The sequence below is a fragment of the Delphinapterus leucas genome, chromosome 18, assembly GCF_059928025.1.
Source record: "Delphinapterus leucas isolate spDelLeu-1000000601 "Yukka" chromosome 18, BTC_Dleu_Yukka2, whole genome shotgun sequence".
Classification (NCBI taxonomy): domain Eukaryota; kingdom Metazoa; phylum Chordata; class Mammalia; order Artiodactyla; family Monodontidae; genus Delphinapterus; species Delphinapterus leucas.
The window spans coordinates 59023187-59167365 of record NC_143146.1 but is presented as its reverse complement, the minus strand read 5'-3'; the positions used below and the strand labels follow the sequence as shown (position 1 = coordinate 59167365).

At 39.7% G+C, this 144179-nt stretch overlaps 1 protein-coding gene across 1 annotated transcript; it reads left to right on the top strand.

Annotated features, from left to right (window-relative positions):
• The first annotated feature begins 60216 nt into the window (after positions 1-60216).
• On the top strand, positions 60217-121104 carry HTR2A (5-hydroxytryptamine receptor 2A). Its single transcript, XM_022574839.3, has 3 exons — positions 60217-61939; positions 65062-65262; positions 116334-121104. The coding sequence occupies exons 1-3, from the start codon at positions 61528-61530 to the stop codon at positions 117131-117133; spliced, it is 1413 nt and encodes a 470-aa protein (XP_022430547.2). The 5' UTR covers positions 60217-61527; the 3' UTR covers positions 117134-121104.
• Positions 121105-144179: the final 23075 nt, after the last annotated feature.

Genomic DNA, 144179 nt, shown 5'->3' with positions numbered 1-144179 from the left:
CACAGAGAAGAAAGCAGAGCTCCCCCAAAAGAAAGGACAGAAGACAAAACAACAAATACCCACGACAAATACTTCAACAGTATCATTCTATGCCTCATTTTTCTCTCCTCCAGGCCACTATTTAAGGCCCCATTACAAAGCCCAGTCTGCAAATCTACTATCCAGTAAGACAATTCTGCTTCTACACAACCAGCTTGTTCACTGTGCTTGATCTCTTCTGCTTCCATTTCAGCAATGACAGAAATAGATGACCAAGGGCTGGTGGTGGACACCATGATCAATCACCCTGTGGTGATTCATAATGGTTTAGTTTCATTGCTGCAGCTTCTTAACGCAGAGGGAAAGTAATTTGAAAGGCAAGTTAAAGTTTTAGACACAAGAGAAGATTGGTTTTAAATTTAAAAAGCTCCTTTATAGAGAACCAATAATGATCATGACCAAGGGGTTTTTATTCAAGGAGAGGAATATACACTGATATGGTACTTCATTTAGTGATTCCAATTTATTAATCTCATATCTGATTAAAAAAACTTGCAAAATTGTTTTATTGAGCACCTGGACACCAGTTACAAATGTGATTAATTCCCTTAAACCGTAATTATAGATTTAGTATGGTTGATTCCTTTGAATGTGTTAAGCATCTAAAACAGCAAATAATAAAATTACAATGATTAAAAAATTTATAATACCTTTACATTAAAGCTAGTTATCAAAATGCTAAAAATAAATGTTTAACTTCGTTTCTTATTAGCCTTGATTTGACACATTGCAAGTGCTATCTTTAGATGCTCTTAAGAGTTTTGTTCATCTTACCAGACACAATCAAGAAAAAGATCATAGTCACACAAATCAAGCTTGCAGATTCTAATTGTTGGCTAGGAAACTCTGGCTTGGGACCTTGGGTGTGACTGTAATGGCCACAGTGATTCACACAAGTGACACTGAGCATTGTAAGCTGAGTCCTTTTATATAATAAATGTTTTAAGTTTCATTTTTTAAAGTTGGTGTCTTTTTGGAAAATGATGTATTCTTAAGCTTTCGGATTTATTGGTCCCTAATTTTTGGCCTGTCACTATGATATATGAACCTAGTCTACTGGCATTATTAAAAGTATATATTTTTACTAGATTTCTAAAAATTTTAATTACTAGAGCTATCTAGGGTTTAATCTCTATGAATACCTCACCTCTTGCGCTGTTAGACTCAAGAGATGAGGCTGTTAGAGATTAGGCTACTTTATTGGAAACAAATTTTTGAAATCTCCATCTTCCTGACCAACAGGTCTGATTAACTTTTATACCTAATTTGCTGGTTATTTCATATGACCACAAATGCTAATCACTACTTCCTGCTCTTCATAGAGCTCCTACTTTACACAGGATTTCTTTCCTGCTTACACAGATAGAAATAAGTGTGTGTGTGTACACGTGCGCACACACACACACACATTTAATAGCAAAACCAAAATACCACATAGTAGTAATACTCCTTACTGTAAAACAATAAAATTTAAAAAAATACCCAAGTGTATCTGTGCTCCTTTTATATGACAACTACTTTTTGCACACTTAATGTTAAACTTTTTTACTTGGTGTGTTATAAATTCATGGTTTTTACAGATGCTAATTTCTAAGTATTATTATTGTTATTTTTTGAGTCCTCTTAAGCAGATCTACTCACTCTTTTTACTGCCCCTTACATCTCTCAAAGCATTCTTGCTTTCTGACAACAGGATATTCCATATATATCCTGATTTTTCTGCTGCCTTGAAGCAGCAAATCAAGTACCTCCAGTGAGACATGACCCTTTTTATGTAGAGAACAAAATTGGACATAAAACAAAATCTTGACACTAAGGATACACTATAGAAATGATCATGGGCAAAAGACAAAATGCTGTTGGACTTTTTTTTGAAGTGTCTAAACCAGGAACATGTATTTATTTTAAAAGTATGACTTCAAGCTAATTTTTCCAATTTACTGTATTATGTTTTTGTTCCCTTCTTTCCTTACAATATGCTATTTCATCAACCACTAGAATTTGCTTCTACAATGACCTAAGATCTCAATAGTTCAACAAAAAAACCCTCAAAAGAGTGAAAGTTTAAGATTCTGCATTGCTTATACATCCAAAGAATATTTACATATAACAAACTAGAAGTTGAGCTCTAAGAGTTTTTTAAGCAAAATACAACTCAGAAGTGAAGAGAATTAGGAAATAGAGTATGGTTCCTGCTTTTGGAAAGTAGGATTACTATAATAGTGGGAAATCCATGTGTGTGGTCCTAGATAATTACCACTCTTATTCTTCCTTCTTTGAAAAAAATGTAGGGCAGTAGAGGTCGGAGGACTAACTGAAGAGAAAAACATGAAACATGGTCACAAAACAACTCAGCCAATTTCCTAAGAGTTCATGGATAATGGCGGTAGATAACTCATTACTACTCAAAGGAAATTTCTATGTACTTATATCACAAAAATATTTCAAAATCATCTATTTGTTTACAGTAATTCCATGACTGTACTACTTCATTTTGTATTCTTGAACATAATAAAATTCGATTCAGGGAAGATGGTATCAGTGGCAGCTTAGCTTTTCAATCTTCTTAAATTTCACCATACAAAGCAGACAGGCAGCCAGGGAAGCAAAGGGATGATCAACATCTCCAACAAACTGAGATGACAAAGTATCTTCATATGCCTCACAGTATGGGCAGGTGTGAATGAACTTTGAATAGCTACAAGATACACACAGCGTCTGTATCAGAGGAAGCGTAAGGAAGAATTAGGTATCCTCTTTAGTCCTAAGACTCCTAAAATAGCCAACAGGAACTCACTGGAAATTTCAGAGGGCCAATGTGAGAACAGCAGCTGGAACTCGGTGAATTTTACGTAATCTAGTAGTGCATGAGAGTGAGGGCCCTTGCAGTACGTTCTGAAGAGACTGGAGTAGTCTGTGCCCCATGGATTCAAAGCCAGCTGCCAAAGCTCCCTCACAGGACAAAGCCCCACACTGAGTGTAAAGTGCTAGGAATAAAATCCAGGTGAGAAACACAAGAACAATGGAGAGAGAGGAAAGAGGAGGCTCACATAAAAGCTGGACATGAGAACAGGGCCACGGAGATCAAGAAGGTAAACCACCATATTTCTGTAACACTACACAAAGGAGTAGAAGAGTTAGCTGTAGACTGTAAAGTTAGAAACTTTATCTTGAACAATAACTCCTAAAAGTTTAACAAAACTAATTTCATATAAAAATAAGCAATGGAAAAGGAGTGAGGTTAATCTCATAACAAGTTAATATAAGAAAAAGAAGAAATAAACAACATAATCTGTGGAACTGAGGTCAACATGATTATACACCAGGAAGCGTTTTCTGAGGAATTCCCAAGTGACCTGAAGGGTATGTTCATTATATGGAAGACAATGAGTTTGTAGACTTTTAAAAAATTGTATATTTAAAAATAATAAAATAGAGGATTTGCACTTCCTCATAATTTTAAAGTTCTATCCAGTATTTGGTGTTAGAATATTCTCCTCATTTTATAACTGGGAAAACTGAGGCTCACAGAGAATGGACTTTTTCAGGATCATGTTGCTGAATTACCAGAAGAAAAGCATGACATAAAGCCATCCTCAAAAAATATCTGAAAATCATGTTTTTCAAGATGAGCCAAATACTTTTAAAAATGATAAGGCATAATAGATCAACATAAGTCCGAAGTAGAGAAACTCAAATGACGTGATAGGGGAGAATTTAGAAGAGAACACTAAACTAGAAGGAATAAAAGAAAAAGAAGTGGACGCTAAACACATAGAAGGTAAAAGGGAGAAAAATATTTTTAAATCAAAAAGGAATTAAAGTAACAATGAGATACCACTACACACTATTAGAATGACGAAAATCCCAAACATGACAACACCAAGGGCTAGCAAGGATGTGGAGCAACAGGAACTCTTATTCTTTGTTGGTAGGAATACAAAATGGTACAGCCACTTTGGAAGAGTTTCTTACCAAACTAAACATTTCCTACCATATGATTCCAGCAGTTGAACCCCTTAGTATTTACTGACACGAGTTAAAACCTTAAGTTCATACAAAAACCTGCATATGGATGTTTACAGCAGCTTCATTCATCATTGCCAAAACTTGGAAGCAACCTAGACATAAGGCAAGTGGATACATCAACTGTGATATATCCAGACAATGAAATATTATTCATCACTGAAAAGAATTGGGCTATAAAGCCATGAAAAGACATGGAAGAATCTTATATGCATACTGCTAAGTGCAATAAGGCAATCTGAAAAGGCTACGTACTGTGTAACAATCTGGCAAAGGCAAAAACATTGAGACAATACAAAGATCAGTGGTTTCTGGGGGTTAGTGGGGAGAAAGGGATAAATAGAACACAGAGGATTTTTAGGGCGGTATCCAGTGCCCTACAAGTGTATTCTACATGATACTACAAAAGTAGATACATGGCATTATACATTTGTCAAAACCCATAGAATGTACAACAATGGAGTGAACTCTAATGTAAATGACGGACTTTCGGCGATGATGGTGTGTAAACGTAGGTTTACCGATCATAATAAATGCATCACTCTGGTGTGGGGTGTTGATGATGGGGAGAATGTGTGTGGGAGGGGCCGGGTGCTATATGGAACTCTGTCCTTTCTGCTCAGTTTTGCTCTGAACCTAAAACTATTCTAAAAAAATAAAGTCTATTAAACAGAGGTTTGAAGAAATAGGTAAAAAGGATTTGAGAGAGTGACAAATATTGAAAGTAAGCAGAGAATATTCAATATACATAAATACGAGTGCTCAAAGAGAAAATCAGATTGAGGGAACAGAATATAAAAATTTACTTGATAAAATAAATTTGATTAAAAACATTTTTTCTTTAATTAAAAACATTAAAACCACAAATTGAAACCAAATATTGAAACAAAAGGTGTATCTGAGAAAAATAGAAATTAACAACACCCAGAAAAATCCTAGCAAAGTAATGGAATTTAAGGGAAAAAAACCCTATGTCCAAGCAAAAAGACTATCTTATTTATAAAGGAAAGAAAGCAGTTTTTATCAGACTCTTCCAACAGCAATGCTTTATGCCGAAGGAAAATGGGGTGGCATTTAAGATATTAAGGAAAGCAAAAGCAAGTCAAGGATTTTATATCCAGTCTAACTTGCAAATATAATGACCACATCAAACGAGTATCAACACACAAGAATTCAGTATTTTTCCCATGATTTTCCTGGGAAATCTACTAGAGAACAAGTTTCAGATAACTAAATATAACCAGTGAAACACTATCACAAAGAGGAGTTATGAACATTAAATATACACTTAACTGTAGAACTAGGGCTGGATGATGGTTAAAAGAGTGATAATACAGTATCTGTGGCTATATTCTGACAAAAATATCATGCAACTATTTTTTTTAATGGGGAAGAATAAGGAGAATGCATACATAAAGAAAGGTTACCTGTTTTTATCTTGGTGATGGTAATATCAGTGTGTAATTCTGAGTCTGTTGTGTAACTAACGTGAAATAAAGTAAATAAGCAATTAAGTGATATTGTAATTCAATCATCTCTTGTCCGTAAGAGTCAGAATTCTTGGAAGAAAGAAAAGTCAGATGTAAGATAGAAACTATTACATAGAAACACCGTACTCATAAATTTGACTTCGAAGTATCATTTCTCAGCATAAAATATTTTTATTGTTGTATCTTTTTTTCTTAACTCCACTGAAAAGGCTTAGAAACAGTGACCAACCCAGGAGCAGTGAGTACCCCCTCACACTAAGGTTATGGGCTTGAAAAACTATTTTCCACTAAGGCACAAGGGACTCTCGGGGAATGACTGATTAGAGGTTTGGAACAGGAAATGTACAAGATGGGTCAGAACGTACCACCTACCAGAGAGCAAAGAAGCTGTCCAGGACTACTAGGGGCATGTGCAAAGGACTCGGGAGTAAACCTAAGGAGGCCTCCACAGCCAAAGAGGGCCAATTTGAGATTTAATAAGGATTATAACCGGTAACTACTGGGAAAGAAGTACAGCTATGCTGTCTTTCTAAGTCTAGTTATACTTAAGAATAATCAAATAGTAGATGAGGGTAAGTTTCTTCTTAGAGACGGTTACAACAAATGAAGAATGATAGATGGCATCACCCTGCAATCTCAGTGAAGGGCTGCATCTGAGCAGTATGCAGCACCGGCTGCTACCAACAACGGTAAAAGTCACACACCACCGTGAAATAGTCTTGCGAAAAATTAGTATCTGATTAAGCTTCTATATCCAGATATCAACATACGGGAAACAGAAAGCGCAGAGGAACATGCTAAGCCACATGTTGGGGATGCAATTAGCATAATTCAGAGTGAGAAAAACTCTACAGATCAAAGATCTGAGTTTCTTCAACACATTGCAAGGGAAAGTGGTGGTAGGGAAAGAAGGAAAACCTGCACATTTAGGAGACCGTAAAGGGACTACACTATCCTATATTACGTAGGCACCATATATAAAAGAAAGAAGAGAGGGAGGGAGAGATGATGGGAGGAAGTTCCAGGTTGCACACTTCGGGTGATAAAACAATAAAAGCAAAAAGTGATTGCATTAAAAGTCAGGACACTGGTTACTTTCAGAAGAAATAGAAGGGGCTATGAATGGAATGAGGAATTGCAAATATAAAGGTGCATGAAGCTTCTAAGGTAACCAACAAAGCTCTATTTCTTCAAATGGGTAACTTACAAAGGTAGTTGCTTTGATTCATTGTTATACCTGTGTTTATGCAATTCTTTGTTGTATAATAAAGATGGTTTTTAAAAATTGAAAAAATACTTTAAATACTTTATATTTCAAGCCTGTCTTTGTTTATTAGTCTGAATTAATGAGCATGCTTTTTAAATAAGAACTCCCCTTTCTGGAGTTACCGTTTTATTGGAAAACTACACTTACAGCTGTATCCACTCTTAGAACAGAAGAGGGCATAGAGCAGGGACTCAGGGCGTGGTTACAAAGCACAGTAAAATGTGCCTCCATTAGAATAAGAGATCCAGAAGTTGAAGAGCAAACAGGATACCCATGGAAAGTAGATATCAAACCAATTTTGATTTTATACAGAACTGAAGTGTTTCTGGTGTTTCTCTCCACAGAATTGGAAATGTTCATATGACAGAGATCAGAATCAGAGCAGCCACCCTAACAATGCAGATACAATCATCCCAAGAATGAACAGTATCTCCCGAAGCAGCTGCACAGTGTGTAATTTTTATTTTTGAAATGAAGCGTAGCTTTACACTTGGCACAGAGTTCCATCAGACTAGCTTGGATTACAAGGAAGCTAACCTCTATTGATAAGAGACTTCCTTCCAAGGAGACAGGTACCTACAAGAGTTGACCATGAGCAGGTGTACAGTTATTTCAAGAGATCTGTGAGTCTACACGTTAGCAAGCAATGCTTATAGGCTGAAAGAATATGTCATCCACATAAAACACTCTGTTCAAAGATAAGCAGTTGATTTTATGTTTAATAAAATTCAAATTATTTCAAAAACATTAATGAACTCAGCTTTCTCTCACATTTAGGAGATTTTCATGTATGTCTGACTCAATAAGCAGATTTTCCCCAGCTTTTAGTCTTGAACAGTTTCAAAGCTACAGAGCAGTTGGAAGAACAGCACACGAACAACCATCTGCCCTTCATCTAGATTCACCAATTTTTAACATTACTGGCAATATACTCCCATTCTCTCTCACTCTCTTGTGTGCTCACCTGTGATGTTGTTTCTACTATTTTCCTGGTCTATTTGAAGTAAATTGCAGACTTCACTTCTTCACCCCTAAGTACTCTAGCATCATTTCCTAAGATTAAAATTAAGGACATTCTCCTACAAAACCACAATATGACTCCCATACCTACTGAAGGGGGGGGGCGAGGATAAAAGAGACACTATATTTAAATTTCACCGATACCCCCAAATATTTTTTTAACATTTTATTGGAGTATAATTGCTTTACAATGGTGTGTTAGTTTCTGCTTTATAACAAAGTGAATCAGTTATCCATATACATATGTTCCCATATCTCTTCCCTCTTGTGTCTCCCTCCCTCCCACCCTCCCTATCCCACCCCTCTAGGTGGGCACAAAGCACCGAGCTGATCTCCCTGAGCTAATGCGGCTGCTTCCCACTAACTACCTATTTTACATTTAGTAGTGTATATATGTCCATATCTCTCACTTTGGGTCCCAGCTTACCCTTCCCCCTCCCTGTGTCCTCAAGTCCATTCTCTAGTAGGTCTGTGTCTTTATTCCTGTCCTGCCCCTAGGTTCTTCATAACCATTTTTTAAATATATTCCATATACATGTGTTAGCATACGGTATTTGTTTTTCTCTTTCTGACTTACTTCACTCCGTATGACAGACTCTAGGTCAATCCACCTCACTACAAATAACTCAATTTCATTTCTTTTTATGGCTGAGTAATATTCCATTGTATATATGTGCCACATCTTCTTTATCCATTCATCTGTCGATGGACACAGAGGTTGCTTCCATCTCCTGGCTATTGTAAATAGAGCTGCAATGAACAATGTAATATCCTAAAATATTTTTAAAAGTTTAGGGTTTTTCTGACCCAGGATCTAAACAAGATTCAGAGAATGAATTTGGTTGTTTTTCCTTGAGTCTCTTTTAATACAGAACTGTACCCTCTCTTTTTCTTATGGCATTGAGTTTTTGCCAGAGGCCAGGCCAGTGGTCTTGTAAAATATGTCATGTAATTAATTTGTCTGACTGATGAATCTATCAACTAAAAGATTCAGCTAATATATTTTTTGTAAAAAATGCTACAGGGGGGCTTCCCTGGTGGCGCAGTGGTTGAGAGTCCGCCTGCCGATGCAAGGGACACGGGTTCGTGCCCCGGTCTGGGAGGATCCCACATGCCGCGGAGCGGCTGGGCCCATGAGCCATGGCTGCTGAGCTTGCGCGTCCGGAGCCTGTGCTCCGCAACGGGAGAGGCCGCAGCAGTGATGAGGCCCGCATACCGCAAAAAAAAAAAAAAAAAAAAAAATGCTACAGGGGTGATATTGCATTATTCTTATTTCATTGAATCAGGACACATAATACTCATTTGTCTCACCATAAGGAACACTAAATCTGATCACTTGGTTAAGTGAATCACAGGCATATGTCTCCATTGCAATAGCACATTAAAAGAATCATTCATCATGATCAAGTAGCATTTATCTCAGGATAGTTCAACATACACAAATCAATCGATATGATATACCACATTAATAGAATCAAAGATAAAAAGCATATAATCACCTCAACTGATACAGAAAAAACATTTGGCAACATAGAACATCCTTTCATGATAAAAACACACAATAAACTGGGTACAGAAGGAACATTCCTCAGCATAATAAAGGCCATACACAACAACTCCACAGCTAACATTGTGCTCAATGGTGAAAAGTTAAAATCCTTTCCTCTAAGGTCAGGAATAGGACAAAGAATCCCACTTTTGCCATTTCTATTCAATATAGTACTGAAAATCCTACTCAGAACAGTTAGGCAAGAGAAAGAAATAAAACCCATTCACATCAGAAAGGAAAAGGTAAACTTACCTGTTTGTATCTGACATGATATTATACAGAAAACCCTAAAGACTTCACTAAAAATGATACTGCTAGAATAAAGGAATTCGGTAAAGTCTCTGGATACCAAATCAACATACAGAAATCAGTTGTGTTTCTATACACTAACAATGAACTATCTGAATGAGAAATTAAGGAAGCAATCCCATTTATAATAGCATCAAAATCAATAAAACACTTAGAAATAAGTTTAACCCAGGAGGTGAAAGATCTGGACAACAAAAACTATAAGCCACTGATGAAAAGAAGATTGAAGAAGACACAAATAAATGGAAATATATCCCATGTTTTTGGATTGGAATGACTGATATTGCAAAAATGTCCATACTACCCAAAGTTAACTACAGATTCAACACAATCCTTATCAACATCCCAATGGCATTATCCACAGAAATAGAAAGACTTTTCTAAAATTTATTTGGAACCACAAAAGACGCTGAAGAGTCAAAGTAATTCTGAGAAAGAACAAAGCTGAACACATCACATTACCAGATTCTAAGCCTTATTACAAAGTGATTAAACAGTACAGTACTAGTATAAAAACAGGCACATAAGGCAGTGAAATACAGAGCCCAGACATAAACAATACATATATATGGTCAACTAATTTTTGACAAGGGTGCCAGGATCACACCGTGGGGGAAAGGACAGCATCTTCAATAAATGGTGTTGAGAAAACTGGATATCCACACAAAAAAGAATAAAACTGGACCCCTATCTTATACCATTCACAAAAATTAATTCAAAACAGATCATAAACAACAAGGCCCTACTGTATAGCACAGGGAACTATAGTCAATATCCTGTGATAAACGATAATGGAAAAGAATATGAAAAAGAATATATATATAGGTATAACTGAGTTACTTTGCTGTACAGCAGAAATTAACACATTGTAAATCAACTATACTTCCATAAAATTTTAAAAATTAAAAAAAATAGATCAGAAACTTAAATGTAAGACCTGAAACTGCAAAACTGCTAGAAAACATAAGAGAAAATATTCTTGACATTTGCCTTAGCAAAGATTTCTTGGAAAAGATACCAAAAGAACAAGCAACAAAAACTAAAATAAGTGGGACTAGATTAAACTAAAGAGCTTCTGTACAGCAAAGGAAACAATGAATTGAAAAGGCAACCTACAGACTGGGAGAAGACATTCACAAATCATACATGTGAGAAGGGGTTAATATTCAGAACTATAGAAATAACTCATAACTCAGTAACAAAAAAGCAAATAATCCAATTAAAAAATAGGGAAAGAACCTGAACACATTTTTCCAAAGACGATATACAAATGTCCAATAGGTATATGAAAAGATGCTAAACATCACTAATCATCAGGAAAACACATATAAAAACCACAATGAGGGCTTCCCTCGTGGCGCAGTGGTTGAGAGTCCGCCTGCCGATGCAGGGGACACAGGTTCGCGCCCCGGTCTGGGAAGATCCCACATGCCGCGGAGCGGCTGGGCCCGTGAGCCATGGCCGCTGAGCCTGTGCATCCAGAGCCTGTGCCGCAACAGGAGAGAAATCATATCAGTGTCTATAAGATATGGCTTTCTTATAGCAATCCTACACCCAATAAAAGCTGCATTTAAAAAAAAAACAATGAGATATCACCTCATATCTGTTAAGATAGCTGTTATCAAAAAGACAAGGGGTAAAAACTGCTAGTGAGGTTGTGGGGAAAAGAGAGCCCTTGTACACTGTTGATGAGAATATAAATTGGTTCAGCCACAGTGGAAACAGTATGGGAGGGTTCCTCAAAAAATTAAAAATTCAACTGTCATATGATCTGGTAATCCCACTCCTGGGTATACATTCAAAAGAATTGAAATCAGTATCTCAAAGAGATATCTGCATTCCCATATTAATTGCAGCATTACTCACAACAGCCAAGATACAAAAACTAAGTGTCCATCAAGAGATGAATGGATAAAGATGTAGTGTGTTTTTAGATATATAATTGAATATGAGTCAGCCATGAGAAAGAAGGAAATCCTGACAGTGTGACCATGTGGATGGTCCTTGAGGGCGTGATGCCAAGTGATGTAAGTCAGACAAGAAAGACAAATACTGTATTATTTCACTTATGTAAGGAACCTATTTTTAAAAAGCTGAACTCATAAAATCTGTAAAATGGTGGTTACCAGGGGTTGGAGTTTCGGGGAAATACAGGGGATCATTAGGGTACAAACTTGGAACCAGTAAATAAGTTCTGAAGATCTAACACACAGCATCCTCCAAGTAGCAAGAGACTACATCTTGTTCTCACCACAAAAGAAGAAATGATTATGTGACATGACAGAGATGTTAGCATATGCTATGACGGAAATACAAATATATTAAATCAACACATTATACATGTTAAACCTACACGATGCTATATGTCGATTATATCTCAATTTCTAAAAAATTCAAAATGGAAAATAATAGTCGGTGATCTAAGGGACTATACTTCAAGACCATGTAAATTTCCTGTTCCCAACAACCTTAGCTCATTAGTTTAAAAATCTATTGATATTATTCTGCTGCAAGTGCCAAGAGTGATTTTCTAACTTTATTTTTCTTTATGCATTTATTTACCGACATATCATAATATTTTCTCAATCAATAGCTAGGATAACTACTGTAATGTGAGAGTACAAGTCCTCAGTAAGGTTAGAAGCCACCTTATCTAGGCAGACACTAGACATTAGGCTAGAAATTGTGTAAATGTTCCACTTCCCCCATACACCTCACTGCACCACTGCAATTATTTTTCCTCTCAGAAGCTCTGCTGACAGCACTGCTGTCTGAATTATTTGCAAAGATCTCATTATTAGATTTAATAGGGATAAACATAATTTTCTTTAAAAAACTAGAACCTCATTATTCCTGACAATTAGTATTAGGATTCTAGATATCTGTACGAAATACCTGAAAAAGAGGGCTTTGTCCAGACAGTGAAAACTCTAAGCAAATGATTGTACAAACCCCAACTCCATACATGCTGAGAACAACGAAATTTTAATATTTGCTGCTTAATTTGTCTTTATTTTCTTTAATTTCTGATTTGTTTAATGCAAAGACTACATGAGGTCATGTCGTTAAACTTTTGTACAAGGCCTGTTACTGTATAATTTGCGATTCCCTGGGCTTTCCTTGAAAATCAGCCACAAGTTGCTACAGGTGCAGAATTCAACAGCTTGGCCACTGCATTTAAGGAGAAGAGAGACCAATTTCATTGCGAACGTAGTATGTAGATCGTTCAACAGGCTAAGATACAAGGGCCTGACCTACTCATATTCGATGTCAAATCAAGAATTTGGCCCAGCAGTTCAGTCTTCACCCTGTGATGTTCACAAAATCATCAGTTCAGACAGAGGTTTCATTCTTTAGAAATGTCTCCACAAAGGTATATTACAAGGTTTCTGCTGTTGTTAAGATTTCAAGATTTACTACACTATCAAATCTGCCTGCATAAACAATGAGCCTCTCTTTTACAATCTGGGATCACCTTCTCCAAGGGAGATAGATGGCAGGTATTTAAAATACAGCAGAAGAAGGGGCCTTCAAGACGGCAGAGGAGTAAGACGTGGAGATCACCTTCCTCCACACAAACACATCAGAAATACATCTACATGTGGAACAACTCCTACAGAACACCTACTGAACGCTGGCAGAAGACCTCAGACCTCCCGAAAGGCAAGAAAATCCCCACATACCTGGGTAAGGCAAAAGCAAAAAGAAAAAACAGAGACAAAAGAATAAGGATGGGACCTGCATCTCTGGGAGGGAGCTGTGAAGGAGGAAAACTTTCCACACACTAGGAAGCCCCTTCATTGGTGGAGATGGGGGTGGGGTGGGCGGGGGGGAAGCTTCGGAGCCATGGAGGAGAGCGCCGCAACAGGGGTGCGGAGGGCAAAGCGGAGAGATTCCCGCACAGAGGATTGGTGCCGACCGGCACTCACCAGCCCAAGAGGCTTGTCTGCTCACCTGCCGGGGCAGACAGGGGCTGGGAGCTGAGGTTCGGGCTTCAGAGGTCAGATTCCAGGGAGAGGACTGGGGTTGGCTGCATGAACACAGCCTGGAGAGGGCTAGGGCGCCACAGCTAGCTGGGAGGAGTCCAGGGAAAAGTCTGGAACTGCCAAAGAGGCAAGAGACCATTGTTTTGGGGTGCACGAGGAGAGGGGATTCAGAGCACCGCCTAAATGAGCTCCAGAGACAGGCGTGAGCTGCGGCTAACAGCGCCAACACCACAGACGGGCATGAAACACTAAGGCTGCTGCTGCAGCCACCAAGAAGCCTGTGTGCAAGCACAGGTCACTCTCCACACCTCCCCTCCCGGGAGCCTGTGCACCCGCCACTGCCAGGGTCCCGGGATCCGGGGACAACTTCCCCTGGAGAACGCACGGCGCGCCTCAGGCTGGTGCAACATCATGCCGGCCTCTGCCACCGCAGGCTCGCCCCGCATTCTGTACCCCTCCCTCCCCCCGGCCTGAGTGAGCCAGAGCCCCTGAAGCAGCTGCTCCTTTAACTCCCTCCTCTCTGGGCAGGGAACAGACACCCTCAGGCGACCTACACGCAGAGGCGGGGCCAAATCAAAAGCTGAACCCCAGGAGCTCTGTGAACAAAGAAGAGAAAGAGACATCTCTCCCAGCACCCTCAGGAGCAGCGGATTAAATCTCCACAATCAACTTGATGTACCCTGCATCTGTGGAATACATGACTAGACAACAAATCATCCCAAAATTGAGACTGTGGACTTTGGGTGCAACTATAGACTCGTGATTTCCTTCCTGCATCTAATTTGTTTCTGGTTTTATGTTTATCTTAGTTTAGTATTCAGAGCTTATTATCATTGGTAGATTTGTTTATTGATTTGGTTGCTCTCTTCTTTATTTTACTTTTTTCATTTTTCTCCTTTTGTGAGTGTGTATGTGTGTGCTTCTGTGTGTGATTTTGTCTGTATACCTTTGCTTTTACCATTTGTCCTAGTGTTCTGTCTTTTTGTTTTTTAGTATAATTTTTAGTGCTTGATATCATTGGTGGATTTGTTTTTTGGCTTGGCTGCGCTCCTTTCACTATTTTTTCATTTTTATATTTTTTTATTTTTAATAATATTTATTTTAAAAAATTTTATCTTTTTTCTTTCTTTTTTTTCCTCCCTTTTCTTCTGAGCCATGTGGCTGACAAGATCTCGGTGCTCTGGCCAAGTATCAGGCCTGAGCTTCTGAGGTGGGAGAGCTGAGTTCAGGACATGGGTCCACCAGAGACCTCCCAGCCCCACGTAATATCAAATGGCAACAGCTCTCCCAGAGATCTCCATCTCAACGCTAAGACCCAGCTCCACTCAACAACCAGCAAGCTACAGTGCAGGACACCCTATGCCAAACAACTAGCAAGACAGGAACACAACTCCACCCATTAACAGAGAGGCTGCCGAAAATCATAATAAGTTCACAGACACCCCAAAATACACCACCAGATGCCCACAAGACAACATCCAGCCTCATCCAACAGAACACAGGCACCAGTCCCCCTCCACCAGGAAGCCTACACAACCCACTGAACAAAACTTACGCAGTGGCGGCAGACACCAAAAACAACGGGAACTATAAACATGCAGCCTACAAAAAAGAGACCCCCAAGACAGTAAGTTAGACAGAGAAACACAGAATAGATGAAGGAGCAAGGCAAAAACCCACGAGACTAAACACATGAAGAGGAAATAGGCAGTCCACCCGAAAAAGAATTCAGTGTAATTATAGTAAAGATGATCCAAAATCGTGGAAATAGAATGGAGAAACTACAAGAAAGTTTAACTAGGACCTAGAAGAACTAAAGAGCAAACAAACAATGATGAGCAACACAATAAATGAAATTAAAAATTCTCTAGAAGGAATCAATAGCAGAATAACTGAGGCAGAAGAACGGATGAGTGACCTGGAAGATAAAACAGTGGAAGTAACTACCACAGAGTAGAATGAAGAAAAAAGAATGAAAAGAATTGAGGACAGTCTCAGAGACCTCTGGGATGACATTAAATGCACCAACAGTTGAATTGAAGACAAAAAGAAAGGGACTGAGAAAATATTTGAAGAGATTACAGTTGAAAACTTGCCTAACATGGGAAAGGAAAGAGTCAAGTCCAGGAAGTGCGGAGAGTCCCATACAGGATAAATCCAAGGAGAAACGTGCCAAGACACATATTAATCAAACTATCAAAAATTAAATACAAAGAAAAAATACTAAAAGCAGCAAGGGGAAAGCAACAAATAACATACAAGGGAATCCCCATAAGGTTAAGAGCTGATCTTCCAGCAGAAACTCTGCAAGCCAGAAGGGAGTGGCAGGACATATTTAAAGTGATGAAAGAGAAAAACCTACAACCAAGATTACTCTACCCAGCAAGGATGTCACTGCGATTCAACGGAGAGACTAACACCGTTAAAGGCAAGCAAAAGTTAAGAGAATTGAGCACCACCAAACCAGCGCTCCAACAAATACTAAAGGAAGTTCTCTAGGAAGGAGATGCAAAAGAAGGAAAAGACTTACAAAAACAAACCCAGAACAATTCAGAAAATGGTAATAGGAACACACATATCAATAATTACCTTAAATGTAAATGAATTAAATGCTCCAACCAAAAGACAAAGACTGGCTGAATGGATACAAAAACAAGACCTCTATATATTCTGTCCATAAGAGACCCACTTCAGACCTACGGACACATACAGACTGAAAGTGAGGGGATGGAAAAAGATATTCAATGCAAATGGAAATCAAAAGAAAGCTGGAGTAGCAATTCTCATATCAGACAAAATAGACTTTAAAATAAAGACTATTACAAGAGACAAAAAAGGAAACTACATAATGATCAAGGGGTCAATCCAAGAAGAAGAAGATATAACAATTGTAAATATTTATACACCCAAACAGGAGCACCTCAATACATAAGGCAAATGCTAACAGCCATAAAAGGAGAAATTAACAGTAACACAATCACAGTAGGGGAATTTAACACCCCACTTACACCAATGGACAGATCATCCAAATAATAAGGAAACAAAAATCCAAATAAGGAAACACAAGCTTTAAATGATACATTAAACAAGATGGACTTAATTGATATTTATAGGATATTCCATCCAAAAACAACAGAATACACTTTCTTCTCAAGTGCTCATGGAACATTCGCCAGGATAGATCACATCTTGGGTCACAAATCAAGCCTTGGTAAATTTAAGAAAACTGAAATCATATCAAGTATCTTTTCCAACCACAGTGCTATGAGACTAGATATCACTACAGGAAAGAAATCTGTAAAAAGTACAAACACATGGAGGCTAAACAATATGCTACTAAATAACCAAGAGATCACTGAAGAAATCAGAGAGGAAATCAAATGAATGATGAAACAAATGATGATGAAAACACGATGACCCAAAACCTGTGGGATGCAGCAAAAGCAGTTCTAAGAGGGAATTTTAGAGCAATACAATCCTACCTCAAGAGACAAGAAACATCTCAAATAAACAACCTAAACTTACACCTAAAGCAATTAGAGAAAGAAGAACAAAAACCCCCAAAATTAGCAGAAGGAAAGAAATCATAAAGATCAGATCAGATATAAATGAAAAAAAATGAAGGCAACAAGTGCAAAGATCAATAAAATTAAAAGCTGGTTCTTTGAGAAGATAAACAAAATTGATAAACCATTAGCCAGACTCATCAAGAAAAAAAGGGAGAAGGTTAAAATCAGTAGAATTAGAAAAGAAAAAGAAGTAACATCTGCACTGCAGAAATACAAAGGATCATGAGAGAATACTTCAAGCAACTATATGCCAATAAAATGGACAACCTGGAAGAAATGGACAAATTCTTAGAATAGTGCAACCTTCCAAGACTAAACCAGGAAGAAATGGAAAATATAAACAGACCAATCACAAGCACTGGAATTGAGATTCCGATTAAAAATTTTCCTAGCAACAAAAGCCCAGGACCAGATGGCTTCACAGGCGAATTCTATCAAACATTTAGTGAAGAGCTAACACCTATTCTTCTCAAACTCTTCCAAAAGAGAGCAGAGGGAGGAATACTCCCAAACTCATTCTACAAGGCCACCATCACCCTGATACCAAACCCAGACAAAAATATCACGAAAAAAGAAAACTACAGGCCAATATCACCAATGAACATAGACGCAAAAATCCTCAACAAAATACTAGCAAACAGAATCCAACAACACATTAAAAGGATCATACACCATGATCAAGTGGGATTTATCTCAGGGATGCAAGGATTCTTCTATATATGCAAACCAATCAGTGCCATACACCATATTAACAAATTGAAGAATAAAAACCATATGATCATCTCAATAGATGCAGAAAAAGCTTTTGACAAAATTCAACACCCATTTATGATAAAAACTCTCCAGAAAGTGGACTTAGAGGGAACCTACCTCAACATAATAAAGGCCATATACGACAAACCCACAGCAAACATCATTCTCAATGGTGAAAAACTGAAAGCATTTCCTCTAAGATCTGGAACAAGACAAGGATGTCCACTCTCACCACTATTATTCAACATAGTTTTGGAAGTCCTAGCCATGGCAATCAGAGAAGAAAAAGAAATAAAAGGAATACAAATTGGAAAAGAAGAAGTAAAACTAGTAAAACTGTCACTGTTTGCAGATAACATAATACTATACATAGAGAACCCTAAACATGCCACCAGAAAACTACTAGAGCTCATCAATGAAATTGGTAAAGTTGCAGGATATAAAATTATTGCACATAAATCTCTTGCATTCCTATATACTAATAATGAAAAATCTGAAAGAGAAATTAAGGAAACACTCTCATTTACCATCGAAACAAAAAGAATAAAATACCTACAAGTAAACCTACCTAGGGAGACAAAACACCTGTATGCAGAAAACTATAAGACACTGATGAAAGAAATTAAAGATACCATCAGATGGAGAGATATACCATGTTATTGGATTGGAAGAATCAATATTGTGAAAATGACTATATTACCCAACGCAATCCCTATCAAATTACCAATGGCATTTTTCACAGAACTAGAACAAAAAATCTTAAAATTTGTATGGAGAACACAAAAGACCCCAAAGAGCCAAAGCAATCTTGAGGGAAGAAAACAGAGCTGGAGGAATCAGACTCCCTGATTTCAGACTATACTACAAAGCTACAGTAATCAAAACAATATGGTACTGGCACAAAAATAGAAATGTTGATCAATGGAACAGGATAGAAAGCCCAGAGATAAACCCACACACATATGGTCACCTTATTTTTGATAAAGGAGGCTAGAATATACAATGGAGAAAAGACAGCCTCTTTAATAAGTGGTGCTGGGAAAACTGGACAGCTACATGTAAAAGAATGCAATTAGAACACTCCCTAACACCATACACAAAAATAAACTCAAAATGGATTAAAGACCTAAATGTAAGGCCAGACACTATCAAACTCTTAGAGAAAAACATAGGTGGAACACTCTATGACATAAATCACAGCAAGACCCACCTCCTAGAGAAATGGAAATAAAAACAAAAATAAACAAATGGGACCTAATGAAACTTCAAAGCTTTTGCACAGCAAAGGAAACCATAAACAAGACCAAAAGACAACCCTCAGAATGGGAGAAAATATTTACAAATGAAACAACTGACAAAGGATTAATCTCCAAAATTTACAAGCAGCTCATGCAGCTCAATATCAATAAAACAAACAACCCAGTCCTAAAATGGGCAGAAGACCTAAATAGACATTTCTCCAAAGAAGATGTACAGATTGCCAACACACACATGAAAGAATGCTCAACATCATTAATCATTAGAGAAATGCAAATCAAAACTACAATGAGATATCATCTCACACCAGTCAGAATGGCCATCATCAAAAAATCTACAAACAATAAATGCTGGAGAGGGTGTGGAGAAAAGGGAACCCTCTTGCACTGTTGGTGGGAATGTGAATTGATACAGCCACTATGGAGAACAGTATGGAGGTTCCTTAAAAAACTACAAATAGAACTACCATATGACCCAGCAATCCCACTACTGGGCATATACCCTGAGAAAACCATAATTCAAAAAGAGCCATGTACCAAAATGTTTATTGCAGCTCTCTTTACAATAGCCAGGACATGGAAGCAACCTAAGTGTCCATCAACAGACGAATGCGTAAAGAAGATGTGGCACATATATACAATGGAATATTACTCAGCCATAAAAAGAAACTAAACTGAGTTATCTGTAGTGAGGTGGATGGACCTAGAGTCTGTCATATAGAGTGAAGTAAGTCAGAAAGAGTAAAACAAATACTGTATGCTAACATATATATGGAATCTTAAGAGAACAAAAAAATAGGTTCTGAAGAACCTAGGGGCAGAACAGGAATAAAGACTCAGATGTAGACAATGGACTTGAGGACACGGGGAGGGGGAAGGGTAAGCTGGGACGAAGTGAGAGAGTGGCATGGACATATATACACTACCAAATATAAAACAGATAGCTAGTGGGAAGCAGCCGCATAGCACAGGGAGATCAGCTCAGTGCTTTGTGTCCACCTAGAGGGGTGGGATAGGGAGGGTGGGAGGGAGATGCAAGAGGGAGGAGATATAGGGATATATTTATATATATATATAGATGATTCACTTTGTTATAAAGCAGAAACTAACACACCATTGTAAAGCAATTATACTCCGATAAAGTTGTAAATAAATAGATAAAATACAGCAGAAATCCAAGATTATAGTCAATAGGCCATAACAACCTTCTGGATTACACTGTGATTATTTTTATTGTTGTTCTAATCAAATTTGAAGAATAATAATGGAGTAAATGTTTACTTGTAGGAAACATTAATTTATAGGAATTATGAAAAGAAAGCTAATAAAAGACAATAATCCTTGCAGGAAATTTAGGAATGATTGGAATCTGGGAATGGATCCTGAAGAAAAGCCGACTCCTAAAACAGGCAATGATTTGCGCTTTTTTCAGAAAATCAAAACAAACACTATCCTAATAGTAGGCTCTATATTTTTAAATAGATTTCTGAGTATGTTTCAAACAGAATTCTTCTACATAAAAATCCAACTGTTGGGCTTCCCTGGTGGCACAGTGGTTGAGAGTCTGCCTGCCGATGCAGGGGACACGGATTCGTGCCCCGGTCCGGGAAGATCCCACATGCCGCAGAGCAACTGGGCCCGTGAGCCATGGCCGCTGAGCCTGCGCGTCCAGAGCCTGTGCTCTGCAACGGGAGAGGCCACAACAATGAGAGGCCCGTGTACCACAAAAAAAAAAAAAAAAAATCCAACTGTTAACTACTAAGTCCACAAAATATGTAGATGTTTGCTTGCTAAAAGCAAAAAGCATTTGTTCTCGAAGTCTATTGCTTGAGTGACTGTCAATAAGTGTCATTCATTCAAGACTCTCTACCTAGCATTCAGCTTGGATTAGCAGGGTTCTTACATGGGGCTGTGTATCAGAATTATCTGGGGGAGTTCCCGGGACTTCCCTGGTGGCACAGTGGTTAAGAATCTGCCTGCCAACGCAGGGGACACGGGTTCGAGCCCTGGTCCAGGAAGATCCCACATGCCGTGGAGCCACTAAGCCCATGCACCACAACTAGTGAGCCTGCGCTCTAGAGCCTGTGAGCCACAACTACTGAGTCTGCGTGCCACAACTACTGAAGCCCGCGTGCCTAGAGCCTGTGCTCTGCGACTAGAGAAGCCACCACAATGAGAAGCCAGCTCACCACAAGGAAGAGCATCCCCCACTTGCCGCAACTAGAGAAAGTGCATGCGCAGCAATGAAGACCCAGTGCAGCCGAAAGTAAATTTATTTTTAAAAATTACTTAAAAAAAAAGAAAAGAATTATCGGGGAAGATACTTTAAAGCACATGTGCTGGAACATACCCTCAGACACTCAGATTTACTGGAAATTTACTAGAGCCAAATATGTTCATATTTTAAAAGCTCCCCCAAATGATTCTGGCATGCACTGCCATTTGGAACTAGTCAGTGGAAAGAGTAAACATACATGGGTTCAAACAAGTATTGCCTAACTAGTTATACAATGTTGAGAAAGATACTTAAAATCCTGAACATCCCTTCACTTGTATGTAACTGGGCCACACAGGCCTGAAATGTAATCAAATATCGTATTTCACTGTTTTACTATTTTTGTAGTTGTTTTAATTCTAAAAATCTGTACACATATTTAATGTTTCGTTTTACTCCAAAACACTATTACTAAAGTCACAGTGAGTCTTAACAGTGAGTAACATCCTAAGGGGAGGAAGTAAAGTTTAGACCCAAAGGCAATGCCCCAAAGTTGATGTTCTATCAATGTTCTATCAGCTGAATAACTGTCTCTGCTACACCTCAGTACCAGGTAAGAAGGACCTTAGAACCTTAAGAAAATTTTAGCTTTAAAAGTTAGGCCATTTGATCCCTGAAAATATGAATCTCTGTAGGAGTGACAGCTAAATTAGGGTAATCAAATCAATTTATTTTGTACCATCCCAGAATGTAAATATGACCTTTCAAATAAAAGTACCCAGAATTTGTCCTAACCAAAATTCCAAGTCTCAAATTTAAGTTCTTATACATGTTCTGCCTCTCTTCATACCATCTTCAAAAGACATGTATGTTCTTGCTTCCTTTTCTTAATTGTCTCTTCTAAGATACCTTTTGGGTAGGTAACTAACCTTCATGTGTTTGGGACCATCACACATCAGTACTCTTCATCTCATTTTACTGAGGAGGAAAACCTTTCTAACAGTAAAACTGAACACCTGCAGTAGGGGCTTCACTCCCACAATGAACCACTAGGGATTGTTGAATTATGACCTATCTCAATATATTAGGCATCTCTAACAAAAACTTTACCTCTTTTCTATCTCCTTTGCATGAGATATTAATAAAGGATGTTAAGTTTGTTTTTTTTTTCTTTTTGGCCATGCCGGGTGGCATGTGGGATCTTAGTTTCCGACCAGAGATCGAACCCACGCCCCCTGCAGTGGAAGCGTGGAGTCTTAACTACTGGACGGCCAGGGAAGTCCCAAGGATGTTAAGTTTTCACAAAGGACAGAATATCACAAAGTACAGGGTAGGTAGATGATTCCACAGCAGAAATGTCGTTTCTTCTAGAATTTAATCTCCCTCTTATATATCCATGAAAGCTTCTATAATAATATAATAAATTAAAAAAATAAACCAGGGGGAAGGGCAAGATGCCAGCATAGGAAGACCCTGAGCTCACCTCCTCCCATTGACAGACTGAATCCGTACCTACATATAGAGCAACTCCTCCTGAAGACCTGAGGACTGACTAGACAGCTACTGCACATAGAGGGACCACATAGCAACAGGTAGAAAAGACAGACATGGTATCGATGGGAAACCTACTCCAACCTGCAGTGGGAAGGGATATAACTGAGGGGCTTGAGCACCTGGGATATAGCAAAAAAAACCCCAGCTGTTTAAAAGGCACCTAGACTATATGGGAAGAAAATCCATTTACTAAGCCTAGAGCTTCTGCCAGAAGATCAGGGAACTGCTTCAGCCCTCTGGAGGGTCAAGAGCACTGAGGAACATCACTGAGTCCCACCAGGACTCCTCCAAGCCCACACATTCTACTGAGTGGTTGTGGAGATTAAATGATATACTTTCTTTTTTTTTTTTTTTTTTTTTTGCGGTACGCGGGCCTCTCACTGTTGTGGCCTCTCCCGTTGCGGAGCACAGGCTATGGACGCGCAGGCTCAGCGGCCATGGCTCATGGGCCCAGCTGCTCGGCGGCATGTGGGATCCTCCCGGAGCGGGGCACGAACCCATGTACCCTGCATCGGCAGGTGGACTCTCAACCACTGCGCCACCAGGGAAGCCCTAAATGATATACTTTTGTATGAAAGTATTAAGCTATTCTTTTTACAAGAAATTTTGGTTTGATAATTTCCTCTCACTCTTCTTTCCTTCCTTTCTATCCTTTTTGTTCTCCTCATTATCAGCTCCTCAAAGAGGAGAGGATGGCAAAGCCCACTGCTCCTCAAATGAGAGTTGCTGAAAGTAGGGTTAAAGGAGAGGTCCATTGGACACATCCATGAGAACCCCTGAATACAGTCTCCTATCAGCCTCCACTAGGATGTGAAATCTTAGGCAGGTGGACGTCTCAGAACCTTTAGGGATGCCCGCTTTGCACAAGATTGACCAGACTTTAGTCTAGAATATAAAATTGAAAATTACCGTTATCCTGACAGATCTCCTCTTGAAATCAAGACAGTACAGCTCTGCCAATTCTCCTTGGTTCTTGGGATCTTACAAAACTGTTTCTTTGTGTTCCCATGGTGAAAAATGGAGTTACTGGGATAATGCTTAGGCCTGAGAGGCAACCCAAGTAGACCCTCATACACATTTGCTTCCACACTTGAACAGTGGCTGAGTTTCTTTGGTCAAAATATACGTCTAACTGACTTGTGTGGCCTGGAGAAAAATGTGAAAGAATGCTTCTGATTAACCAGGACTAATATCAACAGTCTTTACTATGATAAATAGTAAATACTGTGCTGATATGTCTACATGAGTTAGTTAGAAATGTCAGTCTTGCACTATGAAAGTATTATCCTTGCTTGTCATTCTCTTGGATGACACCTGCAGAGATGGCACCACTCAAGAATGCTTATGCATCCAGCTCAGATAATGAGCCCATTAACTGTCCCACCCTAACCCCATCAAAAATCAACACTGAGCAAAGACATAATTAAATCTCAGCCAAGAACACCAAATAGCTCAAAAGAACAAAGCCAAGTAATGAGGTCATGAAGAGTGTAAGACTGCAACCTAGCCTACAATTCAAGAAGTAAGCCCTTAGCACTTAAATGCCTAGTAAATGGGAGCAGAGTTTTTAAATCAATCAAAATAAAATAGCTGGTACTCTTGAGAGTTCTCAGCACCCATGCTAGATTTTGATAGTGAAATGATAAAACTTTTTACACTTCCTACTACTGTTCCACATCCCTACTAAACATCCTTCACTCGGTAAGCATTGCATTCATTATCTAAAACAGAGATTGGCAAACTATGGTCTGCAGGCCAGACACCCATTTTAAAATAAAGTCTTATTGTAACACAGTCATACCGTTCATTTGTGTATTGTTCATGGTTGCTTTTGTGCTGTAACAGCAGAGTTGAGTACTGGCAACAGAAATTGTACGACCTACCAGCCTAAAAGATTTCCTATCTGGCCCTTTAGGAAAAAAATTCTCAATCTTTAAATTCTCAGCAAAAGTTTCTGGTTCTGGGTAAGATGAAGTAAACACACTTCTCACTGTCTCTTCCACTGAATTCAGTTTTAAAGCCTGGACAGAACGCACGAGCAAACTGTTGGGAAACTCTGTAAAGTAATGACAGGTAGATTGGGGTATATACTACTATTCAAAGTAGTACCAGACCAGTGGTGAGTTTGCCATTTCCTCCCCTCTGTTTGGAATCCCCACCATTTGTCCCCATATGTGAATGCAGCTATGGACATCCATGGTAGACCAGGATAACTAAAGCCCCATATTTCTGGCAAAAAGACTGAAAAAGGAGATTCCCCAGGAAGCTGGAAAGTACTGAAGAGATTGTAGTGGTGAAGAAGCTTATGAAAGTGACCTCACAAAGTTGTTTATCGATTCCTGGGATACCCCCTGACCTGTGTACATATGGATAAGATCTTAATCAGAAAATAAAAGATTTTGAGAACTGAACTAAATGACCACCACCCAGATCCCAGGCTGGCCACTGGCTGATGCACACATGTAATACATGTACACATTCAGATAACGCTGCAAAGGTTTTGAAAACTGAGTTAACATCGGAACTACAGTGCACTGAAGGTCGTTTTAAACTTTCAACCTGAACCTAATCAGGCTGCTAAAACAAAAATATCAACATTCACCATAGGATTTAACAAGACCCAGAATCTCACAACCTGATATTCAAAATGTGTCAGATTTAACCCAAAATTATTGGGCATACGAAGAACCAGAAAATCCTCCAACCCCATGTCACATGGGAAAGACAACCCACAGACATCAACACTGAGATGAGATGGATGTTAGAACTACCTGACAAAGACTTTAAAGCAGCTATTATAAAAATGCTCCAGCAAGCAATTGTAAACATTCTTGAAACAAGTGAAAATATACTCTCAGCAAATAAATAAATGGATAAAAATCTGAAATTTTAGAACTTAAAAATATAATAAAAGAAATTTAATGCAAAGGACTAACAGTTGGGGGAAAAAAAAGGACTAATAGTTGAAACTGTCCTACCAGAGTCACTAGTATATATATATACACATGTGTGTGTGTGTGTGTGTGTGTATATATATATATATATATACAGTGTGTATATATATATTTTTTACAACCCATACAGACATCCCTTCACCAAAATAGTATAATTAAAAGGTCTGGGTCTCAAATTCTACAAAATTTTTTTTAAAATCCATTGTTGCCCTTTTGATCTACCTCTAAGATAAGCTTACCAACCACAAAAACTTTTTGTTATTTTTACTTTATGCTTACATATGGGTTTGCTGTTTCCTTACTTACTTTAAACAAAACTGATGTCACCAAGCTCAGTTTTTCATCATATGCAACAAAGTTTTCTGGCAAACACCTGTCAAGGGTTTGCGACATTTATTGGGACATTTTGTGCCAGTTAGACTATATCAAAGACAACTGGGCTAACTAGCCCAGAGCTAATTAGAAAGAGTTTCTACCAAAAAGAATGAGTACAACTTGTTGGAAAACAATGAATATTTTAAAATCCGTGAATTAGTAATGCTAATGTTAAATGAGATACAGGGAAAGACCCAGAACTCATTGAATACCTTTGGAAGAACTGGGTCAACAATTCCTTATTCTGAAAGCTGGCGATTAGAAATTAAGAGGAAAGAATTAAACAGTCATTCTGCCCTAACCTACATGAACTGTATTTCAGGATAACTAAATAGTCTTAATGATGGAAAGCTGTTAAAAATCACTATATTGCAGTCCCTAAGTGAAATAATTGAGTCAAGCCAAACATCAATGGAAAGAAAGCATTAAACCATGGGTTCATGGGGCTCTTCACAAAGGAAGGATCAGGATTTCAGGATTAAAACAACCAGGCATCACTGTCTTCTGATGTGATGCAATAGGGAGCATACAGCATCCATCTAGTGAAGTGTCTTGCCAAAAACATTGAGCCAGAACCAAATCAAGTGTCTAAAGCTAATGTTAATTAAAAAAAAAAAAAAAAGGAGATAGAAAAACATTACATGACAGAAAAACATTACATGACACCACGATTAAGCAAATAAAACTATTCTAAAATTAGAATCTTCTAGAGGTTTCTGCTGACAAGTCACTGACCAGGTGTTGCAACCAATCAAAATGTCATGAAAATGAAAAATAGGAATGGAGTCAATATAGATGAAAAAAAGTCTTAGGAAACGTAATATCCAATGCATAGGTCTTGTTTGGATTCTGACTTGAAGGAAAATTAAAAAGAGACACCTTTGAAACAATGGTATTCTATGATACTAAGGAATTAATATTTTATTAAGATAATGGCACTGTAGTTATATTAAAGATATCCCTTTTAGAGATGTACACTGAAGCATGAAGGTGTAAAATGACATGATATCTGATATTTTCCTCCTAACACTTCAGAAAGGGGGAAAAAAAGGAAAAAGCTATAGATAAAGCAATATGGAAAAATCCTGATAACATAACTTGATGTTGAGTATATGGAAACTCGTACTAGTCTCTCTACTTTCCTGTATGTTTAAAATTTATTTATTAAAAATATTTTCAAGGGCTTCCCTGGTGGCGCAGTGGTTGACAATCTGCCTGCCAATGCAGGGGCATGGGTTCGAGCCCTGGTCTGGGAAGATCCCACATGCCGCGGATCGGCTGCGCCCGTGAGCCATGGCCGCTGAGCCTGCGCTTCCAGAGCCTGTGCTCTGCAATGGGAGAGGCCACAACAGTGAGAGGCCCGTGTACCGCAGAAAAAAAAAAAAAGAGTAGCCCCCGCTTGCCGCAACTAGAGAAAGCCCTCGCACAGAAACTAAGACCCAACACAGCCAAAAATAAATAAATTAATTAATTAAAAAACATATTCTCAAGAAAAGTTGCTACTGATGATATCATAAAGATATTCCAAAGTCTGTCAGCTAAATTCAAAAAACATCTTCGAAAAAGAACAAAAGATTTGGGTGCATTTGCACTGTCATTCAAATATGTGGTTGTCCTCCCAAGGTGAATATTTAGAAGGAGCAAAACTCTTTGAGTTATAAGTTCTAATGTGTTTTCTTTAAAATGCAGTCACTTTTATCTGTAGTCTTAATAAGTCTTACTGTTTACTCCAAGGTAAAATCATCTTAACTCTTACAAAATATCAAACCCCAGATGCTCCATTGATAATGGAGAAGAATGTGAGGTGGAAGAGAGAAGCCTGACGCCTGGACCTCATAACCATCCCGTTCACCCAGAGATTTACCTTCTGATTACTTATAGCTGCTTCAAGGAGGACTGCCACTCCTGTTTAATATTCTGGCCTAGGTCACAACATAGGACCCTTTTCTTATATCCTCAAGCAAACCTGAGTTAATACTGAAACATTTACACAAGATTTTAGTTAAAATTTGGGAATAATTAAAAGGAAACGAGCCCTAGGAGTAACGTAAAACTACATCAGGGCTACTCAAACAGTGGAGCTGCGTCAGCATCACTTGGGTGTCTGTTACAAATGCAAATTCATGGGCTCCCCGCCCCAGATTTACTGAGTCAGAATATCTGGGGCTAGAGCCCAGGAATCCTTGTTTCAAGAAACTTTGATGTGATTCTTTTGTGAGTACAAGTTCAAGCATCACTGAACTTGATAATCTCTCGAGATTCTGATTCAGTTGGTTTATGATAATCATTCACAAACTTGGTCACACAACAGAATCACCTGGGGAGCTTTTACAATTCCTAACACCCAGACCTTACAACAAACCAATTAACTCAGAAACTCTGGGGCCTATGCCAGACATCGGTAGCTTTTAAAACTCCCCAGAGAATTCCAGTGTGCAGCCAAGCTTGAGAACCATTGGTCTAGAATATGGCATGACCCAGACATCAGTATTTTTGTTTTGTTTTGCCACTTGGCTTGCGGGACCTTAGTTCCCCAACCAGGAATTGAACCTGGTTCAACTGAACCAGCAGTGAAAGTACCAAGTCCTAACCACTGGACTGCCAGGGAATTCCCTGGACATCAGTTTTTTTTTTAAGAGCTCCCCAGATGATGCTAAGTGCAGCCTGAGTTGAGAACCAATGAACGATATGGTTTAAATACAAGATATATCATGTTCATTTCCAGAAAGGGGTCTTCTAAGTCATCTCACTGTCTGCCTTCACATGCCATGGGCCATGTTTTTCCCTGTATGCCAGGAATACCCACAAGCATACCTCGATGCTGAAAAATCCAAGGGAATAAGAATGAAGACAGTGATAAATTCCCTCTTCTACCTTTTCATGTGTGCCTTCCAAGTTCTAGTGATTTGCCTTCCACAGATGGGTGATGTCCGGAGTATCACCCTCATTTTGAGAGACCCCACTTCTTACTCATAGGGAAGAGAACTTATCCCAAAGATATCAACAGAAATTATATCAGAATCTGCCTCAACGCAGTAACTTCAACATTTCAAAATGAGACACTTAGAATATTAGAAAAAACATTTCATGTTCTCTATATACATCAAACATAATGCAAATAAATATTTGAGCATCCAGGAGTAGAGAGGTAATTAAAGATATGCATCTACTACACATATGTGAAAACTACTCTATAGTTTATACTTTAACTGATTATAGACCCTATGGGAATCAAATACTTTTTTTCTTAGCCTTTTTTTTTTTTTAACATCTTTATTGGAGTATATTGCTTTACAACGTTGTGTTAGTTTCTGCTGTATAACAAAGTGAATCAGCTATATGTATACATATATTCCCATATCCCCTCCCTCTTGCGTCTCCCTCCCCCTCTCCATATCCCACCCCTCTAGGTGGTCACAGAGCACCGAGCTGATCTCCCTGTGCTATGCAGCTGCTTCCCACTTGCTATCTATTTCACATTTGGTAGTGTATATGTGTCAATTCTACTCTCTCACTTCATCCCATCTTACAATTCCCCCTCCCCACGTCCTCAAGTCCATTCTCTACATCTGCGTCTTTATTCCTGTCCTGCCCCTATGTTCATCAGAACTTTTTTTTTGGATTCCATATATATGTGTTAGCATACGATACTTGCTTCTCTCTTTCTGACTTACTTCACTCTGTATGACAGACTCTAGGTCCATCCACCTCACTACAACTCAATGTAGTTTCTATTGAATTAAATACTTTAAATATCAGTTCCCAAGTTTTCTGAGCTTTAGTTTCTAAAGAACAAATCTACCTCTGATGACATTCTGAACTACCAACAGGGAGATACTACCATTTAATTGGCTTGTGTTTGAGATTTACACAGATCTTCATTTGAACCCAAATCTACCACTTACTAGCTATGTGATCTTGAACAAGTCATCTATTTGAACTTTGATCTCATCTATAAAATGGGAATAATAATAATACCTGTTCTGAAGGACCTTTGTGAGAGTTTATGTATGTGATACACTGACAAATTGCTTAGCATATGATTTGTGGTCAACAATGGGTAGCTATTATTGTTTCCAGAATACCTGTGTCATTTCATGCCTCCATGACTTTGCCACACCATTTCCTCTGCCTGGAAAGTCTTTCCTTTTTGTCAACCTGGTTCATTCATTCATCTAGTATTTTTTGGATACTATGTGCTGGACCTTATTAGGCACTGAGGATAAATTAAGCAAACAGTCCATCCTTCAGGTAAAGATAACCCAAATTGACAAATGCTATGAACGAAAAAGTATAGAATAAAATTTAAGTGTATAAAGGGGACTTCTAGTCTGGGGGGGTCATCACCAAAGAGTGTAGGGGTTAAAAGCATAGACTGTGAGCTCTGCAATTCACTAGTTGTGCGACCTTGGGCAGGTTATTTCAGCCTTTGTGTTTCTGTTTCCATAGTACTTAACACATAATGTTGTTGGGACAATTAAATGCTGTGCAATCAATGTAATACCTGCCACATAGCAAGTACTTAAGTCTTAATCTGGTGAAAAGCGTCTTAAGTGTTACCTTTCCTATGAAACTTTTCCTACTATTAGTGTATGGCACATAGTATAACCACAATAAATATTTGTTGAAAGAATAAACTCCACATGTACTGCAAATAAGTCAGATGCTTGCATCAAGTTATATAAATAGTACTTCAGTTTAGCAAGGAAACATTCGTTTTGACATCTAGCTCAAGGTCTTCATTTTAACCTTCATATAATAACTGCTGATATGTTCCACTGGCATCCTCTCTAAGGGTTTCAAAGGGAAGCTAAGTTTCAACAGAAAATTCTTTGTTTGAGGATAGCCTTTCTAAGAAAATCTACTTGCAAATTAATTTTGTGCCTGTCCATAATATTATCTTTCAATGTATAAAATTATATTCATCAATGCTTACTTAATTTGATCTTCTATGATGGGTATTATTATAATTCCCATTTTATAAAGGAATCAATTACAGCTCAGAGGCTAAGTAACATGTCCATATGTGTGGCTACTAAATGGCACAAACTCCCTCAAACATGTTTCTAAGTTTCATGATCTTTCACCTTCTTCCATTGCAGCTATAGAGCAAAAGACCCTTGTCATATTTAAACCCATCAACTTTTAGTAAATGATTACCAGCATCTCCTAAGAACTCCAAAGCCTACTCTGAGTCTATCTTTATTGTACAGATGTCAATGCTCCACTACAACCAAGCCCCCATATCATTAGATTATGTCTAGCAAATCAGCCTTGATATAACAATAAATAATTCTTAACATGTAAATTTATTATGTGCAAGGCACCATGCCAAACACTTTACAGGTATTATCTCCTTTAATTCTCTATGAGGTAGCCAGTACCATTACCCTATTTCACAGATGAGTAATTTGGAGCTTACAAAGGTAAACCTAAGTGACAGAATTCAATTTCCACCTTACATTTATATAGTTTCAAACCTCTAATTTTTAGCCATTTTTTCCAGTCTTCTCAGCCTATCTGTGTTCTTGGTTATGGATATAATAGCATCTTAGCTTTTCTCATTCCCAGTCTTCTGTTGCTTGGAATTGTAGTTCCCTGCTTCAAGGTCATTATTCTGTTTGTCATAAATTGCCTGTGAAATTTTTCCTCTAAGAGGGTCCCGGACTGGCTTTGAGAATCTCTGTATTAAATCTGTCAGTTCCCATTCCTAAAAAGTGTGTCTATCAGGGATCTGGCCACAGGTGACTGAGATATAATTCCTAAGCTATGCCTCATACTCAGACCTCCACGAACCAAAAATACATCCTCACCATGACTGTCAAGCAGATAAACTCAAAATACCCAGAAATCAACTTGAATCAAGTCATGACGCCCCCCGGGCATCACCTACAAGCTTGATGGAAATCGTACAGCTATTTTATCACCGGCATCACAACTGTTGGGGAAATGTGCTATTAGGTATTGAGTGTTTCAGATGGAGAGTCAGATACATGCATTACTATGCAAGTTACCATACTGACAAAGTCTCAGAAGAATTTGCAGGCAGGAAACTATGTGTAACCTAACCTCAACAGAACACAGGTTCCTAAGAAATGGAGACTTTAAGGAAGGAGAGAGGAGGAACATAGCAGATATGTCTTGGCTGATCCAACATCCCCACCCTTTTTCACCTACTGAGACAGGATTGCTTAAAGACAGAACTATTGCTGGGGCCAGTCAGCAAGCAGACAAAGGAGCCATGCCATGGCAAAGCTACATGTCATCAAAAACCTTCTCAGGAAGAACACAGCCAGGAATAAATAAGATCTGCGTTGTGTGTGTGTGTCACTGAATTGTTACTGGAGTATTTAGTCTTAAAGGTAGCACAAATTCTTGGAAATCAGGTAAATTTTTGCAGAGTAGGACATTAGAAACTACATGTGCTCTCAAATCCACAAAAGCCTCCATTTTTCTGGCAAGACACCAAATGACGTTTGAAGGATTATGTGGTAACAATGTCAAGAGTCTCCTTTAAAACAGCATGAGAGAGGTACCATGCAGAAAAACAAAACTGGATCCCTATCTTACATCACTCATAAAAATTAACTGAAATGGATTAAAGACTTAAACACAATACTTGAAACTGTAAAACTCCCGCAAGAAAACATAGGGGAAAATCTCCCTGACATTGGCCTTGGCAATTATTTTTTGGATATAACACTAAAAAACAGAAAAAGGCAAAGATGAGCAAGTGTGACTACATCAAACTAAAAAGCTTCTGCACAGCAAAAGAGACCATCAACAAAATGAAAATGCAACCTATGGAAAGGCAGGAAATATTTGCAAACCATATATATGGATAAGGGGGTAATATTCAAAATACAGAACTCATACAACTCAAAATATGAAATTAAAGTGGGCAAAGGAACTGAATGAAAAACAACATACAAATAGCCACCAGACATATGAAAAGATGCTCAACATCACTAACCATCAGGGAAATGCAAATCAAAACTGCAATGAGATATCACCTCACACCTATTAGAAGGGTTATCATCATAAAGACGAGAGATAATGTGACTACTGGCAAGGACATGGGGAAAAGGGAACACTTGTGCACCGTCGGCAAGAATGTAGGCTGGTTTAGCCACTATGGAAAACAGTATGGAGGTTCCTCAAACAATTAAACTAGAACTACCATATGATCTAGCAATCCCACTTTTGGGTATATACCCAAAGGAAATGAAAACAGGATATCAAAAAGATATCTGCACTTCCGTGTTTATTGCAACATTATTTGCAGTAGCCAAGATATGAAAACACCCTAAGTGCCTGTCAATGGATGAATGGACAAAGGTGTGGTACATTATACACAATGGAATATTATTTAATTCATGAGGAAAAAGGACATCCTGCCATTTGCGAAAACATGCAGGGCATTATGCTAAGTAAAAAAAGACAGACAGACAGAAAGACAAATAAATACTGTATGATATCATTTATACGTGGAAGCTAAGAAAGCTGAACTTATAAAAACAGTATAATGGTAGTTACCAGAGGTTGGTGAGGGAGAATTGGGGAGAAGTTGGTCAAAGGGTACAAACATATACTTATAAGATGAATAATTCTGTATATCTAATACCCAGTATTGATTATAGCCAAGACTATTATATACTTTAAAGTTGCTAAAAGCCTAGATTAACTGTTCTCGCCCCAGAAACGAAATGGCAATTATGTGATGTGATGGAGGTGTTAGCTAACAGTGTGGTGATTATATTGCAATATACAAATGTATCAAACAACACATTATACACCTTAAATTTACACCATGTTATATGCCACGTATATCTCAATAATAAAAGAGAGGTACTCCATATAGGGGCTTAATATCCAGAGAACTTTGCAGGAGACCACAGGAGGACACCTGGTAGAATCGAGCACAGCTGAAGCACTCAGAGAAGATGCTATTCCTAGGAAAGCTTATGTGGAACAACTTGGATTTCAGCGACTGAATTTTTACTATTAGTGGAGCAAATGAGGGAAAAGATGAGCGCAAAATTGGTTGCCCTCAGGGAATACAACAAGCAGTATAAGGTCAGCCTTGAAGAACTAGTGATGAGACCAAAATGGCTTAGCTCCTTATAAGTCAAATCCTTGGCAAGTGAGGCCCTTGGAACCTGCTTGGGGTCAGGGAGGATGCCAAGCCCCATAGTCTACTTCCACCGTGACAGTGTTGGTAGCAAGCTTCAAAACTATGACAAAGTAGGTACTAATGCCCAGCTCCTTTCAGACACAACTCATGCGGGGCAGATTCTAGATCCATCCTGGGGCTGTCCAGGGCATTGGAAGGTGGTAATGCCCACCTACCTGTTTCAAATGTGATGAGAAGGAATACACTGGAACAGACAGGAACAAGGTAGTTTTCTTCTTGTGAAAGACATACAAAAGGCAGCCCACCTGCTAATGTGACTGAGTTCGACTTAATACTCACTAATTTCAAAAAAATAAATAAAACTCAATCTCCAGTCCTTCAAGCTCCCCAAGGTACTGGCTTACCCACAGGGCCACACACCTGCCCGGGTTGTTGCAGGAGAGCTGCACCCAAAGGCGAAGAGCACAAACCTTCCTAGCATCTTAACATTCTAGACTGAAGAAGGGCGCCTCATGGAGCTCCTTAGATCAGCCCTGCTCAGCCCTGAAGGAGCTGCAGAGATAAGTGGCAGGGCTTAAGACATGGAGCTGAATTCGGAATTTTCGTCAGAAGGGAAATCATGAAAAACCCATCTATTTTTTTAACATCTTTGTTGGAGTATAATTGCTTTACAGGAGTGTGTCAGCTTCTGCTGTATAACAAAGTGAATCAGCTATATGTATACATATATCCCCATATCCCCTCCCTCTTGCGTCTCCCTCCCCCCTCCCTACCCCACCCCTCTAGGTGGTCACAAAGCACCGAGCTGATCTCCCTGTGCATAGGCCCCTCTTCAAACATATATCTCCCTTATTCCCTAACTCTGCACCAAGGGACATGCTGAGGAGCAAGATGTATTCTGCTTGGAGCTCACAGGGGTAAGCAGTCTACGGTGAACAGCTGCATTCCTCCGGATAACGGGGTAATTTTATACAGATGGAAGGACACATGCATGGCTGAGCACAAACCAAAGGAACAGATTTGTTTGCTGGGGAATTCTGATTCATTTCTGTTACATGGTGTATGAGGTAGTTCTCTCCTCCAATTCCCCCATCCCCCAAAAATACTTCCGGAAAAACTACCGGGTATGGGGTCTGGGGGCTGTTTGTGGAGGAGGGAGCAGGGAAGGTTGAGCACAGGAGGCAGCCACACCACAGCTGCGCGAGGTCCTTCTGTGGACCAGTGAGAAAATACCAGACAGGTCGCAGGCAGAGGGCGAGCTCACGTTGGTGCTGCCCTTAAGTTCAGGCATGTGCACAGACCCCGGGGGTGGGGGGCTCTCTACTTGCCTGAAAACCAAGGGGTCTCAGGAGAAAACACTCTAAGAAAAGTCAGAAGCTATTGTGCTTTTCTAGCTACTGCTGCCTAACAAACTATGCCCCAAACTCAGGGGTTTAAACCAACTGTATCCATCTCCTAATTTCGTGGGTCAGGAATTTGGAGAAGGCCTGTCTGGGCAGCTCTTCTGCACTGGGATGGTACCACTTTGGATCACTCAGTGGTAACTGGCTGGTGGCTGTCCTGGATAAAAGGTCCAAAATGTCTGTGCTCACATGCCTAGCAGGTGAGGGTTCCTCACCTTCTCCGCGTACTCTCAGAGTCTCCCGATGGGCCTTCCAGCAGAGCAGTTTGACGGTGTACACGTGGCCCAGGGCCCCATAGGTGAGCATTTTAAGAGACAATAAATGGAACCTTCGTGGCCAAGCCTGGAACTGGCTAAGTGTCACTTCCCCCACGCTCTACTGGTCAAGCCATCACAGGGCAGCCCACATTCAAGGAAAGAAGATCCACCTCCTAATGGGGCCATCTTTAATCTGCTACCAAAGAAAACAAGTTTAGTCTAAGGACAATTAGGTGTTTTCCAAGGAGAAGGATACTCTGAATACATATAATGTGTGCTACTCCGACTGCCCTACCAGCCAGCTCTACACACTGATTTTTACGCAGGGGATCTGCAGAGCAGAATGGGCATGAAAGAACGCCTTCAGGGGGGTTATAGAAAACTGAGGGGACCAACAGCTCCACTTCAAGATAAAACATAACCCAGGTTGAAGGAGCGTGTCTTGTCAATGTCAGACGTGGGAGATGCTGGGAGCCACCTGTACCCTGAGCCTCCCTTCTGCATCACAGCCTAAGGCGGGCAGGGGACAGTCACCCCACATGGCTACCACATTCCCTCACACAGGTAAGGTGTCTTGCAACCCCAGGGCCTCAGAGAAAAGGGGATGAATTTGTGGGTGGAGAATGGGTCAGAGAATGCACTTCTAAGCACGGGACCATTGCTTAGAACCCCGTGACCTTGATCATCTCCTACCGAGCACACAGAAGCCAAGTTAGCACTCATGTGGGCTTGTACACATTGTATGGACAGAAATAAGCCATTCCTAGAGAATAATGGTTTTCTTCCATATTTTGGCATTATTGCCAGTCTGTCTATTCAAACATCACAGTAAAATGTTGTTAGGCATATAGAGTTTCTTGTTCCAGTCAGGAGATTTTCTTTTATTTTCATGAGAATGTACCCTAGTGGGTTCCCAATATGAATGTGGGTACCCTCACTAAGCAGACACAGCCTGCTTCCATAGTTCCAGACTCAATTACTTTACATACATCTCAGCATCGTGACCGAAATCTGGGCACACGGCAGCCAGCATGACAGTATTGTTTCTTTTAGAGGTGGGTGGAAATAACCATCTGAGGGGAGAAACTAAAGGAAAAAAAAAATGTAACCAACATTTTTTTCCACTAATTTCCTTTCTTAGTATATCCACCCCTATTCCACACAGAAATGGAAATCCTATATGACAACCAGAACATTTTTCTTGATTACCATTCTGATCATCTGATGACCTTGGCACTTTTAAAAACATGTCATTTGTTCACTGCATGATACAATATACTGTTAGGACTCCTGCAGATGCAGCTGACAGAAACGGAAATCAAACTACCTTAAGGAAAAAGAGGAAATTATTGGCTAAATTTTAAGGGAGGATACTCTCAAGCACAGATAGATCTGGAGGCTTGAGTGATGTTCACACTTTCTCCACCTCTGGGCTTTGTTTGTCTCCACTTCTGTTCGCATATTTATCCCATTCTTTCCTATATGAGGCTTACAGGTTATTCCCGAAAAGCAAGAGACATTCTCTCTCCTATGATCTAGATTTAAAACCTCACAAGAGGGCTTCCCTGGTGGCGCAGTGGTTAAGAATCTCCCTGTCAACGCAGGGGACACGGGTTCGAGCCCTGGTCCGGGAAGATCCCACATGCCGCGGAGCGGCTGGGCCCGTGAGCCACAGCTACTGAGCCTGCGCTCTAGAACCCACGAGCCACAACTACTGAGCCCACGCACCTACAGCCCATGCTCTGCAACAGGAGAAGCCACAAGGAGAATCTCACGCACCGCAACCAAAAGTAGCCCCCGCTCGCCACAGCTAGAGAAAACCCGTGCACAGCAACGAAGACCCAACGTAGCCAAAACTAATTAAATAAAATTTTTTAAAAATAAAAGCAATAAGGCTTCCCTGGCAGCGCAGTGGTTGAGAGTCAGCCTGCCGGTGCAGGGGACATGGGTTCGTGCCCCGGTCCGGGAAGATCCCACATGCCGCGGAGCGGCTGGGCCCGTCAGCCATGGCCGCTGAACCTGTGCACCCGGAGCCTGTGCTCCGCGACGGGAGAGGCCACAACAGTGAGAGGCCCGCGTACCGCAAAAAAAAAAATAAAAATAATAAAACCTCACAAGATTCTAATTCAGTGTTCTTGGATCCATGTCACCTTCTAGAGCAAGCACAGAAGTGAGAGAGATAGAGTCCCACAACCAGCCTGGCTGGGTCCTGAGCTCACCCCAGAGGTCAGCAGGCAGTAAAACAGGTCCATCAGAACCCTAGGGTTAAGAGAGAGCAGTTCCCCCACTGAAAGATGGGTAATGGGCACACAAAAAGCACATGTCCATGTCACATGATCAGTCCTGTGTTTGGTTAAACTGGAAAGCATGTGTTAAAAGAGATAGTGAAAGAAAACACTTTTAAAAAACTAACAGTTTACAATGCATATAAAATATTTTATTCTTTTCTATGCCATTCTAATCTAATTTTATTTTGCTGTATTTTATTTTTATCCTCTTCTAATCCCCATCTTATTCTACTGTATGTAGAGTATGTTTAATGCAGCTGCAACTATCTCTTCTCTCTTAGCACTTCCAGTGCCCTTGTTGTGGAATCATTACTATCCTCATACAAACACACTGCAACATTTTCCATCAGAAACAGGTCCCCCTCACCCCTCCTTATGCTCCAGCTACTGCATAGTTTCTCTGCTCCTTTTTATACTTCCCAAGCTTCTTACCACGGCCCACAGAGCCCTACGAAATCTGATCATTGCCTATTTCTCCAACCTCATGTTTCTTTTTCCCTCACCTCTCATTCTGTTCTCTATCTATACCAAACATACTTTCATCCCACTGACATCCCTGACACCCCTCTTTGTCAACAAGGTCATAAAACAATATCTATTTTGTAATTCTCAACATTGGCTGCCCTCTGGTCATCTTGGAAGACTTTCTTCTATTGGACTTCACAATACTTTTCTGTCCTGAGTTTCCTCCTATCTCAGTGGCCACTCCTCCTCAGTTTCCTTCGCCAGCTAGCCGTCCCCTTCTCTTACTGACTTCTCTCCTCTGGAGCACCCCAGAGCTCAGTCATATCTCCTCTTCATCTCGATTTATTCCTTAGGCATTTTTTTCCAATCCCATGACTTCAAAGATCACATAAATGCTGAGGACCCTCACATTTATACAACAGTCCTAATCTCAATTCCAGGCTCACATATTCAATTGCTTACTTACTATCTACGTTTGAGTGTCTAAGAAGCACCTCGACTGAACAAATTTAACATTTGCCCTCCACCCCAAAATATGCTTCTCCCATAATCTTTCACTTATCAGTAAAAGGCAACTCCATCCTAGTTATTTGGGTCAAAAACGTCAGAGTTGCCCCTGGCTCCTATCTTTCTCTCACACCTCACATTCATGCCATCAGCAAGTCCCACTGGCTCTACCTACCTTCATAATATGTCCCAACTCCAATGACACCTGACCATGTCCACCAATACCAGCCAGTTCACGCCTAGATTATTGCAACAGCCTCCATCTGGACTTTCTTCTACTACTTTTGCTTCCTTCAGTCAGTTTCTACACAGTTCAAAGCGTTCTTGTGTTCTTAAGCTTCAAGCTTCTTACCAGGACCTGCGCATCTCCACATGATCTTCCAGTTGCCTATTTCTCCAACCTCATGTCCCACGACTCTTCCCCTCACCCCTCCACACTCTAGCTACACTGGACTTTTCGTTGTTCCCCAAATGTCCCAAGTCAATCACACATCAAGGGTCTTCACATTTGCTTTTCCCTCTGCCTGCAAAGCTCTCCTGCCCCAGTTCTCATCAGAGCTGGATTCTCCTTGTTATTCAGCTCTTAACTCTAATATAACCTCCTCAGAAAGATCTTTCCTAAGAATACCATCTAAAATACTCCCCACTCTTCACTCTCTATCCTCTAGCACTGTACCATTGTTCTTTTGGGCACTTATCACCTGGCCCAACATCACATACTAGCATGTATATGGTGCTCTACCTTCCCAAATAGAATGGAAGCTCTGTAAGGGAGAAACATAATTCCACCCTATCCACATAAGTATACCCAACATCTAGAGCACTACCTGGGAAATGGAAGGCCCTTAAGCAATAGTTAATGGATGAGGAAAATGTCAGAAGCTGTTTAAGAAAAACAGGGGCGGGAAGGTAGGAATGAGGAACTGTCAGGGTAACTGGAACTGGAAAGAGGTTACAGAAAACATCCCTCTGTTCAATTAGAGAGTTTTTTTTTTTTTTTTTTTTTTAGCAGAGACAGAACATCTCTAACCTAATTACATTTGCAGGAATTGAACTGATTTTTAAATACTGTTAAAAATGCACAGCAAACACTGTAGAGAATGTCAAACTCCTGACACGAAAATGACAGCTGAAATTTGTCAGGAATATGTAATGAACATCTTCTGACAGAGTAGGCTATGATTAATAGACTGTATTTTAGAACTAATATGTTGAAGTAATGCATAAGGAACTTGCATTTGCATCAAGTTTCAAAGATTTACTAAGATTGTTATGTGGTAATTCTTCCTCATTTACTATTAAAGATTATTAATATCAACGATTTATTGATAGTTTAAACTTTAGCTCTCACAATCTAAAAGAAATATTCAGTCTATCACCTCGTGTCACTTCATATTTAATTTGTTCATTTATACACAGTTTTCGGACAGCCCAAGTATTGCTAAACTTAGCAACCGGCATCTCTTCTCAAAAATGGAACACATGAGTAAGGTAACAGCTCTTAAAAACCTTAAGAGTCTATAGAGTAACCATCTCCCAGAATACCAGCCTATTCAAATTCCCTTTTCAGAGCCTCTGCTTCCACCATCCCAACTGAGTAGGTAATAAGCCAGGGGGCTGCCAACCGCCCTACAGATAAAGAGAACAGAAGTGGACAATTGACCCCAAAATGGGCCATTCAAATGGTCTTTGCCTGTAATTCTGAGATGGTCTTCAAAAATTCCAGCAAGAGGACTTTCATTTCCAGGAATAAAGAATAGATGTATTTCTCCCTATTCCTTCCACTAAGCATAAATAAAAGCCCTAGATGTTACACATAAAATTAACGTAAGACTCTGAAAGGTAGAAAGTGGGTAGCAGAATGACTAGGGTCCTTGAGACCCAATAGTGGAACACCATGGTTATGAGTACCCTGGGTTTTATTTTGGTCTCATATAACCCAAATTGGGTGCTGGAGAATCAGCAACCTGGAAATACCAACAGGGATAACCAAGAAATGCCTCAACCAGAGCCTCACTCTAGCCAAAGGATCAGAAAAGCAACAGCCTAGGAAAATAGAAAATTTAGATAATAACCACTCTACTTCGCACACCACAAAATAAACTGTGCTCCCACCCAGAAAAGGCTGAGTGAAGAGACTATACTTCCACCTTAGCTGGGCTGTAGTGAGGCACTCTAAGGTGGTGCTAGAGAAGAATGAGTAGGTCTCTAGGACGTTTATCCTTACCTTAGTGTCAGTGGAAACCACACAGGAACCTGGACTTCTACCACACCTGCAGAAACAAGTTGTCCTCTCTCTCCCCTGATGAGGTGGTATCCTGGGAGGCCTAGCTGGAGAGGCAGGATGCTCACCACTACCTACTAAAAAAGGCCATCTCTCCCCACAGTAGAGCATATCCTAGCCCATAAAACAAACCTCAAGAGATTGTAAAGAATTAAAGCCATACCAAATCTGTTCTCTGACTACAGTGGATTCAAACTAGAAATAACAGAAAGATAACAAGGAAATCTGAACACTTGGAAACTAAACTGCATGCTTCTAAATAATCCATGGGTCAAAGAGGTTTATTGGATATAAAAGGTAATTGAACTTAGTTAAAATGAAAATACTGTATATTAAAAATTGAAGGAGGCAGTGAAAACAGCTCTGGGAGAGAAATTTACAGCATTAAAGGCATACGTTAGAAAAGTCTCAAGTCAATAAATGAAGCAAAGAAGTGTGAAATAAACCCAATGCAAAGAATAAAATACGAAATCAAGGGAAATGAAAAGAGATAAATCAATGAAACAAAGAGCTGATTCTTTGAAAAGAAAAAAACTGACAAACTAGCAAGAAAAAAAGAGAAAGAAGACAAATTACCAACATCAAGGATAAAACCCAGGATATAACTCAAACATTGTAGGTATCAGAAGAATAAATAACTACCATGAATAATTCTAAACACATACATTTGACAATTTAGATGAAATGGATCAATTCCTTGAAAAACACAAATTATCACAACTCACCCAATAGCAAATAGTTAATTTTATAGCCCTATAACTATTAAGTAAATCGAATTCTTTATTTTAAAACTCCTCAAAAAAGAAATCTTAGGGGCTTCCCTGGTGGTGCAGTGGCTGAGAGTCCACCTGCCAATGCAGGGGACACGGGTTTTTGCCCTGGTCCGGGAAGATTCCACATGCTGCAGAGCGGCTGGGCCTGTGAGCCGTGGCCGCTGAGCCTGTGCTCCGCAACGGGAGAGGCCACAACAGTGAGAGGCCCGTGTACCGCAAAAAAAAAAAAAAAAAAAAAAAAAAAAAAGAAATCTTAGCCCCAGATGTATTCACTGCAGAACTCTTCCAAACATTTAAATAATTATCAATATTATACAATCTACTCCAGAAATAGAAGAGGAAAACATTTTCCATATTTTATAAAACTAGTATTACCCCAATACCAACACCATACAAAAACAGTACAAAAATGAAAAACTATAGATCAATATCCCTCATGAATATGACACCAGTATTCTTAACCAAATATTAGCAAATACAGTCAGCAATATAAAAAGAATTAAACACCATTGCCAAGTGGGGATTATTCCATGGCTGAAAGACTGATTTAAAATTAGAAAAAAATCAGTGTAATTTCCTTTAACAGGCTAAAGAAGGAAAATCACAAGATCAGACCAGTGGATGCAAAAAAGGCATTTAACAAATTTCATGATTAAGAACTCTCAAAAAGTTGGAATGGAGGGAAATTTCCTCAACTTTATAAAGCACACCTGCAAAACACCTACAGCTAACATACTTCATGGTGAAAAACACGATTAAGGCAAAGATGTCCACTTCTACCATTCTAACTCAACACAGTGTTATAGGATCTACCCAGTGCAATAAGGCAAGAAACAGAAATAAAAGACATACAGATTGGATAGGAAGAAACAAAACTGTTCCAATTTGCAAATGACATGATCATCTATGCAGAAACTCCCAGTGCATCTGCAAAAACCAATCATAGATAAAGAAATGAGTTTAGCAAGGTCACAGGATATAAAGATGCAAAAATAAATTGTATTTTATATACTACCAATGAATAAAGGACACCAAATTCTAAAATGCAGTATAATTTATAACTCATAAAATATAAAATAATCAGATATAAATCTAACAAAACGTGCACAGGACTTGTATGCTGAAATACAAAACACTGATGAAAGAAATCAAAGATCAAAATAAATGGAGAGATCTGACACATAGATAATGGAATAAAGAATTCAAAAGTAGTCCCACACCAACATGCTCAACTTTTTTTTTTTTTTTTTACAAAGGTGAAAATATTTCCACGAAGAAATGGCCTTTTCAACAAATAGTAACTAGAGCAAATAGGCATCTATAGAGAAAAAAAAAAAAAAAGAACCTCTACCTAATCTCACAGCTTTACAAAAATTACTCAAAATTAATTACAGACAAATGTAAAATGTCAGACTATAAAAATTTTAGAAACAAAATAGAAAATCTTTGGGGTTTAGGGTTCAGTCAAGAGTTTTTAAACTAGACACTACAATCACAATCTATGAAAGGAAATCTTTATAAATTTGATCTCATTAAAATCAAAAGTTTTGCTCTGTTAAAGATCTATTAAACATGAAAAGACAGGCTATGGAGTGAGAAAGTATTTGCAAGCCACATATATGACAAAGGGACAGTATCTTTAATATACAAAGAACTGTCAAAACTCAACAATAAGAATTCTACTTGAAAATGGGCAGGGGCTTCCCTGGTGGCACAGTGGTTGGGAGTCCGCCTGCCGATGCAGGGGACACGGGTTTGTGCCCTGGTCCGGGAAGATCTCACATGCCACGGAGAGGCTGGGCCCGTGAGCCATGGCCGCTGAGCCTGCGCGTCCGGAGCCTGTGCTCCGCAACGGGAGAGGCCATGGCAGTGAGGCCACCGTACCGCAAAAAAAAAAAAAAAAAGGAAATGGGCAAAAGATGTGAACAGACATTTCACTTAAGAGGGTATACAGTTGACAAGGAAGCACATGAGAAGATCTTCAATATCGTTAGGCATTAGGGAATTAGAAATATAAAAACACAATGAGATATCGCTACATACCTATCATAATGGCTACAATTAAAAAGAGACAGCACCAAGTGCTGACAAGGATATGGAAAACCCAAACTACTCGTGCATAGCTAGTGTGAATGTAGAATACTGCAGATACTTCAGGCCATATTTTGGCAGATCTGTGAGACACATACTCCTGTGCCCTTCCAGTTCAAGTTCCTTTGGGCTTAAGCTAGTACAAGCGGGTTCTATTTCCTACTGCCGAACAATTTCTAAAGAAGACAGCCATGTTCACAATTACGTCAACACTCAGAACCAAGTGGAATATTTTAAAATGTGTGGGATACACCACAGGTACATACCTTACTGTTTTAGTTCCACCAGTGTACTAATTTTAAAGCTAATATAGTGTGACGTAGTAAATTTGCATAAATGTTTACATTACGAGTATTGATTACAGTTGTAAACATGCACCTGCCCAGATTAATTAACCTATATAGTAACCTGTGATGTAACTATATAACAGCATTGAGATGTTCCATTTCAGTGGGAAAATCGTTTTTCCAGTAGTTGAACCAAGCTGTTTTGATTCTACCTCACTTTTCATCATTAAATTAGTTCATCTGCAATAATTAGAAAAACGAGGAGAATATTTAAGAGAAACATGATTGTTTGGAGGATATCTGTTTTTCAAGCTGGATAGCATAAGTGGTAATCAATTTATTTATATTTATATTACTGGGCTGTGTGGACCATGAGTGACTTAATTTTTATGCTTGTATGCTTATGGTCATTCTTACGCTCTCAATGTGCCCACAAATAATGGCAAAAGGTGATTCTGATCCTGTCTTACAAAGAAATGATTCAATTTAAGACGTAATCCTCTCAGAAGCGTTTTTCTCAGGTTTACTTAAAATAGCAATTATCCCTCCCTCTCATAAAATCCAGATTTACGAAAATTAGCCATAACTGTTTCAGAACCTATTTGTTATACATAGCGAGGAGCACTCACCCACCCAGGTATGCATTTATTTAACACGGTCGTGGTCCTCACCCTGTTACACATTGAGCTAGATCTATCAAATACAGCTAGTCCTTAAGACCCTCACAGACAATAAGGGTACCACATCTGCAGTGGGTCTGTGAACTGCACCTCAGGATTGTATCAGTACATGAGTAAGTATTCTGGGATGTGCAAAGGTAAGCAGCAAAAATTACTCCATTCAAAGTGAAACTAGTGTGGTTGTACTGATGAGTTTGTGTGTGAATCTAATCGCATTGACCTATCTCACAGATTGTTGTATGACAGCTGAAGGTAAGCTGGAGCCTTTAGGAAAGTGTCATGAATTAGTTCTATCGAGATTAAAAACCTCAAACCAAAAAGCAATACAATACTTTAGAAATTAGAGACCTTGTACCATGGCACTAGAAGTGCTTTTAAATAGGGAGATATGAACCAAAAATGTGTTATACTCACACGAGCTCTGAATACCAGGATGGAACTTTGTTATACAGCTGCTCGTAAGAGAAGTCTAAACCCCAGAAATTCTCCCTTCAGTCAGCTTGACATTTTAACTCAGCAAATTACAAAACCATTATCCCTGACATTTTCTGTGAGTGGGACAAGCTTCCAACTTGCTTCTGCTCATGTGCAAATAAGGATTCAAATGGAACAGACATTTTAATAAGATGAACAATGCTATCTGAGAGTATCATACAAAGCACCTTCCTTTCTTACCTCATCAAAGTGCTGTGTTATGAAAGCGGATTAACAACGCTCATAATTATAATCCTAATTGTTCTGTTGATTGAGTGCCCATCACATGCCAGGTCCCCTACTTGGTACTCTCCAGGTGTCATCACATTTAATCCTCACAACAGTCCTATGAGGTAGAAGAGGAAATGGAGGCTCAGAATGATTAAACTAGCCTAAGGTCACAAAACAACACCAGGCTGCCACCAAGAAAAGTCAAATATCTCACGAATGCTTAGAAAAAGGGAGGAGAGAGATAGTGGCTGCCCCTGGGAAGTGAGCGTGAGAGGTGGTGGGTGAGCAAGTAGAACTTTTCTTCTTATTTTCTATATCTACTGGTTTTTTTTTTTTAATGAGAATGGATTATTTTTATAATAAAAAAAACTATTGAATTCCTCGATCTGATAAGACACCTGTTGTATGAAAACATCAGATCCCTTGAGTGCTGAAAACACGGTCGGCACTAAGTAATTACTAGACAAAACTGAATTGGGTTAAAATATTTTATTCTTCAAGAAAATGACAGGTAGGTGGGAAGCAGCTGCATCGCATGGGGAAATCAGCTCAGTACTTTGTGACCACCTAGAGGGGTGGGAGGGAGACGCAAGAGGGAGGGGATATGGGGATATATGTACACGTATAGCTGATTCACTTTGTTATACAGCAGAAACCAACACACCATTGTAAAGCAATTATACTCCGATAAAGATGTTAAAAAAAAGAAAATGACAGCTAAAACCAGAAAATTAGCAAAGTATAAATAATGTGCTTGTCTAATATTTATAAAGTATCGTTAGGTTATACAAAAAAGTACATACTGTATAATTCTACTAACAAAATTTAATAAATGATAAAACTCATTTTTGCTGTTAGAAGTCAGGATACAGTTACACTTGGAGTGGATAGAGAGCGACTGAAAGGGAAAGTAAAGTGGATTTCTTATATGCTGGAATTTTCTCTTTCTCAACCTCAGTTCTGGCCGCATGGGTATGTTCATTTTAGGAAAAATTAATGAAGCTGCACACTTACAATATGTGAACTTTGCTGTGTAATCTATTATATAGCAATATAATGAGGGTAAAATAAAATTAAAGTGTCCATAGCAAAATTAATAGCAGTTACTGCACAGTTTAAAATTTAAAAGCCAAGACATAATAAAATTTAAAATATATAGTCAAAGAAAATATGATGTAATAAAGAAAGAAAGAAAAATGGAGACATGGGTTAAGGTTCCAACTCCAGCAGTGGCCTGTGAGATTAAACTTGGGCACATCTCTTGACTTCTGAGGGGCATCTGTGTCACAGACTCTTAACTTCACCTCTCTCGCAGTTGTTGCATCATATAACAGGTATGTAAAGCATAATACTTGGCACATGGTTCCATAAGCATTCATTTCTCTTCCTTGGTTTTAGAACAAGATATGACTGTAAGTTTCATACAGAAATATTCTTAAATGTAGCAAGAGTTCATAACCAGTAGTATAACTCAACACCAACGTGGACAAGCATATTACAAAGCAATGTTCATGCCAGCTTAGAATGAGACAATTCCAGAGGATTTTTAAATATTTCCAATTTTACATGCTTTTCTGGGGTGGGAAAGCAAATGGTAGGTGGTGACTAACCTACCAGGCAGACAGATATGGGTGTATAACGTGCTGTCTGAAAGAATACTGGCTGTGACACACTGTTTTTAACATCCAGGAGCTGGGACCCTGACTCAGTGGGGTGTCACTAAAATAAGTGTCATTGAAGGAAGAAGTGATGATGAAACTCCAGGACCCAAATTCAAATGCAGCAGGAAAAAAAAAAAAAAAAAAGACCTGAGTATTGAAAGATTTTGCAATGCATGGCAATCAGTGCTAGCATGTTTCCATTTAAAAGGCAGATCACCATCAGATCCGGTGGCAGCTGGCATATCGTTTGGCATGGTGCACTGACTGAACAGCTACTGTGTATGGAGCCTCTGGCCTCACCAGCCAGTTCTCCTCTGGGCTCCAGAACGGGTGGAATTTGGAGAAGATTGAGAGGAGCAAAGGTTGAAAACAGAGACAAATGAGCAAAACTTAAAATCACCCAGCATCATTCACGCAAAGAAGAGAAAAGTAGTGGACAATTCAACAACCATCTTTGTCTTTGAGTTAAAAAAATCAAGGATTTAGGGGGAAAATAACAAGTACATTGTCAACAAAATCAAACATGCTGTATGTTTTTAGTGCCCTGCCTCTTGGTTCCATTACAGTTCTCCCAGGCAAAAATGATGCCTCCCCTACTGGCTTTATTTTGTTTTCAGAAAAGCACGTACAGTGTATAATCACTGTAACTTCTGGTTACAAAAATGAAAAATGTGCCTGGAAATGGAAGCCAAAACGTAGAATGGAAAAGAAAGGGATGGTTGGGTGAATAAATTTGTTTTATGTTCTCCAATCTTCCATTACATTCCTTGGCCAATAGAGTCAATTGTAAATGGCTCTAAAAGTCATGGATCATGACCAGCCCCCGCAAACAGATACTAACAAAATTTGGGGGCAGTTATACAGTCATGAAAGATTGATATATTACATGACAGTCTTCTGAATATCAAAAAGGATGACCAATAGTAAAACAATCTAACTTTGCTCTTTACCTTTAAACCTTTAAACGTTTAAAGTCTCCCGAAAAGTGAATTGATGGCTTACAAAAGTGTGGTCAAGTCCATGGCTAAGAAATAACATGAAACGTCTGTTTACATGCCAAATTTGCACATGCTCTCTACTGTGGTGACAGAGGTGAGAAATGGAAGTTTCTGGCTTATTCTTAGAGTCGCTACCACAGAAAAATTAAATGAGACAATTGTGAGGTGATAGAGAATTAGTTCTTCTGCAGTAGGAATCAGCAGACTTTTTTTTTTCTTCTGTGAAGGGCCAGATAAATGTTAGAATATGCAGGCCAAATGGTTTTTTTCACAACTACTCAATTCTGCCATGTAGCATAAAAGAAGCCATGGACAATATACAAGTTAATGAGCATCGTTGTCTTCTAATAAAACTTTATTGAGAAAATGGGCAGGCAGCAATAGTATTTAGCCTGAGGGCCACAGTTTGATGACCCCTGCTCTAGACAGCATCACTAAGACTACCTTCCTATTGAGTGGAATACATCAAACAACCTTTTAACTGAATCTGGCCAAGAGACAGAGAGCCAGACACAAGCACAGACACACAGAGATGGAGAGAAACAGAGACAGAGAGAGAGAGAGAGAGAGAGAGACAGGGATTCAAGAAGAATTTAATCCACACATTAAAAGAGCACACTATGTTTCAAGAAAAACTGACACGGAACAAGCAAGAATAATACATTTCCTGATAAACTAGACACCAAAAGCTTAAAAGAAGTGAAAAAAGTCCTTTGAGCATCAAGACAGAAAGGGGAAACAATCTCACTAAACTCATACTTCTACACAGCCATATTCAACCCCAGAGGATGGTAGGACAGTATGTACAATGCCCTCTTACAGTAGCCAAAACACGGAAGCAATGTAAGTAAATGCCCATTGATGGGTGAATAAAGAAAACGTGATATACACATGCAATGGAATATTATTCAACCTTTAAAAGGAAGGAAATCCTGCCATTTGTGCCGTGAATTAAACTGGAGGACATTATGTTAAATGAAAGAAGCCAGATACAGAAGGACAAATACTAGCTCATACCACTTACATGAGGTATCTAAAATAGTCAAACACAGAAAAAGAAAGAATGGTCTTTGCCAGGAGTTGGGGAGGAGGGCAAAATGGGGAGGTATTAGTCAAAGGGTACAAAGTTTCAGTTAGGCAACATGAGGAAGTCCTAGAGATCTGTTATATTGCACAGTACCTACAGTTAACAATTCTGTGTTGCATAGTTAAAAATTTGCTAAGAGGGTAGACCTTAAGTGTCCTTATCACCAAAAAAATGATAAGAAGGCAGGGGGAATCTTTTGAAGGTGATAGATATGTTTATGACATAGATTATGGTGATGGCTTCACAAATGTGTACTTATCTCCAAACTCATCAAGTTGTATACATTAAATATGTACAGTTCTTTTATATGTCAATCATACCTGAAAATGGTTATATATATACACACATAGATACACATATATACATATATATATGCACACAGTGTTCAAGGAAAGAAAATGTGACAAGAATTTTAGACTAAAGTGTAAAGACAGAGAAATGGTTTTGAACTATTAAGCACTCAGGGAATACAGTTCCATGACTCATTTTTAAGAACCCGCTAAAGAACAATCAACCAAGAGATAACTAGACAGCAATGGCAAAACAGATGTTGGTAAACATTCATGCCAGCAAACTGTAGGACTAAGCCTAGAGCAGTTGTGAAGATTATGATCACAAAATGGATTTAACATTATAAGCCCCAGAATTGTTTAGAAATGATATAATTAACAAAACCGGAAGGAAATATCAGAAAGAAAGCAAGAAGTAATGTGAGCATGATGATTTTCTCTTCCTTTATAGATCTTATGTAATGCTGATAAGTAAAGGTACGCATACACTTAAGTCAGAAACGCTGTAAAGACCGTGATCACAGACACAGCTCCGCACAAGTCCTAAGTGTTAAAATTTCACAGTGCATTAGTAGGTGAAGTATTTTCTCCAAACACATTACAGCCTTTGACTTTTTTTAATGGCAAACCATCCAGAGAAAAGCACTTGATCTTTGTAGAGAAATTACCTGGAACCAAGTTACTAAAATGCAGTTAAAATGAACATTGATGGAAATGATAAAAACAGAGAATCTCCAAATGAGGGATGAAGATACTCCAAGTGAAAGTCAAGGTTTTTAAGTGGCTCCTAAGACAGTGGCTTCCAAAAATTGCTACATTTTTTAGGCCTTGAAAGTTTATACATAAGTGAAAAGAAATTTTTCCTTAGTAACAATACTTCATAAACATTTATATTCATAGATATCTTCATTAGAATAATTTTGTTTTCTAGTGAGTCAGATTTTATTAGAGTAACCAAATGGTGGTTCGTAAGATGTGAAAATGTTAGAGCTGCCAATTTAAAGAACCCTGTGTTAGATGTGGGGAAAATATTATTAAATTGTTGGTGGAAATATAAATTAACATTATTTTGAATAGCTATTTGGTGGTATCTTTGAAATTTAGTATTTTCAATCCTAATACATTATTTACCTGTTTATCAAGAAGAGACTGGTCAAATGAATCATGGCGTGTCCTTCAGAAGAATTCTATTGCCTATATTTTTTAAATTTATATATTTAATTAAAAATTTAATATATATTATATATACATATATCACATGTATGCGTATATATTATATATATGTCTATATATCGCATGTATGCACACACTCATGTAAACACACTTGCATATGCAAAGAAAGTATCTGAGAGGATCTAAAATATGGGCAGTATGATTGGAAGGGAGATCCTTTTCTACATGTTTTTTTAATAATATGCATGTATTTTATTAGTTAAAATAAAAACCAATTTTAAGACATAGTAATACCTAAGTATGACTCGGGCACCAGAGCCTATATGACTGAATAAAAACACATGGCAAAAAAAATAGATAAGCCAAGTATGACTTTCCACTAACAGAGTGGATAGTCATCGTTTTACTAGTCTGGGCAGAAATCCTTATTTGGGAAAGGGGTCCATTCCATACAGTCCCAAGGAAGCAGTCAATCACTTTGCCTTGACATCTCCCCCCAGGAATGAGCAGGTGGCAGGTCCCAGACTGGCCAATTCGAGGGCTCCATTCCTCCCAGCCACCATGATTAGTTCAGAAACGGGCAAGTGACCCATGCAGGTCCAGTCAGGGTCTTTCCTGCATGGTGCTAAAGGAATGTCACAAAGTTAAATCCTCTTTCACAAGCTTCAATTATGTAAAATCAGAACTGCCAACAACCATCTTTCCCAGTCCCATGAAGGAAACCATGTGTAGTAGAAGAGAATCAGGTCAACTGAGAGGAAAACAGATTTCAGAGATAGAAATAGAGTCTGCACCTTTTCAACCATTAAATCCAGCCACGCCTGAAGTACCAGTTCCATTCTCGGACTTGTCAATTACCTAAGAATCTCCTTTGACACTTCTTCGTCTTGGATTTCTGCCATTTGCCAATAATTATCCTGAATAATACAACTGCTATGCCTAAAGAGAACAAGCTGTTGGTTTTCTTTTTAACATCTCACCTTGAACCCAGTGTATCCCAGTCATGGTTAGAACAGAAGATTATCCCTGGCTCTCTTCCTATGACCTTTAATTAGTTTAAATATTTTAAAATTATTTTATGTTTATAACCATAACACATACATGCTTCAGAAATTTTATAAAATCCAAAATAAACATAAATAAGAAAAGAAATCACCATAACTCCTTGGCCCAGGTGATTACTGTGAATACTTTCATGCATTTCCTTTCAGTTTAGGACCATGCACATGTGTTTTTTGAAGTTGAGGTCATACCCTTTGGAGTTTTTATCCTGCTTTTATTTAATGTTTGAGGAACTTCCCACATAACGAAATGCTCCTCAACTATATGAATCTTAAAGCTTCACGGTGTTTCACTTGCCTTCTCTCCTCCTTGAAATATTTTCTTCTAAGACCAAGGGAAGAAAATATTTCTCTGTGTTTCCCCCTTCCTCACCACACCTACACACCAGTCTCCTCTGCTGGTTCTTCCTCACTTCTAAATGTTGAGGTATCATTGGATTCAGCTCTCCAACTGCTTCTTTCTCTTCTCAGATGTTGGGAAATCTCATCCTATCTCATGGCTTTCAATACCCCCTATACACTGACAATTTCCTAATTTACATCTGGAGCCTGGACTCTCCACTCTACCCTGGATTCAGCATAGTCATTTGTTTGTCATAGATATCTCAAGTTTGACATGCCCGAAACTGATCTGATATTCACCCTTGCTCCCCAAACTTGCTCCCCACTGAAGCACTTCAGTGAAGGGCAATTCCATCCTTCCAGTTACTCAGATCTAAAGCCTCAGTCGTCCTGTCACCGCTCTCTTTCTCACATGCCACATGCTGTCTATCCATCAGCAAGTCCTGTTGGCTCTATTTTCAAAATATACACAGAATCTGATCACTTCTCACAAACCCATTAGCACTACCTTAGTCCAAGCCACCATTCTCTCACCTTGAAACCAACATTCTGTTTCCATCCTACCCGCTACTCACCCCTCATTTCATTCTGTTCTCAAAGCAGCCAGAGTGATCAGTTTAAATGTATGTCAGACACAGATGTAGAGAACAAATTTATGGATACCAAGGGGGAAAGGTGGGGTGATGAATTGGGAGATTGGGATTGACATATATACATTACTATGTATAAAATAGATAACTAATAAGAACCTACTGTAGAGCACAGGGAATGCTGCTCAATGCTCTGTGGTGACCTCAATGGGAAGGAAATCTAAAACATGGGATATATGTATACATATAACTGATTCACTTTGCTGTACAGCAGAAACTAACACAGTACTGTAAAGCAACTATACCCCAATAACGATTATTTTTAAAAAATTGTATGTCAGAGCATGGCACACTTCCGCCCAAATCAAATGGCTTCCCACGTCACTATGACCAAATGCCAAATCCTTTGCCCATAGTGACCCGTGGAAGGTTATCCACAGGACTCCCAGCCCACTCATGTGGCTCCAGCCACAGTGACCTCATTGCTCTTTCTTACCCACCCCAGTCATGCCCCTCAAGCCCTTTGCTCAGAGAGAAATTTGCCAAACAATCTTCACCCCACTCCCCCTTTATCTGCCTGGATCATTCCCTCTCCTATTTCAAGTCACTGATCAAATACAGCCTTCCCTGACCACCTACTATTACAACCCCTGCTCCAGTGCCTATCCCCTTCCCATGCTTTAGTTTTCTCCACAACACCTATCACTTGGAGACACTATATAATTTGTATCCTTCCACCTCACACTCTCAGAACTCACCCTGCTCACCACCACCACGTTGCTCTTGTACATTTTAACATTTTCGATGAAACTGGTTTTTATCAAGGTCACCAACCAATCCATGTTGCCAAATCCAATGGACTCTTCAATGCCTTCATCTAAATAGGCATCACATTTTATAACTTAAATTACGGTATTTCACTGCCTGAAACCCTAGGTGACTTCCCACTGTACTTGGAATATAATCCAGATTATTCATCCTGGCCCAGAAAGCCTTAATGATGCCTGACCACCTCTCAGGGTTCAGCCCGCACCAATCCCCCCCAATCCCAACCAGTCCTTAGAACCTCGCCTCGCCCCGCCGCACCAAGCCTGGTTCAGCCTCAGGGTCTCCCCACGAGACCCTGCCCCACGAGACTCCTGCCGAGTCTTCCCCCATCTTCTCATCCTCCTGATCTCAACTCTGATCAGAAGACCACAGGAGACCCTCTCCCTGATCCCCTTATAAAAAATGTCCCTCATCCTTTTCTATCACAACACCACTTCCTCACAGAACTTAAATGACACATAAATATATTTACCTTCTTCCCTAACTAAAATACAAACCTCATAAAGGACTCTGATCGTCATCTGACATCAACACATCTACCAGCTGCCTGTACCTGAGCCCACATATTCTGTCTTCTCTCTTGTTATGGTGGAGGAACCCCCCTTCCACTTGTGTCCTTGACCCATCCCTTTTCATCAAATCAAGGACATCATTCCAGCAATTATCTCCTGCCTCTATTGCACTGTCAATTTCCCCTTTTCTACTGGACCATTCCCATCAGCACAAAAACATGTCATAATTTATCCTATCTTGAAAAAAAAAGTCTTTGCCTCTTATCACCCTTCAATTACTACTGCATTATTCTGCTGTGTGTGTGTTTTTTTTTTTTTAATCCTCAAAGTAGTTTTTACATTCATTGTAACTTCTCCCATTTTTTCTTAAACCCACTTAGTTGGACTTTTACTGTAACCACTCCATTGGAACAGTTCCAGTTAGGGCCACCAAAGGCTTCCATTTTGACAAATTTGATGGTCATCTCTTGGTTCTCATGATACTCAGGCTATCACGAGCATTTGACCCAGTTGAGCACTCTATATTCTTGAGTCTTCACCTGACTTCCAGGATATCACTCTCTTTTTGCACCCCTCCTTACTCACTGGTTGCTTCTTCTCCATCTACTTGACTGGTCCCTCTACAACTCCCTGACTAGAGTAATCCAAGGCTCAGTCCTCAGGCCTTTCTTTTCATATTCCCATTCACTTTCTGGATGATCTCGCCCAGTTTCAGACTTTAAATACCATCAACAGGCCATTGACAGCCCAGTTTATACCTCAACCCTATACTCACACTTGCTACTGACAACAATTCCTTAAGTGAATGAATTAAGGCAGAAACACTGTCCATCTTCACGGTATTACTTAGCTCCTAAAACAGTGTCTGACACAGCACTTGGTAATTATCCATTAAATTTATGAATATTGTTAAAACTAGACACCACTGTGGGAAAACTGAAAAGACAGATGACAATCATTAGCTAATTTCAAGTAGTTGTTTCTTTTCACACATGCCAATGACATTAACAGAAAGCAATGCAAGACACTGCTTTCCAAGCATGCAGTGGTCAAGTGGTCAGGCTTGTTCCAAACCTCAGAACTGGAACACCCAGAAGAAATGATGGGTTACATATCATTCAGGAAATCTGGGAAATTCTTTTTCTCATTCTTAGACCATTAGTAAGATTTGATTAATAGAAATCTCAGGGACATATTGTGAAGAATGAACATGAAATAAACAAATTCTATGAGGCCAATTTAGAAGAAAATCAGGTACAATTGAGTGGAGGTTAAGGTGGCCACTGTCTTTAAAAACAAAGCCTAAAAAGAACAGACAGACAGAAGGATCTAGTCTATGCTTATTTGAGTAAAAATAAGTGATTGACACCCCAAATGTCCAGGCCATTTAAGTTTCCCAGACTGCAATCCATTAAAAAAAAAAATTTACTCACAGCAACATGAATGAATCTTACATACATACACTTAAGCAAAATAAGCCAGACACAAAATGAGCATGTACTACATGTTTCCACTTAAGTGAAGGTCCAAAGAGGGCATAAGGGAACTTTCAGAAATTATGGAAATGGTAGATGTCTTGATTGGGTAGTAGTTATATGGGTGTATAATATATTTATCAAAATGCATTGAACCGTTTAAGATATTAATATTTTAATGAATGTAAAATATAACTCAATTTTAACAAATAAATTTTCCTGCAATGAGTGCTCTGGGGGCGCTGGGGACTGGAGGGGGAGTGGGAAAAATAAAAAACAAATGCCTTCACTGCAGGATCTCTCAGAGGCTTGAACATGCTTCTGTGCACTGTAAATCTCTAAGAGAGGCTACAGGATGCTGTATGTTCCAGGTTCAATTGCTCAAGGAACTTTATGTTTTTCTTACATATATTAACATCTCTAAGGCACTAATGTTTCAGAACCCAGTAACTTTAGTCTGGAAAAATTCAAACAGAGGCTATAAATACCACTGCAGTCTCTGAAAAAATAAAATCAACATTTTTTTAGTGAATCCCCCAGAATAAACTAGTTGCAAAACGTACCCTTAAAGAAAGCCCAATTAAGTACTGGAGTAATTCTGTCCAAAATAATAAATTTCATTTTGGAGTCGTTGACCTCAAATTCCTTCTCGCAATTATTAGACAGTAAAGCCAGTCGTCTATCAAACAATTCCAAGTTTGTGTCAAGAAAGCATGCAACGATATAGACAATACTTATCTCTCTGTTCTCTGTAGGACATGCAACTCATCCAGAGGTGGCATCAAGTCATTGAAACACAAATTTAAAAATAGAAGTCTTAGGTTGGGTTCCCTGGGAACCCTTGTGTACCCGTTTACTGTGGAAAGCTCCAGACCAACACCTATCGGGAAACACGACTAGGCAGGGGGAGGAGTGTAACTGTGATACAACCACAACAAAGATGGGGAGCTCTGGAACCAGGGCAGCCCTTAAGTGTTGTCCAGCCTTGAGGCAAGGGGGCCAAACTTTTATATCTTCACAACAGACCAATCACTGTATCCTGGCTGCCCTAGGAAAGGGGCACAACTATGGGCACGGTGGCCTCTTTGAGGGTAATTTCCACAGGGAGGATCAGCTGAGAGCCATCAGCTACCAACACTTCCAGCAGCAGAGAGAGTGAGTGCCTCAGCCTTGAAGGGAGAGAGGTGCCACACACCAGTGTCCACTACAGCAGCCAATACACACCCCTTTCACCAGGCTCAGAGGGGTGTCTGATCTGCAAGAAACCCTCCGGACCAAATCTAATTCTCAGGCTATTAATAGACAAGCTCTGTTTGAGTACCAGGAGTCAAGGACTGAGATTTTGCCCATATTGCTTTGTCCTTGACAAGCATTCACAAAACCGCAATAGAAAGTGCAAATAATCTTAGATGGTTACTAAAAAAATTCTCTCGCAACATAAACTATACACCAAGAAACTCATATGACTAGCTTTGCCATGACTGCAAACCTAGCTGTTCTTCAGGAAGAATAATGGTCTGAGAACATCAGATATCTTTAAGAACTAAAACACAACAATCAGTAAAACAAGATTTAGCATCAAAAAGCTTTAGAATCACCTTCCAACACTGAAGTGTTCTTTTTTCATATTTTCCTTTCCTTTTCTTTTTTTTCACCTTTTTAAATTGAAGTATAGTTGATTTACAATGTTGTGTTGGTTTCTGGTGTACAGCAAAGTGATTCAGTTATATATACATACATTCTTTTTCATATTCTTTTCCATGATGGTTTATTACAGGATATTGAATATAGTTCCTTATGCTATACAGTAGGAACCTGTTGTTTCCTTTGCCTTTTAAAAAATAAAATTTAGTATCCCATTGGACAAAATAATTAAAAAGCATCTAGAGGAGTCTCCCTGAGTCTGCTTTTCAGTATATGCTAACAAATCAGTTCATATATTCCTTCAAAATGCATCTACCAAGGACATCCCATTAAAGGACATCGTGTTTGGTGTTGAGGGTATAGAGATGAATAAGAAGTTCACCATCTAATAAAGATGACAGACATGTAAACAGGTAATTCTAAATCATTCATTCATTCAAATATACCTAGGCACCATACCTTGAACAACAAAAACATAGCCTTTGCCCTCATGGGGCTTACATACAGTGTGAGAAGTGTTCACACAGAAGACTGTAGAAGGTGCTATAGCCTCTGCCTACACAGGGAAGGAGTGCCACAGAAAACTTTCTAACAGTAAGCTCAACAACAATAACAATTAACCTTTCCTGAGGGTGTAAAAGGTGCCAAGCACACACGTAAGTTTATTTAACCCTCACATCAATCCTCTGAGGTAGGTATTATTATTATTCCCTATTTACAGGTGAGGAAATCACAGCACAGAGAGGTTAAGCAGCTTAATCAAGGTCACACAGGTGGTAAGTGGCGGCCTGGGATTCTCAGAGGACGTAACACTGGAACCGAGCCTTGAAAGCTGAGTAGGAATTTGCCAAATGGGCACAAAAAGGGGGGTGGTGAGAGTATTCCAGACACAGGAAACTGCAAGTACCAATGCTTAAAACTCATCAGAAACCACCAAGTTCATCCGCATGTAGGCTGCTGGTGGGAGAGTTACAGGAGTCCAGGCCTGAAAAGGGGGAGCGGTGGGCTTGGGCAAAGACAGAATCCATGAGCCCTACAGAGACTGAAGGAATGCAAGCACAAACTGCAGGGGTTTTTAGTAATATCAATAAGAATATTCATAAGAATTAAAATGGCTAACATTCTTCAAGAGCAGCCAGACATGGGCTACATATTTCTACACGTTATCGCATTTCAACTTCATTACAATCAAAGGGAGCAACTAGATTGTCCAGGGTTCTGCTGCTTATGAGTTACAGAGCTGTGGTTCAAAACTAGGGAACTCTAACCCCAAAGCCTGTGCTCTCTCAGCTACTGGGTCTACAATACGTGGCAATCACTCCTTACCCTCACCCACCCAACCCCTACTCGGGAAGCAGAGGGGCAGCGAGGAGGGAACTCATGCTCCAGCCCAGGAGACAACGATGCAGCCGCCTTTAACCAAAGAAGTGAGAGCTGGGGGCTGGAGAAGAGATTTGAGAAATAAGTACACAGAGGTGGCACTGGAGACTTCTCAAGATTGGGCCGTGAGAAGGAGGGAATAGATGTGGAAAGAGATGGTGAATCCTTTACCAAGTGAACAGGTGGAAATAAGCACTGAGAGGTGGGCAGCGGGATGGGGAAAAAAAAAAAAAAAAGATGCTAAGGTCAAGGTCTACCTAGGCTAGAGATAGAAGGGCCTGCTGGGCAGCTAGATATTTAGGCTGGGAGCTGAGGAAAATAACCCACCGTGAAGGTACAGATTTGGCCAAAAACATGTTGAAGGCATGGGAGGAGGTTAATTTGTCTAGGGAAAATGGAAAGAAGAAGAAGATGGACAGAAACCCAGAAAACAACTATTCAGGAAAGAATCCATTTTCCCACCTGTAAAAAATAAGGATACACACACACACACACACAGCCCCTGACATATCTACCTTCTTTAAAAATCTGAGGAGCTTTCTTAGAAGTAAAGCTGGTTGTCCTTTAGTGTTACCTCTGGAGAAACCAACTTATTCTCTTCCACATGTGAGGTATTGAATTACTTCTAGGGGGTATATTTCTGCCGGAGAAAATAAGCTAGTTGAATGACGTATGTATTTAATAATAAACAGTACTGATAGTTTATCAGCGTTATCACCAAAAATCTGCTCGGCCACTCTAAGCCCAAGTCACCAATGTCAGTAATTCCACTTCAGGCACAAGCTCGGTGGGCTCTGCGTGGAAGCACCGATGCTCGTAGGATATACCGTTCTCTGGCTTTATTTACGTTCTCTCTTCACCCTTCACCCTAAAAAACGTCACACTGGGGCTTACCTGCCTTAGGAATCTGTACAAAGGGCGATTTCTCCCGTTTCTCTCTTTTTATAAAACAATGGAAAACTTCCCACTGTTAATATGCAGCAAAAAGAAGGAAGAAAACTAAATAAATAAATAAAGCCCGTCTGGTCCGCCCTCCCTGGCTGTTGCTACCTTGCAGTTTATGACACACAGATTAGAGGGAGGGCTGCCGGAGTGAACGAGGCGGCCCGGCAGCAAGTCCATTCCCGGGGAAACCACGAGTGCCCGTGTGCAGGCGCCTCTGCCTACTTTGTGCCCTGCGATGTCTTCTGTGCGACTTTGAGAGGGGCTGGGAACGATGTCTCACCGCGCGCCCGGCCCAGGCGAGCCCCGCGGGACGGAGGGAGGGAGGGACCCAGCCAGGCGGGGGCAGAGGGAGCCGCCGCGGACCTTGCTGCGCTGGAACTGGCTCGACTCTCCCAGGCAGTTTTTGAAGTCAGCAAAACAGAAATCGAATTACTATGACGCTGGTGGACGACGCTCAGGGAAAAAGGGGCTTTCTGCCGGCTTAATCGCCATGAGGGATGCAGCGAGTCACGGAACAGCCAAGTGTGTCTACCGTGTGGACCCTGAAGACCGACCTATGTAAGTCAGGCTGCTGTATTTTATTGCTGTATAATTTTCTTTCTGGCTTGAAAGGCTGCTTGGCCGAAATGTAATCGTTTCAGTGAGAATCTCTAGAGTGGAAAGTTGTCTGCTGATCTTTGCTGAAGACTTTTTCTTTCTTTGATTAACTAAGCCACATGATACAAGCTGACATTCCTGCCGGCAGCCGCGGCGATTCAGCCTAAGACTGACGGAGACCTATAACCCAAAGTACATCCAATTACTATGGAATTAACCCTGTCTGTATTTTTAATTGACTGTCAGTGTAGAGTGCCTCCAGCCCCACTGTTTTGGATTGCTTGCTGTTTTAATGCTGCTGTGGTTCAACTAGTATTACCAGCATAACCAACCGAATGAGACAGAGCTAAGAGAGATTCCCGGTAGTTACAAAACTTTTCTTTTTTGGCCAGGATCACATTTTTCTCCCTGACTGCTAAAAACTCAGCAACCTCTATGTTAAAAGTTCATTCTGCTTTTTTGCCCTTGCCTTGGAGAAAAAAATCAAATCAGACAAAGGATTCTACTGAAATTGTGAAGGAAGGAAATATAAGGAAGCCACCGCAGTTCTTTAACTACTATTGTAATAATGGGAGAAAAAAAGCCGACCAAAGAAGCCCAGCACGTACGCCAGCCTGTGACAGAGCATGGGGACGTAAAGCTGAATGGTGAGCAGAGCCTGTAACTCGGTTTTTCGGCACTTGATCTGCTACAAGTTCCAGCTTAGACATGGATATTCTCTGTGAAGAAAACACTTCTCTGAGCTCAACTACAAACTCCTTAATGCAATTAAATGATGACACAAGGCTCTACAACAACGACTTTAACTCCGGAGAAGCTAACACTTCAGATGCGTTTAACTGGACAGTGGACTCAGAAAATCGAACCAACCTTTCCTGTGAGGGCTGCCTGTCACCACCCTGCTTCTCCTTACTTCATCTCCAGGAAAAGAACTGGTCTGCTTTGTTGACAACTGTAGTGATTATTCTAACCATTGCTGGAAACATACTCGTCATCATGGCAGTGTCCCTAGAGAAAAAGCTGCAGAATGCCACCAACTATTTCCTGATGTCACTTGCCATAGCTGATATGCTGCTGGGTTTCCTTGTCATGCCCGTGTCCACATTAACCATCCTTTATGGTGAGTGGCGTTGGTTTCCCAGCTGTATCCACACTGGTAACAAAGCATGTGCATGTTATTAGCAGATGAGTCAGGGCTCACGGGACAAACTAAGAGCAGGGCTTTGTTTATACAGGAGGGTCTACCATGTTATACTGCTTAACTTTTACTTTTAAAATGAGACCTCACATTTTAAGAAATCAGACAACCTGTTATGTGTGATCACTGGAGAGTTTTGTGCTTTGAAACATGTATATTTTATGCAGGGAGATAAGGTGTTGTGCTGAAACACATGTACATTTTATGTAGAATTATAAAGGTCCCAATACAGTCATGAAGCAATGACATCTGTCGTTCTGAATCCACTTGGTTTTCGCTCCTTTATATTCTCAACCAAATATTCCACCCCTCAAGACAGGACAGTTTTATCTTTGTCACACTGTTTTCAGCACTTGTAATGAAGGGGTAAAACTTTCCCAATTACCTTGGAACATTTGCAGAGAGAATATTAGTGGTGCAGTGGGTTTACTGTTAAAATATGGAGTCTCCATTAGAATAAATGAATTATACCAGGTTTTAAATTGTTCCCTGCCCAGAGAAGCTAATTTGGAAGTGTGACTTTGAATTAGAACCTCAACTCTTTAAAAATGCATAGGCATAAACTCCTCCCGTCTGGTTTGGAGGAGGGTGGGAAACACATGGGAAGAGATTAATCTTGCTTTCTTCTCAATAGAGTTTGAAAGAGTCAGACCTCTCAGCAAGTAGGCAGACACTGGGATGGCTTCAGCGGGAAGCAGAACGTGATATTCTTTACAAATTATGAGTAATACAGCTAGATTTCTCTCTTTAAAAGGGGGCAGAGAATCTTCAGACTGCTGATACAGGCACACCAGCAGTCACCCAGGGCTAGAAACAAGTTATGAGCGCTGTCTTTTAGAAGCGATATTCTGGCCAAGTCTTAAGTGTTAAGAAAAAAAAAAAAAATCAACCCAGCCCCAAGGAATATGGAGGAGGAAGGAGGTGAGCAATGGAGCGCAGGGGCGCCGGTTTACACAAGGTCGATAGTGCTCTTTGCAAGGCCAGCCTCCGCTTGACCACTCACAATGTCACACCAGGATGATTTGATTAAATTCGCCTGTCATTTCCCAGACGTCCTGGAGAGGTTCCCGCTTCCTAAAACCCCGCTGCGTTGAAGGCAAACTCCATGAGTGGGAGATGACTCTCAGAGGGCCTGTCCGGGAACCAAAAGCCCGGGGGTGGGGGGTGGGCGGGGGGACCTCCGAGCGGCAGGTGGACCCCTGAGCTGCCCGTGGGGACGAGCAACGGCCAGCCGGGTTAGAAAGCCGACATCTGCCCGTAGCCTCCGGCTCGGGGTGCAACGGCGCCCCCTGGCGGCCATCACTGAGCACAGCTGGTTCCTGCCCGGAGATGCCTGGGCAGGCATCTGAACTGTTCCTGAACTGGTCCTCCGGACACCGCTGGGTGGGTGAGGAAATGCCCCCTCCTTATCCCCACCACGGAAACCCAAACTACGGCCCGCGGCTGCCTCCTTGCAGAGAAAACTCCTCCCAGGGTCAACATCAGTTCCGACCAGGCAAAGCATGGCTTCCCCCCAGCCACTGCTAAGGAAAGTTCTCTCCTTTTAGCTCAAGCTCTCTGCAAATGGCATGAAAGGCACCAAGCCCGACATGTATCCTGCACCCTTTACTTTTCTAAACATCGGTGGTGGCATTTTGATAGGGAGTATGTTTGTGACTAGAGAGTTCGTTCAGCTCTGTGGATCTAGAATGCCGTGAAAGAAAGGTGGTCTTCATAATTTTCCTTCTCACATGTGCACAGATTTAACACCATTGCTTATATTGTCATCAAAACTAATTAAGGTTTATATAACCATTTGATCTCCCTCTAAAACAGAAACAGGAGATTGTGTGTCCATAAGGCATACCCTGCCTTCCTAGTGCAGCAGGTGACTTCCTGCAGTGCGTCTCACAGGGGAATCCTCTGGGTAGTTTTAAATCACTTTAATGTTGGAGGGCGCCCTCCACCCACCCTGCTGGGCATCAGGACCTACAGAAAAGCTGTCCAGCTGATTCTAATGTGCAACCCTGGGTGAGAACCACTGCCCTAGGCAGAAGTTACCCAAGTGTGGTCCCTGGACCGGCAGCGTCAGTACCAGATGGGAAATTGTTAGAAATGCAAATCCCCCTGCGTCACTGCACACTTTCAGAATCAGAACCCCTGGAGATGGGGTCCAGCAATCCCATTGTAAGAAACCACCTCAGAGATTCGGAGGCTTGTTAAAGTTTGAGCACCACTGCCCTGAAACAGTTCTCAGGACAAGAATACCATGCTTTTCTTTACCACTGTCTTCATTTTCACCCCACACCCCCCAAGTTTGAGTTTAACCCCCAAAGTATTATTAGGTAATAATTTTTCATTTTCACAAAGAAATTCCCAATCTGGCTTTTTAATCATTTCTTCATTCACACCAGTAGCACTTCTGAGAGACCACTAGATGCCATCACTGTGCCAGACTGAGCAGTTGTAATAATGGCTGAGAGATGGCCTAACCTCAGGGAACCTACAATCTGTGAAAGATATGTGAATAAATAATGACAGTACACTGCAAGAGGTGCTTCAGTAGAGGAACCCATAGTACCTCATAGCTCCTGACCTAAGTCATCAAAAACAAAAAGGAGGGACTTCCCTGGTGGCGCAGTGGTTAGGAATCCGCCTGCCAATGCAGGGGACACGGGATCGAGCCCTGGTCCGGGAAAATCCCACATGCCATGGAGCAACTAAGCCCATGCGCCACAAAAAAAAAAAAAAAAGGAGGTAGATTTTGTTAGGCAGAGGAGACAGAACGAGAGAAACCCCAGGGAGACACACCCTGAGTTTACAACACACCAGCATGATTCCAGCCACAAGAAGTTTTCAAACCTTGTATTCAGCCAGTGCAATCTTATTGTAGTTAAGTACAGTTGCCATCAGGCTCTTTTGAAATATTGAAAATGTTAATATCTTGTGTTGCCCTTTGCTGTTACCTGTGCCTTTTCCCAGGATGGAAACTGTTCAAGCAGGGTAAATTCCACACACCAGAGAAGGTCAAGGTCGCTAACTGATGCTAACCTTCTGCATCTTAGGGTACCGGTGGCCTCTGCCTAGCAAGCTCTGTGCTGTCTGGATTTACCTGGATGTGCTCTTCTCCACGGCCTCCATCATGCACCTCTGTGCCATCTCCCTGGATCGCTATGTTGCCATCCAGAACCCCATCCATCACAGCCGATTCAACTCCAGAACTAAGGCATTTCTGAAAATAATTGCTGTTTGGACTATATCAGTAGGTAAGTAGGAATGGTATTTTGGAATCTCATTTGCAATGACAGTTCATGCCTTCTAAGTAGACCTGTCCTGTTTTGTTGCACTGAACCCTGACATCCTGAATGTACTGTTTTGCTTGTTGCAAGACATGTTATAGTAATTATTAGATTTGCTTTAGGAAAGAAAAATCTGTTACTGTCACTGGCTGACAACATAAATTTGTATTTTTTTGCACAGGTAAAAACATATACACCAGTAAAGCCAAACGTGAGAATAACTGTGCCATGGCCACCTCCAAACACTTTCCCCATCTCACACTTTCAAATTCACTCAATTCAAGTTTCTAAATTCCTAGATCTTGAGTTTCCCAGAGACCTCAATGTTTATAATCACTGGACTTGTGGTCAGTATAAGAATACAGAGCCCCATACTGGAGAATACAGTTTCTGGGGGATAGAGAAGGTACCAAGTGCCATAACTCAGAGGGAGAAAGAAAGTGAGGACAGGGGATGGTGGCAGAAGTACCCAGCACTTCTGTAACCTTCCCCCTCCTCTTATGATAAAACATGCCAGAGGATTTCAACCCACTTCACTCAGGTTGATTACACACCTTCACCTGTTGCCAGTATTGATCTCCTCTCACACACCTAACAGGAAAGCCCAGGTAGGGGAAGCTAAAGGAACAGCTCCCAGGCAGCTAAGTCAATTGCACCTGTCCCCTAAGCAGGCTTGGTTCATAACCAAAAATTCCCTGGGATTTGTTTGAAAGTTGCCAAGTGGGAACGATGTGCCTGCTTACGGCCACATGGGTGCCAGTATCTACTAACATGAGAAACGGATTTGGTGGCAGGCTTGACATCAAGGACTCCAAACCCTGCTTGCACTACTGAACTTAATAAGTTCCTTCCTGGGAAACAGATGTCGCTCCCAAAATGCGCTTGGAGTTTCTGGGCCTGTGCAATCTTGGACTCATCCTACTAGGATCAAGAGAATGAAGGACTAGTTGTTCTCAATCCCAGCTGCACGTAAAAGCCCTGGGGAGAGTTCTGATTTCATTGGTCCATGGCAGGGCCTGGTGACTGAGGTGCAGCCAGGGCTGAGGAATCAGACAGACAGTTGCTGAGGGAAATGCAATTAGAGGGGCAAGAATAACGTGAATGAAGCGAGCCAGGCTATTGTCAAATTTATGTAGCTTTACCCCTGGACACTGTCCCATTGGTGAGACAGACGCTGGGAGAGTCACCCAATCTTTCACCCTCAGCCGCATGCCACCCCTCTCCCTGCCTTAGTCAAGCTTAATAAGAGCGGTAGTAGTAAGGGCTGTTTCTGAGCAACGACCAGAGACACAGTCACGTTCAAAGCACCTTATGGAAAATAAGCTGCAGAGAAATAAGTTGCACAGGATGACACAGCTCATAACCAGGAATCACCCCGGGTCAATCCTATTTGAAAGCCTTACACCCTTACTACTGCCCAGTAAAGATAGTCTGCTTCCTCTCCTTCCAGCCATCACCCCAGGAGGCAGGCAGGCTGGAATGAATAGTTGTGGGGTGATGGTCAGGGGTCATGATCCATTTGGCCAAACTTTTACTGCAAAACTCCTACGTGCTTGGCACTGAATATACTAAGGTACGCATTCAGAGATCTCTGACCATGTGGTCGGGGAAGGCAGATAAGAAAACATAAGAAACGCTGAAGTTACGTAGGCTCTATACCACAAGTCCGTGAGATGTGTGTCTGAGGAGCTGGTAAAGGTAAGATAATAATGTCTGTTCTAGTGAAGGGGCTTAGCGTAGATAGCCTCCCGAATCGTTTTTCTAGTGTTTCTATTTCCATTGTTGTTTTTATGTTGTTGTACATTTAAACCCTTAGGCTAGCATTTTTGTATATGGTCTAACATGTTTTCTTCTACCAATTATTAGAGCCTTTTCAGTATCTACTGATATCAGTTTTTCCCCTTCAATTTCCTGATGTATCTCATTTTCTTTGTAGATTTTAATATTAAACTGCCCTTTCATGCCTGGAATGTATTCATGAATGAAATTGGATTTCTATGACTTTGTTAGTTGGTTTATTATTCTTATAAGGTTTCTTTCTGTAGCCTTATTAAATTTGGGAGGGTTCTGATTTTCCCCTAAGGTCTTGAAATATTTAGTAGGAATGTACTTTAAAGGTTATATAGAATTTAGTTCAAATCTTTCTCGTCCTGGTGCCTTTTCAAATGGTGTATTTAATTATATCACAAACCTCTTCAAAATTTTTCATTTACATTTTCTACATTGTATGCAGCTAATGACCCAAAACAAAGTTTAAGTTATCTTTTGTGTTGATTCGTTTATCATTATTAAGTGTAATGCTATTTGTTTTAAACTCTGCTTCATCTGATATTAGTATAGCTAAGCCAGGGTTTTTACGTTGTCATTTTCTGGATATATCCTATTCCATCCTATATACTGTCAAACTCCTTTCTGACTTAATATTAAGTACATTGTAAGAAGCATATAAAGTTGTTTTGTTTTTATCTAGTCAATCTGTCTTTTTTTGTTTAAACTTCTTTTTTTGAAGATTGCCTTTTTTTTAATAAATTTATTTCTGGCTCTGTTGGGTCTTCGTTGCTGCGCGCGGGCTTTTTCTAGTTGTGGCGAGCAGGAGCTGCTCTTCATCGTGGTGCGCAGGCTTCTCATTACAGTGGCTTCTCTTGTGCGGAACATGGACTCTAGGCATGAGAGCTTCAGTAGTTGTGGCTCACAGGCTCTAGAGCCCAGGCTCAGTAGTTGTGGCGCATGGGCTTAGTTGCTCCATGGCATGTGGCATCTTCCTGGACCAGGGCTCAAACCCGTGTCCCCTGCATTGGCAGGCAGATTCTTAACCACTGCACCACCAGGGAAGTCCCCAATCTGTCTTTTAATTGGAATATTTAGTTCATTTACATTTAATGTAACCCAGATATATTGGGCTTAAATTCACCCTCTTACAATTTTCTTTTTATTTCCCATTTATTCTATATTCCAGATTCTCTCCATTCTTGCCTTCTTTTAGACTAATCATGTGTTAATTCATTATTCCCCTTTATAAGCTTAAGTTATCCCATTCTTTTAAATCCTTTTAGTGATTACAGCATTCATTTTTGACCTAAAGGAGGCTAATACAAATTACTTGTATCACGTTTGTTTGTTTGTTTGTTTATGGCTGTGTTGGGTCCTCATTGCTACACTCAGTCTTTCCTTAGTTGCAGTGAGGGGGGGGTTACTCTTCACTGAGGTGTGCAGGCTTCTCATTGCAGTGGCTTCTCTTGTTGCGGACCATGGGCTCTAGGTGTACGGGCTTCAGTGGTTGTCGCACGCGGGCTCTAGAGCACAGGCTCAGTAGTTGTGGCACATGGGCTTGTCCCCTGAATTTGCAGGGGGATTCTTAACCACTGTGCCACCAGGGAAGCCCCTTATCTCTTCTTAAATGATGCAAAAACCTTAGAATATTTAACTCAATTTTGTTATTTTTATAACAAAAAACTTTTATAACATTTTTATTTTGCCTTCATTTTAAGCATATTTTTGTTCAGTATAGAATTCAAATTTGGCAGTTATCTTTTTTCAGCAATTTATGGGTAACATTCTAAAGTTCTAGTTTATATTGCTTCTTTGCGAGAACTCTGCTGTCAGACTTACTGTTGTTCCTTAGAACAGGGGGGGTCCCCAACACCCGGGCCATAGACCAGTACCAGTCTGCAGCCTGTGAGGAACCGAGCCACACAGCAGGAGGTGAGCAGCGGGCAGCGAGAGAGTGAAGCTTCAACTGCCTCTCCCTATCGCTCTCATTACTGCCTGAACCATCCCCCTGCCCCTTCCCCCTGTCCGTGGAAAAATTGTCTTCCACGAAACTGGTCGCTGGTGCCAAAAAGTTTGGGGACCGCTGCCTGAGAAACTTTCATCTCTTACCACCCTCTGCTGCTTTGGGATTTTTTCTTTGTATTTTAGTAATTTTACTATGATGTTGCCTAGATGTGGGTTAGTTCTGGTCTTAACCTACATGGTGTTTGTACTGATTCTTAAGTTTGTAGCTCAATGCCTTTTGTCAGCTGGGGAGAACTCTTGACCGTTATCTTTTCAAATACTGCTTCTGCCCCATTCTCCCTTCCCCCACCCACTTCTTAGACTCCAATTTCTTGTATGGTAGAACTTTTACCCATGTTTATGACTCTTAAATGCTTTTCTACATTTTTTCACCTTTTTTCAATTCTTGAGTCTGGATAATTTTACTGATTTTTCTTCTCCTGGGTTATTAATCCTCTCACCAGCTATTTCTAATTTGCTATTTAAACCTATATACTTTATTTTTAATTTGGTACTGCATGTTTAGTTTTAGAATTGCCACTTGATTCTTTTTATAGATTCTGGTTCTCTGGAATAACTCTCCATGTTTTCATCTATTTTCTTAAATACTCATCACAGGTATCTCGGTATCTGAGTAACCTGGGAATTTCTATTTTCTGGGGTCTTTTTCTGCTTGGTTCTGTCAGCTGGTAAGCCTGGTAATTTTATTAAACACTGACAATGGGGGAGAAAAATGTGGATACTCCACTGATGTTCTCATTCTTCAGACAGGGGTCCTTTAACTTTAGCAGGCAGTTAGAATAGGTCCCCTAAATCCAATCAGGGATTAAGCTAGGTTTAGGCTGAGTTTTTGTAACCACTGGTCTGTTTTCAGTTTGCCCTTACACCTGGGATATATTCCTCCATGAGCTCAGATGGAGGACCAAGGTGTTCTCCATTTTGAAGAGCCCTCAACTCCAGTTTCTGTCTCCTCAGCCCTATAAGGCTGCTGCTAACTCTTTTTGAAAATTTTTTAATTGGGAGTACAGTTGATTTACAATGTCATGTTAGTTTCTGCTATACAGCTAAGTGAATCAGGGGCTTCCCTGGTGGCACAGTTAAGAATCCGCCTGCCAATGCAGGGGACACCGGTTCGAGCCCTGGTCCAGGAAGATCCCACATGCCACGGAGCAAATAAGCCCGTGCACCACACCTACTGAGCCTGCGCTCTAGAGCCCGCAAGCCACAACTACTGAGCCCGTGTGCCACAATTACTGAAGCCCACACACCTAGAGCCCGTGCTCCACAACAAGAGAAGCCACCACAATGAGAAGCCCGCGCACCGTAACGAAGAGTAGCCCCCGCTCGCCACAACTAGAGAAAGCCCACACACAGCAAAGACACAACACAGGCAAAAATAAATTAATTAATTAAAAAGTCAATCAGTTATCCATATCCACTCTTTTTTAGATTCTTTACTCATATAGGTCATTACAGAGAATTGAGTAGACTTTCCTTCTCTAGAGTAGTGTGTATATGTCTCTACTCAACCTCTCCATCTGTTCTTCTAACAAGTTGGTAAGCACCTTAAAGGGAAAGGAGGCTCATGCTATTACCTTACTTTTTTCCTCTTCCTTTCACTCCAGAATCCTAACCCCTGAAATCCTGACTGCTTAGACAGCCCTAACACCAGTTTTTGATCTCCCAATCCCCGCTGAGTCACAGTTTGGGGCCTTGAATTTTGCTTTATTTGACACTAATATTCCATATCCTCCTCCTCGTTGGAATCTTTCCAGGCTATCTTTTCTCACCTCTTCATTTTTAATATCTTTGTTCTTTTGTTTAATAAACATATTTTCACAAGTAACTTACAGATGGATTTTTTTAAATAAAATCTGACAGTCTCTGCCTTTTGATATTGAAAGTCAGCCTGTCTCCATTTACTGTGACCATTGACATAATTGGTTTTATTCCTCCCATTTTACATTCATCATGTATCTTTCTTTGTAAGAGTTCATTTTCTTCCCCATTTCATGTTTGCTGACTTACACAATGTTTTCTTCATTTCCCTCGCCCCATCCCATTAGTTTGAATTTCTACTTGGCTTTTCCACTCCTTCGTGATTATAGTCCCATCCCAAATAATCATTACACTGATATTTCTATTATTATATACAAAATAAATAACCCCACTAAATCGTTTTATTTCCTCATTCACCCCGAGTCCCAATTCATAGGTTTTTCTATAATTTTAAAGTAACCTAGTGGTACAATAGATCTTTTTTAAGTCAAAAAATGCAGAAACCATAAAGATCGATATAGACATGGCTGACTACACTAGAAATAGTACATTTTATGTGGCTAAAATCAATATAAACAAAGTCGAAAGAAAAATTTCAATGTCTGTGAATAACAGACCAAGGGTTGCTACCCTTAACATACAAAGAGCACCCACATTTTGATAAAAAATGAAAAGACAAGCAACCCAACAGGGAAATAAGCAAACTATATGAACAGGCAATTCACAGAAAGTTAAAATGGACAAAGTTCATGAGAAACGCTCAGCCTTTTTACAGTCATGGAAATGTAATTTAAGACAACAATGCAGTACTATCACCCATCTGATTGGCAACATTAAAATGAGTGAAAACACCCACTGCAGTTTTGGATATGATGCCCTATGTACTCAGATTCTGTTTGTGTGAATTTGAATTGTTTGTTCTTGGACAATCTAGCAAGAGTTATTCAATATTAAAATTTGACCTACCAACCCCACTTGAGAGAATCTGTTCTACAGAAACACAAAAGTACACTTAAGAATCTATGGGAATTTGGGGAAATAGCAGAAAAAGGGAAAGGCTAGGTCATGGTTGAATGTATTATTTTTGCCTAAATTATGGAATATTTTGCAGCTCTTAAAAATATCGAGTTGGGGTTATTTGATATTCCACCGGAGGAATGTTAAGTGCAAAAAAATAAAATAAGTTTCAGTGTGGTATGCACGGTCTGGGCCCATTCGGGTAAGATAATAGTAATGATATATGGATACATTTACATATTAGCACTGAGAAACTACTGAAAGATTTCACACTTGTCAAGAAGGTAAAGTTAGCCATAAGAACGAAATAATGCCATTTACAGCAACATGGATGGACCTAGAGATTGTCATACTGAGTGAAGTAAGTCAGACAGAGAAAGACAAATACCATATGATATCGCTTACATGTGGAATCTAAAAAAGGGTACCAGTGAACTTATCTACAAAACAGAAACAGTGTTACAAATGTAGAAAATAAACTTATGGTTACAGGGGGTAAGGGATGGGGAGGGATAAATTGGGATTGGCATATACACACTACTACGTATAAAATAGATAACTAATAAGGACCTACCATACACCTGAAACTAACACAACATTGTAAATCAACTACACTCCAATAAAAATTTTAAAAGAAATGTATACGACATAAAAAAGGTAAAATTAAAATGATAGGATTGTTATATTTTCCCTTATATATTTCTGTATAGTTTTGCCACAAGTATGATGATGATAAAAGTGCTTTAGATGATCAAGAATGAAACAGTTACACCTGCATCATGGGAGGGAGGGCTCTATGGAGGAGGTGGCTGACCCCCAAAGTTTGCGAGGATCTAACAGACGGCAACCTTGGTGACCACATCATAGATTACTCAAGTTTTCTTGCACTGAGTATTTCTGAAATTAGCCTCTTCTTTCCCCTCCTTACTGCAACCGGCTTGGTCGTCTTATTTTCGCCAAGGCTTCTATCTAACTCTGAGGAAAATGAACATAATTACGAATCAGTTGAGTTTTCTACTTGTGAGCTTCTGAGTAAAGAAGTGATAAGAGTAAAGATTGAAGCATTAGATTAAGAATGATCCTGAGGTTCTCTGAATTTCATTTTGCCTTCATAAACCCAGTTCCCTTGATCAGGGGAAACCATGACTTCAACTACAACATATAAAATGAGCAAACATTTTCCTCGTGATGATTGCCTTGCTAATGCCATGTGAGAAGAGAAAGTAGATGCTACTTATTCCTTGACCATCCTTAGCAGGTTAAAGTACATATTAGATAGAAAATGTGAAAATGACTATTTTCACATTGTCATATCCTGACAAGCAAGCAAAGACACCAATTTAATTTTTTTCTTGTGCTCATTTCATTGCAGAAATATATTTGCAGCTCATAGAGTAATTGTGAAGTATCGTGAGTGTAAGTTAGATTTTTTTCCTCAACGCTAAGCATGACTTTCTATTTTATGCACTATTACTTTTATAATAGAAGAGACAAGCTGTGTCCATTTATTTTGTCCTTTGCCTTCACAAACTGGGACACCACACATAGAACCCTAAACTAAATGCTTAGAGCACTGGGTCCAACCTCATGCCTTCAGGCAGGTCAAAAAACCTACCTTACTAGACAGTGCGGCTGAATAAGGCAGGTTTGAGGGAGAGTGAAAATGATATATGTCACTATAGTTTTAAATTGTATTTATCTGATCATATAGTATTCTAAGGATCTTTTCATGTTTGTGAGCAAATGTATATTATGTTTTCTATGGTTGGCTGCTTAGTTTTTGCTGTAGAATTTGGTGGTTATAAGCAAGAGCCTGGAGCCAAATATCTGGCTCTGTCCCCATAAGCTGTGTAACCTTGGGCAAGTTACTTAACCTCTCTGCACCTTCAGTTCCTGATGAATAAATGATAATAACAGTACATATATTGGTGAGGTTGCTTTAATGATTAAATAAATACAGCATTTGTCTCATAAATGTTAAGAGCTGACAACATCATTTGAACTCCTTTCTGTCAGGTTCTTGGACTTTTCCTAACATAAAATAGAAGAATTAACTTTTTGTCTGTATTTTCACGATTTGTGTATTCCCAGTGTGTTGTCACTTGCCATTGTTTATAGTGGTTTTCTTTTCCCCCACATGGACTTTTATGTAATTTTATCTATAAATGTTCTTTTCTCCTTTACAGCTTCTGAGTTTTGAATCATGACTAAAATTGCCTTTCCCACTGCAAAGTTATAAGAGGAATTCTTCCATATTTTCTTCCATTATTTTTACGGTTTTGTTTTATACATTTAAGTCTTTGACCCATTCAGGATTTAACCTGTGGTTCAATCTTATTATTTCTACACAGCTACTCATTACATCACTTATTTCCCCCACTGATTTGATATGTCACCTTTAGTACACTCAGTTCTCATGTATGGATTTGGGTTTATTTCTAGACTTTATATTCTATTGATCAGTCTGCTAATTCACTTGCAGTATATTTTTAATTGAGGATATGTAATATGGCTTTTATTATCTCTTAAATCTAGTATTCCTTCATTGCTTTCTTTCAGACTTTTCCTGACCATTTTCATTTGCTTCTTTGAGTCTTTTAGGAATGAGCTTCTATCTAGTCCCAGGAAAGAAAATTTTATTAGAGCTGTGTGTAACTTTTTAAGTCAACTTTCTAGACCTTTTTCCTGGCATACCTGTGTACTATTTTTGGACTTATTTTTTGTGGTTTGTAAGCAGCCTCAAATTCTATATGGAATAAAGTGAAAGTATATAAACAAATAAAACCTAAAATTTTAGCACTTAGGTTTAAAAATTTTTGAATGCATGTTTAGGTCCAAAAGGAATAATAGTGAAATATGTATGTTGAGTATTCCTATCATACCATATCTTCTGGGGGAAAAATGGCTTGGAAAAACACAAATTAGCTGAATAAAATGGGCTCAAAACCAGATGGTGTTCTGTTGCCCTTTAGAGTGGGGGACATCCCTAACTCCACCGTCAGAAATAAATATATCTGAGGAGCCCACTTTGGAGTCTCTCCTCTAGGACATTACAGGTTTAGGCCCGAGTCCCTTACTGCCAAGAGTCAGCCTAGGAACTGGGTTTCAGATACTCATCATGCAACCAAGACAGGAAAGGACTTGGGTTACCTGTTCTCTCTCCCCCTGCTTAGAGATCACATTGTAGGTGAGCATCTACCGAGATACAAAAGGAAACTTGTGAAGAATTAGTCTAAGTCGCCTTTCCCTCAGTTTCTCTATCTTCTAATTTCTCTCCTGGGTGAAGTAAAATCGCCTCCCCTTTTTCCCCATCTTTTTTGTCCCTGCCACGATGCATTAGCGCATCAGAGGTCCGGGAAGGAGCTCTGGGCACTGCCGCAGCCTGCAGGTGAGCAGGTTGGTGTCCAGGAGCAGGGATGCTCACAGCCGTGGCGAGAGGGGGCTGCTGGCCTTCCCTAGGGTGCTTCAGCACCAGAGAGCTGCCAAGGAGCCAGCTGTCACTGTCACTGCGCTGAAACAAAGCCTCTGCAGGGCCGCCACTCAGCCCATCTCCTTCTCTTGACCCCTGAGTGCAGCGGTCCTGTCCCTTTCTGTACACGGGTGCAGGGAATTTAGGGACATCTCCCCCACCAGACCACCTCTTCTCATACTTCAGCACATAACATCACGAAAAAGACTGTGCTCTTGGAGGATGTGTCCTTGGTTGTCCTTCAGGACACCGTCCCATGGGTAAGAGGAGACTTACTGGCCTGGGCAGCTCAGAGGCTTCCAGAGTGACAGCTGGCTTCTCTCTGCATGGCAGACTCTAGCCATAGCCACGGGACTACGTGCTGAATTAAACAGCATTTAGTAGCGTACACTCTCCACGGCCACGGGAAACTGGTGGGCAAAATTAAGAAATGACCCAATGAAAAAGAATCGCTTCATCCTTTGTTAACTTGACCTTCGTCATAGACTGAGTTTCTTGGCTTTTGGCTCATCATTCTTCCAAGGAGAAGAAGTTAGAGGAGGAAGCAAAGGACTGGGACTCCTGTCGCTTCTGGCCACTTAAAGCGGAGGACTACCATCCACATATCGCCCCCTCCTGCCCTTGGACTGTGTCAGAAACTCACAGGCTATGGAGGCATATACTTGCTCCAAATCTATCCATCCCTTTTGGGCCCGCAGGTAGGAATCTTCACTAAGTCAGGAGCGATAGCAGATCACCTGATCCATTTGTTATCACCCGCACTCTTTGTGCCCTGGTACCTGTTCTTTCAGTGGCCTAACGAAACGCCAGCCCTGCACAACCGGACTTCACTGTTGCTGTGTTCTGTAACCAAGCGCTCCTGGAGAAAAAGTCACATGCTGTGAATAGGACACCACCTATCTGTGGTTTCCAACCTTGCCTCGACTCTCATTGCTATCAATCCTTTTGCTTTATCCTTAGTGGATTTTTTTCAAGTCTTTTTCCTATTCAAGTCTTCTTAGCAACCCGAGGTGCCATTCTCTAAGCAGACAATCTTACTCCCTTTTATCCTAAGGGGCCGTCAGGCACAATTCGTTTTCTGTTTCTACTCCCACATGCCAACTCCACTTTTCAGTTCTCAATTTCCAAATGGGTATCCCAAGAAGACGCAGGTTCTTCCGTACTTTGTCTCTACCTCCTATCCCTCCCAGAAGAATCTTTCCTGACTTCTCTCCATCTCCCTCCCCGATTTATTTTAATTCCCTCTGAAGATTCTACTCATTTGCTCCAGTTTGTCACCTCTCGTTTGTACCTCCAAGCACCATCCAGCTTTGACCTCCCTCCTTTTTACTGTTCTTCAAGGTCACCAAAACCTTCCTGATTCCCAATTAAATCCAAAAGGTTGTTTCTATTTTAATAATGTACTCAGGTAATACATGAATACATCCTCAAAGGGAGAAAGTCAAACGGCTCCCACTACAGGGAATAGAAGTGAACTTGCCCCTCATCGCTCCCTGTGTCTCCAGACCAGCACCCACAGGTACTGTGCAGACCTTGAACTTCTCTGGGACCGTTCAATGTGGAGCATAGCAGGAGAGGAGGGAGTGTTGCCAAGCAAAGCCCCCTCAGTCCCCTTCTACTGGTATATCCTTCGACTCCGGGCTTGCATATCAAACTATGCCCTCCAGACCCTGCTGAGCTCTGCTGCAGTTTTTTCTTTCGTTTTGGCCCTTTCTTCAACTTCTACTTCTCTCTAAACCAGGTCCCACTGCTGTCTTCCAGAGATTCCTCCATCATTTGTGAAATACTAACGAGATGACATTTTCATGGGTTATAACTTATTCTGATCAATGTGCTTTATCTTTTCTAATCATTAAATGGAATTTTAGGAGGGAGTAGAGACACATGGACACTGCTTGGATACTATCTTGATCCAAATTTTATTTATACATATCATACCTTATCTACTATTCTTTTATGCATTTATTTGTGTGTATTGACGTCTCCTCTTCGAAACTGTCTCCTTCCTCATCACCTTCTCCTCCCTCTCTGATCAGTTGCTTTGGTAAGCTCCTTTTTGTCTTATTCCTTATATGGTAGTTCCCTAGAGATCCATTCTCTACCTTCTCATTTTTTCTCCCCCTTGCTTTTGCTGGGTCCTTTCCATTTCCATGGATTCAGCTATTAGCAGAACACTGACGAACTAACAAATCTGTATTCCAGCCCTCAGTGCTCCCCAGGGCTTCCAACTCCTGCATCCAACTATGTGCTTCTAGCCAGAAGGCCCACGGGAACCCCAGTCTTACCAGATCAAAAGCTGTGCTCATCGTCTGCCATTCCTCCTCCTGAAATTCCCATCTTAGAACACGGCATTAATATCTGCTCAGTCACTCGATGCCCAAAATTCCTCCCCTTGCTTACCTCCACATCTAAGCAATTGACTAGTCCTTTGGCTTTTTGGGTGTCACTTGCTAGTTGTTGCATACATCAGCCTTCTCTCCTTTCATTCAGCCCCATCTGTCCTGTGACACTGCACACATTTCCCTGTCCACAGGGTTTGGGGTTTTCCCGTTTTTTGTTTTGTTTTTGCCATCAGTCTCCACCTTGTCACCAAAGTCACCATATGAAATAAAGGTTTAACTAAATCACTCTCTTGTTGGAAACCCTTGAATGCCTTTGCTGCCAACGGATTATAGATTCTTCAGTGAGAGACACAAGGCCCTGTAAGTATGTTCCCTGTCCACTCTTCCATTTCATCTCCCACCATACTTTGCCTCACATTTTCTTCTCCAGTTACAATACACTGCCCCTAATTCCCACATCATTTCACCTTAATTTTTGCATCTTCTGCTTCAAATGCCTTCTCATCTCCTTGCTTGGCTAATTTCTACTATTCTTTCAGCACCACCTCCTCCAGGAAGCCTTCTTGGTTTTTTTTTTTTAATTTGGAAACAACCAACATTTTATTATCTTTCCAGCTCTGTGGGTTGACTTGGCCTCCACTGGGTGCTTTTCTGCTCCATGTGCTATTGGCTGGGCCTCTAGTGGACAATCTGAACTGGACATCTGCCATGGAGAACTCACATGGCTGGTGGTTGACGCCAGCTGTCGGCTGGGAGCTGAGCTGGGGCCAGACACTGAGTGTCTCAGTTCTCCTTCTCCTCCAAGGAGCCTTGGGCCCCTCACAGCATGGTGACTGTGTTCCAAGGAGTGGAAGCTGCCAGGCTCAGGAAGCCTTCTTGATTTCTCCCGTTTCTCCAAGGATTAGGTACTTGCCCTGCTTGGAGTCTTCCACAACCTCTACATGCATTATCTTTTCACATGTTATAACCATCTGTTTGTTCCCTCACCAGATGAGTTCCCAGAGAAAAAAAAAACACATACTTCCTCTTAAGCCCAAGTTATATAATAGATAATGCCTATCCAAAAATTAATTTCTAGAGTCAGAGGCTGAAAGCATCTTTAAGAAACTTATTTCCTTGTGCGCTTGGTTTCAAAAACCTATTTTTAGATTGCTTTCCCCATAATCTAACTACTTTTATTTTTCTACTTAATACCAATCATGTTGTGGTTATTCTAAATGCCTAATTAGTAGGGTCTGTAAGAAAGATGTGGAATTTTTTCCCCACCAGATGGTGAGTTTGAGTTTGAGATTTTAAGACCTATTTGGAAAGTGTAGGACAATCGTCCCACTCCTAAGCCCAGTTCTCTCAAGTCAGAATGTACATAGCATCTCAGGGTAATTTTCCATTGGCTGTTTTTTTTTTTAAACTCATTATGAGAAGGCAGGTAATGTGTCTCTTAGAGGCCTCATGGGTCTCCCAGGCAGAATCTCACTGTTGCAGCTGGACATCAGTGGGGTGTCCACATTCTACAGTCCAGACATCAACTTTGCAAGTTCAGATTTTCCCCCTGCTTTGCCCAGGAATAATCACACTCTGGGAAGTTGACTTACAAGAGTCAAATTCCAATAAGCTGACTTATTTAATACATAGGTAATATATACCCATTTTCCTGGACCCATTCACCGACCTGGGAGTCTCCTTCCTGGCAGGGCAATCCTTTCAGAGAGCCGTACAAAATAGCAACGTGAAGTAAGGGAGGATCCGTAATGGGCCAGAGGCAGTACAAGCACGTGAGGGACACAGTGAGAACTGAATATACAAGCATGTAGCAAAGGGTTTGACGCATACATTTAAGCTTTTTTAAAATGTGAATCAAAGTATAAGTACACAGCAAAGGGCTTTACAGTCTAATGGAGGAAGATCTATAACAGAAACCAGAATTTGCCATTATAATAAAAATGAAAAGAACTCAGCAGAATTGGGGATGAGAAAAGGTTGTATGAAAACAGACATTTGAGTTGAGCTTTGAAAAAGGGGAAAAAGTTGGGAAAATGGAGAATGAGACAGAACTCTCCAGAAAGAGAATAATGCAGGCAAAAGACATGATATAGCTTGATAAACAAAGGATTGAGATATCAAAATATCCTTTAAAGGATGTCTAAATTCATCTAACTCTAATGAGTTGGATGCCCTTTTCCATTCTAGGGATATTTGTCTTTAAATAAGCAAGACCGGTCATCAAGTATCAGAACATCTTTCCCCTGGACAGCACTGAAAGAATGCTGAAGATTTCTTAGCTCTCGGACTCTTTCAATATTTCATCTCAGTCATCAAAATAGTCCATTATATATAAACGTTATGGCTCTAAGACTGCTTGCATTAGTCATGTTACAGGTGCTGGCTAAGAGAGGCACCTTGGAGTCTCAGATAAACAGGAAGTTATGTTTTTATCAGAAACATTTTCAAAACTTTCTTCTACAGAGTTGCTTCTGGGAAGAATTCTACAGATGAAGAGTTTCATCCATTTTATTGTGAACCTTCTTGATTTTAATTCTAGAAGGTGGCACCTTCTGGTCTTGCCCTGTATTCTGCTCTCTTGCTTAGTGGGGGGTAACAGCCTTTAGTTTTGGCCACAGAGTCCGGAAGTATGAAGTATGCTGGTACTTTAAAATGTCTTCCTAAATTTAGTTTCTAATCTAGCCTCATATTTCTTATTTTTTAAGTTAAAGCTTGATTTCAGGAGTTAGGACTGTTGGCTATGGTGGGGTGTAGAGGTGGATAGAAACTTTTGCTTAATTCCTATTAGAATATGCCCATGAGAACCTTTATGATAAGTTATCAATTCTTGCCATTATCTTAGATTTTTAAAACATTTCCAAAATTACTTACATTTCTCTATATTCTATAGGATGGATTCTTTTTCATATTCCTATTCCTTTTTAACTCCCAGATGAACCATTGTAATGGTTTATATCGGTGACCTTGTTTACAGGCTGTACTCCGATGGTTAAAACATGACCAAGCTAATGCCCACTGTGTGTTTTATTCAAAGAAACCACCCAGTTTTTCCATTTGATATAGGAACTTTGGAAACCACCCAGTTGATATAGAAACCAAAAGTCTGTCTACTCAGGGGTTCTCTTTTTTCCTCTAATACAGCAATTAACCCACCTATTGGGTAAGGGCTGTTGCTTATTCAACTTTTTGTTTCATCCCATGAAAGATATTCAAGCCTGTCTGGAAGAAAGCTGATCTCCATTTATTGTTTGTCTTCGGCACACTGGTTATTGTGTCTATTTCTGCTTTAGGCCCTGGCTTCTGAACCCCTGGTAGATGTCCATGATGTACCACAAACCATGTGCCTGTGGTTTCTCTACTTAAAGGGAAAGGAGAGATGCCTTTTATGTTTCTCAGCTACCCCAACTCGCCAACCTCTTCCCATACAACAGTGGGTCAGCGTTCTGTTGTGGCTCCAACCATTCTATTCAGGCATCATCATTCTTGGATGTGCACTGAGCCATCATGCTTTGGACGGTTGGGATGCAGAGACAACAACCCTGCCTTTCTATCAGTGTGTTTAACTGACATGCTCCCCAGATATACTTGAAGACAGCATCCCGGTTGGTTTTGTCTCCTAAAGACATCTATCTGACCCATATAAGATGGAAAAAATGTCTAGATTTAACCACATATAGGCACTCAATTATGCTTGTTGATTGAATAAATAAAAGGAATGAATGAACAAACAAAGGAGAGAAAAAAGAAGAAGAGGATAGGAAAATAAAGGGAGAAGAGAAACAGGGTTTCCTAGAAGCCCTTGTAATTTTTCCCTGATAGCAAGTCATCTTTAGAATGTCCACCTGTGCCCATTTTGCATCTGGGGGCGTCACCTGGCAAAGGGCAGCAAATGAAAATTTACAAGAACATCTCGATTGTAGCTTCTCTAGTATTTTCACAGATTTAGTGTCTGTTTCCATAGAAACAGGTTTGGCAAGGCTTGTCATAGAAGCTAAGAATGCGAGACACATACCATGAAAATTTCACATTCTAACTTCAAGCAAAGCTAACTCATGGTTTTATCTTTTCAGTAACTTAGTGCTTTAAACTCAGCATCAGAGAGCCTTATTAAGAAGTAGTTTCATTACATTAACGAGGGTTTCACTTTTAACTGTTTATGTATATCATAAAAGTGAAAGCCATTACAGGAGCAGTGTTACGAGGGAATGTCCTCGGGGGAGTGGAGAACTTTGGGATACCGGGTATGGCTTTCAGAACGAAGTCTCCACCAGCCACCCTTTCCTCAGTGAATGGCCTTAGCCAGCACTTGCTCACCTGCCTGTGTTGTTTTCTTCACGTTTGGCTAAACCGGTTATAAGTGTTAGGGAAAACTGAGTTTCAGAAAACTGAAAGACTCAAAGATAAACAGTGATCTAGTTCTCTAAGCATCCCTCATAACCACTCTCAGACCAGTTTCTGAAACAATGGGAAAGACACAAAAACAATGACCCATCACTGAAGACCCTTTCACCCTTGGATGAGAAACTATTGCTGTGAAGGATGACTTTTCTCTAAGGAAACAATGGAAGTGTGTTAGAATCACAGGAAAGTGCATATTCTTAGGGCCCACTCCCAGATAATCTGATTCAGGAGAAACCAAAGGGAAGCCCAAGAATTGGTGTGCACCAAGAAGCACTGTCTGAGCTATCAGTTTAGAATTGGGATGGACCTTTTAAGGTCTATTCTCAGGGATCGCCTCACATATGCACTTTCTAAAATTTCAGATAAGTACATTGCACGTACCCTTGTTTGCAACGAACCAACGATAGTGTTGCACAGAGCTGTCAACCCATGCAGTAGAGCATACTGGGTTTTTAACCTCTCAGGTGCCGGGAGGGGTCATGTCTTATTGTCTTTGATTCACTCATCACTAGCACAGCAGGCACTTGATAAATGCTGGCAAAACTGACCATAAATGAGCCAATCCTGATTTCCTCAACCAAGTGCATTGGCCTTGAATTCTTTATAATCTTTTATCTTTGATTTAAAATCTAAATTTAAGAACGGTTTTCATTCCAAACTGGTCAAGGTAACAAGATACCTTCTCACATTTCAAAGAGCACCATGATATTTTAAAGCTATCATTGCACATCATGAACATTACCAGAATTGAAGAGGAAGAAATAAAAGATATGACTGAAGTGATTTCCCTGGAGGTCTTTTGAAATCATAAGACTTATGTGGGATTTGTCTAGAATTAAATCACATTTTGATAATCCTTTCCGGCTCTAATATTTTCTACTGTTAGGTCTCAATACCTAAGATTGTCAGCAAGCCGTTGAACAGGCTTTTGTTCTGGTACAGAGGGATTCTATTGGACCTTCAGAACTACGCTTAGAGCAAGTTGGGTGCCAAGATACAGAGAAAGGCACTGAAACCTCTCACTGGCCTGACCAAGACAGGTGGTGTTATCTCCAACTCCCATCCATTTGCCTACCTGGAGAGTCTGCTAACACTTTGTAATTATTGATATGTTAAATAGAGTTGGTTTGGGTCAATAAATCACAGACCCTATCGAGAGAATAATGCTAAAAAGTCTATTTTCAGAATGATTTGCTTGTTTTTCTTTTTCCATAATGGTTGAATGCAGAGCAGACAATTGATTATTTAGCAACCCAGTCAGTGGCTCAGCAGCCTGAATTAGGCCAGGAGGGGACCGATGGACCAGAAGGGGTTCTCTTTTAATCCAGCTTCAAGTGATAAAAGACAGGGTTTTGCGATTGATTTCCTTTTTTGTTTTTCAGGTCAAAAATGGACCTGTTTAGTTTATGGGCTTTTAACAGATTTTTCACAAGATATGAAATATGAATCAGGTTGCATTTATATTTCTTGAGAAAGCTTTTTCTGCGTTAAGCTTCTAGCATGCAGAAAAGTCTAATTACTGATAAGCTGAAATAATTCTCACAGTGTAAAATATCCTAAAAGTTGAAGGAGGAGAGAAGGGATGACGGGTTTGGTTAATTTAGTATTAACAGCAATACGCTGACAACATTTTGAAGATGAATCTTCCAGCACCAAGCTCCTCTGGCTATAACACATTGTCATGCACGTACAGCACTGGATATGAGCAGAGTATTAAGACCCAGGCAACCTGGGCTACTATCCGACTTTCTTCAGAATACAGGCTGTATATATGTTTCCTCACTTGTAAAATGAGTTTGGACTACCAATTTCCTAACTCTATAGTCCTATAGTTATATAAAAGGAACCCTCAAGTCTCGGCATTAAATGAGAATATTTCATGAGATCCCAAGCAACACTTAATTGGAGTTTAACTTATAACACCTTTAAACCACTGATTTAACTCTGCTGTCGTTAATTGTAGCCCAATTTAGACATGTCTTCAGACTAAACTTGAATATAATTGATACACCTCCAGGATAAAGGGAATCTAGTTCAAAACACCAGCATTACTTTGCACAATAGGCATTTACTAGAGAGAAAGTACTGAGCCCACCAATATGTTTCACTTTTCCTTTTTTGAAAAAATTAAAGCAACAGCATTAGAAATACATTATTCCTAGAACTGTTTTTGTTTTGACTCCCACATAAAATGTATTTTAGCAAAGATATTATATATGCTATTCTATATTCGGATACATCATATGTTGTATTAATGTGTTTTTATTTTTCCATATGGGCTTCATAATTATGATTTTAATGGCTACAAGTTATTCCCTCATGTTGATATAGTCTATTAGCCATTTTCCCAATTCCCAACTAATTTCCCAACTAGTTTTGACTAATAAAGTAGTGTATTCAAAACAGTAGTTTGGCATATAATTTGATCTTATTCTATCCCCACAGTAGTCTATTTGTCCTTTTAGTTTCACTTGCCTATAATTACCTCAGATATATTTACTTTGGTCCCAATAATTTTACTATTTTAGTTTTAAAACTCCCTTGACCAATTTAGAAGCAAAATTATTTAAAAGTCACAAACGAAAGATATGTACATTTAAACAAATTATGGTTAAATAACAAATTTGCCATTTTCAGTATACAATTTAGGAGTATTATATTCATAGTCTTATGCAACCATTACCATTATCTACTTCTAGACTTATCACCCCAAACAGAAACCCTGAACCATTAAGCAATTATTCCCCATTCCCTCCTTCCCCAGCCCCTGGTAACCTCCGATCTACTTTGGATATGAATTTATCCATTCTAGGTATTTCATGTAAGTGAAACTTTGTCCTTTTTTGTCTGGTTTATTTCACTTGTCATGTCTTCAAGGTTCATCTATGTTATAGCACGTTATCACAACTTTATTCCTTTTTATAGCTGAATAGCCCATTGCATGTACATTTTCTGTTGGACAGTTGGGTTGTTCCCATCCTTCAGCTATTGTGAATGATGCTGTAATGAACATTGGCATACAAGGACCTGTGAGTCCCATTTTCAATTTTGAGAATCTACTGAGGAATGTAGCTGCTGGGTCATATGGCAATTTTATGTTTAGTTTTTGAGGAACTGCCGAACTATTTTCCACAGTAACTGTGCATTTTTCCATTCCCACCAGTAATGTACAAGGATTCTAATTTCTCTGCATCATCGCCAAAGCTTGTTATTGTTTGTTATAGGCATCCTAGTAGGTGTAAAGTGTTATCTCACTGTGGCTTATGATTTGCATTTCCCTAATGATTAGTGTTATTTCGTATGCTTATTGACCTCTGCATATCTTCTTTGAAGAAATATCTATTCAAGTCCTTTGTTTTAATTAGAATGTTTGAGTTTTAGGAATTCTTTATATATCCTGGATATTCAACCTTTGTCAGATACAATTTGCAAATATTTTCTCCCATTCTATGGATTGTGATTTTACTTTCTTTGATGCACAAAAGTTTAATTTTGATGAAGTCCAATTTTTTCTTCTGTTGCTTGTGCTTTTGGTGTCAATCGCTGTTCTTTCAATCTAGTTTCCCATTTTACTCCCTTCCAATTCCTTTAAGTGACTTTATCACCTCAAGTATTACTGTTAAATAGTAATCCAACAGTAGTTATCTGAGAATAAAAAAGTACACTTGCAAAAAGTGTTTTTCCTATAATTATTTTAAAGTATTGAAATTTCTATGTGACAATGTTAAAAGCTGAGAATAATTTTTCCATCTTTAGAAATGGCAATCTTCCAGTTGTTAGGGAATGTAGATTACTTTATAAGCCCTTTTGGATATTTCAAGGATGAATAGCCACCCTAGACTTCCTTCCTTGGGGAAGTGCCTGAAGATAAATGATGTAAATTCTGTATAAAGGATAAAATAGAAACTCGGTCAAATATAGGGAATTTAAGGTATAACTCCTGTGAGTAGTCTCTCTCAAAGAACTAGGTATAATAGTTATACATCTTTAAAGGTGCAGTTCCCTAATTTAAGGGGAAAAAAAATCCAATGATGATATTTTAGGGAACTGTTAGTTTGTAATTCCTTGAGTAGAAGGTTGCTTTTGGTCATATGGTCAATTCCTCCAAATACATCATCTTCTGAATAGTTTTGTTCTTAGCCATGCCTTCACCCTCAAAGACCTTGTACAAACGTTAATCTCAATACCAAGCTGTCAGAGCTTTGCCTTCCATTTCATCTTCAAGCTGCATTTCCAGCCACACACACATTCAGTAACTCCATTCAGCTCGACTCTCTGCCCTGGCTCTGGTAGCATCGCACATCCAAGAATGCTAAGCATTCAGATTACTCAAATGTTATGTGCTCCCTGAAGTCTGACCTCTTTAGGGAAAACACATCCCCATACCTTTAGAGAGATGGGGGAAAAAATTTGCTTGAATATGGAAACAGAATTTCCACTGATAACATAAACTTGTGAACTTAACTGACTAGGTTCCCAGTTGCCTAAGGAAACCAGCTACTTAAGAACTGACCCCCTCTTTGCAGCAGTGCTGAGACAGTTGATGAACTATTTCCTACGTTATCTGGGTATTTTGTACTCAATCAGGACAAAGTTCACATTTAGACTTCAGGAAAATCTTCAATAATCTGTTTATAAGGTATATCATCATTTCTTACATTCCTTTAACTATCCCCTTGGTCTAATAAAATTGCCAATTCATTCCAAAAGTGCACATGAAGATTGAAGGGTGCATCTTAGATTTTACTTTACTTGCAAGCTAACAGGTTAGCCTGCCACAGTTTCATGGATGCTGGCAGATGATATGAGACTCTTGGACCAGAGATTCCCGGCAGTAACAGCCAGTGTATCATCCTTTTCTTGTGCTGGTTTCAGCACAAGGGGCTGGTTTCTTGAGCCCCGTTTCACACAGGGCAATGCCAAGGGAGCCGCAGTAGATTGCACAGAGCAAAGGAATCTGAGGGTCATGAACCCAAATCCTTTATGATAAGCAGTAAGCAACCTCCCCCTTTGCTTCAGATGGATACACTGTATCATCCAAGGTTGTTCACTATTCAGACATCTTTGAAAAGATACTCTGGAGAAATAGCAACTCAAAGTTCCAGGAAGAATTGTCTCCACAATTTTATAATACATTGTATTCACATTAGTACCAGGCTCTGTCATAATGTTAATATAAATTCATAAATGGTAGACTGTAGAATAACACATTCAAATTGAAAACGGCCCCTTCCCCGAGACTGGGAATTTGTTAAGATTTGGGGGTTAGCCTTCACTTTCCAGGATGAAGGTCAGCTGTAACCAGCTTGTAGAATAGATATATTTTAGATATAAGATATATGCCAGATAACTCATGTCTACTACATGATCAGCATACAGTAAGCATTTTTAAGAATATGCTGTTGTCATTGTTATTAGGTCCAGGCAAGGGTCAACAACTAGGTTTTAGTTTCCTATTTTCCTGTTTCTGGACTCAATTTGGAAAGCTGTTCCCAAGATAGGTACATGTTCTATTGCCTCATTTGCTTTAAGCCTTTGCTCAAATGCTTATTTCTTGTGAGGCCTACCCTGATCTCCCCAGAGAAGTTATCACATTCTCTCCCATCTATTCCTCATCCATTGTCCCCCTCTACCTTATTTTATTAGCTTCTATTATATATTTACTTATGTTTTATCTTCAGCTGAAATTAAAGTTCCATGAGGGTAGGGGTTTGTAGTCTACTTCTCTGATGAATCTCCAGCCCCACATACTATACCAAGCCCAATAGTTGGTGCTCCATAAATTTGTTAAATGAGAACTAGCTCAAGGAGACTAAGTAGCTAGTCACGATTTCATAATTAAGAAGGCAGAATTGGTCCAATGCACGTCTTCTGACTTGAAGTCCATGACTCTTTCCACTGTGCACCACTATCTTTCCTCAGCCTCTCTCTACCCTAAGGCCTTTAGGCAGGTCTAGGGTGGCTCTGCCTAAGAGCTGAGAGACCCCAGGAAAAAGAAGGAAGCAGAGAAATGAGAACTGTGAGGCCAGGCTAAGGCTGAAGGACGGGTCAGCTTCACAGATAAGCACATCAGGAAGCAGATCACCTGATCCAACTGTGTCTGTGTGAGCCAGCCTTCTGGGTTAATAACACAGATGCATTTCTCTGGAAATGTGAACTGTCAGAAGTCTAATCTCTCCAAGTCAGGACTGCTCAGAGTAATAAACACTTTATAGAGAATTTTAATCTACAAAGAAATTTATAAAACTCTTACAAATGAATCCTCTTAGGATTCCCAGGATGTAGGCAAGATAAAGACCCCAGAACTTGAAAATAATGAAGACAGCAAAAATGTCTCGTGAGATGGCTGGAGGGACCCCAGAAAAGCTTACCTTGTTCTGAGCATCCACACGTTCCCATTGCTGCTAACAACTTTTAGGAGTGCTTCACCTTCAGTCTGTGTATCCTCCAGTAAGTGATAAATGTTGCTGAGCATTCCATACTTCAGATTTATCCTCCCCCTGCCCCCAATAGCACAGGTGTGTATATACATACACATACCCATATATACATATACTCTAAGTAAATGACCCAAAAATGTTTTTGCCTTGAATCCAATAGTTCTGAACTGTAAGATAGCCACTAGACAGGTCTATTGCTATTTAAAACTCCTATCTCCCTTGATGATGGCATTTCAAAGAGTTAGCTCCCTGGTCCTTGGGAAAGACATTCCTAGTTGTAAGGCTTGAAAGAGGCTTTTTAAAAGATTTAAAGCCCAAAGCCAGAGAAAGAATTTACAACTTTACAAAAGAAAATGCTCTAATAGAAGGGAAGGGATAAGAAGAAAAGAAATAAGGCCTCTTCCCTTATTTGTAATAAGGAGTATTTATCCTCTTGTTTTTAATTTGTATTTGCCCTTAAAGTCTATACAAGTAATATGCTAACTCAAAGTTGTATAACCATTTATAATGTGACTATTTGACTAATTGCTGGGAAAATAAGTCTGAGTTAAAGAACCTAAGTTACAGATTTTAAAAGAAACTTTTACTCTCAAACGTACATGGTAAAACAGGGTTATACCAAAGAGACTGTCAGTATAGAGGTCCTTGATATTTTCTTTGAGGATTAAATTGAAAACTTGTATAATTAGTGATTTAAGTCATTTACACGGAAATGACCAACAAGTGCTTAAAAGCATTCTACTCTTTTAAGTTAATACTTCCACCAATAACTTGTTTTATTTGTAGAACAAATGTCATTTTATAAGTAGTACCAGTATTTTTCTACATAGTCCAAAATAGGGATATTCAAATAAAGTGTTGTAGTGAACCAAGCAAAGAACTTAATATTGCTTGGGTGTATTGCCTTACTATAGTTCTTTGCCTCATGTGAGGTGTTATTGAAAATGTTGCATATAACAATCACATGCTCTCACCAACTTCCATTATAACTTAGGAAAACTAACCCCCTATACTACATTATTAAAAGCTGGATTTCAGTACTTGATAAGATTCACAATCAAGAAAGTCATACCATTATTTACGTCAAGGAAAAGTCAGCTGTGGTCCCTGTATTTTGTATATTTCATTCTCATAAAAGCCTTCATAGTAATCAACTGGTCACAGGTGCCAAAATTGTTTATATACTCATTAATACATACACCTATTAACCCATGTTTATGTACTAATACATACACACCTATTAACCCAGTTAATTTGTAGATGAACACTTGAGTGTTTAAACTACCACAGGTTTGATTCATTATTCAACAGAATTCAGAGGTATGAGCTATGTAAGTAAAGACCTTTTAATAACTTTTCAATGGCTTCCCATCTCCCTTAGGATGACTGTGAAATGCTTTTGTTAGGCTTAAATGCTAAATAAGTCCTTCTGCCCTAAAGCACCTGCCTATTTCTCCACCCTCACTTCACCTCACTTGCACCTTATCTCCCTTAGGACCTGCCTACTCTTCCCCCAGTTACTAGATTCTTTGGCTTCAGGGTTGAAATATCATTTCCGATCCCACCCACCCTTCACTTCACTTCTTACTCTTCCTGTAGGTCTTGCCTCCAAGTTCTGTAAAGTGGAGTATTTTACCAGCAAAGTTCTTACCAATTAGAGGACACCCTTAGAGTTAACTGCCCCAACAGATGTTATAAGTTGTCTTAAAAGACTTCATTTAATAGGAGTCACTAACAGCTGCATCTCCCAATCAAGGGTCAGCCAGTTTTTATTTCCCCATTCCTCTTTCCTATTACAGTGGTTTCTCTTTGGGGGCCTCTATGTCCCTCAGAGCCACCCTGGATCTATCCCAAAGTTCTACAGTACTTTTTTCCCTGCTAATTTTCCTTGTCCTGCTTATATTTTATTAAACTTGATAGTATAGTTTGCCTTCCCTAATACATTAATTTGCATAGGACATATCTTATATAGTGCTTACCTCTATTCTTAGATTGTGGTACCTGCAGAATAGGCCCTTAATGACTGAACACACAGGGGAAAAAAAAAGTTTTTTCAAGGAGCTACTTGTTGTGAGTCACCTCCTCTAAAGTGTGAAATGCTTAAATTGATTGGTTCAAAACCGTATGCATTGCCTATATACTGTGCACCAACTGCTGGGTTGAAGTACACTTACAGAAGGTACAATAATTTGATTCATTGTAATAGTCAAATCTGACAAGGAACTTCTTCACTGTCGTCTGGTTCTCTATCTGGCATGCTCGCACAGAGGTCATTTTGAAGTCCGCAGCTAATTTCTTATGTCAGAAATTAGTAGGATCCTGCCCCACCTCCCAGGAACTAAAGGGCAGGCAACAGCAAGACAGTCTCTTTTTGTCTTCTAAAGGGGCGTTGTCCCCACATGGATCCAGTATTCCTCATTACCTTGGGCTCTTTGGCAATAGCTAAAAGCATAAAACAAACTGACTTCAGTTCGGTAATTAGTGATCCAGGACGTCTGGGCAATAGAGATTAAGCCAGAGAAGGAACCTCCCATTCAGAGTTGTAAGAGAGGCGCAAATGGGCTTTTCCACCTCTGCAAAGCAGCACTTGGAGGAGGGGAAATTTCTCCAAAATAATTCATTCCATCTGCTTCAGCCCCTACAGGGCTTCTATTTGGGATAAGGTTTTAGTTGATAAGAGCTAATGGGTTCCAAGTTATCATGCCTTCTAGAAATGGGTGCATTTTAAGTACAGAGTGCCAGAAAGATCAAGACGTGCGATATAAAAAATGAACCTGTGATGGGAAAATTTGGGGAAGGTGGGAGAGACAATTTGAAAACAGACCTATGTCTCCCAAACTATATCACAAGGCCAAGTTTACTCCTTGGCCCACAGCTGATTGGGGATGGGGGAGGGGTGGTGGAAGGAGCTGTGTTGGTATTTGTTGCTGGGTCATGTGTCTAGAGGCACTGAAAATTTAATAATGGTTTTGGGGATAAGGGGAGGACATTTTTCACAATCTAAAAGTATGTCAGTGAGAAGGAAGCTGCTTAGGAGAAAAAATAAAATCATATCCTCTGGAATCCCAAACTCCAAGTTTCAGAAATATTAACACTCAATAGGATTTCATCTTATTCTCCTTTTCTTGCTGCTAAGCTTTTCTCCTCCATTTAGCTCTGAACCTGGTTGCTTTCTTCATTTTATCATTTTGGTTCAGTTTCCTACCAGCTATTATGAAATGACTAGGACATTTTAAAGGGATAAATTCCTATTTTCCCATTTCTGCCTACAACAAAAACATCTGGTGATTCTAATATTAAGTAATCAACCTTTCAACATGGTGATTAAAAGATATATATCTGAATTTGCATTCATTTGTAGAAATTCTTCCTGGGAGCCATTCATTTTTCATCAAGCTCCCTGTGCTTTTCATTACTTCCTTCCATCTCCCTGTGGTCAACCTGCCTGAGTAAGGAGCTCTATTTCACTCCAATCTCTTGCTTGGCAGATGTAAAACCATTAGCAAATGTTAATAATAGTAACCCATCAGACTTCATTATTTCAGTAATGGAATCTGTCAAGGTCAGCCACTGATAGCTGTTAATGACCACTTTGTTAATAAATAGGGGGTAACTGCAACAATATTCATTTTAAGCAAATAAAATATGTTCTGATTGAGAATTCATTCCGCCTGGTTGGAATCCAATTAAGCCAGCTTCTGGAGAAAGGCTCACTCAGGATCTCTCTGCTTAAGAATATAGCCATAAAGACGACATAGTATTAGTTGGACTTCTTTCGATAAAGCTCTTCCTCTCTGGGTTTTTTGTTTTTTTCTTCGGTACGCGGGCCTCTCACTGTTGTGGCCTCTCCTGTTGCGGAGCACAGGCTCCGGATGCACAGGCTCAGCGGCCACGGCTCCCTGGCCCAGCCACTCCGCAGCATGTGGGATCTTCCCGGACCAGGGCATGAACCCGTGTCCCCTGCATCGGCAGGCGGACTCTCAACCACTGTGCCACCAGGGAAGCCCTAAAACTTGTTTTCTATTTCAGGCTCCACTCTACAAAGCTAAAAACCTTCAGTCTTCATTTTTCTTCCTGTACCCACACCTAATCACTAAGTTCTACCACTTCTCTTAATGTCTTATGAATCCTCCACTTTTCTCTGTCCCCACTGCTGTCTATCACTTTCTCACCTTGTGTACTGCGTCAGCCTCTTTACTGGTCTAGTTCCCTTCTAATCCATTTTCCACACTGCCAGACCTTTCATCCGATCATTTCCATTCTCTGCCTTAAATCATTTAATGGCTGCCCATGGCCCCCAGGATAAAGTTAAAACTGCTCCAAATGGCTCACAAGGCCCTCCAAGACATAGCTCTTGCATACCTCTTCAGGCTCATCTCTCTCTGGAGGATCCTCACCTCATATTGAATTACTTTCAGGTCTTATTATGTGCTGTGCTTTCTTGTCTCTAGGGAATGTATCCAATTTGTCTGGATAAAGCCTTATTTTTGAGGTCTCAGTTTTTGATCCCTTTCTACAGAAAGTTTTCTTGATCTGTCCCCAAATCCAAGTGCCTTTCTGTGCCCCTCATTGTAGCCTGAAACTGCTGCTACCCTAGGATGTATTACCCTGTAATGCCTTCTACTGAACTGTAAACTCTGCTGTCAGGGGCTGTTTCGGCCAAGGTTGTATCCTTGGTGCTCAGCACCATGCCTGACACTTAGGAGACATTCAAAAATTATTTTCCCCATGAATGATAAGTAGTTAATGACATCCCTTTAACCTAAGTTATAAGCCTTTTCGTAAGAAACCCTGATCCCAGGATGAAAGCACTGTGAGAGAGCATATATAAGAACCACCATACTAGATATACCAGTAGTCCCGTTCGCCCTAGTATTTTGTACTAAGAGTTGAACAGGCTCCACTAGAGAAACGCAAGCTGAAGTTACCTTTCACGAACTTTAAGGTATATATAAGACTCGTACTGACTTAACAGATCGATATTCCATAAGGTAGAGGGCTAGCCAAGCCCCATATCCACTTAAAAGACTCATTTCTATGCAAAACCCTGCTGCAATTTTTATCTCTTGAGTTTCATAAGCTCATAGTGAGTGAAGTAACATTCCTACGTCTTTACTTCCTGTCTTTGTTGGGAAAAAAAGAGAGGTTAAGTAATTAGGTTTATTGAGAATTCACTGGAAAGATAAAGCTGTACCTAGTATTTGCATTTATTTCAAGTCTTTTCTAAATTGCCTATTAGGTTGATTAGAAAGCCATGAGGGATTACTGTTTTGCTTTATTTTAATGAGGGATTTTTACAGAGAAAAACCATTCAAATTGGGTACTCTTATAAGGAGAATGAGAATCATATTAGCAGGACACAAATGCCTGAATCTTGTTCTTAACCCACTGTTTAGAACACTGTCAGTTTTCCAAGAGAAACGTATAACCAGAGGATGAAGCAGGACAAAGGATTGCTTTGTTCTACTCCTTTTGTCCTAAATCCAGTCTCTTATCTTGAATGTCAAGAATGTACCAGCAAGGAAGAGTTGTAAGTATCAGATGGTGGTAGCCAGAGGAAAGACCATTTGCCCCAGTACCCAGGGTTGTTTAAGACCTTTGGTAACTCTTATTTCTAGAGGCTCCACCCACATCATCTTAAACATGTATGTTCAATGTGGCATATTAATGTAGCCAGGTCTGCCCTGTTAGATGTTACATTGTATTGACACTTAAATGTTTATTTTGAAAAGTTTACACACACGTGTTTCGGATTTTTTCCAGATCTTAACATTTTCATAGGCCCTTCAGAACACCAAAAGGTCCCCACCTGCCACCCCACCTCAGACCTTTTTAGGGAAAGCAAGCTTTGGAGTTCTGTCTCTGTTACAGTTTGGCTACATGTAATAAAGAGCATCCACAGAAGCATAAGCGAAGGCCAGAGAAAACGGCGGCCAGGATATCTCCCAGCTGGGAGCCCCTTCACACTCCAGACGAGGGAAGAAGTGGAAATGAGAGACAGGCCCCCCATCCCACCCTAATGAGATTTATTTAGGGTCTCACACAAGAAAAATGTTAGGTTGGATCATGTGAAACTGTACTTTCTGAAGGTCAAAGGTGACTATCAACCTTTTCATGTTTCAACCTAATAATTCAATGAGTGTCCTTGAATCTGACCGATCCACCGCATCACTTCTCCGAGGCGGCAGAGTGAAGGAAAGAGGGTGTACTAGTTTCCTAGGGTGACTCAAACAGAAATGTATTGTTTCACAGTTCTGGAAGCTAGAAGGCCAAAATAAAAGCATAGGCAGGGTTGGTTCCTTCTGAAGGCTGTGAGGGAGAGTCTGCTCCATGCCTGTCTCCCAACTTCTGGTGTTTTGCTGACAATCCTTTGCATTCCTCGTCTTGACAGATGCACCACCCAATTTCTACCTTAATCTTCATGTAATGTGATCCCTGTGTGTTTCTCTCTGCACCCTAATTTCCCCTTTTTATAAGGTCACCAGTCATACTGGATTAGGGCTCATTATCATGACCTTATTTTAACTCGATCATCAACAAAAACTAATTTCAAATAAGGTCACATTCACAGATACTGGGAATTAGGACTTCAACATCTTTTCCAGGAATACTCTTCAACTAAAGCCGGGGGTTGCAGATGGGTGGCAGGGAGAGTGGGATGTAATCTGTGATCTTAACCAAACGCTGTGCTGTTTCTCCCTTAATCAAATGTTAATTATATGATCACATCCCTGAACCTAGGGAGTCTCTGCTGACTTCTTTTATTAGTGACGTACACCATAAAATCCCTGGGAAAATTTCAGCCTAGAAAGAGTTGAAGTCAGGTAGGGCCAGACCTGGAATAGTGATATTTTATTCTAATAGAGGCTAAAAAAAAAAAAAAGAAAAACAGACCCCCATTGGAATTCCTGACAATAAAAGTCAATTCTAGCAGCTTCTACCTCAAGCCAGTACAAGCCTGAAATGAGCTAAATTGTATGAGCTCATTATGTGTCCCTCTTATAGGCTAACAGAGGAGTCTAATTAACTGTTAACAGAGTCTAAAAGCAATCGTAACAAGAGTACTAAAGGTATGGCTCACAGCCACAGAGAAATACCTAAGCCTTTGATATTTGTAACACCACCTGCTAGATGATTCTCTTACTCTCAGAGCATTGATCCTCCCGTCACACATCAGTTAATGAATGTTTCTGTCCTATTCACACCACAAGAGTTCAAGTTCGGCTAACATCTGTGAGCATCTCCTAAAAGATGCCACTGGGGGCCTTGCCACTTTCTCTCATTTAATCCTCACAACTCTGAGGGATAAACTTTCTTTGTTAGGAAAGAATCAAATCCCAGACTTGACACTGTGTCCAGAGCCCTCCCCCTACAATTTGATAATGTTCTGGAGGAAAATACACGTGCTGCTGATGACCAGGCCCTTCTGGCTTAGTTCCTCAGGCTGGTTTCCCTTTAGTCTTCCAGGTTTAAAAGAAGGGCCTCCAGATGCTATTACAAAGGCAGATTCACTGGGACTGCACACTACTTCTTCTAAACCTAACAGAAGAGGGGAATTGGGGAATCGTAGAACTAGCATAAAAGCTATGAAAAAGCTCTAGGAAAACAAAAGGTGATCAGGTCTACACGTGGGACACACATAACCCAGAGGGGAAAAGCGCCGAGAGCCACAGACAGTGGAGTAGGCTCCCCTTTAGAGCCACTGCCCTTGGCAGGGACTGCTTGCCTGGTGACCAAACAGAGAAACGGCAACCTTGGCTGGTACCTCCTCCAGCCGGTGGGCTAAGTTCAGGCCAGGGCGGCAGCTCTTGGCCTTCACAGCACATAAGAATCACCTGTGGAGTTTTAAAAACCTTGTGTCCTAGGCCTCCCCTGGGGCTCAAAATCAGACTATAGGTTCAGTCCAGGTGTCAGTATTTTAAAGCTCCGAGGTGGGTTCAATGTGCTCCAAGGTCGAGAACTGCCGAATCAGAGCCCAGGGAAAGGGGAGCAGCAACCAGCTGGCCCCCGAGCTTTCTTACCTCCTGCCCCTCCCAGCCCAAGGGATAGGGGACTGGGGGCTGGAGCAGCAGCCCACGCAGGTGCCGTGGAGGCATTCAGGCAGGATGTGGGCAAGTGGGGGATCTTCGAGCCCACATTTTAATGCTAGAGGTCCTCTGCCCTAAGGTCCATCCTCCCCCCACCCCGCACACGGAATAGAATCACCAGGAGGCACACAGGCTAGAGCGTGAGCTGTAAAACACCTTCTCCTGCTGTACACAATCAGCTGTGGCAGGTTAAATCCTCAGAACTCAAGAAAAAATACTTAGGCCTACGAGAAGCAAACCTATAAAGGAAATACTAGTAGCCCAACCTTTACCTGACAATTCAGAAGTAACACACCATACAAGGGAACAATAACAACCACACAGATTGACACAGGCAGCAATACTGGATGCAAAACAGATGACATAAGAATTCCCAAGACCTTTATGACAAAAAAGCCTTAAACCATTATAGACAAAATAATAAGACTTAGCCAGTTAAAAAGATATAGCATGTTCATATTGGGATAATTTGACATTGTAAATTGCAGAACTAAGATGTTAGTTTCCCCCAAAATTAAACCCACAGTTTCAATTCAAATATCAAAAGGATTTGAGGAACTTGACAAAGTTATTGTAAATGTTTATGGGAGAACAAGTCCGTCACATCCGTAGCTTGTATGAAGAAAAGGAAGGACCAAAGACAAAAGGCAGGGCTTCTGTCCCCCAGTCTCATGCTCATTTCACCCCAGGTGGCTACAGCTATGAATTGCACTTTAATAACAATAAATAAAGTTGAAAAGCAAGGCTGCTTTTCATATTGTGGAACAGTTTTCTTCCGCACAGGAAGGTTTAAAAGTTCATATATGAGGTTAGATAGCATCAAAACTCATCAAGTTTTGACGAGTTTGCCGGGTGAATCTCACTCCAAATGAACAAAGGCAGTGCCATCAAAACAGTGGGAGCAGAGGGCGCTGTGTACAAGCAAAGGCTGGAAAGGCCTCACTCTCTGGCTGACCCCCTGAATGTGCCTACTTACAGCAACACCCAAGTATCAGAGAAGGAACCGGTCCAGGCAATGTGTGTTCCCTTCCTGTTGCTGCCGTAACAATTATCACAAACTCACGCAACACTTCTGCCAACTTAAAAAAAAAAAAAAATGTGTTACCTTCAAGTCTAGTTAGAAGTCCAAAATAGGTCTTACCGGGCCAAGTCAAGACGTCAGCAGGGCTGCGCTCCTTCCAGGGGCTGCGGGAAAGCATCACCTTGCCCGCTCCAGCTTCCGCAGTCCACCGGTCGCTATCTTCCAAGACTAAATCACTCTGACCTGGCTCTCCCGCCTCCCTCTTCCTCCTTAAGAATGCTTGGGCTTACAGTGAACTCACCTGGATGATCCAGGATCCCCGCCCTGTTTGAAGGTTAACTGATTGGCATCCTTAATTCTCATCTGCAACCTTAAGTACCCTTTGCTGTGAAATACAACGTATTCAGGTTTCCGGAGTTAGATGTGAGCATTTCAGGGGATCATTATTCTGTCCCCCACAAAATGTATCAGTTTAAGAATTTAGTGGGCTGGAGCTGATTAAACAGTACCTTTGCTACTGTCACGAAGTTTAGAAAGCAGTGAGCGTATCATCAAGAAGTTCACAGTTTACTTAACCGGATCCACCACTACCCCACATGCCCAAAATGTTGTTAAAAGGAGGGTCTCTCTCTCTCCCACTTGCTCTAAAACCATCCTACCCTTGTAAACTGGACAACTGAGCAATTTTTCAGAAGTTCCTGTTTCCTTTGTATGAAAGTTGTCTTTTGTCTATGTGAAAGTATTCTTTTGGTCTGACTTATTCTAAGAATTGCTTCAATTTTAACACGTATGTAACTAGCAAATTACCTTCTCCCCAGAATACTAATGTGTTTTGTGGTGTGTGTGTGCACGTGCGTGTGTGTGCATGTGTTTTAACCTGAATACACAATTCATCAAAAAGGTCATCCTTGTATCATTTTCCTGCCTTTCCTTAAAATTAACTGGCTCATTAAATTTTTGACTGTGACTTGTGTCTCTTGATGTGTTTTTAAAGTATAAATTGCTTCCATGTTCTAAGAAACGCACTCTCCAGGAGATATGGAACTATGAAGCTGTGAAGCTGTGATTTTATCAGGAGGCACATACACACACTCTCTCTCTCTCTCTCTCTCTCACACACACACACACACACACACACAAATGTAGCCTTTGTATATCCAGGTTCAATGGTCCAGAATCATTTTTGTGTTACAGAGTTTTGCGGGATTACCTTTCCCCTGAAAATTTTGCATAGTCAGAAGAACATAAACTTTTGCATTCATTTTCAGAGGGTTTCTGCCCCACCCCCATCCATGAAATCATCTAAAGGTTAACTTGGAAGGAAAACATTCAACCTTAGCGCAGGTGCAGGATATCAATCAGCTGAGAACCAGGGAAAGAGAATGAGTGTAAAAAAATAGTGGAGGAAATTGTAATTTTAAAAATGTTAAAATTGTTCATGTTAATGTAAAAATGTCAACTTAAAAAAACCGGGAGATGTGCATTAAAGACTTATAGTAGATAATTCCTCCTTAACTTTAAGCTCCTGAACGACCGGTTCCATATCGTATCTCTTCATTTTTGTTTCTCTCTTATGGAAAGCCATGACTGGCCTTCCCGTGAATAGCATCTAAATGGCTCTCAAGGTGAAACTGATATACAAAGAAAGAAGGAGGCTTGCACTCACCAGCATGTTCCATAGCTAGGGCCCAGCATGAATTTCAGGATCCAGACCTGAGGATGCAGAATCCAGGAGTGATGTGATTTGTTAAGTAGCAGATTTGCTGAAACGAGGTAGTTTGACCCCTCGAGCCTGCATGCCCGACGGCTCAACTGTGCTGAGACCACAGAGCAAAGAAACATACACACTCTGGAGCCAGACTGGCTGCATCTCAAAATCCAAGTTCCGCCACTTACTGTGTGACCTCAGGCAAGTTACTTAACCTCTCAGTGCCTCAAGTTTTTCATCAGCAAATGGAGATAATAATAGTACGTATCTCACAGGGTTGCTGTGAAAATTAAGTGAGCTAATTTGTGTAAAGCACTTAGGACAGTGCTTAGAACATAGAAAACATCATACAACTATTTGCTACTACTATTACATTATTATTATTATTACCATCCCTACCACCACTACATAGTGTCCCTAAAGAAGCGTTAGGCTGTAAAGACGACGGATCTTATTAACTGCAGGGTATTAGAGAGAGGGTACTATCTCTTGGAAGCCTTCATATTTAATAGCTTTACCTTTATCACCTACAAAGACCTAATTTGACTAGAATTTCTAGTGCCCCAAATGACCTATATTTGGGCAACCTCTTGCCCTTATCCCTATAACCAAGGTAATGAGAAAGTCTATTATCTAATCATAATTGCTTTCTGCTCTTCTTTTTATGTCCCAAAGGCCTCTGAATTTGCTTGTTCATTTATTCCACGAATCTTTCTTTATTTTTTAATGCTTAGATACTGTGTGGCAGGCACTATCTTGGGAAAAGTCCCTGATTTTTATGGAGTTTTTTACATTCATGGAAAAAGACAAACAATAAACAAGCAAATAAATGACCAATAAAAAAATTCATATAATGACAAGTGCTATAAAGAAAACAAATCAGGGAAATGTGCTCTAGAGTGACTCAGGCAGGGTGAGCAAGGGCTAATTGAGGTTAAGGTGTCAGGAAAGGGCTCCCTAAGGAGAGGGAATTAAAACTGATGCTGAATGATAAAGAAGGAGCCAGCCATGGGAACATGGAGAACACGTTCCCGGCGGTGGGAACGGCAAGTCCTAAGCCCTATGTGGAAACCAGCTGATGGGGTTGAAGGATCAGAAAGAAGCCAGTGCAGCTCAAGCAATTCATCAAGAAGCGATGAGATGAGTGTTAGGAGACAAGGAAAGAGAGGGAGGCTGGGCTGATAAGAGAAGGCCTTGCAGCCAAGGTAAGGAGGTAGACGTCATTCTAAGTGCAATGGGTGATCTCTGAAGGGTTCAAGCAAAGGGTTACATGGGTAAGGGTGGACGCAGTGAGAGCAGCGGGGAAGCTCTTGCAGTAATCCAGGTGTGAATCTTAATGGCTTGGAGTATAGAGATGGATGGTAGTGCCATTAACTAGGACGGGGAAAGTGGAGAAAGTTGGCGGAGCGGTGAGGGATGCAATCCAGAGCTCTATGGTGGCCGTGTAAAGTTAGGATGCCTATTAGAGACATCCACGTTGCAAGGCCAAGTAGGCAACTACATATTTGTTTATTGCTTATTAAAGAATTATTTGTGACCTTGAATAGGATACTTGTATTGAAGAGCCCTGAGAGTGAAGTCTCGTTATATCAATGGCAATGCACAACCCTTTTGTTTGTTTTCCACTTCTATCTCCTGTTTCTATTCCTACCTCCAGTGTATAAGATCCCACATAATATTCATTTGCGTCTCAAGGCTCTTGACCCATGAACATTCTTAATCCCTAACACTCAAAAAAGTATTAGTTATAAAGTGAAAGCAGTGAAGGAGCTAACCAAACATTCTGATGTAGTCAAAGGACTACTAGCCTAGGGACCATGAGGCCAAGGTCATGACAGAAAGTGAGGTAGAGGGGGTGCCAGGTGGTGGTGGGATGAATTGGGAGATTGGGATTGACATATATACACTAATATGTATAAAATATGTAACTAATAAGAACCTGCTCTATAAAAAAAAAATTAATTAAAAAAAAAACCCATATAACCCCAGACTAACCATGAGAAGGCCATCAGACAAATACCAATTGAGACTCACTCTACAAAATATTTGACCAGTACTCCGCAAACTGTCAAGGTCATCAAATATAAGGAACGTCTGACAAACTGCCACAGCCGCGAGAGGCCAAAGAGGCATGACCCCAAAATGTAGTGTGGGGTGCTGGATGGGATCCTGGAACAGGAAGAGGACAGTGGGTAAAAACTGAAAAGATGGGAATCAGGCATGAACTTACAATAATGTATCCATATTGATTCCCTAACTGTAATAAACATACCACAGTAATGTAGTGTCTGTAACAGGGGAAACTGGGTGTGGGTATATGAGAACTCTCCGTACTATCAGCACATTTTTTCTGTAAATCTAAAGTTCTTCAAAAGTAAAGCTTAAAAAAAAAAAAAAAAAGGTACAGAAGAAACCAAATGATTCCTAGGCTTGACTCCTGGCTCATTCCTTTACTAACTGAAAAACCTAGAGCAAATTATAGAATCTTTTGGAACCTCAGTTTTCTTCCCCTGTAAAATGGGGATAATAATTCCTGGCTCATTTGTGCCTTGTGAGGATGAAATTTGCTAACATCTGTGAACACCTACACAGTGCCTATACTATCTATGGTGGACATCTGTAAATATAGGTTTTTTTCTCACTCTTTTTACTTACTATCTCTCTGCCTTGGTTCATCAAATGTAAAAAGAAGATGCTTCGCTAGATGATCATTAAGCTCTATTTCAGCTCTTTGAAAACCAGTAAACCATCCTCTTGATAACAACTGGATAAACTTCTTGGTTAAAGCTACTTTTTAACCCAATATTAGTACATCTTTCTGCAAGCTTTGGTCACATTTAGATTAGGGAAGATGCAGCGTTCAGAAGCAGGCATTAGACCGGAGAAATGTCTCTCCAAATGTTGCAAAAAAAATTTTTTTAACACCTTTATTGGAGTATAATTGCTTTACAATGCTGTGTTAGTTTCTGCTGTATAACAAAGTGAATCAGCTATACGTATAGCTATATCCCCATATCCCCTCCCTCTTGTGTCTCCCTCCCACCCTCCCTGTCCCACCCCTCTAGGTGGTCACAAAGCACCGAGCTGATGTCCGTGTGCTATGCGGCTGCTTCCCACTAGCTGTCTATTTTACATTTGGTAGTGTATACATGTAAATGCTACTTTCTCACTTCATCCCAGGTTACCCTTCCCCCTCCCCATGTCCTCAAGTCCATTCTCTATGTCTGTGTCTTTATTCCTATCCTGCCCCCAGGTTCATCAGAACCATTTTTTTTTTTTAGATTCCATATATATGTGTTAGCATACGGTATTTGTTTTTCTCTTTCTGACTTACTTCACTCTGTATGACAGACATTAGGTCCATCCACCTCACTACAAATAACTCAACTTCATTTCTTTTTATGGCTGAGTAATATTCCATTGTATATATGTGCCACATCTTCTTTATCCATTCATCTGTCTATGGACACTTAGGTTGCTTCCATGTCCTGGCTATGGTAAATAGTGCTGCAATGAACATTGTGGTAAATGACTCTTTTTGAATTATGGTTTTCTCAGGGTATATGCCCAGTAGTGGGATTGCTGGGTCGTATAGTAGCTCTATTTTTAGTTTTTTTTGGAACCTCCATACTGTTCTCCATAGTGGCTGTATCAATTTACATTCCCACCAACAGTTGTTACAAAAATTTTATCTCCCCCAACATCAGTAAAATTTCAGGGTAGGCATAACCTTGTAGAAGTTAGAGTAAATGAAATCTCACAGAGTGGTACTTTTAGTAGCACTTGCTGAAAACACAGTCTAGGAGAATCAAAACCCAAAGTTCTTCATCTCAGACTCCCTTAAACTGGATGGGAAGTTTGGAGGTCTGGGCCAACCAGATGGATGGGGGATAAGAGTGGGAAGCTGTTAAGAAGCTTCTAGTATCCTACCAGCTCAAAGAGAGAGGGGCTAAGACAGGAGGGACATACAGAAGACCAGCTCAGGTTAAAAACGGGAGTCACTAGTTAGGGACTTTCTGTGTCCCCCTCCTCCCCCTTGTTCCTGTCGGAACAAGAGCCTATCCACCTGTGTGGCAGCAGCACTGATCTGAGTCCAAGGGGAGTGCATCTGCAACCCACGCTGAGAAAGACGCTGCTTGATCAAAGGAACAAAAATTAAAATGTGTTTGAGCCTTATGGTAGAAACAGTGTCGGTTTATCAGGACAGGGACAGTGACCCCAAGAACGAGGCCAAGATGAGAAGCCTATAAGAGATGTGAATATGGAAGAATCCACCCCAAAACACTTTTTAAAGCTCCAAACCTATGCCAAGCTAATTGAAAAATGAAAAATCGGTCTGGCCCAGAGATCTGTTTGGTTTGACTTGCACAATGTGTTTTTTCTTAATTGAACCCAATTGTCCTGTTCAGCTTTCCAAGCACCACTCTCCTGTCATCTTATACCCCAGCCCATAACCCGGCTATATGACTACATTAGTCCCGTATGCATTCAGGTTCACAGCTACTGGTATGTAATTTCCAGACTGACTTACTTTTAAGTATTAGATACTTGAACATATGCCGACTGCAGGGATGATGGAGAAAGAGAACAATCATAGGGAAAAGAGGAAAAGAGGAAAAGGCTAGAAATTCCAGCCTTGCCATCTTTGGACGAGGCATCTCCCCACACCCAGCCCAATTAAAACAGCTGCAAATCGGCCATACCTAGGTCCAGTGAAATGGGTACCAGCCATAGTCATAGCTGCCTGTCTCTTTCAACTAGCCTTTCTATCTTTGGAGAAATTCCCGAGAGGCAGAACTCAAATTCCCAGCCTTCCTGGTAGCTAGGACATTGGCTCATGGTCTAGGTTCCCCCAAAGACCATGGAAAAACTGTGGTTCCTGGCAAAACTGTGATGTGGAAAAGGGCAAAGTGAACAAATATGATGTCTTTGCCAGCATGGCGGTAGCTGGGCCATCAGGTTCCCAGTGGCTGCATAATTGATTCCCTAGTAAAGAAGTGACGTTGACGAGGCAGGAGGCTCTGATGCTCAGTGGACAAAGAAAACAGCAGAAGTTTCCTCATCAGACCAGGTCGGCAATGCAATTTTACTCCTGGAATTTTAGCCTGGAGCCAAGCCCTCTCAAGAATTCTTTGAACTACTCAGTATCATTTTATTAAACTCATTTTCTGCTAAATCAGCCCAATCAGCTTCTATTGCTTGAAACCAAAATCCATGACTGATAAAGCAAGCAGTGGTAGATCCATCTTTGAGCACCTTTCACTGGGGCTGCCTTGGGAGAAAGCCATTCGTGCTGATTTCCACGAATCCCAGCACCTGTGAAAGAAGCCCCAGATGTCATCAGGCCGCCCTTGTTCCTGCAGAGGAAGTGCACAGGAGAAAACTCTTTTATATCCTTGCTCTGTGAATCCTAACATGTACTTTCTGAAGTCATATCACATTGCACACCCATTACTCAGTACTCGTGGCAGTTGACTTAATTGTCACCATCTGCAGAAGAGGTCGTTAAATTTTCACCACTTGCTACTTAGTCAGTTGTGGAAAATGTCAGAGCCGAGGAGTCTGTTCTCAGCCAGTCTGGGAGATGGTCTTGCTCTACATGGCCCTGTAGTGACTAGTGAACTGGTTCCCTCTTCTCGGACCTCTGTGCAAAAGAGGCAAGCAAGACAGATTTTAAGCTAAGCTGCAAGGATGACAGCAAGCTGGTCTGCACACTAAGAAAGGCTGTCGAACATTCTTCTCTATTATTTCTGTCTGCTAGACAATTCTGTATTTACTATAAACAGTAGAGCAATTCTCATTTATAGTCCTCATGAGAATCCTTTAATGGGAATACTATTAAATCCTTCTTTTTTTTTTTTTTTTTTTTTGCGGTACGCGGGCCTCTCACTGTTGTGGCCTCTCCCGCTGCGGAGCACAGGCTCCGGACGCGCAGGCTCAGCGGCCATGGCTCACGGGCCCAGCCACTCCGCAGCATGTGGGATCTTCCGGGACCGGGGCACGAACCCGTGTCCCCTGCATCGTCAGGCGGACTCTCGACCACTGCGCCACCAGGGATAGCCCAAATCCCCCATTTTATGGGAGAAAAAGCTCAGACACATTAGGTGGCTTGCTTAAGGTCATAGGGGATCCACACTTGAGTTTTCTGATTCGAAGCTGGTGGCTTTTTCTTCTATACGTCAGTGGCTTGCAATGTGGGTTCCAGGGATCTCTGGGATGTTTTCGGGAAGCCAAGGAGGTCAATACTATTTTAATAATAATAATAATAGTAATAATAATATCCAAAGTAAAGGAGATCACTATCTCAAAGAGCTATCTACACCCCCATGTTCTTCACAGCATTATTCACAATAGCCAAGATATGGAAACACCTGAGTGTCCACTGATGAATGGATAAAGAAAATATGGTGTATATATATTTGTGTCCTGCCTTTTGTGACAACATGGATGGACCTTGAAGGCACTATGCTAAGTGAATAAATCAGACAGAGAAGGACAAATACTGTATGATTTCACTTATATGTGGAATCTATACAAACAGAGTAAAATGATGGTTAGGAGCCCCAGGGTTGGGGGAAATGAGGGTGCAAACTTTTGGTTCTAAGACGAATAAGTCCTGGACTCTAAGGTACAGCGTGGTGACTATAGTTAACAATACTTACTGTATACTTGAATGTTTCTATGAGCGTAGAGTTTAATGTTCTCTCTGTAACAACAACAAAATGGTAATTATGTGAGGTAAAGGATGTGTTAACTAACCTTATTGTGGTAAACATTTCACAAAATATATGTGTATCAAATCGTCACATTGTACACCTTAAACATACACAATGGTATATGTCAAATATATCTCAGTAAAGCTGGGAAAATATAAAGTGTCATTTGCCCTCTTCTGTTTCATCCTTTTATGAGGGTGCAGGGGAATTTTCCAGAGGATACCTGACATGCAATATAACAGACTGAGGCAGAAGCATATGTGAGAATCCAGCTGTCTTCTATTAAGCCAAACATTAAAGAGATTTTCAAAACTGCAAAACAGTGCCACTCTTCTCACTGTTTTGTTCTGGAAAACATAAGTATTTTTCATAAAAAATATTATTTATGTTAATATATGATGGGTTTATTCATTTTATTTTAAAATGGATTGATAACTTATCTTCAGTGTTCACAGCTTTCATTTCTAATACAACAAGTATTTATAGATGTAACCCACAGAAACAAAAACGCTTTGGAGTCCCCAATAATTTTTCAATGTGTAAAAGAGTCTTGAGACCAAAATGTTTGAGAACTGCTATCCTGCATTATAGCTGCCTTAAAAAAAAATATCCAGGGTAGATACAGATTTACCTTGATTGCATTTTAACAATTTGATGCCAGTGCTAAACTAGATTTTCTGTTTACACCTCGTATGTTCTTCCGCCTAGTCTTGACTTGGATTGATGAGTTCGTGAATGACAGCCGAAAATCTTGAACTGTAGTGATTATAGACTCAAGCAGCTTCTTCCTCTCAATTCCTAAAGTACCTAGTTCACTGTATGTTCGATTAATATTTGATCACTGGATGAATGACTAAAACAGATTGCTGTCACAGACAGGGGACCTGCTTGATGCCTCCGATGAGCATGTGCGCTTACTCCTGAGTTCAGTTGCCTGCCAAACCCAGCTCAACTCAGCCCCGGCAAGGCCAAGTGCACTTCGGCCCCCGATGTACAGCGATCATATACCTGTCTCCCTGCCTTTGGACCTGACCCCTGTCCAGAGTCTATTCACCCACAAGACCCAGCTTAGCCATCCTGTCCCCTACACAACTCTTTCCTGGAGACACTAACCCACAATGATCACCACATTCTGACATCGTGTAGGAGTGTTTATCCCCGTCACCTGTTTTGCCTCTTGATCTCATTCTATCCTGCACTGCTGTCTTTCTAAATCACCTGTGTCTATTTCATTTTCCCTACAAGATCTTAGACTTCACGAAGGTTCTCAAAGGTCTTCTGTGGTACCCACAGAATCAAGCATAGTGCCAAGTTAATAATAATCACTTTGAGTTTACAAAATAATTGACACATCACCTCACTGTTTTCTCACCAAAGCCCTGTAGGTAAATTAGGGAAGGCCTCTTTTTATTATCTCCACCTTCCAGAGGGAGGCTTTAAAATTCAGCAGCCTAAGGTCACTCAGCTAGTGATGGTGCAAACCTGTGTCTTGTGATGCCCTAGTCTGTGCTTTCCCCACTGCATCGTGCTCTAGTTTCCTAATACATACCTATTTAATTTACTTGAAAGAGAGCTTTGAGAAAAACAACAGCTCTAGATCTATGCGTTAGGACAGTCAGGAATAAACCCAGGTCTCCTGATTCTCTCTCAGGTGCTGCATTTCACAGCCATCTTTTCCCTTGTGATTTTAGCTGTTAAGGTAGTCAGCACATGTGCTGGTTAATCCTATACATAGTTCTCTCACAAGGTATACACGTTAAGTGTCACATAAATATCAGTTTTCCCTCTTTCTGCCCTATGTGGCTAATTGGTAACCTCATTTACTCATTTGGTTTTTGGGCAAAAATTAAGGAAAATATTCTGAGATAATCCAGAAATGCAAGTTGTGTCTATAAAATTGATTATACTTTACCTTTATAATACCTTATCTTTTCTCTTCTTCTCATTCATTTGCTCACTAATCCCACAAGCATTTACTAAGCTCCAAGTGTGAACAGAGCTGCATGATGCTGGAGGGACCTGCCATAAGTAAAAGAAATGATATCCCTGCCATTAATAAGATTATCATCACATGGTTGAAATGACATTTCTAGAGAAAAATTCTAAGGCATTAGAAGTGTGAGTTAGCTCAGTGTAACTTATTTATGGAGGTGATGAAGGACTAGAGAGTAAGAAAAAAGGAGTTCTTATTACAGAGAGAAATAATTTGGGGAACGCTTCATACAAGGGATGTCTTGAAAGAAGGATGTCATGAGATATGTCTCAAAAGAAACGTAGAATATGGTCTGGGAACATGATCTCCATCTACAGCCTCCAGACCACCCCCAAATAATCAAACAGTCAAATTAAAAACAAATGTAGCCACAAGACAGGTTGCCTGGCTCCCCACACCCAGCCAGCTGCCACCCCTAGGTCCTTGCTACAGAGAAATTCTGGAGCCCCCCCATGGGCTGGTAGAGCATTTCAGGGGAATGGGTGGCATCAGAACTGGTCCAGGGCAAAATGAAAAAGTGAGTCCATACCTCCCAGATACTATGTACAGTGCATCTTCCCTCCCCCATGGTGCTCAAGTCTTTTAGGAACAACTCAACATGCCATGGACACCACATTCCTCTCTGACCTGCATCCCAAGCTATTCTCTGTGTCTCTCTCCTATGATGGGCTTCTTTCCGATGCCCATGCCCTCAGGAGTTTCCCCTGCTGTGCATCTCTGTGCCTCTACAACTCAAGTTTGGATTAATAGTTGACCCACCGAGGTACTATAGGTACGCAAAATGGGACCCTTCACTCTAGCAGCGGGACACTGCAGTATACCAAGCACACCACTGGGGGAAGACACAGTGGGGGCAGAGGGATCTCGGGAGCTACCCAGACCACACTATGTGATTAGCTGGAAAGTCGAGCTACGTGTAATACCCTCCTGAATAGTTCAAGATATAACATAAAGAAGAGAGAGCACACCACATGGCTATGTCAAAATCGAGAAGGTTGAATAATGACATTAAGGCCGGATCACAGAGACCTTGTAGGGTAGGGTGGGCTCTATCGTTGGTAATGGCTCGAGCATTAGGGACACTGTAGTTCTTCATAACGTAATGTGATAAATGTGGTGCTTTGTGAAGCCGTGGATGAGAGAGGATGGGGGAATAACGGACTCCCCATAGGCCTGGATTATGAGGGCACCTGCTACAAGCTCACTTTTCAGACGCTGTAACCATTTCTACACACACCTTCTAGATCAGAGTCTCTGAAATGAGGTGTCACATGTGAGTTTCATTCTCCAAGCTTTCAGAAGGAATCACTCCAAAATCTACCCCCTTTTAAACAAATGGAAGGATGTAGTTCTTTAAAGATGAGGTTCCATCATGTGGGTCAGAGATGAATTTTTTTGGCAAATAAACCTTTGCTCATGAGCACATTGCTAAATATGCAGTCTAGAAAAGAACACTTTTCTGTTGGTGGATAAGATGATATCCACTTATTAGAGATGACAAGTTGAATGGAAGAATTTGTAAAGTAGCTTTATTGTGATTCCAACAACAAAATGAGGCTCTGATAATTTTTTCAAATTCCGTTGTATCATTCAGATTCTGTTTGGGTTTCATGACATATTGTCAGGGGAAGAAGGTGGTGGGTGGACGCCAATCTGCCTGGGATGAGAGATGTGGATGGACTTTCAGGTGTCCCAGTGACAGCTGACAATCCATGTTTGACAAGTCAGAATTCAATTTCTTTACCTTTCAGAGCAAGATCGTCGCATTAAAAGCCCAACTTCCGGGGGGGGGACGGGGAAGAATAAATCAGGAGATTGGGATTAACATATACACACTACTATATATAACATAGGTAATCAACAAGGACCTGCTGTATAGCACAGGGACCTCTACTCAACATTCTGTAATAACCTACATGAGAAAAGCATCTGAAAGGAATGGATATATGTATATGTATAACTAAAGCACTTCAGCTATACACCTGAAACTAACACAACATTGTAAATCAACTATACTCCAATATGAAATAAAAATTAAATTTTAAAAAAGCACAATTTCTGGGCTATGAAACACAATGGGAAAGGAGCGAGGGTCAGAAGAGCAAGAAATCGCCTTTCTGGGAAGCAAGGACCGGGAACCAAGGCCACCAGCTCCTGGGCAGTGAGTGCATGACTGCTTGTACCGCAAGGAGACTTTGAGCATTTCTTCCAAGTATCATGTATGGACTAGGGCAGAACACAAACTTTAAAAGCTTTTTGGAGATTCAGTCATAACAGTCAAAGAATTGAAACAAGGACTTGGGGCTTAACATAATAACCTCACTCAACACCTTTTTTTTCCACCCCCCCCGGACAACTCCTGCCCAGGAAGGGGGAGGGATAAAGGGCAGGTTTCTTTTCCTCTCCATCAATTCCCCATGTTCCTTTGCTGTTTGCTGCGGGAAGTTAGCCTGAGCCCCTTGGAAAATTCATAGATGTGTTTAATGAAGGCAAAGGGCAGAATTGTAAAACTTTACTTGATTTGGTTTTATTTTAAAATCAACACATTTTTACTACACTTTTAATCCTATACCTCTTAGGTTCTCGACACTCGTTGTAGATTAGGATCAGCTGGGTGTTCTTTTGTGTTGATAATAATGTCCCTGTGGGACCTGAACATTAGTATTGTTTAAGGTACTAATGTCAGAGCTTCTGGGAATGGAGCCCAGGCAAAGTAATTTTCAAAAGCTCCCCAGGTAAATCTAATATGCAGGCATAGTTGACAACAACTGCTATATTGAAAAAAGAAAAAAAAACAGGTGTTGGTTATAAGGATTTCAGTTTTAAAATATCTGTCTGGCCTCAAAAATAATGTCTCACTGGAGGAAATTTCGCCTTTGAGATGAAAGAATGAAAAAGAAAGTATCAAGGTGTAGAGAATCATTGTGTGTGTGTGTGTGTGTGTGTGTGTGAGTGTGTGTATGTTCTATAGTTAGGGTGTTGATATAATTCAGTAGTTATTAACAGCCTTGGGAGCAGAAGCTTTTCTGATAATCTGATGAAGGCTCTATCTTCTCCAAAACAGTGTACATAATGCAAATTTTGCAGATTTTAGGGCTATCACTCTCTTCCTAAAACCGATGTTAAGGACCTCTGATATAATCATAGGCTTTTATAACTACCATTAAAGAAACAAATAAGCAGATAAAAATAACCAGCCATAAGAACTGAGAAACCTAAGACTGAGTCTTGATTTTCCCCCTAAGTTGCTGTGTGATTCTAAATAAATTACTTAAGCTTGCTAAACCTCAGTTTTTCTATATAATGAAATGTTTATCTGCCTATAGGGCAATGTGGTTAGCATTTTTACAATTTTGTAAAAAAAAAAAGTCAATTCAGAGTAAATGAATACAAGTAAAAGTACTTTGAAAAGTTACGATTTATTGTCAGAGATATTCAGAATTAATCTAAGAAGAAATATACAATTTCTTGGGTAACTGAGATGTATGTCTCGCTTTCACTGCTATGTACACCTGCCCTGTCAGCAGACCATCAATTATAAGGAATTCAGCAACTCTTGAGCTAACTCAGAACTAACTCTGTATTAGATGGATGGTGAGTCCCAGCCCCAGTTGGCCTATATATTCAATCTCTCTCTCCCTGTGGTATGATGACGAGCCTTTAGTATTCACTTTCTGTCAAACTGCTAGTAAATCCATACTTATAAGTTGAAAAATTTCAGCATGTGTTAAAATGCAAAGGGAAAGTAGTAGTTTCAGGGGAAATTAAACCTATGAACCAAAATTTGGTCTTTTTCACGGGAGTCCTGAGGTATTTGTTTCTTTCCTCTCCACCTCCTACCTGACCTGAGGACCTGGGGATTCCCACTGGTTCCCTATCAGAGGATCTCTCCCTAGTAAATCAACCTTCTTATTTCCCAAGGAAACACTGTCTCAGAAATACCTTCAGTCCCAAAATATTAAAGTGTAAAAATCTAGGATTAAGAATAAAGCTTGCTTTTCACAGCCAGTGCTACAGGGTTAGAGCCATTTATCCTGACTGTGGTAACATGTTAACCAGAAGTGCAAACTTTATACACAAAGACTAGGCAGGGCTACCCTAAAAGAAAGACACCAGCCAGAGCCTTCATGTTCCTGGGTGTCAATGTTTCCTATTATTTCAATGTCTTAGTCTGAATAAAAAAAAATAAAAATGAGCAAGGAGTATCCAATACTCATACTGAATTTTGATTGCTATTTTCCACTCCTCAGAAATATATGTTGAACAAAATGCAGAGTCACGTAGCTCAAGCTACTGTCTGTTTGTTCATAAAGGAAAACGCTTTATACTCAGAAATTTCAAGTGAGAGGAGATCTCAGGTCTCCAAAAGCAGCTATTATCAAACAAAGCAATCAGAAAATTAATGCACTGGAGATGGCTGTGACCACAATCTTGGCTATCAGGGAGTGTCTTCGTCTCTCTTGGTAGGAGCTCATTTTTGAATTGTTTATTGTACCCACAAAGTCTATCTAGATGTTCTCTGCCATAAATTCCTCCCCCTCTTTTATAGAGTATTGCTTTAACTGTCTAGGTGTTCTTTCCCTAAACCCTTGCTTACCATCTACTACGAATAAGACACTGAAAAGAATGGTATTTGAGAGCATTCAAGATATTTTTGTTACATATAAAGAGGAATGGGCCATTGAAAGACCTAATCAGTTTGATTCTGCCCCTCCAAACCAAGGTCTCCCTAGTAGATGACCTATCTGTGTCCTCTTGCCCCAGCTGCTTTAAAATGGCTCTTCATCCCAGGGAGCTAATGGAGGAATCTGTGCTTCAGTGAAATGGCTCCATCATCCCTTTCCCTCCCTGACCACAGAAGTTGGGCCATTCTGGAGGGGTGTGTGTGTGTGTGTGTGTGTGTGTGTGTGTGTGTGTGTGAAAGAGAGAGAGAGAGAAAGTATGTCTTCTCTTCAAACAAGGGCACGGTACATATCTGAATTCCAAATGACTGAAATTTGGTGTTTTAGGTAATCCTATCTTCTGGTAATTGAGAATTGCCACTTATATAAATTACCAGGTCACAAACAAATAGGGCAAAAGGCTCTCAAGGTGGTGACTTCCTTTGTATTAATCAAGAAAATGCACACCCAAGAGTTGAATAACAAAATCATATACTTTTTTCTTGGACAGTTGATATTTTGTTTCTGTATATCATGACTAATCATAATGGCTATAATTCATCACTTCAGAAAAGCAATCTACAGTTCTAGCTGTACAAAACTAAAATGGATCGAGACCCTTTGCCACCCTGGCAGAAGATAATAATTACATCATTATTTATTAACTATAGAGACAATAGCCAAAAAGTCTTTTTAACTTCGTTTGATTTAAGATCTATTATACGTTATAGTCCAGCATACACAAGCCAAGCAAAATAGAACAAAATTAGAGAAAAATCAAGTTAGTGTATTTAATCTGAATAATCCTGCAAAGAAAGCTACTCTCATGTTTACCTACCATTGGTAGAACATCTACTCTGCAGTAAGCACTGTCCTAGGTGTTCTGCATATTTGATTCATTTTATCCTCGCCACATCCAGGGAGGCATGCTGGTTGCATCCGTTCTAATTAGTGAATAACTACACTAACAAAGATCCTGTAGATTAGTACAGGCAACACCTTTCACAGATAATATGTTCAAACATTAGAACAACAAAACACTCTTCTTGGAAACCGTGTCTTAACTTTTACAATCAAGAGTTTTTTGAAGGATAAGCAAAACTGACGTGTATCCAGAATCTCAGAGGATGTCCATCTTGGAGCCACATTTCTTCCGTCTCTCCTTGGCCCACAGAATGTTCCCAGAAACAGGCCAGGGACAGAGAGGAATGAAGGAAATGAAGAGTCATCAACCACACTGAGTGCCCTTAAGAACGGCTCTGACGTCATTTGCCTCCACCTTTCACGAATCCTGGGATGGCCCTGCACAGACAAGTGACAGATATTGACAACTCAGTCTGTGAAGATAGTGGCGAATGTCACTGAGGGAGATTTGTGTTAAGCATTACATTAACTCAAGCTAATGTACCCTCCTTGCAAGGATGGCCAGTGTGAGGTGACGCGAGGTTAGGACAGTCCGATCCATAGTTGGATGGAGATGAGCTCTGTTCTGAGTATGCAGAAGTTAGATTATAGATCCTCAAAGGAAGTTTTTCCACGGATAGCAAGAGTCAAGCAAGCGGTAGCTCCCACCTCTGGAATGAACCTGTGTTCCTGGCTGGATTGTGACCACTTACTAGACTCTAAAGGGTGGTCAGAAGCAGGGACCAGGACACTCCCTATTATACAGTTCTGAAGGAGCTGAAAACATGGGCAAGAGTTAGGAAGACACTTTTTGCTGCCTATCCCAGGGTGCCCCTGTGGTATCTACCCTTCACAAAGGAAGCAACCTTAAACTAAGTCATAAAGAGTATTTGATTCATGTTTCCTCTCCTTTCTCCATCATCCTGATTTTTCCTTTATGACAAACACATGATTGCCTGGCCTGACCAGTCCCAGGCCAGTAGAGGAAGACATTCCCACTCGCCCCGAACTGTACAATGGTGGTTGTGGCCAGCTGGTTCTATCATCATGGGGGAGAAATTAGCATGATTAGAGGCCAACTGTTGCCTTCATTCTCTCTGCTCCCTCCTCTGCCTGAGCCTAAGACCTTTACAGGTTCCCCAAATGGGAGTGACAAAGCAACTGACCACGACTCACGTTCCCATATATTTGTCTCAATACGTACCCAAATTTGTATTTGTCAATAAGAAAAGTCTCTGGCTGCTTATTTGTTTGTAATCCACCCTTTGGAATGCGCTACTTATAAAAATATTATTAAAAATATATAATGAATTTTATGGGACATTGGAAATGTGAACACCAACTCTATATTTAATGATATTAAGGAACTATTAAATTTCTATTTAGGAGTAGGAATGGTATTGTGATAGTATTAGGATTTTTAAGAGTGAATAGCTTATATATATGTATATATATGTGTATATATATATATATATATATATATATATACTGTTTACAGATTGAATGATATGATGTCTGGGATTTGTTTCAAAATAACATGGGAGGGTTGCAGCAAGTAGGGATATGGGTGAAACAAGATTGGCCTTGAGTTGATCATTGTTGAAGCTGGGCAATAGGTTCATTGTGCTGGATTTTGTTTTGGTTTGTTTTGTGTTGTTTGTATATGCTACAATTTTTCCATAATAAAAATTTTTAAAAAAGAATCAAAATTGGTTAAAGTTAATTTAAATTCACTTTAGAAAACACGTTTTTCAAAAATACTTTAAGATATGTGCAATTTTATGATTTAATGTTAAATGGAATAAGAAGATATAAAACTGCACATAAAATATTGCATGCACATATATATATATGCATGGAAATGGAAGAATAAAACTACACGAAAAGTAAATTATGGTTGCCCCTGACTGGCAAGAATACATGTTATTATTCTTTACTTGTTGTTACTTCTTTGCATTTTCCAAATTTTCTAGAAAGAAAATATATTTTGTTTTTGATTTTATGAAGTTATTTGTATAAGCCATGCTCATGATACATAAGGTGAAAAAAAGTGCTATAGAACTATATATGAAATAGAATCTGCATTTGTTTTTAAATGTGCGTGCATGGTGTGTGTGTATGTGTGTGTACCTAAAATAAACATCATCAAATTGTTAATGATGATTATCTCTGGGTGGTGGCATCATTTGGTAATTTTTATGTTTCTTCTTCAGTTAATAAGTATAATGTTATAATCAGAAAAATATAGCATGAAAAAAATTAAACTTAGATTTATTGTATTTCTTTATGAGTAAAGGATTGTCTATATAGGGCAATGTAAATATAAGGAACTATGTAATATATATTTATAAAACAGATAAGTAAGTCCAAGGGAATTTTAATTCTCTTTGAAAGCATATGTTAAGGGTTTTTTTTAGATTTTTTTTTTTTTTTGATGTGGACCATTTTGAAAGTCTTCATTGAATTTGTTACAATACTGCTTCTGTTTTATGTTTTGGTTTTTTGGCCACGAGGCATGTGGGATGTGAGCTCCCCGACCAGGGATCAAACCTGCACCCCTTGCATTGGAAGGCAAAGTCTTAACCACTGGACTGCCAGGGAAGTCCCTGTGTTAAGTTTTGAACAATGCTAATATAAAATCCTGTGAACAGCCATTATGTGGTGATGCTCCTGCCTTTATATACTCAATTCCTTAATAATCATGTTTCATTTTCTGTCCAACTCCAGGTATATCTATGCCAATACCAGTCTTTGGGCTCCAGGATGATTCGAAGGTCTTTAAGGAAGGGAGTTGCTTACTCGCCGATGATAACTTTGTCCTGATTGGCTCTTTCGTGTCCTTTTTCATTCCCTTAACCATCATGGTGATCACCTACTTTCTAACCATCAAGTCGCTCCAGAAAGAAGCTACTCTGTGTGTGAGTGATCTTGGAACACGGGCCAAATTAGCTTCTTTCAGCTTCCTGCCTCAGAGCTCCCTGTCTTCAGAAAAGCTCTTCCAGCGGTCCATCCACAGGGAGCCAGGCTCCTACGGCAGAAGGACTATGCAGTCCATCAGCAACGAACAGAAGGCTTGCAAGGTGCTGGGCATCGTCTTCTTTCTGTTTGTGGTGATGTGGTGCCCCTTCTTCATCACCAACATAATGGCCGTCATCTGCAAAGAGTCCTGCAACGAGGATGTCATCGGAGCCCTGCTCAATGTGTTCGTTTGGATCGGTTACCTCTCCTCAGCGGTCAACCCTCTAGTGTACACACTGTTCAATAAGACCTACAGGTCGGCCTTTTCCAGGTATATTCAGTGTCAGTACAAGGAAAATAAAAAACCATTGCAGTTAATTTTAGTGAACACTATCCCGGCCTTGGCCTACAAGTCTAGTCAACTCCAAATGGGACAAAGAAAGAATTCAAAGGAAGATGACAAGACAACAGATAACGACTGCACTATGGTTGCTCTAGGAAAACAACATTCAGAAGATACTCCTACAGATAATATCAACACAGTGAATGAAAAGGTTAGCTGTGTGTGATGGACTGGTTGCCATGGCAACTGCGGAGGGCACACTGAGCAATTTTCCCCTTATCTGGGAGGAAAAAGGAAAAAGAAAAGAAAATAGGGAGACTGGAAAAGATTAGGCCAGTCTAATGGAACCAACAATAATATCTATATGCCTCATTTTATTATGTCAGTGAAAAGCAGGGTTCAATGCCACAAAACGTGCACTTTAAAAATATTCTGACAGCATTTCAGCTGTGAGCTTTATGATATTATTTTTAACATTGTAAATTATATGTCTTTAAAATAATTAGCTTTTATTGTATAATTACAATGAGGCCATAAATAAATCTAAATTTTCTTCTATTTGCAAGTGAAAAACTTGCTACTATGTTGTTAATTGATGGCATGAGTTGGTTACCTGTCGCTGTAAACAAAAAATAGCTCTAAATAGTGAAACATTGGATGAATATAATGGCCTCTTACATAAAGAAAAAATTCTCTTTAAAACTTACCATAATACACGTTTTGGATGACAATAACAAAAAGACACTAAAGACAGTGTTATGAAATCTGTATTGCTAAGATACTTAAAAGAAATACTTGACAACTTTTTCAATCCTGCTTTTTCATAGATGCCATTTTGCAATATTCACAAAGTTGCTGGTATTTGCTGCACTTCAAATTAATTCTTCTCAGAAGTGAACAAGATTTTAAGTGTTATTTAATAACTATTGCTGCTTTCTCTTCTACTACTTGTGCTTTATTCTGAATTTCCAGTGTGGTCTTGTTTAAGTGTTTGCTCTATTAGGTAAACTATCAAAAGGATAATCAAACATTACCAGATACATTTCTAGAAATTGCTTCTCCTAAGAGCACCACAGAAGCGTTTGGTAACGTGCTCTTTAATGACTGCATCATGCCTGCGCTCCTCTGAGCAGTAAGCGGTATTGATGTAACTGTGTCAGGATTGAGGAATAAAGTCAGGTTTTTGGCTACTGACAGCAGTAGAGTCTTAGGACATCTCTGTAAAACGCAGGTGACCCACCTGTTGGCACCCAACAGATAAATCGATGCTTTCAGATCAATCTATATTATTTACTAAAACTGTTCAGCTTTGGATTCACAATCATTGATTGAGTGTACACCATCTGTGAAATTTCCTAGGTACTAAGGATATAAAAATAATTAAAACAAGATCTTTGCCTTTAAAGAAAAGGACCTAATTTGAATGGCACTTATCAAAACAGTAATTAACAGACATTTGGAGAATCAGTTCAATTTATTTCCTTCTCACCTGGTTCAGAAACAAGTTTATTTCAACTCCAAGGGTAGTTTTCTCAGTAAGTTTCCTGACTGGTTGCCAACGAATACCAACCAAACAAAGGAGGGGGAAAATACCACTTGAGGTCAAAATCTGCAATTAATTTAGGAATATGAGCTTCAACTTGGACCCCAACTATGACTACCATAGTTTTGAGCAAAATATTATTCCACTTTCCTGAAAACAAACTCATTTATCACTCACTGACACTGGACATCCTATCCCCCAAAAAGCAGTAATATAATGTTTCATAGAAAAGTTTGTTAAGGAGACAGAGATTAACAGCAGTTAATTCACCTTGATATTATTACTCTAGGTTAAATTGCATATTCTTATTGGAATGGATGTTAGATATGTGATGACAATACTGAAGCATTTCTATTGAATGAGAAATAGTTTTTGCTGTATGCCATTAGAAAAAACTATATATTTGGAAACTAAAAATGTGGGAGATTCTGTTGTGTAATTTGGAAATGCATTAGGTCTGTCCTAATTATATCCTTTTAGGTACATTGAAGGGGGTTTTTTTCAAAGCTAGAATTTATAATAAGCTGCTAGTATCTAGGTTGCATTTGAACTAAACTATTTTCATGATTATACCATACTAACTGATACAAATGTTAAAAAGTCTCTACTCTAATGTATTTTGCCTTAGTTTATAACTCTGCCCATCTCATTATATATTAGAGAAAAGACTACAGATTCTACACCCATATACTCAATCTTGATGAGAATGAACATAAATACTGCCTGATAAGTCTTTTGACTACATATATATTACAAATGTGTTATGTTTTTTCTCTCCATAATTATCTATTCAAGTGTATATAGACAAACATGTATCTGTATTCTTGTACAGACATGTTCCCATGCACTTTATTCAGTATTTATATATTTATATGGAGGAAAAGCAAGTCATTAATGAAAACACAGTATATACACGTGTGCATGTTTGTATCATGTCAATTTAAATGTGAATTTCATGTTCTAATGTTTCTATGACCTTCCATTGCTGTCAAAGCAGATTGTAACAGAAATGTCAGCTCTTTAAATAAACTGGATGTTGACCTAATTTTGTGGGAAGACTTTTAACACAATTCTATGAGGGTGGTGAAAACAATGCTCCTTTTACATAGTTGATTGATCCTAAATAAAATGGTACCTTTGGGCCCTTTGTTTAGTCTGGGGACGTTCTGATTACTAAGCCTTTTGTTTTTTCTTTCTTTTTTTTTTTTTTTCTTTTCTTCTTCGGCCACGCCATGTAGATTGCAGGATCTTAATTCCCCAGTCAGGGATTGAACCCGGGCCCTGGGCCGTGAAAGCGCGGAGTCCGAATCACAGGACCACCAGGGAAGTCCCACTAAGGCTTTTTAACACACCTCTCACTCCAGTGAAACAGTCCTTGAATTATTCATGGATCTGTGATCAAAGGACTCACTCCTAGTCAATATTGTTAAAGCGACCAACCTTATTCTACTTTAAGTTGAATGGTAGATTCTTTTAAGTTTAAAGAGTAGAATTAAGTGCCATAATTAGGGAAAACTTTCAGTTTAAAGCATACTTAATCTACTTGGGCACAGCACCATCTCATGGTCACTTTTTAAAATGCTACCATAGCCAAATTGAACTAAGTTACTGTACTAATTTTGCACAAGGTGCTTCTTCCATTTGTGCATCAATGAAACATATTATAAAGTGTTAAATTATTCTGTGCCATACGTAACAAATACAGCGAAGATTTTTATGTCATGATTTTAATCAAGGCTATTCTAAAAGATTTCACGAAAGAATGAATAATTCTAAATAAAGTATACTCAAAAATAAATGCAACTTTTTGAGTCTATAGCTGTGTCCACTAAAAGAAAGTTGCCCGAAACCTCCCATCTCATCAGGCTGGGAACTCCAGGTACCATCCAGGTGTTCTGAGAGTACAAAGCCTGTGTTTCTGGGGCTTGGTCATAGAGCTAGGACCCACCTGGTTGAGTTAGATTTATAGTAATGATCCCGTTTCTAGTTATCTGTAGCAGACAAATGTTCCATGTTTGATCGCTATGTCTGGTTCCACCTGTGGGTACACATGTACAGGTGTGTACCTGAAGACATTCACAGATACATTTATACACACACACACACACTTTTGCAGGAGCTAGCTTCAAGAATTCAAGTAAACCAAGGAGACGCTATATCATTGAATAAACAGGAAAGTTGCTCTGATTCATCATCTCACCTCTAAATGTAGGGAAAGGGAAATAGGGACAGTATGTATCTTTTCCAGGTGTTTACAGCTCCATGTATTGAGTACCTATCATGTGCCAGGCGTTAAGCTGGTTGCTTTGCTTACTTTACCTGATGGAATCCTCACAAGTCTACAAGGTAGGTATTATTATTCACTCTTTTTCATAGATGGAGAGACTGAGATTCAGAGCAGTTAGTAACATGCCTGAGGTCACACAGCTGGCAAGAAAAGTGACAAGTGCAAGCCTGACTCTGAAGCATAAACTCTTTCCCCTGCTCAGTTCGGTACAGGAGAAAGAACACTGGGCTCAGAACCAAAAGATGCAAGTTCCCATCTTAGCTTCCCTGTATACTGGTTACATGAACTTGGACAATTCATTGAATAACCCTGTGCCTCAATTTCACTGTCTCTAAAATGGAACTACTAGTACCTGTCCTGGCTAACTAACAATGTTGCTTAAATGAGATCATGGCTATGGCTGTGCTTGATAATCTGTAAAACACTGTATAAATGTTGTAAATGTGTTGTTATTAAAAAGGGAAAAAAGCCTCTATACATTATTAACCATCAGAGCAAATTCTAAACAAAACTGTGGGATAAGCAACATTATTATTCAACAGCTTCTATCCTTTCTCTGAATGCTTCTCATTTTTTACAGCTATTTGTTTCTGCTTTGTTCTCACCATAGAGTTCCCTTCATTGGTTCTCTGCTGCTTACATCAAAACCTATTTACTTTATGTGCCATTCCCTTAGGTTTCTCCTCTTTGCTAGATCACTAATAAGTAATTCAAGCTGGTAATCCATTGTCTCTCACTGAGATCCCTTTAGCTGTCCACCATGAAGATAAACCAAAAGGCAGGAACAAAAGGCAAAAATTTTAGGCACCAGAGACACAAGTGAGAAAGAAATCGGGGGGCAAGAAACATCCTCCTGGTATTGCTCAAATGACCTGCAAAAAAACAGGTGCCTTCAGACACTTCATAATTTATATAAAGTTTTATAACTTAACATTGAATTTTAATCCACAATAATAACGATGATTTTGAAATATTTGTGACTTTAAAGATTTCATTCTAAACTGAGGACAATAATAATATTACTAAGCTTTCTTTCAATGGATATTTGCCCCAGTAAATATGCAGTAAGACACAACTTCTTTGTTAATTTTTGATTATCTTTGCAGGCAGTTTGCAAAAACAAATAGCTTCCTTATTTTCCCTGAATAGTATTCATGTCAATCTTAGCTCTGTTCTTCCTTTTTGATATTTAACACCAGTATGTCCACCTGAGCCAACACATTATGGGAAGTTTTCACATCCAGTTGGAGCCTCAGGATTTGATGGGATCCCACTGGAGCAGAAGATTGAGGCAAGAAACCTAGGTCTGCTGTTACTGTCTGACACTGGACAAGTCAAAACCTGTTTTCCCTCAAGAGTATTATGAAGGACTGAGAGTCAATGATCGTTTCAGGGCCTAAGTCTATGCTTCTTTGAGTGCTAGGGAGTCCAGTCAAGACAGCTTTGATGAACCTTGCACATGAAGACAGCTTCATGTGCAAGGAATATTCTGGAACCCACAATTCTCACATTTTCTTAAATTCTTTAGATGAATTTCAAATAAACGACAGCTTTAATTTTATATGGGAATCTTATGAGAAAAATCAAGTTGTTAGTGATTTAAGGAGTTTCTAAGATACGAGACCAAGAGTCAGATATCAACAAGTAGGATTCCTGCTGTGGTGTTTTTCTCAAAGTCAGCCTCCCTTTTGTAGTTTCTAGCTGCTCCAAGATATCGGGTTACTCTTTTTTTTTTTTACATCTTTATTGGAGTATAATTGCTTTACAATGGTGTGTTAGTTTCTGCTTTATAACAAAGTGAATCAGTTATACATATACATATGTTCCCATATCTCTTCACTCTTGCGTCTCCCTCCCTCCCACCCTCCCTATCCCACCCCTCTAGGCGGTCACAAAGCACCGAGCTGATCTCCGGTTACTCTTTGTGACAGCCTCTAGGCTTGCTGTAGAACAAATGTTCCCACTATCTCAGTCCTTGAGCAGTTAAAATTTAAAAGCCCAAATAGATTTAGAATGCACACTGCAGAGAAAATCTCTCTTTCAAAAGCTAAATTTTTGTTGAAAGTGAGCCAAGGTTATTTAAGTTTTTATTTATAATTAAGATTATGAGTTCTTAAAGGGGGTGTTTATTCTGGCTTCTAGAGAACAGTACAATTTGTACTTCCTATCCTACATTTATTTCAGATGTTGAAAGGTAATAATATATTATTATTCAGATGATCTTGTCTTAGTTGGGGTGACCCCAAGTGCAGAGCTGAGACAAGAATTTGACAGCAGATTGTTTTATGTGGGAAGTGATCCCAGGAAGCAGACAGAAGTAAAGAAGATGTAAAATTCTAATTAAGGGTGTGGTATCAAGGTTACTGCAGACAGGACCCAATTCCACCAGCAGTAGGAGATGACCTGGAACTCTGCACCATGGGTACAACTAAAATCAAAGGTGAGCCAACAGCACCTGGCCAAGATCTTGCATGAATGTTTTATCCAGCTGGTAATTAATCATGGTCTCAAAAATCATTATGCTTCCTTAATAGCAAGTGGTATTACTATGGTTAGTAACAATTTTTAAATAAACATACGTTCGTATCACACAATCACATCTAAACTTACTCACGTTAAACGCAATCACATCTAAACTTATTTCTCTGACCAGCATACATGTTTCATACAGAATCAAACTCAGAAGCATGCTGCAGACAATTCTTTTCAGCTCTGCTAAGATGGTTATGGTCAGCCAATATCATTCCTACCGGAGCTGTAGAAGACCTAAAAAAAGCACTGTATAGTCTGAACAGGCAAATGATCAATTCTTTGTATGAGTTCTGTTTATTTAGCCCCATTTTTTGTATGAGTTCTATACAAAAATGGCCTAGTAGCATCCAAGTCAGCTATGGGATTCAGACCTCCCTCATGGTACCCAATCTCTACTTTTCTCCTCTTATATGAAAAATGGGTCTAAGAAGGGCCCATTGGTTTATGGACCATATGGTTTATTTGGTCATATCACCAAATATATATTTAAATCAGGTTGAGAGATCAGGATTACAAATTCACTTATTCTCTCAACAGGTTTATTAGCAAGGGTCTACTAGGTGCATGTTATACTTAAGACATCATTAAATGTGGGAAGTCTGGGGATGTGGGAAGTCTTTTTTTAAAGAATAGAAATAAGATGTTTCATGAGGAATTATCCTGTCTTCTTTATAAAAGTCATGTTGATTTTGCTGAACTCACTACATTTGTCAAAAATTAGCCTAATTAATATGTTGATAACTTGACACACCTACCCAAGGATGCCTCTTGAGAAACTGCATCTGATAGAAGTCCCCTGAGGCAATGCCACCACCTTTGGCAAAAGTGTTAAGAACATAGCATTTGGAAATTAGTTTTAAAGGGAAAAAAATTAAAAATTAGATAAAATGTTCAATATCACCATCTCCAGGCTCCACTACTAAAGTTCTGCATCCTAAGACCCAGGGTTCACAATGGGGTATATAAAAAAGAATATCCAAAAGATGGGAATTAAGTCAACATAGAAAAGTAAACCAAGAAGAATTTTTTAAATAGAAGAAAAAAGAAATTAAAAAACAATGATAACAAAATCAAAACTAATTTGCTCAGCATGCACACATTTAATAATATGCCTCTCTGACCACTAAAAATGGGATATATCTACAAGTATTTAATTTCTAAATATGATGTGTGTTTTTTTCTGAATAGCAGGAAAATAGGAAGTAGTTATTCATGAGTGATTTTGAGTATGACAAATTTAGGAAAACTAAACATTTTTAAGACTGAAGAGAAAGAAGAGTGATTTGCATGAAAATGTCACGTTATAGTCAGCCTTTAAATATTATCACCAGAGAACTTGACTATGATTAATTCATCCCTGCACTTGTCTGCAGTAGAAAGTGGAAGCTATGACCACATTTGTTCCTCTACCCGTTCACCAGATGGATCGGACCAAGTCCAGTAACCCATTAGGACCACTGAAAAGGAGTAAGTCTTGTCAACCTTAGGATTCTAATCATAACCATGATGCAAATATCAAGTTATCTCAATTTATATTAAGCATAATAAATAAATATTGAAGCTATGGGTGCATTTATCTAATGTTCCTTAAGAAATTTGTTTTAATGACTTTGAAAGACAAATTATTTTCCCCTTGGAGAAGAATATTTTTAATTTAAATTTAGTAACAGCTAATGTTGCTCATGGCTTTGAGCAATCCTACTTGGTTCTAAGAATTCAGATGAAGAACAACTACCCACTTATAGGTAAATGATAATGTGTACATAAAGCATAAATTAGCAATGTTTTGACCTTTTTTTTGGAAACAATTAAATTAAACCCAGAACCATCAGCCTACCTTCCTTACTATAGGAGAGAAATGCAGAAGGAATGTAAAAGGAAGATACGGATGTAAATATTTATATACATTCCAACAACCATATGTAATCACAGTAACATCTATTTATGTCTCATTGTAACCAATGAGGAAACTGAGTCTCAGGGGGAAACTTGCCCAATTTCACCAAACTAAGGGGTAGAATCAGAACTCAAGAGCAGATCTGTATGACTGTTAAGTTTTTACTGTTTCCTGTTTCTACTACGCCAAAGGTCAGGAAACATTTTCATTAAAGAGCCAAACAGTATATATTTCAGGTTTTGTGGGCCATGTGATCTATCACAACCATTCAACTCTGCTATTGTAGGTTGAAAGCAGTCACAGACAATAAGCAAATGAGAGGATGCCACTGTCTTCCAGTAAGACAATATTTATAGAAACAGGCCAGACAAATCCCATGGGCCATAGTTAGCCAATCTCTGGACTACACTAATAATGACAACTAATACAACACTATAACCCATACAACTACTGCCTTCACAACTATGTATTTGAGTCCTTATTGGATGCCAATTCTTGTGTTAGGTCCTTTTATACATCATTTTATTTAATTCTCACAAAGCAATACTACATGCTTAATACTACTATCATCTCCATTTTGTATATAAGGACAGTAGAGATTAAGTGATGTGCCCAAGCTCACACGTAGTAAGTTTTAGAGCCGGGTTTTAAATCAACATTCATATTCTCTGTTCCTTGCCCTATTTCTTGCCTAATTCAGAAATGCAAGAGCACATCACCATAGGCCTGCATTATGTCTGAGTCTGCTTTGCCTCAGTTAAACTGAAGAATACGCTCAACAGAACTCTAACCTTGTGAAGGTACAGTTTCTCCCAAAGTCCCTAACTTACAACACAGGTTAAATTAGACTTTGCTGAATAAACACAATTTCAACCCATAAATATAGTTCACCGTCAACATGACTCATTCTCTCTATAAAGGAGCATTCCTGATCTTATAACATACAGTCATGATAGATTGATTGCTGTCTTTTCTGTTGATTCACTTTCTTGCCCAGAGAATATAACTAACATTAAGTTCCTCTTAAATGAAGGGAAAAATGAGTAAACTCTATGCCCTTCATCCAGTAGAATTATGTTCAAAAGTAAATTTCTATATATCCTTTCTATTTCTTGCACTAACAAATAAAAGAATAAATTTGGGCTGAGGGTACAAAGTACCATTTAAAATGAGTGTTGACCTGCTGATTTGTTGAAAAATCTCCATCAAGTTCCTCCATCAATAAATGGAGTTTATTGTCAGGATACACATAGGAACGAGCAAGCAGGAATCACTGATGTCAAAGAGGCCCCACAGAAGCCCAGAAAGAAAAACACAATCAGCTCTGTACCAAACCTACAGCTGCCTGAGGTTACGCAGGCCCAAGTTCCCCACTTCTCCATGGGATTCAGCTACTCTCTCCAGCCCGTTCCTCTCGGTGCCCCTATCTCCTCCTCTGCTCCTACCCATCGGCTTCCTTCGTTTTCTCCTTACTTTTCACTTCCTCACTCATGATCCACCACGACCTCATTCATCTTTTACACCTGCCACTCATTACTTGATCTTTTCTATACTCCCCTGTTCAGATTTCTAAGAGAGGGTAATCAGGTCGGTCCAGGTTCTCTCGGTTTGGGCAGAGATTTTGTTCTGAGCCCCTCTAATAGTCTTCTCACCAGATTATGGCCAGTTGCTGCAATCCAGCCAGCTGTGGTGAGCGGGGCAGAATGTTCCCCCTGCTGGATCCCTGGACAGAAAGAGTTTTCACACAAGGGGCTAAGAAGGGTCAGCACTGTGTCTAGTCAACACCTTCTCAAAAAAAGAGAGAATCTATTGACTCACTCTTCTCTTAAGTGTTGCTGTCTCTTTCAAATAGCACTCCCATTTCTTACTTTACATTATTTTCCTTCCGGTACAACTATTTCCAGTTTCCTATCTGTTACCTAATCTATAAAACAGAAGATTCACACTTTAAAGAATGTCACCAACAAGTGAGCCAGCCAGTTTTCTTTTACAGTGCAATCTGCAAAAGAGTCATTGCTTTAAAATACAGAAGCTTAAATATGAAATCCGGGAAATACAATGGACAGGAAATAAACCAAACTCAGGTGACGCTTTTCCAACACTTGCCCTGGGAATCGTGATTCGATGACCTCAACAAGCAATCACAGTGCACTGTGATTAAAATAGCCATGTTACAATCTAAAGAAAATTAGACAAATCAGGAGGAAAAATCTGCCAAGCCTGAGAGAGAAGAAAATCATTTAGTATTTGAATTAGAAACATTTATGTCATGGGACCGACATAGGCCTCCAACCACCTGATCCCCCAATGTTATGAAGATATACCTAGGAGAAGAAAGGCACGGAATGATACATGGACCTGCAGCTCTCAGGAAGATGCTCAATTTACACCTGTAAGTAGAAAAGAGCATGGATTTAATTATCTACAAACCGAAACTCTAAGAAGAAATGAGAGAATTAACTATAGGACATAAGTAAAAATAATCTAATAAAATACTTCCCCCTGCAGTGCAGCAAGAATTGTTTGAGTTGTTCCATACTCCTTAGGTTCACAAAAACAAGAAGTTACATAACAGAGCTTGGGAACTTTATCTTAGTGAATTTTACAGTGAGTTAAAGTTCATGGTAAGGCCATTAAGGGAAGGTTGTATTTTAAATCTCATGCTAAAAGATTTAGGAACGTGCTTGGAATTTCATGGGCTTTCAAGAGTTACATAGACATTACTTCAAATTCTGCCCCTGCAGGACATTCCTGGTGGTCCAGTGGTTAAGAATCTGTCTTCCAATGCAGGGGACGCAGGTTCAATCTTTAGTCAGGGAACTAATATCCCACATGCTGCGGGGCAACTAAGCCTGCATGCCACAACTACTGAACCCCTGTGCCACAATTACAGAGCCCACGGGCTCTGGAGTGCCACAACTAGAGAGAAGTCCATGTGCCACAACGAAGAGCCCACATGTAGCAAGGAAAGATCCTGTATGCCACAACTAAGACCCAACATAGCCATAAAGAAATAAATATTCTTTTAAAAAGAACAAATTCTTCCTCTGCTATTTACTGGAAATATTAAAACGAAAAACTTACTTAAACTTTTTGAGCCTCATCTGTTAAACGGAGACAATAATATCTTGTGAAGTTGTGAGAATTAGAGGTAGATCCTTGAACAGGATTTGGCCAATTATAGAACACGTGACAAATATTAACATTATTAGCTAAAGAGCAAAGAGGTAACTGCTTGTTAGGAGGAACTGCGTGACTATATCCCACAGAAAGGGGGACAAAAATGTAGGCAAAGGAACCTCCAGAGTTAAAAACCATAGGCAGGACTTCCCTAGTGGCGCAGTGGTTAAGAATCTGCCTGTCAATGCAGGGGACACAGGTTCGAGCCCTGGTCCGGGAAGATCCCACATGCCGCGGAGCAACTAAGCCCGTGTGCCACAGTTGCTGAGCCTGCGCTCTAGAGCCCGCGAGCCACAACTACTGAGCCCATGTGCCTCAACTACTGAGCCTGCGCTCTAGAGCCTGCGAGCCACAACTACTGAAGCCCGTGCACCTAGAGCCTGTGCTCCACAAAAAGAGAAGGCACTGCAATGAGAAGCCCACGCACAACAAAGAGCAGCCCCCACTCGCTGCAACTAGAGAAAGCCCGTGCACAGCAACGAAGACCCAACGCAGCCAAAAATAAATAAATTAAATAAATTAAAAAAAAAAAATAGGCAAAATTTACATGTGAGGTCTGGCAGCCTGTCAAACTAATCTATCCCCATCTTGGTTTTCCCTTGGTGTTCATATAATAGGAAAAAAACAAGAACAATCTACTATTGTTTGGGACTCTTTTACCAATATGGACTTAAAAAGCAGGCACCTCCTTTCCTTACCTGCACCTGTCTCTAAAGGTCTGAGGTTCCTTCCAAAAGGGGCTGGTCCACAGGCCTGTTTCAGGAGCACTGAGGGTGTGTCACGTCACATGCAGAGAGGCTGGGAACGAATGCTTTGAACTGCAGTTGGGAGTGATGGCTTATGCCAAGGTTTTCCTGAGACTCAGAAAGTAAAGGGGTGAGTACTTCTACAAGTGCGAAAGATCTGCCAGTTAGTAAGGCCTCTGTTAGGTGCCTTGCCAAGAGCACTCCAAGCCTGATGCTGGCATAGAGCGAGTGAGCTTCCCAGCCTCCCTCCACTGCACAGCCGTAGACACGAGCATCTCAAAGTTTCTGGACTAGGACCTGGATTCTTCTAAAGTAGGGGGATTGTTGCTTCCTGGCATCAGTGACAAAACTGGACTTTCACCAACTTCTGACAGGGGAAATCAGGCCCAGATTTATTTTTATTTAGAAAAATAGGTGATATTTTTCTCTCAAATGTTATTGTATAGAGCGGTAATGAGATGGAAGAATGAGGGAAAGTTACATTTCCTTTTCAGATCTGCCTTTTGATGAAAGACTATCAGCCCTGCATGCCCGTGCAGAAGGCAGCCTCATTCTGTTCTAGGTAAGCCTTCCCTGGGCAGAACGATCCTGTTCTAACAGGGAAATTCTTACACCATGGCTGACACTTTCTTAGCATCAGCTGTCTAGCAATCTCATCATCCTAGAACAGGGCTATGAATAGAAATGACTAAAAAGAACTTCTGAGTAGCCATAGACCAACTCTGCTCTTTATTCCATAGAAAATGCCCTCAAACCCTGAAGCAGAGTCACTCGATCGAGATAATGAGCAAAATTCTCTCACCCACAACTTTTATAAACTTGAAGTCCCAGGCACCTCGAGATTGTTGTGAGGATCAGGGGATAATCACAGTCCACTGGTCCCTTGTTACAAAATAGGTAAGAAACAAGAGAGTGGGAAATAGAGAGGAAGTCGGATCTAAAGAACCTCTGATGAATTGGGAGATTGGGATTGACATATATACACTAATAGGTATAAAATGGATAACTAATAAGAATCTGCTGTATACAAAAATTAATAAAATAAAATTCAAAAATTCAAAGAAAAATTTAATAATAATAAAGAACAGTTGAGGTATGGGACTGCCACTGAAAAAAGTAGGCAGAGAAACTACAAATTGGTACCCGTGGAAAGCCCTCTGTGGAAGGTGTAGTTGATGATGGTTACGACTGAACAGCCCAGTTTTATCAAAAACGATGGTAGCAGAAGTGAAGAAGCACAAAATGTGGAAATTGTTTGCTAATATAAGGGATGAATCGGAGATGGGAGAAAACTGTAGCATCAAGCCCTCCAGAAACCATTACACAACAGGCTCACAGTCTTTTAACCTCAATTCCAAAATCCTTTATCCTCAATTCCAAAGCCCAAAAGTTCTGGACACTAAAAAATAATTCTTAATAACTGATTTGGTAACAATACCTGACCTGATCTAAAGTCTTTTGTGGCAAAATCTGCCCTGAGCTATGAAACTATGCATAATTTTTAGTTACCCACTTGGTGTGACTATTCATATGTTTCACTGAAGAAATATTAAAGTATATGATTCCTGGGAGCTGTTCTAGACCCTGTTGGAGACATATTTTCTGGAATTATAGGGTTTAGATTACCTTTCTAAAACCAAAACAATCTGAGTTTACAAATACATAGCATCAGAGAGAAGAGGACATCAATGAGACCTAGCCATGAACATGATGGAGAGGAAAAAATTTTGTTTCTGGTTTGGGTTTAAGACAATAAAGATTATCACTATCCAGAATGAGGAAGAAGGAGCTCCCAAAATTAAGAAAACTTCCACTGGAGTTTAGGAATTTTCCAATTCAAATTATTCATTTTTTTAAAAACAGTGTTTAAATGCATCATTATACATATCTAGAAAACCGTGTCTGGAATATCTCAAACCTCTTCAAAAGCAGATAAGTGAGAAGGAAAACAATGCCTTATATCACTGTAGTGCTTTAGAACTTATGGAGCATCTTCCTATAATTATTGCACTGAGTCCTCTGAACCACAAGGCATTTTTGTATGCATGTGCTCACACTTAGCTAAATCTTAATTTCAAAAAAGATTTTTTTCATTCAGTTTATTTTTACATACGTTATGTTTCAAAAAATATATTCAATACCAGAAAAGCCTCTCTGTTCAGAGAAAGGCTTGATATTCTGAGAAAAAGAATCTACAGAGCCACACTCATTCTAATTAGTTGTCCTTCTGCATCAATATGAAAAATGTGGAAATCTATACTGAATTTATCAAATAATACTGCACTATGGGACTGCTGTAAAAAAAAGGGGGAGCAGCCTGTACCTCTCTCCCTTCAAGTGTTCTAACAGTATGGTTTGACCACTATTTTCTTTTCAATCAGTAAACTTTTCTCCCTTCTAAACAAATGCACCACGATCTATAATCATGTATCTGTTAACCTCAATTGTATTTACATCTCAATCTCCTGAGTCAATAACAAATATAATTGTTCCATTCTTGATTGAATTTTTCTTTCTAATGCTATATTTATCAGATGGTTCGATGGCACTTTGCAGTGCCCTTGCTAACTGTAGATGCAAACTATTTCTCTTGATTAACCAGCATCTCTGTAAAGCTCATGTTAAAATGGCATACATGTTGCATAAAGGAAGAGAAATGTGTCCTTGGTAAAAGTTGTCAGTCTTACCCGTAACTTTAAAAAAACCTATGCGAGTAACATAAAGCTATACTGTTGTTGTAAAAGATTCAAATATACAGCCACACACAGCAAAATGGGAAGGTTCCTTTTACAGCTGTTGAAGCTCTCCTACTTCACGCCATTGACAATAGTTTCGTGCAAGTCTCCACACCCTCCACACCTGTTCCTATGCTCCAGGAGTAGTTCAAAGGGAGAATTCAATTGTTTTTCCTTTTATATTTACACTTAGAGAGAGAGAGAGAGAAAGAGAAGAATACATTTAATATCTTCTCCATCAGGAAATACCGTTGGCTCAATCTTCAAAATATATCCATCACCCCACACTGCTACCACCTTTGCCCAAACCATCATCTGTCACCTGGATGACTGCAATAATCTGCTTCCTGGTCTCCTGGCTTCTGTTCTTACCCCACCCTAAACATCTTTTCACACACAACAGTGACAGGGATCCTTCTGGAAACAGTCTTCTGCTCTCAAGTGTCCAATGGCTCCCCACCTCATGCAGACTAAAAGGCCCAGTCCTTTGGGGCCTAGAAATTCCTGTACAATCTGCCCCAGCCCTGACTCTCTGAGCTCATCTCCTGTAACTCTCCCGGCTCTGTCCAGCGACACTGGCTTCCCTGCTGGTCTGGGTCCGAATCCACTTAGGGTCTGAATCCACTTAGGGTCTCCAGAATAACGCATCTCTGCCAACACCCTGATGTTAGCCCTGGGGGACTCATTGCAGATGTCTGACTGCCAGAACAGGAAAATAATAAATTTGTGTTGTTTAAGCCACTAAATTTATGGTAATTTGTTACATAAGTAATAAGAAACTAATACATAATCTGCCCTTCATTTCATAGTAGTCACAAAAAGCACTCTTTCTACACACAAGTGGTAAAAGTGCTTCCAGCTGCAAAGCTGAGATGAGGAGGAGAGTCTCTACACACAAACCAGCATTCTTCTCAACAGTCCATTGTTAACTTATGCATAAGAAAAGACACGTTTCTCGGTATATTTATTTACTCTCTTGCTAACCTAACATGCAGAAGAACAATTCATTCAAAAAGGTTCAAGAGTCAAGAGAATAAAAAACCTGGCTGGGCTTCCCTGGTGGCGCAGTGGTTGAGAGTCCGCCTGCCGATGCAGGGGACACGGGTTCGTGCCCCGGTCTGGGAAGATCCCACATGCCGCAGAGCGGCTGGGCCCGTGAGCCATGGCCACTAGGCCTGCACGTCCAGAGCCTGTGCTCCACAACGGGAGAGGCCACAACAGTGAGAGGCCCGTGTACAGCAAAAAAAAAAAGAATGCATACTGTGATTCCTAGAAAAGCCACTTGAAAAATATAAAGAGGTAAAACTAAAGGGCCAGTAGAGGAATACTGACCAAATACTGAAAATGGAATACTGAAAAATATTTAACAAACCCAAAAGAAATCTAGAAAGAAGAATTAGAGAAATAATAAAACAGGACAAATAGAAAATAGATAGCTAAAGACCAAAATCTAATCACATCAATACTTACATTAAATATAAATAGACTAAACCTTCCCATTAAAGGACAAAGACACTTCATAATGACAAAGAAGGTGTAATAATAATATCAGGAAAGTATAATAATAAGAGATGCTTACATGCTTAATACCAGAGTTTCAAAATACATGAAGCAAAAACTGACAGAACTATAGGAAAAAATAGATAAATCCACAATCACGGTTATACATTTAAACACTCTTTTCTGAATAATTAATAGGACACTTTTAAGACTAGACAAAAGTTAGTAAAGATATGTAATATCTGAACAACACTATCAACTAACTTGACTGCATGAATATTTATAAACTGTACAATCAACAACCCCATGATACATATTATTTTCAAGAGCAGATGGAATATTCATGAAGATAGACATTATGCTGGGTCACAAAAATGTCTCAGTAAATTTCAAAAGACTGCAGTTTTTCACAGTATGTTCTCTGACTGCAAGGGAATTAAACTGAAAATCAATGACAATAGAGAAGATGAAAAGGAGAATTACAAGTACAGAAAGGGGAGAAGACTAGACCTATGATGTCGGATAGGAATTGGGGATCTCAGTATGAACCCATTAATTTTAATATGTATAGAGAAAAATATAGAAATAAATATAGGAATATATACATACAGGAAAGTGTGTGTGTGTGTGTGTGTGTGTGTGTGTGTGTGTGTGTGTGTCCATCCTAGTTTGGTCTCCTGAAAGGACCCAGAAGCTATTACATACCGGAAGCAACAAGCACACTTAGCTCCCAGATCTTAGTTTATAGATACAGGCCTCCTTGGAGAAAAGTCTAATTCTAGCTCTGGGACAGGGATAAGCCTATAACATCTTGTTACTCCAGAAAGTAAGGAATTGCTTAAAGAATGATGGGAACATATCAAAAAGACATGGGAGCTGCTTGCAAAATCTGGCACAATTCAAGCATTAAAATAAATAATCTTAGTTGTGGATTACATAATCCACTGAAAAATAAAAATTAATGAGTACAATATGATAAAAAATAGTGAATGAATGAATAAACAAACAAATAAGGGAGAAGGGAAAGCTTTTCTTTACAGTAGAATGCCAGCTAATAAATAGAGAAGAAATAACAGAGTTAGAAAAGCATCAGTGAGTACTAAAACTAGTGACTAAAAGCTTAATAAGAGGAAAGCTACTCTGGTGGATGCTGTGATGTGCCTGTCAGATCCTACTTCAGGTGTGAAGGACTTTTTACCCCAGCTGCTGGAGGTCTGTGAGCAGGCCCGACTCCAGCTGTCGATTAGCCCTTTTTGGAAACTGCTCCAACCAAAGAGACCCATCTCACCCAAGGTCATACCTTTTATTTTGGGCACCTGATAATCAATATCTAATCAATGCAAGTGTATAAAAGCCCAGCCCTCTCATCAACTCAGGACAGCACTTAACAGTCATCCCATCTTCAGAATATCCTGTAGGATCCACTGAGGCCCATTTGAGACTGCACTGCAGTTTGACTTCTCTCTGCCCAGTCCTGTATCCTTCCCTTCCTTTCCGCAAGTATTATCCCAAGAGCATTCTCTGTTAAACTTTTGCAGGCTAGTGTCCATCTCAGAATCTGCTCCCTGGGGAACTCAATCTTTGACATCTACATAGTCACAAGGCATACATTATTTCTTAATTACAAAGGTAAAATTATTAACTTTACAATCGAGAAACTTGGAGAACACCAACTTAATGACATGATCAACATTAATCACCAATATTGGAATAAACAAACACTGTGTGCCTCTGTGCCTTCTGGTATGATGCTCTGAGGATACAACATTATTTCAGAGTTCTGCTGAAAATAAGAAGAAAAAAAGCCTGAGTATAATCATTAGATATCATCAAAAAATCAAAATTACAGGATATTCTAAGACTAAAGTAACTGGTCTGTATTCTTCAAAAGTTTCAGAGGTACTGGTTGGTTAAAGGGCTGATTAATGCATAAACAAGCCAGCCTCTCAGGGGTATTTGCTTTCTGAAAGGACCTGATCTCATTCACCAAAAGGACAAAGCATCCAATGAATTGGTAAGGATTTTTATTTATTTGCTTGATTTGAACAAGTATCCCCACTATAACTGAACTATGCTGTCAGTAGTGTCCATTTTAAAGAATGGTGCTAAAAGAGCTCAAATGTGTGGGTTTCATGCTTTTTTAAAAATTAATTAATTAATTTTATTTATTTATTTTTGGCTGTATTGGGTCTTCGTTGCTGCACACAGGCTTTCTCTAGTTGCAGCGACTGGGAGCTACTCTTCCTTGCGGTGCATAGGTTTCTCATTGCGGTGGCTTCTCTTTGTTGCGGAGCACAGGCTTAGGCGCATGGGCTTCAGTAGTTGTGTCACATGGGCTCGGTAGTTGTGGCACACGGGCTTAGTTGCTCCACGGCACGTGGGATCTTCCTGGACCAGGGTCCAAACCCGTGTCCCATTGCATTGGCAGGCGGGCTCTTAACCACTGTGCCACCAGGGAAGTCCCGGGTTTCATCTTTGAAAGGATCAGCTACCCTTGCTCACAGAGATATCGTTCAAGACCACAAAATGTACGCACACCTCTACAGCCATATGCAGTTATTATCAGGGGACTGTATACTTAGCTCAATATTTGGGGGCCTGAGGAATGGGAAGTGGGGTACTGTTCAGAGGTTAAAATCATAGACTATTTAAATCTACATGGAAATTTATTTTTAATTTTGTTTAACTAGAAAAAGTCTTTTCTTGCGAGTTCTCATTAAAAGCCTTAAAACTCTTAAATCTAGTGGTACTGTGCTAGGCCTTTTCCCTGGCAAGCTAAACCCAGTGGAACTGGGTATTGTCTAAGGACACTCTGGGTATTATCTTATTTCATGGGGATGTGCATCTGTGATTGATGTTCTCTTGACTACACTGTTTTACAACCCTATAGAGGTAGAAGTTAAATTATAAAAAACTTATAGCATTGCAAAGAATTCCAGTTAATAGCAATGCAAATGATTTCTGTTCATAGTAATTAATATGAATTGATTTTATCTAGCAGAAAACATAAATCTCTGTAACTCAAACTCCCATTTGAACAGTTTTAACATCTTACTGGTCCCTCATTTAATGAGTTGAATAAAATCTTTCATTTAGTGCAGTTTTTATTTGTATAGGAATCATGCACATAACCTTCTTAAAATTACATGGGAAGTGCTATAAGGTAACAAGTGTTTCCTCTAAGGAAACCAAGGACAGCAGCATGGCTGAAAGAAGAGGGAGGGGTGACACCTTTAACAGTAACAAAAACAAATTTCCATGCAGAGAAGTTAGGCTTATTGAAAAGGCTACAGCCTAAGCATGTGTTGATCAAAGCCCCCAGATGAGGATGTAAGTCCAGAAAAATAAAAAGTGAGAAATATTTGTGAAATTCTGTGAAAAAAAAATGCATCATGACTTGGCAATTGATGGGGGAGGTACTGATAGAATAAAAAGCAGTCAAATGTAAAATTGCTTGGAGTTTCTTGTTTGAGAAATGGGTGATACTATGGTACTGAAAACTAAGATAGAGACCTCCAATGATTAAGGGAACGTAAATGAGTTAAGGATTTTATAAACAGAAAAAGATTATGATTGGGTCTAATTCAATGGGAACATGACCAACCCAAAACTAGATCAATATTTCCCAAACTGTGTTCCAGATGACATAAATCTCTCAGAATGCTCTGCGACAAAAATGGTACCATACCTCTCAATGGGAGATTCATAATGCACACTAGCACCTTAAATTTTCAAGGAAGCCTCCCTTGTTTAGCCTACCATTCTCATATTTAATCATAGAAACATGAATCTAAATAAAATCCTATGGAATTAGAGTTTCTTAATGTTACTTGGAGAAATGTGAGACCAGATTTATAAAGAAAGTTTGTTTATTAATCAAGTTTTATCAAGTGATGATAAAATTTAAAGTGAGATATAAATTCTTATGTCAGCTCTGACTTCACCTAAGTGTATTCCTGAAACATCCTAGCCTATAATTTTATATAACTGGTTTGTGAAAATACCAGAAATCTGTCAGTTTTGCAGGAATAGTCTTTTGTATACCAGGCAATCGAAATGTAATAATAAAATTATCACTGTTTTCCTTACCACTTATAAGTTCAAAATGGTTCTGGCATTTTTCTAGTTCTTTCATTTTGAATCAGGTTTCAATCTATAAAAATCTCTCCTATTCACATGTCTTATTCTCTTATTATTCTTATTCTCCACTCACTTACTTTACTCACAGTTTTAAAAACTCCTCTTTTCTTCCTTTGTTGATCCCAATAAAAACATTTTTAGAACTGGCTCATTCCCGCTGTTTCCTACTCACAACATAATATTCCTAGAGTGTTTATATAACATTGTTGACTTCCATATTCTATGGTTTAATTTAGTTGGAGGTAGACTGGAAAAAATCAGAATTTAAAAGAATCAGGAGATACTGGCTATGTCTTCTCAAATTCAACTGAACTAGTCTGGGCTGAAAGCAATGGTCATTTACAAACACTTATCAGGTTTCATTCTGTGGGATTGATTTTGCCTTTCTTGTAGATCTTCATCTGCTCCAAGCTAACACATACTAATAGAAAGATAAAATTCCAAACACAATAATGTTTCAAAAATATATATTTCAGGATGTCAACCTAGGGTTGCTAGATCTATCACTGTTATAAATGCAAAATGTTAAAATGTGCAAAACTTTCTTCTACAGATAGTTTTGTGTTATAAAAGAATCCATTAGATGTTTTATTAAATATAGTTTATGAAAACAAAATTAGATTAAACCTAAAATAAAAACTTTTATTAATCCCAAATTCCTATATTCTTTTGCCAGGCACAGAAAGGTGAATAGCAAAATAACTCACACTCTAACTTTTTAAAATTACTTTTTCATTGGAGTATAGTCACTTTACAATGTTGTGTTAGTTTCTACTGTACAGCAAAATGAATCAGCCATACATATACATATATCCCTTCCCTTCTGGACTTCCTTCCCAGTCAGGTCACCACAGTGCATTAAGTAGAGTTCCCTGTGCTCAACAGTATGTTCTCATTTGTTATCTATTTCATACATAGTATCAGTAGTGTATATGCGTGAATCCCAATCTCCCAATTCCTCCCACACCCCCTTTCCCCCTTGGTACCCATACATTTGCTCTCTACATCTGTGTCTCTATTTCTGCTTTGCAAATAATATCATCTATACCATTTTTCTAGATTCCACATATATGCGCTAATATACAATAATTGTTTTTCTCTTTCTGACATACTTCACTCTGTATGACAGCCTCTAAGTCCATCCACGTCTCTACAAATGACCCAATTTCAATGCAATCCCTATCAAATTACCAATAGTGTTTTTCACAGAACTAGAACAAAACCTTTTACAATTTACATGGAGACACAAAAGAGCCCGAATAGTCAAAGCAATCTTGAGAAAGAAAAACAGAGCTGGAGGAATCAGGCTCCCTGACTTCAGACTATACTACAAAGCTACAGTAATCAAGACAGTATGGTACTGGCACAAAAACAGAAATATAGATCAATGGAACAGGATAGAAACCCCAGAGATAAAACCACACACATATGGTCACCTAATCTATGACAAAGGAGGCAAGAACATACAATGGAGAAAAGACAGCCTCTTCAATAAGTGGTGCTGGGAAAACTGGACAGCTACATGTAAAAGAATGAAATTAGAACACTCCCTAACACCATACACAAAAATAAACTCAAAATGGATTAAAGACCTGAATGTAAGGCCAGACACTATAAAACTCTTAGAGGAAAACATAGGCAGAACACTCTTTGACATAAATCGCAGCAAGATCTTTTTTGACCCACTTCCTGGAGTAATGAAAATAAAAACAAAAATAAACAACTGGGACGTAATGAAACTTAAAAGCTTTTACACAGCAAAGGAAACCATAAACAAGACCAAAAGACAACCCTCAGAATGGGAGAAAATATTTGCAAATGAAGCAACTGACAAAGGATTAATCTCCAAAATATACAAGCAGCTCATGCAGCTCAATATCAAAATAACAAACAACCCAATAAAAAATGGGCAGAAGACCTAAATAGGCATTTCACACTCTAATTTTTAAAGTGCTTCAAAGTTGTTCTAATATAAAAACTAATACATATTTAGCCCAACCTCCAAATCATCTGTATTACTAATCAAAGATGTAATTTTTACCAATTGATTTATAATTTGAACTTCCCTCTCCACCTTCTAAAAATTATTGAAGGTAGATTCATTGTAGTCAGAGTCAAAGATTCCCAAAAGAGAGAGAGAAATAAGAAATAAAGGAAAAGAAAATCTGTATTTATAAAAATCTTGATTAAAGTAAACAGTGCTATAGTAATTGGGTAAAACTTAGTTATGGACATCCTAAAAAACAGGACAAAGAAGGAAATACAATACACAGCTCTTACTGATGGACAGAAGTATAGTAGTTTATTTGGGAAAGCAAACTTTATTAAGACCCCTAGTGCTAAGAGAAATACTCATAGGAGACTTTGTAAGAGGGCATTGAACTGCTTTATAAATATTATATAAAGCCATTTCAAATGTTACATGTTTTCATTTCAGCTATCTGTATAAGAAAATAATGCCAAAGCATCATTCTGAAAATGCAGCTATAGTGGGGGCAGGGAGATAATGACAATGGTGTAGTCTAGGTATTAGGTTTTCTAATTTTTTTAACACATGGTATGCAGCAAAGAGACACTGTATTCATCAAAACATCCCAATCATAAAGAATTACAACTAGACAGTTATTCTGTGTGATTTCTGAATTCACATTGGGAATTTGTAATGAAATGTGCTTTGGGTTATACATTACAAAATGCAAAATATCCCACTGTTGAAGAACATTGCCTAATGGGGGAATTCCTTGGTGGTCCAGTGGTTAGGACTCCGTGCTTCCACTGCCGGGGGCAAGGGATTGATCCCAAAAGCCGAGCAATGTGGCCTAATGAAAGGGGCATAAAGAGAATGGAAGATGCTGATAGGAATGTAAAATGGTATAAACATTCTGTTATTTTGGCAATACATATCAGGAGGCTTAAAAATGAGAATAAATTTTGACTTAGAGATTCCACTTCTAGGACTGTGTCCTTAGGAATTAATTAAGAAAGCGGGCAAAGATTTACTTACAAGGATATATATCATCAATTGTTTTATAGTAATGAAAAATTAGGAACAATCTAAACATGCAAATGAGGGTGGTAAAATACTTTATATGGAAAACTGTTTACCCATTAAAAATTCCTTGATAGAAAAGTATTTTTACCTTGGAATGTTCAAATACAGGTTGGTGTAATAAAAGGGATAAGGAAACAGTTTCTTTCATATGCTGAAGGGTGCACAAATTTGGCAAAGTCTTGTAGGACTGTTATTAGGTAGATTTATCAAAATTCTAAATGTGCATGCCCTGTTCATGGGAAATATTCCCTGTAGGAATCCTTGCAGTGTACACACAGATACACTATGTACATGTTCATTGTTCTATTGTTGTAATGAACAAAACCATAAAGAGTCTACATGTTCATAATAGGTGTGGTGGTTTTAAAACACATCCACAAATTCTTTGACACATCAAGAGATGGGGGTCTATGTCCCCTCTCCCGAAATTTAGGAAGGCTTCTGGCTACTGTGACCAATAGAATGCAAAAGTGGCCAGAAAAGGGTATGCAGCTTCTGCCTGATCCTCTCAGGACAATCACTTTTAGAGCCTTCAGCCGCCATGTAAAAGGTCCAACTACTCTCTAGCTGTCATACTGTGAGGAAGTCAGACCACATGGAGAGGTAGGAGCTCTGGACAAAAGCCAGCATCGGCCACCAGGCATGTAAGTAAAATTGTCTACTGATGATTTCATTCCCCACTTACTGAGTGACCTCAGCTATTAGTTCTCCCCAGCTGAGGCCCCAGACATCATGTATCAGAGACAAGACATCCCCACTGTGCTCTGTCTGAATTCACAGAGTGAGTGCAAGAAAATGATATATCACATGACTAAGTTTTAGAGTCATTTTTATGCAGCATTGATAACCAGGGCAATAAGGTATTGGTTTAATAAAATATGGTATATGCACAGAATGAAACACTATACAGCTGTTAAAAAGAAAAGATGGGGAATTTTAGAACAATACATATAATATGACCCTAGTCTGTTTTTTATTTATTTTTATTTTTTTCCAACTTTATTGAGGTATAATTGGCAGTTATGACCAATATATGAAAGGGAGAAATAAAAATAAACAAACACTGCACATAAATCTTAGGAACTTTCTAGAAAGCAATTTGGCAGTATATTTCAAGAATAGTAAGAATCTTCAAAATAGTTGACCCAATAATCCCTCTTGTAGGAATACATTTTAAATTTCCATTTAAAAAATTCATACACAAATCTAAGTATCGTTCTTTGGAAAGGGCAACTAAAAAGAATCATCTCTGAATGAAAGAAGCAAGCTAAAATGAGAAAGAACCCAAACACTCAGCACTAACAAGGGGAAAAGTGTGATAACCACAGGTGTGGAGATTTTTATTTTTTTAAATAAAATGCTACAAAAAATATAAAACCTGGGTAAAAGAGATTTTCTGGAAAACATAAATTATTAAAATTTATCTTAAAAACTTAAAAAGTCTAAATATTCATGTTAGAAAGTGAAAAAGGGTCACTACTGCTTCCAAAAATTTGTCAGCCACAAAAGTTTTTCAGGCAACTGTTTTCAAACTTTAAATGATCAGAGAGAGACAGGTCGGGACCTGGGACCCATGCTGCAGTGCTGCAAGGCTTCCACCTGGACACACCTCTCTTTAAGCAACAAAATACAAAGAAACTATATGGGACTAAAAATAACTGCATGCAAGCTGCAGCTAGGGCAAATTTTGGACAAAAGATACAGAGACCAAAAAACCCAACTGCCACCTTTGAAGAGTCTGGAGCAAAAGCAGGGGGTTGGGAGCAAAAGCAGGGCACTGCACATGCCCCCTGCACACAACACCACCTAAGCGGTGGGCAAAACACCTAAGCCACCCCTCCGGCCGACCCCTGGACACACCCCTACCCTCACCCCATATAAGGAACAAGCTCTCCCCACCCCCACCCCGCTCGGGGAGCCAGCAAGCGAGGGAAACCATTGTTTGTTCTCACTCTCCCCTGCTGCAGCAGGGGCCCCAATAATGCCTTGCCTGAATTTTTTGTCTGGCCTCTGATCAATTTCTATTGATTAAGAAGGCCAAGGGCTTCCCTGGTGACTTAGTGGTTGGGGGTCCGCCTGCCGATGCAGGGGACGTGGGTTCGTGCCCCGGTCCGGGAAGATTCCACATGCCGCAGAGTGGCTGGGCCCGTGAGCCGTGGCCGCTGGGCCTGCGCGTCCGGAGCCTGTGCTCCGCAACGGAAGAGGCCACGGCAGTGAGAGGCCCCGCGTACAGCAAAAAAAAAAAAGAAGGCCAAGAAACCTGGTCCGTAACAAAATGACCTATCAGAAAAATTAAATGAATTTCTCTCTTAAATACTAGGATTATTGGTGATTTAATTTTTATTAATTTCTATATTTTAAGTGTTCTTTTCAAATATATATTTGTATTAATACAATCAATACTGTATTTAATAATATAATTAAAATTGATTAGACCTTGGGATGAATCTAACTGAAATCATGAAAGTGGGAATATGTAAGTTTTACTTTGTGAAGCTTTGAAATTAGTGAAAGACAGGTAAGGTGAAAGTGGTATCAATTTGGGGATGTTGAGATATTAAGAAAGAGAGGAGAACAGCCTTTTGGCTCTCATGGTTTTTGAAGCCAGATGTTTGGGAGATTCATTTTTCAGTTGCAGGTCTTAAAAGTTGGAGTGCCTGAAGCAGGGGATAACCCTTCATTCCTGGGGAGAAGCTCAGGGTCTGTGAGGTCCCTTGGGATTGTGGGCTGCCATGCCAGGGGTTGGGTTTATGGTGAGACTCTGTCTCAGCCTTTCCTACCTGCTTTGATGTGTTTGCTGATGTGAAGGAGTTACTCAGCTAATTTTCACTTCTTTTTTGGAGTGAACTGTACCATAAGTAGCTGTAGACTTGGTGTGTCTCTGGGAGGAGGTGAGTTCAGGCTCTTCCTATGTCATCATGTTGAACTGCTTTTCAGAGCCTACATATAAATGACATCATTCACTATTTGTCTTTGATTTATTTCATTTAGCATAATGCCCTCAGGTTCATTCATCTTGTAACAAATGGCAAGATTTTCTTCTTTCTTAAGGATAAGAAAGTAATATCCCTAAGTAATATCTCATTGTGCACATATACATAAAATCTCACATTTTTTCATCCATTCATCCATCGATGGACACTTAGGATGTTCTCATGTATTGTCTATTGTAAATAATGTTGCAATGAATATGGGGGGGTGCACACTTATATCTTTTCAAATTATATATTACAAAATTATATATATAATATTAAAGCAGAAACAGAAATTTATTGGAGCTATATATTATAATTGTATTTATGTTGAATAAAATAAATTTTAAATTTTACTTCCGGTTATCATCACACTGTATCAACACAAGAACCTTTCAGTAAAAGACTTGATCTCACAGTTCTTAGGCTAGTCTGCACCCCAGAGCAATCAATTTATTAAATAAATCCCCTTTAAGCTTCTCCAAATATTTCCTATCAGTTCTAAATAACTTGCAAACTTGAGTATTCTATTTTAGTTGTGAAACTCAGTTTGAAGAAGATTCCATTTTCAGTGACTTGTATTAAAAAATAGTGCACCACAAGGAAGAGTAGCCCCAGATCGCCGCAACTAGAGAAAGCCCGCAGGCAGCAACCAAGACCCAACGCAGCCAAAAATAAATAAAATAAA

Coding starts and splice junctions, on each gene's coding strand:
- HTR2A (XM_022574839.3), top strand. CDS start 61,528: ATGGATATTCTCTGTGAAGAAAACACTTCTCTGAGCTCAACTACAAAC. Junction 61,940..65,061: donor CACATTAACCATCCTTTATG/GTGAGTGGCGTT, acceptor TCTGCATCTTAG/GGTACCGGTGGCCTCTGCCT. Junction 65,263..116,333: donor TGTTTGGACTATATCAGTAG/GTAAGTAGGAAT, acceptor GTCCAACTCCAG/GTATATCTATGCCAATACCA.